Source organism: Neofelis nebulosa, chromosome 3, assembly GCF_028018385.1.
Source record: "Neofelis nebulosa isolate mNeoNeb1 chromosome 3, mNeoNeb1.pri, whole genome shotgun sequence".
In the NCBI taxonomy this organism is placed as follows: domain Eukaryota; kingdom Metazoa; phylum Chordata; class Mammalia; order Carnivora; family Felidae; genus Neofelis; species Neofelis nebulosa.
In genome coordinates this window covers 103,768,308-103,890,203 of record NC_080784.1, presented here as the reverse complement: position 1 = coordinate 103,890,203, position 121,896 = coordinate 103,768,308, and the positions used below count along the sequence as shown (strand labels likewise).

Sequence of the window (121,896 nt, the reverse complement as noted above, 5' to 3'; positions counted from 1 at the left end):
TTTTGTCAGTTGTGCTTTTTTAAAGAAAGTGTTCCAGCTACCATCTCCAATAATCACACAAATGCTTTTCCTTGAGACAATACCCCCCAGTATTCAGTAGAAATGCTTTATGCATACTTCCCATTTCATCACACAGAATATCTGAAAGAAATGTATTCAAATTGAGACTTAAAATTAACAACTTTTACTGCTTCACAACGGACATATTTATGTAGTTTTGTTTCCTGCCAATATGTGGCATGAAGAATGCAGTAACTATTGAAGCCACTGCTTTGATTCATGTTTAAGCACCAACCGTACTTAACCACCATTGCTTTTGCACCATCAGTGCAAATGTCAACACAGTGTACAAGGCAGATAACATCTTAGTGTAATGAAAAGAGTTTCAAAATCACAGACTCCCTGAATAGGCCTCAGGGACCTGCAGACTACTAGTGGCCTATAATGATCCAAGGTCTGACTTAGAGCTAATATTCCCTGATCCTTTGATCATTTCTTCCTTAATGTACAGTGTTGTGACTAAAGAAATACTAAATATAGATGAGAAAGATACAGCCTCTTTCCTGATTTCTTTGGTTTACTAGGAGAGTTCACAAATGATTGTGAAACAAGATTGAAACCCTGAGAAGGGGGTACTTCTTAGGAAGAATAATTATTTCCAGCAAGGGACGTGAGAAGGTTTTGTCTAGATACCAGAATGTTCTAGACAATTCTTTTTCTGAGGCTAAATAACTCCATATTAAAATAGACAGCAGGGCCTGGAGATGGATTAGCTATGTAGCAATTTGCGAAAAACACATACCAATTTAGACTCAACAAAAATACAGATACATTTCAGAAGTAAATTGAAAAATAAAGCCATAGGGGAGACAGGAGAACACAGAGTTGTACAGAATTTTATAGAATTTAGGGAATTGGAAGGTGGAACACTTAGGGGCCCCATAATAAGTTACCACAAACTGAGTGACTTTATACAACAGAAATTTATTTTCTCACAGGTCTCACAGGCTAGAAATATAAGATCAAAGTGTGAGCAGGGAACCAAACCAATCTTCTAAGGCTTCTCACCTTGGCTTGTGATGCCCATCTTCTCCTCCTGGATTCACAAGGTCTTCCCTCTTTGCAAGTCTGTATCCTAATCTCTTCTGATAAGGAAACCAGTCAAATTGGATGAATCAAGGCCCATCCTAATGATCTCATTTTACGGTAATTACCTCTTTAGAGGTCCTACTTCCAAATACAGTTACATTCTGAGGTACTTGGAGTTAGGACTTCAACATATGAATTTAAGTGGGACACAATTCAGCCTATATCAGAAGGGAACTTGTCTGATCTTAACAGGAATAAAAGAAATCAAAAAGAAAAAAACAGATATTAAGAATAAAGATGAAACATTTCAATATGTGACAAAATTTTTTAAATATAAACAAAAATTTGGGATATATATGCAAACTTACTATCTTTATAAACAGTTCATACAAGTTAATAAATAAAGAAATAGTATTATTCCAGTAAGTAAACAGGTAAAAATATTAACAGACATTTCACGAAGAAAGTGGCTACTGAACAAACTTATAGAAATCTATTACCTTCATTTGTAATTGATAATATTAAAGCAAGATACCCTTTTATTTTACCTTTCAAATTAGAAAAAGATGTAAGTGATAACACTGCATATTGTAGAGAGGGCATGTGCTCATCAACTGTGATGCTTAAAACTGGCAATAAAACCCTTTCAAAAGCAATGTAGAAATATGCATCCAAACCTATAAATGTGGGATATTTTTAACACATAACCCCAATTTTGGATATTTAGTTTTACAAAAACAAAGCAAAGTAACAAGTCGTCATTGAGGAACCACTTAAAATGCAGATATAACTATCCAATAAAGAAATGGTGCCTCCACTTTATCAACTACTGTGCAGCCACTGAAAGTGGAAATAATGAAGGCTGGAAAGCAATGTGGGAAGTGTTCAGGATCATACTAAAAGCATAATATAAAATAGTGTATATACTATGATTACAATTATAGGAAGGGACTTGTTATGAAATAAATCCAAAAAAAATGTTGTTGGTTATAAAGGATTATAAACTTTCCTCTTCTTGTTTTGTGTTTTCCATAAGATGTTTGCATTGTTTTTAATAAAATTTTTCAATTTGAAAATAAAATTGTTAAAAAATAAAATTAAAAATTAAGCAATCCTCAAAATCTGTGTTTAACTGCATAGTTTCCAAGGTAGGCATTCTACTGTCCCTGAGATTGCAAGGTTCTGATAAAGGGTTATCCAAGACAGTGGGTACCAAATCTTCCCAGTCTGTTTTGTTTCCCTTCTTAAGTCCTGGCAATGCATGTTAACAACTTAAGGAAAATGGTACTGATATTTATTACTGCTACGTTTTTGCATTATAACAAAGAAATCAAAATCCGGAAAACCTGATGAATGGGCAGGAATTATCTTTTTAAAAATTACTCTCGTAAGTTTGACAAGTATTCCAGGGCTGAGCAAAATCTTAGAAACCATTAATCCAATGTTTTCTCTTTCATATCCACAAACCACTTTCACAGTAATGTATAATCTTTCAAATCCCGTAGGATTTTTAATAATTATCTCATTTTTTCATTGTGAAATTTTGTAATTAATTTGGGCATCTACAAGCCAAGGTGAGAAAAAAAAATGTTTGTGTAGAAATGTAGCTTTAAAGATAAGGCATTTTATTTTAGATTGCTATATTATTTAAGGTAGCATTATAAAATTCATCTTCTTGCAATCTTTTTTAAAAGCTGTTTTAAGTTTATGTATTTTTTGGAGACAGAGAGTGGGAGAGGGGCAGAGAGAGAGAGAGAGAGGGAGAGGGAGAAACAGAGAATCCTAAGCAGGCTCTGCACTGTCAGCATGGAGCCTGATACAGGGCTCAAACTCACGAACCCATGAAATCACGACCTGAGCTGAAGCCAAGAGTCGCATGCTTAGCCAAGTGAGCCACCTGGCTCTTCCTATAATCTTTATAATATTTGTAATCAAAATATATACTGGCAATGCTTATTTCCCATTTAATAAGTGATGCCCACTGTTTATTTACTTTGTGTAAAAGAAAAGAGTTTATTTTGAAGATCAAATTTATTTTAAAACATTAAAATGAGGCTATGATATAGCATCAAAAATACACAAAAAGAGCTTTATGATACTTAGAATTCTTTCATTTTGCATCTAGAAAAGGCAAGTGATTTTTTTTTAAGTACTGTGTTTTGTTTCTAAATGGCAAAATTTTCAAAGTACTAATTTTAAATACTTCTTATATAATTAACAGGGTGGGGAGTTTTTCTTCACAAAAATGAAAAGCCAAGTTAGAGAAAACTGCCGCTATAATTTATCTTTTTAAACATATTTTAAGGTACTAGAGACATCTTGGTGGATTACATTAAAAAAAATGATTAGATCTTAAATGTGATAAAAATCACCTTCAGACAAATTTACAGAAGGATCATGCACTTCAGTAACTTATAAACCTTATGCTGCGGTCTCAAAGCAACCCTTATGAGTATAAATTAAACAACTTATGACTAAGAATAAGAGCAATTTAAATTGCATTATAGTTAAAACCATAACACAGCTAAAGGTGGTTGACTGAGTGATTGACTCATGAGTATATACATTGGTCTCCACTAACATGTGGTACCAACTGGGAAACTCTCAAACTCGTATTTTAAAAAATTAATAACCTTTTAGATTGATTTTAAAAAAGAAACATGGAAAGAAAGATCATTACCACCTTGGGTGATGATACCAATCCCCTGAAAGAACTCAGACACCCAAAGACTGAGAATCTGCTTGTGGCAAAGCCCTGTTTGATGGAACATGGTAGAAGACCAGATTTGTCCCAGGGCACACAATAAACAATTAATGTGACTTCAGTTCTTTTTAGACATCATTCATAAGACACTTTACCTTCCCATTTCTAACAGCTTCTTTCATTTGGCTTAACGCATTTGAAATAAAAATATATTGGACACGATTGAGTAAGACAGTTGTCTTAAGTCGTAGTAAATTTGCTTTTACCAATCACAAAATACATCTCATTTTTAAGTTTTTAAAGTACACAGAACTCTGAAGACACCAGATACTATTTTGCTTATTTCCCTGTTTTATTTCAAGTCTATAAATCTAAGCTTCTCAATGTATTGTGAATTCCATTAAGTCAAGGGTCTTCAGCAAATTTAATACAGAAACACTTACAGTACCAAATTTTTTAAAGAGTAAGCCTAAGAAGCAATTTGAGAGTTGCTTCCTTTCCTTTATCTGTAACTGAGGAAAAAACTAAGAATAGCAAAGAAGTTAAAAAACAGATATAGGACTTGGATAATTTTCTAATTAATCATAATCACCTAAATGTGTTTCGCTAAACAAAATTGTTTTTGGTTCTGTTAAAATGTTCCCTTCTCCAAGTTGCCCCACCTAATTCTTTGAGCATTGCTTCTAAGCCCAATGTTCCTGTTAAAACAGTGAGACAAGGTGTTGCTGGCCCAGAGTTATTATTAACCTCAAAGAAGTATTAATTTTGATAACAATCACCTAGAATAATCCTTACCTTGCATCTATATTATCACAGTAATACCTATGTCTTAGGATGAGTTCACTGGGGACAAAGCCTAATAAGATTTGGGTATGATATATTGAAGGAATGTTCTCAGCAGAAAGGGAGGAAGGGAGACAGGATAATAGAGGGAAAAGCTAAACACAGATTTGGTCTCAACTGGAGTCTGGCCAAGCCTAATCCCTTCTGTAGCTCTTGAGCATGAACTACACCAAAAAATGTGGCCCACCTTAAGACAAGGGCCCAGCCTTTTTATTTCCACCCCAGTTGGTCACTGGTATGGGGAAGGGGAAACATAACATCCAGGGCTTCCTTTCAGTTGAGGGCAATTCCCTGGAGAAGTGGATTGTTGGGAACTGCTATTCTGGGAACACTCACAGAATCTGGGAGATGCCTGCACTGGCCCATTAAAAAGGATCTGGGTAGGATATCAATAGTATCCACCACATCTTGGCATCACATCTTCTTTCTTGGCTACCACCTAGAAACTATGAAGAAGGAAAAAAATGAAATAACAGAAATGTACCAGTTTTACATAAGCATAGTAAATAAAGGAAAAACCACCTATGTTTGGAGCTCTGCAGTTGTGAAAGGCATAGACGACAAAAAAAAAAATGTATTTTCTTACAGGATATAGTTGCCATGAGCTTTATTTTCATTCAACACTCCAAGGATCCTAGGAAGAATGTCCTCAGCTAAATCTGACACTTTTCCATTCAACATTTTTTCAATCCCAATTAGGAAGATTACTAAATATGCTGTCCCATAGGTACAGGAAAAACCTTTTACTCTTGGAATCCTAGACAATACTAGAAGACTGTGAGTATTTTCTATTATGGAAATTTCATATCTTTACTGTTTTAATATAAACTATAGTAACATATAACAAAGAAAAAATCAATATTTTATTTAGCTCTGAGGTATAACATAAAATATATAAAGTTTGAAAAATGTTTAACACAAAATACCATTTGCAAAGCACAAAAGTTAATGAAATATTCTAAAATGGTAGCAAAAATGTATAAAGTTTTCTTTTTTTTAAAAATTTTTTTTTAATGTTTACTTATTTTTGCGACAGAGAGAAACACAGCATGAGCAGGGAAGGGGCAGAGAGAGAGGGAGACACAGAATGTGAAGCAGGCTCCAGTCTCTGAGCTGTCAGCACAGAGCCCGACGCGGGGCTTGAACTCACGAACTGTGAGATCATGACCTGAGCCGAAGTCGGACGCTTAATCGACTAAGCCACCCAGGCGCCCCTATAAAGTTCTTTTCTTACATTAACTGTTTTAAATCCCCAAAAGTAGAAATTAAGAAATAATCTTTAAAGAGCTACCATTTAGTGGTCATTTTGTTTTCATGTCTAGAAAACAAAAAATGTGTGATATTAATGAGTTTTAGCATATAATGTATTTAATCGTTTTTTAGAACCTATGAAACTACCCTTAAGCTATGATAATTCGTATTCCTGTTTGACTTGACAAAAACAGAGTGAAGAGAATCCAGATAGGCATAACTCCATGAGACAAAACCTAGCTGATAAAAAAAAATACTTTGTTTTATGGTCTGTGAAGAGATGAGGGAAATTACTGGCCTGTACTCCCATTCTTATTAAGGGGATGCATGAGGTGTTGTGGGTATTACCAGTATTTAACTCACTTATAAAATAAAAATCAAATACAGATTCATCACCACCTATTTTGTATAGAAAGTGTAATTGAAATGCTTTGATAAGAAAAAGGATGCCAATCATTGTAAGCAATGATGGCAAGAGATGCCTCGAAGGGAAACGAAACATACCTGGTGAGGCTTGGATATGTGTTTCCAGGTAGACAGCCATTGCTTTTTCCTGGTTCTTCCCATAGACATACCCTCTAAAACTCAGAATGAAGCTAATGGGCAAGATAGAAGTCAGTCATTGATATCTTATTTAGCATTAAAGCATCAAAGGCAGAAATTAGAAGGTTATAACAAAAGAGCAACCCTGCATATCCCCTAACTTTAAAAAACTCACCATCCCACTAAATAAATTCACGTTATTGAAAAACAACAAATGAAAATTTAAGACAGAAAGCAAAGAGTATATACTTTAGAAAAATCTTTAATGTGTTGTTTGGAACAATTCTATGAAACTTAAATATGTAATTATATTTTCTATTAACCCATTTCATTGTTAAATTCTTCATTCGGGGCTCAAAGGTTCTAGGATTATGAGTGATGCCAAAAATTCTAAGAAAATCTTACCAAGTCATAGCCAGTTATAAAATTTCATGTTTCTATTTTTTTTTAAATGTCTTCAGCATTTGGACAACGGAAGGAATGCTACATAGTGATGACCTTTTTATTTTTATTTGTATTTTGTTGGCAGTTCAGTTCAGTTGGGTTCAACATTTATTGAGCACCTACTATGTACCAGGCACTGTACTAGATGCTGGAGACACAAAGATGAATAAGACATGGTCCCTGTCCCCAAGGAGCTTACGGTCTCTTGGAGGCAAACAGGTAGTGCAAAGACATAGAGTTTATTCTAAAGTGGACGAAAATGTCAGTAATGTAATAATACTGGGCCTTTAAATACAATGGCATGTCATTGTTTATAATGTCAAGGCAGACAATCAAAATGAAGACCATTTTCATGTGATAAAACAGTAAAATCATTAAGACCTAACTTTTAAAGATTCACATGATAAAGGCAGTTAAAACTAAAAATTTACACCACAGTTTTTCAAGTATTTCATACTTAGAAATATTATTGCCCACATTTGTGCTATAGTCAAAGCCATTATTCCAGGTTACTGAATCATTCACATCTCAGCATGCTAGGATTCAGTTTCTCACTGAGTTTATGAATCAGAACGGCTAATTCCTCAGTTGCTTGGCTCTTGTCCTCTAAAAGTTCATAACGAAGGCTGGAGATATCTTGTTTGATTTCTTTTAATTCACCTATAGTATTTGTATTAAAAAAAAATATCATGGGTAATTTGCTCTTTGGATTTAGAAAAGAACAAAGAATGAATTCATACAATATGAACACATTTGCTTCATAAAGTCCAAGGTACTTTTTTCAATTTTTTTCCTTCAGGATATTTAAGAAATATTAATCTTTAAAAATATACTTATGTTTGACAAAAGCTATAAAAATAGTCCAGCTATGTTTTCAGTAGTAGAACTCAGTTAAAGTGTTGTTCTGGGGCTCAATCACCTCTTAACACAGGGTGATTTTTCTGTTAACTGATCTGCACTCAGGGTATCTCCATCCTGTCTATAGAGGGTCCCTTTGGTTCCCTCAGACCCATAAGGGTTGAAACCTACGTGGATTATCCCCCTTTGCTAGGATGGAAGAGAACCCTAGCAAAATGCAACTTAATTAAAGCTTAGTCAATCTATTTAACAGGCAAATACTCATATGAAACAACTAAATTTTATGTCAAGTTTGAGGAGTTGGGAAGAACATAAAGTGATTATTAAGGAAGGCAGTGGTAATGAACTTGGAGCCAAGGAAGGGTTTGTAAGACACAGAGAACCAATGTATAAGGAAGTAACAAGCAACGGTGAAATTAAGTTTAGATGTGAAACCACTAGCAATGTGTACATACCTAAGAAACTCCATAGGAGACTTTTGGCTACTAAAACACAACTATACCCATAATTAAGCTTGGCAGTATTTTGATCATATGTAGACTGCAATTAAAAACTGGATTCTCTTGCAAATGATTATCATGTAGATAAGCCATTGACATCGAAAGGTGAACTTTGGGGCAGAAATTTATCTTGAATTTATAAGAAGTGATTCTTCAAATCATTGGTATTTCAACAGCTTTTTATAATAGAATCACATGTAAAACATACCTTTAATGATATTCCCTGCTACCTTTATCATGGTTTAAAGTATAATTTCTATGTTCTTACATATATGAAAGTCAGAACCTCTTTATCTTAAAGAATTCTATTTTTTAGGACTACACATAAAACATTTTCAGATTCATTTTGTTTAGACCAAAAAAAAAAAAAAGTGCTTCTTCCTTTCCCATTTGGCAATATGATCTAATTTGAAATCACAAGGCCAGTCTTTGGTGAAATAAATAGATTTTCACTCCATTAAGTATTACATTTGGACTATAAACCCAGTGGATCCCCTTTTGCATGCCTACTGCCATATCCTCCTTCCTTGCTTTTGACTTATGGGGAAACTATACTTTTATTTTATTTTATTTTTTTGAGAGAGAGCGAGAGAGAGAGAAAGAACGAGAGAGAGCAGGGGAGGGACAGAAGAAGAGGATGAGAGAGAACCTTAAGCAGATCTCATTCCCAGCACAGAGCCCAAAGCAGGGCTCAATCTCACAACCATGGGACCATGATCGGAGCCAACATCAAGAGTTGGATGCTTAACCAGCTGAGCCACTCAGGTGCCCCAGAAGACTATACATTAAGTGTTACATGTAGTCTGCCAATAGAGCAAACACAAATTACTCAGCCTCTTCAGACTTCAGTCCCTTCATTTATTAATGAAGCTGTTAAACTGTATGATAGTTTAATTAGAACTTTGTTCAAAACTCCAAATTCTCACTAACTCATTTTCCTCTTTGGTGCAAGGACTTGGAAGATGCTCCTTGGTTTTAATGCTTTCAGCCATCCAATTCCCCAGATCACTTTGTTTTTGTACCCCTTCCCATCAGGGAGGTTATTGCACAAATGATCAGATTTCCACTTTCTAGACTACAGCCCCTTTCCAATCCTATCTCCCTGAGACAATTTCTAGGGCATCATGATTGGATTTTTGCTGATCCTCAATCACACATTCATAGACTTCTTTTCTACATATATGTATCATTGGACTGACTCAGATTTTCAAGGGATTCCTTGTGTTCATCAAGTAATGGCTTCAAAACCCATTACCAGTTTTATTTAGTTTAGCCCTTTCTCTCTTATCAGCACAGATAGAGATCATCTGGTGGCATCTCACTGGTGTAACCTACAGTTTCCATTTTTAAGGCAACTTATTTCTCCAAGTTTGATTTTTTTTTCTTCCAACTCTGGGCCTGTGCTTTGACCCACCTAGCCTTTGGTGAAACATTTTTATAATCCAGACAGATGCCCTGCCTAGGATATATGTGGAAAAATAGGCACCATTAAGGAAGGAGCCAAGAAGAAAAGTGAAAGGCAAAAGAGAAACACTAGATGAGAGCAAGATTTGTGTATAACAAAGCAAAGATTTTCCTGAAGAAATGTGGATTCTATTTGAGCCAAGCAGTCAATTATTTTATTGGAAAATGTTAATATTGGAAAAAGGTTAACACTCATGTGCACTCACTGAAAACAGAACTGAAACTACTGACTACCTTATATAATAGGGATTTAAAAGCTTCCAGAAAGATAGCAGGTTTTACATTCTAAGAATCAGGGCATTCCGAGAAGAGATAAATGGTCTCTGAATGACATTTTAAATAACCATTCCTTTAAAAAGATAATTTTAGAAATTAACATAAGATTCTCCTGTCAATCTTGGAACTATTACCTGAGATTGGATTTTTAAACTATCCTTCAATAACAAGTTTCCCAAGTTCATTAAGTTAGTTGCAAAAGGATGTTTCTCAAGTTGGAGATGCTTACCTTCATTAACTTCATCGTTTTCCTTGTCCACTTGTGCTTTCAGAACATATCGCTTTATAAGTCTTTTCATTATCTGCTGTTGATCAAAAAGAAATGATTATGTCACCAATGATACATATAAGTAACCCAGATCCTATTCTCCAAAGAGTCGCACATTACCTGTAAAGCAAACACAACTTAGGAGAGAGAGATTTTATATAACTATTTACAAAAGATTAACCCAGATTCCACAACTTAATGGCTTTTCACCTTCTACTGAGACTTACTGCATAATCCACAAACATTCTCCCATATCCCTAGGAATGGAAGATGCTATATAAAAAAAAGTTAAGTTGGAAGATTTCAATTCATGGTTTCTCTTTCAACTGATGATTTCTCTTTAAGATGTGCTGATACTATATTATCACCTATACTACCTTATTTTCTCACTGTCAAATATATGTTCGACAGAGAAAAATTGGAAAATACAGAAAAGAACAAAAGAAATAAACAAAAATCATCAATTGTTCTACTATTCAAAGATAATCATTGTTGTTATTTTGGTGTATGTCTCTTTAAATTCTGTATACATACTAATTACCACATATATATTTTATACTTTCTAAATACCATATATTCTGTTATATTGTGTGCTTTCCTTTCATAGCAATATGTATTTTGAGTATATTTCAATCTAAATAAATTCTCTTACAGGATAATTATTTGCCCATAATAAGAAAATAAAATTGGAGCCCTACTTCATACCATGTACACAAAAATTAATTCCAGATGCATCTTAAATGTGAAAGACAAAGCTTTTAAATCCTTTAAGATAAAGCATAAGAAAATATATTTATAAATTCAGTGTAGAGCTGGGTGTTTTTAAAACAAGATTTAAAAATTCCAAGTATAATAGAAGAGACTGATGAATTCAACTTTATTAAAATTAAAACTTCATTAAAAGTTCTGTTTATAAAGATACTATTAAAAAAGTAAAAAAGAAAGTCACAAGTTGAAAGAAAATATTGGCAATACCTATAACTGATAAAGAATTAAATTTGGATCTAAAATATGTGACTTTGAGTAAGAAAAACTCAAATAACCCAATAGAAAAAAGAGCAAAGACAAACAGTCATTGCACAGAAATGGAAACAAGAGTGGTCAGTAGGCCTATAAAACAATTTCAAATTCTTTTCTTGGGGAAATACAAATTACAATTAAAAGGAGACACAATTACACATCTGCACAGGGAAAAGATTAATACATCTCATAATGCCAAATGTTGGAAAGAATATGCATCAATGGGGACTTTTACACTTTACTGGCATGAGTATAGATAGACCACTTGGAAAAGCAATTTGGCATTATCTTTTAAAGCTGAATACTCACATACCCTTTCACCCAGAAAGTCCACTCTTTGATACAGAGCCTGGAAAAACTTTACACATGTGGACCAAGAGACATAAACAAAAATGTTTACAGCAATCTTGTCCAAAATAGCAAATAAAAGTCTGGAAACAGTCTAAACAAACATCAACAGGAGAATAGACAAATGGTGGTATGTTACACAATGTAACGTCATTGTGTCCACTAACGAAATTAAATAATGAAATTAGCCATAGCCACACACAGCAGTATGGATGAATCTTAGAAGCATAAATGTTGAATGAAAAATTCAATTTGCAGACTTCACAAAGTATGAAACTATTCTTAAAAAGCTCAAGAACAAGTATATCTATATAATGCTTGGTAGGAATATTTGCATTATGTAGCAAGTCTATATTTGAAAAGAAAACAAAAGCAAGAGGCTGAGAAACCCAAACTTCAAGTTAGTGATTACCTCTTAGGTGGAGGCAAGGGGCGGGCCAGAGAGAAGCAATGAAGTAGAGGCCATGGACAGATAATATTATCATTCTTAGGCAGGTGGTAGTTTCCATAGGTGTACATGTAATTTTAACTTATTATGTGTTATACACATTTTTGTGCATATATCAAATATCACATTAAAAAATAAAAGAGGGGGAAGGCCTGAACTGAAATGAAAATATAGTAGGAATAGAAAATATGTCTTAATTTTTAGGAAGTGGAAATTATGAACCTAAGTGACCCATTAGATGCCAAGCTCAAGAAAAGGATAAATCTAGGAATATTCACAATGTCTGTCTCAAAGAACAACAGATCAAGAGAGAGCCTATGTTATTGAAAAGGAAAAATCCATTTCACCAATCACAGTAAAATATAAAACCTATTGAAATCTGTGAATGTAGACTTTAGGGCAGACTCACAGCCACGTGGATCTTGGCCTGGATTTGCTCATTCCTTCACCAAACATTTATTCAGAGCCAACTCTGTGCCAAGTACTGTACTAAATGCTAGGGATGCAATAGTGAACACAACTTCTACTAATAAAGTTTCAATGGAACAATTCACTATGATGGGTGAACATATCAGGGATCTAATTTAGTTTAGGGGACAGCAGAGTTGATTCCTATAAAAAGAAAATACAAAGAAATGTGTATCAGTTAAAAGAAGCTTGAAAGGTGGTAATACAAATCAGCAGGAAAGAAGAGACTATTCAACAAATAGTATTGAGACAAGAACTATCCTTATGGGAAAATTAAAATTAGATCTCTACACCTCATACACCATAAACAAAAAAGTTTTTAAAGAGTCAAATAGACAAAAGATCTAAATGTTAAAAAGCAAAATTTTGAAAAGAATAGGGAAATAGTTATTGAAAAAGCTAAAGGAAGGGCATCTGGGTGTCTCAGTTGGCTGAGTATCTGACTCTTGATTTCAGCTCAGGACATGATCTCATGGTTCGTGGGTTCAAGCCCCGTGTAGGGCTCTGCACTGACAGTGTGGTGCCTGCTTGGGATTCTCTCTATCCCTCTCTCTCTGCCCTTCCCCTCTTATATTCTCTCTCTTGAAATAAGTAAATAAACTTAAAATAAAAAGGAAAAAGCTAAAAGAAAGGATGAGCTATAAGGAAAAGATTAATAAATCTGACTATATTAAGACATTTAAAAACTTTTATGCAAGAAAATACCAATGAAATGCAACCTTATGTCAAATGGTATTTTTCCGGTTGTCCTGGAATTGTTGATAAATCCAAAACTGATGAGAAGGGATACTAAGTACTCCATGGTCTAAGACCAAGCTGTCACTACCAATTGGGAACAGCCACCTCCCATTAAGACTTACTGAGAATTGCTAGACCAGTACTTACCACCAACTTCCTTCTCACCCCACATAAGTAAGAGGACAGAGACATGGGAGGGATCATGGACTTCTGGAGAGGTTATTCTTTTTCCTGGGTGGAAGGGAGGTGGTACACCTCCACTTCCCAGAAGCTAAGGAGGGGGGTGGAAAGCCAAGGCAATCACTCATAAAGATTAGAGTTGCCTAAACAAAAGGCCTGGTATCTTGCTTCCAATTAAATGTCTATTCTGGCAAACTTGCTGACCTGCTCCTGGCAATTAAGTCAGGGGGAAAAAAGAACTGAGATGAGAGAGGAACAGCCTTTGGGTCAACCTGTATTCTCATTATTTGGCAAAAGGATTAATTTCCACTATATTGGGTGGGAGGCAAGAAGACATCTCAGTGGGAAAGGATTCAATAAATGGGGCTGGGAAGATGCGCTATCCTTTTGGAAAAGGTGAAAATTAGATGTGAACCTTAAATCAGAGTCAGATCTCTGCTTCAGGAGCTGTGCAAAAGGAAAGTAGTTTACATGGCCTTTTCAAACACTCTAAACATGCCCCCAACCCAGTTAGAGAGAGGAAACACATGGGTGTCTGCCACAGTCAGGATGTTAAAACTTGGTCAACATTAGAGCAGTAGTGACCGACAAGGAAGAAACTGCACCACAGTAAGCTCAAATGAAAAGATGCCTGCCCTCTGGCTTCTTCTTCCCATTCCACATAGCAGAGGATTAGCACCTTGATGAGCTAGCAGGGGGAGATATGTACAAAGTAGACGACAGCCTTTCTCCACTAGAGACATGGAAACGTTTAGCTTATGCTAAAAAAAATAAGGAGAAGAAGAGCTTTAGATTTGATTTGAAGATTTATACATCAAAATAAACTTAACTGTCTCTTTAATTACAAAAATGGGACTTTCTAATAACCAAGTCACTGGAATGTTCTGGAATCTTGACCAGAAGTTGTAAAGAGATCCTCCATTCAATGGAAAAGAAGAGTTCAAAATAGGACAGTTAGTGGAAAATTATTGAAAACAAAGTTATTTTATATGGGTTAAGACTACTTAATGAACCCATTACACAAAGTTAAAAGACAAACCAAAAAGTGAGATAAGTTGTTGGCAAAACACATCAACAAAGAATCAGTAAGGAGAATATTACAGAATTTTGACAAGTCAATAAGACAAATGGCAAAATAGAATTAGGCAAAGGAATTCAAATTCACAAAAAAGGAAATCTGAATGACCAACAAACATAGGAAAAGATGTTCAATCTCACTAGTACTCAGAGAAGAGTAAATTAATGAATAAATTCACACCTATGAGTTTAGCACTTTTTCTCTTGAAAAAAATTCAAATCTAAAGAAAAGTTGAAAGTAAAATGAATTCACATATACCCTTCACCTAGATTCACCGATGTTAGAAATTTGCTACATTGCTTAATCTCACTCTCTGTATTATTATATTGCTAAAGCATTTAAAAATAATTCTGAGACATCGTGTCCCTTTATCCCTAAATACTTCGATGAGTATTCCCAAAGAACAAGAATATTCTCTTATATAACCATGCTACAATGATCAAACTTCAAAAAAATTAACAAGGGAGCAAAAACCATTTAATACATAATCCAGACTTTGTTTCATTTTCCCAACTGAGGAACAACACTGTTTTTAGATGTTATGTATCTTTAGTCTTCTTTAATCTGGAATAGCTCCTTGGCTTTTGTTTTTCATGATGCTAACATTTTTGAAGATGTACAGGGCAGCTATTTTTAGTAGGCAAAATTTTGAAAATCTGTTAATATCAAGTCCTTCTGAGAACAATGAGAAACTCTCATACCCTGTTGCTGGAAATATAAACTGATAGAACTATTCTCAGGTATGTAATCCATAAAAAACACAAATGCATAAAAGGAGACATTTACTAAGATGTTCACTACAGCATTATTTATAATACTCAAAAATGGAAAATAAGCTAAATATTCATACAATGGATTATACTGTAGCAGTGAGAATAGAAAACAAGATATACACATATTAACATAGATCATTCTCAAAAGCATAAAGTGGAAAAAAAGCAGAATATGTAGTATATTATTAATTTATGTATATTTCAAAAACACATAAAACCAGTCCATAAAGGTATGAGTGTACTCATGTAAGTAATAAATATATAGAAGAAAACATGGCAAGAACTCGCATGAACTTCAATATAGTGAAGATCGCTGGGGAGGGATAAAGGCTATTGTAATAGAGTAGGCAGGGGAATTTTGTTGTATCAAAAAATCCTTACAAAAAAGGTCCAAAAAGAATATTGTAAAATGTTAACATTTATTAAATCAAGATGGTAGTGGCACAGATGTCTAACAGGATATTTGTGGTACCATTCTGTGTTAGAAATAGTTCATAATTAAAATTCAAAATCTAATAAAATCAAAACTACTAAAGGGGATTCTGGTTGGCTCAGCTGGTTGAGCATCCTACTATTGATTTCATCTCAGGCCATGATCTCATGCTTGTGGATTGAGCACTGCGGCAGGCTCCATGCTGGGCATGGAGTCTGCTTGGGATTCTCTCTCTCCCTCTTTCTCTGTCCCTCCCCTGTTCTATCAAACAAACAAACAAACAAACAAACAAAACAAAACAAAAAACGAGAAACAAAAAACCAAAAACAACCAAAAAAAAAAAACAAAACCCAACAACATACAACTACTAAAATATTCTTCTGGGTAGGTTTTTTGTTTGTGTTTTTTTTCTTTTAGAGAGAGAGAGGGCACAAGTGAGTGAGGGTAGAGAGAGAGTGGGAGAGAGAGAGAATCCCACAAGGGAAGACAGAGAGAGAGAGAGAGAGAGAGAGAGAGAGAGAGAGAGAGAACTCGTGCTCACCTGAAGTGGGGCTCAAGCTAAACCGGTGGGGGACTCAAACTCATGAGCTATGAGATTATGACCTGAGCTGAAGTCAGATGTTTAACCGCCTGAGCCACCCAGGCATCCCCTAAGTAGAGGTGCCTATCAAATTGATGTGCCTCACCAGCCTGGGCATTCATTCCATCTTCAGCAGCAATAGCCCTTAATTATAATAAATAAACAAATATTTTTCACTTCTACAAAGCTGTAAAAACTTTAGTTAATATAAATAGAGAATAATTCAGAGCTTATAAGGGTCTTGTTTAGAACCATTCAGGAATGTGTTATTTAGAAATCTTACCTCCACAAAAAATAAGATTGCTTAAAGGGAGACAGAATGGGTTCAGAATTTTAAAAAATCTCTTAATGTGAACACATGTCTTTAATAGCTGAGTGAACTTAAGGTACTTAACACCTCTCTAAGCTTCCAGTTACTCATATAAAATATGGGAGGGGGTAATAAAAACTTATAGGTTGTACAGATTAAACAATAAAATGCATCTAAAAGTAGAATTTCTGCTTAGAAAATGTTAGTTCTTGCTAGTATTATTTATAAAGATAAAATTTGAAGACTAAAATATTGCTACCCACATTCTCTAGTATAATAACCTATAAAATATTTAACGTTATCCAAAACTATGCTTAGAAAAAGTCTATGACTTCAGCTCAGGCCATGATCTCATGGTTCCTGAGTTCAGGTCCTGCACTGGGCTCTGTGCTGACAGCTTGGAGCCTAGAGCCTGCTTCAGATTCTTTGTCTGCCTCCCCCACTTGTGTGTGCTCTCTCTCTCTCTCTCTCTCTCTCAAAAACAAACATTTAAAGAAAAGAAAAAAATCTATGAAAATTTATATTTACTTCCAGAAAGGAAGAGGAAAGTACAATATTTTAAAAATTAAAATGAGTTCAGCTTCCCTAGAAACACCATGTAGAAAGTTACTCAGATTACACTCCCCATTGAAGGGAAAATAGGTAGATATATTACTATATCTATTCTATATCTATATCTATATCTATAACTATTACTAGGGAAAATTGTGGTTATAGGCTTAAATTTTTCCCCTCCAAAATCTGGTGTGTTTAAAGCTTTCCATTTATCCCACAAAAAATATTCATTTTTTTAAAATTTGCATCTTAATATTAATAGCTTAAATATATTTATATCTACCACTGTACTAAGTTTGAGCTTCTCTATAAGGCAAGAAGACACCTGATGTTGGATTGAAATTAGTTTCTCCACACATGACACTACCTGGTAATAGTTCATCCTTTAGTTCATATTGGAAAGATAATTCATTAATTCCAAAATGATGTGGAGTTCAGACAAGGGACAAAGGTTAGCTATTTCTATTCTATTAGGTAGCTTGTCCAGTGAACCCAAGGCAGTACTGTGTAGCAGTTAAAAAAGTGGGTTGCAAGGGCAAATTGCCTGGATTTGAGTTGCTAACTACATTATTTACAAGCTGTGGAACCTTGGTGACTTAGTCTGCATAATGGAAATGTTAGAATCTACATGGTAAAAGAGATAATACAGGTAAATTATATAGTAGGTGCTCAATTAATATAACTATTATGCTCTCATTATCATGTATATTTCTATAAAGCAAATCTTGATTAACCAATATTAATAATGCTTAATAATACTACAGGCAAGGATCACAAAACTCGTATGTGGCAAGTAAAATTACCATTGTAAATATTACCTTTAGATTTTCAACTGATTCCTTAATCAAAGCCAGTACCCAAAACAAAATTGACCATTAACAAACTCATTATTTTTCCCTCTTGGTCAAGTTACTAACTAATGGAGTAGAAGTCCACAGTCCACAAACCTCCAGGAATTATCCAAATTTCTTGGTATGATCCTATGAATTACTCCTTAAGGTAGACATTGTGACTTTTGTAGAGTAGATCACAGATTTTCTCTATCCAGAGTGTTGAAAGCCTAGATGGTAGTTACCTTAAAAATTACCTCTTGCAAACAAATCTGAGTTCATTTTTTAAACCTTCATTAAGACTGGGAGAAGGACTGAAATGTGGGTAGTTGGATATATGGGTATGTCCCTCATTCCCAAAAGGCATCAAACCTTTTCTTTTCAGTTGCTTATTTTTCACTAATTCAAATTCAACTAACACTTGTGAAGAACTCCTTCAGATACTTTTACATTCATTTTCTCATTTAATCCTACAGAGAAGCCAAATTTGACTGTCCATGAGTATTCCATAATATGAATATTAGAAATCTATAAAGTATGACTGTAAGGTAAGACTAGTATGAACAAATATAAAGAACTCAGAAGTAGAGAGTAGAATTTGAGAGAGGAAAGGGACCTTGGAAGTCATGTGTTTTTCATATTTTCATACCACTCATTGTGAGACATCCTGATCCATCACCATTGCACAGCCTCTGAATAAACATCTGTGATTCAGAGCCTGTTACTCTTTCCAGACAGCTGGTTTAATCTATTTTTAGACAACTGTAGCAGTTAAAAAACAATTCTGTTGTATTGCAGCAAATCTGCTTCATTATACCTTCTAACCACTAGTCAAAGTTCTGTTCTTTAGAGAAATAGAGACTAGAATTGCTTCTACTTGATGGGTTTTTAAATATTCCCCTTCTATGGGTTTCCCAAGGTTCTCATACCATTTTATTTACATTTCACCTATGCCACATTTCACAGGGTTGTGTGAATGTTCATCTATTTTTCTTTTCTTCCCACCTCAATCTTGAAATTTCATTCCAGGGGAGAGATCCTTGAAGGCATGGACTGTATCTTTGTATCCTTTTTACCAGGGACCATGCATAATAGTGGGAGTCCGTAATGTGCCATCAACCTCATTATGAATGAAGCTTAATGTGAATGTCTCATATTGCCCCCTTTAGAGAAAAATGCCATGTGCCTCCAGTAAAACCAAGCCACCTATGGTAGCCTTAGTGGTTCAGACTAGGGACCATCATGTGGGCCAAAGACAGTATAACACTACGTTGGCGAAAGGAGTTCCCAAGCTGAAGAAGGTAGTTAAAGCAGAGCTGCTACAAGAGACACCAGAGAGAATAGGACCCAAGAACCTACAATCTTGTGTCTGTGGAGTCTTAGAAAAAATTCCCATTTCTTAAAGTCACTTTAGCATATCCATGTACCTTTAACTTGAACTTTTCATGAGCAGAATTCAATCATAGCTATCCCTCCAAGTCCTTATGTTCTCCAGAAAAAATCATCTCTAGTTTTGTAACATAACAAAAAAATATTTACACACATAACAAAAATGACCTCAGCACACTATTAATAATTAATGTTAATATAAATAACACTGTAATTGATCAAAGTATTTTTGAAACTCTTCCTCTGTTATACTTTGAGGCAAACTTGAGTCTCTCTACTTTTGAAGTAATTGTTTTGGAGAGGAAACACTCATTTGGATGTAAAACACGTAAGGTGCAGCTGGAGACAGCCATGTTTTTTTGAAGATGGATAGGACTATTTTTGAAAAAAAAAGTAGTCATATGGCACTGAGTCTTATTAATAATTATCTGAGTTTAATAATGAAAATGAAGCAATTTTTGTGTCTTATAAACTTATTATAAAAGTAATTCTTTAGTGATATTCCAAAAATGTTCTGAATTGTGGTAGCACCATTAGAATTAGAGTATCCCAAAAGGTCACCACTTTGAAGAAAATAATCCCCATTTAGCAGATTAAGATCTGGGATTTCTTTAAGTAAGTCATATATTATAATTACACTGCATGAAACAAGAATTCATTAAACTAAAACCAATTGTTATCACTCATGGAATCCATAGTAAAGAGATTTTATCTAAATATAATCAAGGCATTTATATGAAATTTGATTCATCTGTGAAGTTTGATAGCTGATTTAAACCTTTTTTCTCAGAGTTTATTTTTATACTATCAATTTTGGAGCACCACAGAGTATCATGCTACAGACAGGGAATTCTTCTCCTTATAAAATACGAAATGTACGGCATTCTGGAGCCTCTAGGCAGCGTAGCAAAGATCACCTCGTATAGAAGCAGAACAGTTTTCAGACACAAGAAGATTGAATTTGACAATAAATTTGGGAATTTCCCCCACTTCTTCTAAATCATTCAAAAGCAACAAGGAGAATAAGAAACAGAAACACAAACTCCTGTGATGCATCCATACTCTTCTTTAGAAATGTCATATGAAAAATCAAATGAGGGTGTGAGGAAATGCCAAAGACAGACATTCATGGCTGAGAACTTCCCTTGACCTTTTGACACAAAATCTAGAGAAGTTTGGAATAGAAGAGTGAAGGAGAAATTATAAAGGAAATCCATATTTGCTAGATGTATTTCATGAGGTGGAGAGGGAGAGTCTGCCTTGCAACTGACTAGTCTTGTATTGCTATTTTCTGTTAGGGAAACATAAAGAAAAAATGAACTCACAAATACAATCCTCTGCCCATAGGAAAATTCTATTAGCTGCGAAGGAGGATCTGGAATTCTCTAACCCCACTCCAACCTCCTGAAAGCTGCTGATCCAAGAACTTACTTCGTTTAAAGCTGAGTAATAGATTGGGAGTTAAGATGACAGATACTAGGAGGACTCTATGCTAGCCTCATCCCTTGAACACAGCTAGATAATATATATCCAATTATTCGAACACCTAGGAAATCAATCTGAGGACTGAGAGGACAAACTCACAACTAGAAGGAGAAAAGAGGCCACATCGTGGAAGGTGGGAGGTGCAGAGACATGATTGGGGTAGAAAAGAATTGCTGGTGCTGTGGAGGGGAGGGAACCTGGATCAAGGAGACAGGAGAGAAAGAGAGAAAAAGAACAGGACACAGGGCACTGCACAAGAAAAAATACTTCCCCAGAACCATTGGGGAAATGGGAACAGGGAAAATGAGAAGAGCTGATTATCGCAAGTTTTTACAAAGAGTGGAGCTCAAAGTCTGAAGTTTCAGAAATCTGCACCATAGCTGGGTGGAGCCTGGTGGGCATAGAGGGGCTCCTGTGCAGGAGAGAAGAGGACCAAGAGTGGACAGCATGGTCTGAGGATCCCCTGCATCACACTGGAAGAGACAGTTCCCCTTCTTGGAATGCATTTGGGAGACTGAGGACTGAGATACTGTACTTGGAATGCATTTGGGAGACTGAGGACTGAGATACTGGGAGAGGTGGCACTGCCTCTCATAGGACAAAAGAGCGGTCAGGCACCAGTGAGCTGCCCCGTTCACTAACATACAAGCAAAGACTCCTGCTGAGGACAGCTAACATGGACACCAGCTTTTTGCTACACTTTACCATAAACTCCAAGGCCCTGTGCCTTTGTGTAACAGCTCTTTGGGGACAAACTGTCGCCAGCCCCAGCGTGGCAAGACCCTCCTCGAGAGGATCAGCGGCATTTGGTCCCCAAAATTTGGAGTTTTGAAACCCAGCCAGTTGAGATAAAATACAGGAGTGGGAAGATGGCTCAGACAGACAGGGTGAAGGCAAGGGATCTGAGGGATGCCTGGTACACACAAAAGGAAATTGTTCACTCTTCTGTGAGGGTTTCCTGAGAAGTGGCAGGCACAAACTCCCCTCTCTGGTGTCAAGAGAGCAGGTTGGTGCCATTTTTCTCCCCCGCATCAGCCCAGACAGGCTACAGTGATCAGCACAGCACCCACAGTGGAGGTTTCAGCTGCTTACACCAATGCCCTCCCTCCTGCACTCTGTAGGTTCTTTTTTTTTTACTAGAGCAAGTGTCCCTGAGATTCAGAGCAGTAGGGAGCCCCTCCCCCAGAAGATGAGCACAAATCTCCCGCGTGCACCAAGTCTACTGCCCATACAGTGCTGCAATTTCAGCCCTAGGGCAAAGAGGATCTAGCCTCTTTTAACAAGAAGAGTAAAACACACCTAGTTAAAATGCACGACACAGTAGACAAGGTCCAAACAAGTCCCCACTAAAGGCAAGGACAAACTCTACAGAGGACTGACCTGAGGGAAACAGCAGCCAAAACGCAACAGCAGCATGCACACAGAATATTTCAGAAATACTTCCTGAAGCACCAGGCCCTAGACAGTATATGACCTCTTCTTAATATAGCCATTACTTTCAGGAGTAGGAAACATAACAGGCTTTCCTAACACACAGAAGACAGAGACCTAGAAAAAAATGCCAAGACAGAGGAGTTCATCCCAAAAGAAAGAACAAGAAGAGATCACAGCCAGGGATCTATTCCTGTACCCGAATTTAAAACAACAATCATAAAGATACTAGGTTGGCTTGAAAAAAGCATAGAAGACACCAAGGAGTCCCTTACCACAGAAATCAAAGACTTAAAACTTATCAGGCTGAAATTAAAAATGCTAACTGAGATGCAAAACTGACGAGATATGATGACCACAAGGATGGAAGAATCAGAGGAACAAATAGGTTATACAGAAGATAAAATTATGGAAAATGATGACGCTGATAAGAAGGAAAAAATATTAGATTACAAATGTAGACTTAGGGAATTCATCAATTCCGTAAAGTTTAGTAACATCCATATCATAGGAGTCCCAGAAAAAGAGACGGAAAAAGGAGAAGGTTTATTTGTGCAAATTAAACCTGAAAACTTCCCTAATCTGGGGAAGCAAACGGACATCCAAATCCAGGAGGCACAGAGAACTCCCATCAAAATCAACAAAAGCAGGCCAATACCAAGACATATCATAGTAAAATGTGCCAAATAGATAAGGAAAGAATCTTGAAAGCAGAGAGGGAAAAGAAACCCCTAGCCTAGAAGGGATGACAAATAAGGTTAGCAGAAGATCTCTTCACAAAAACTTGGGAGGCCAGAAAGGAGTGGCATGATATATTCAACGTGCTGAATGGGGAAAATATACAGCCAAGAATACTTTATCCAGCAAGGTTGTCATTCAGAATAGGGAGATCAAGAGTTTCCCAGACAAACAATAACAAAAGAAGTTAGTGACCACTAAACCAACCCTGCAAGAAATACTAAAGGGGGACTCTTTGAGTGGGAAAGAAAGGCCAAAAGCAACAAAGACTAGAAAGGAACAAGAAAATCTCCAGAAACACCAACTTTACAGGTAATACAGTGGCACTAAATTCATATCTATCAATAATCATTCTGAATGTAAATGGACTAAATGCTCCAATCAAGAGACACAAGTTATTAGAATGATTAAAAGAAAAAAACCCAAGACCCATCTATATGCCACCTACAAGAGACTTATTTCAGACCTAAAGATACCTGCAGATTGAAAGTGAGGGGATAGAGAAACATTTATCATGCTAATGGATGTCAAACAAAAGCTGGAATAGCCATACTTATTTCAGACAGGCTAGATTTTAGACCAAAGACTGTAACACGAGATGAAGAAGGGCCCTAGGTCTAAATAAAGGGGTCCATCCAACAAGAAGATCTAACAATTATAAATATTTATGCCCTCAACTTGAAAGCACCCAAATATATAAATAATCACAAACATAAAGAAACTCATTAATAACAATACAATAACAGCAGGGGACTTAACACCCCACTTACAACAATGGACAGATCATCTTAAGTAGAAAATCAACAAGGAAACAATGGCTTTGAATGACACACTGGACTGGATGGACTTAGCAGATATATTCAGACATTTATCCTAAAGCACAGAACACACATTCAAGTGTACATGGGACATTCTCCAGAAAAGATCACGTACTGGGTCACAAATCAGCCCTCAACAAGTGCAAAAAGACCAAGATCCTACCATGCATGATTTTCAGACACAACACTATGAAACTTGAAGTCAACCACAAGAAAAAATTGGGGAAGACCACAAATACCTGGAGGTTAAAGAACATCCTACTAAAGAATGAATGGGTTAATCAGGAAATTAAAGAAGAAATAAAGAAATACATGGAAGCAAATGAAAATGAAAACACGATAGTTCAAACCTTTGGGATGTAGCAAAGGCAGTCATAAGAGGGAAGTGCATAGCAGTACAGGGCTACATCAAGAAGCAAGAAAAGTCTCAAATACACAATGAAAGGAACCCATCTAAAGGAACAAGAAAAGAAACAGCAAATAAAGCCTAAAGTCAGCAGAAGAAAGGAAATTATAAAAATGAGAGCAGAAAAAAATGATATGAAAACAACAACAACAACAACACCCAGTAAAACAGGAGCTGGTTCTTTGAAAGCATTAACAGAATCAATAAACCCTTAGCCAGACCTATCAAAATGAAGAGAAAGGACCCAAATAAATAAAATCACGAATGAAAGAGGCGTGATTACAACCAATACCACAAAAATACAATTATAAAAGAATATTATGAACAATTATATGCCAATAAATTGGGCAATCTGGAAGAAATGGATAAATTCCTATAAACATATAAACTACCAAAACTGAAACAGGAAGAAATAGAAAATTTGAACAAATCCATAACCAATAAAGAAATTGAATCAGTAATCAAAAATCTTCCAAAAAACAAAATACCAGGACTAGATGGTTTCCCAGGGGAATTCTACCAAACATTTAAAGAGGAATATATTTTCTTCTCGAACTGTTCCAAAAAGTAGAAATGGAAGGAAAACTTCCAAACTCATTCTACGAGGTCAGCATTACCTTGATTTTAAAGCCAAAGACCCCACTAAAAGGGGAACTACAGGCCAATATCCCTGATGAATATGAATGCAAAAATTCTCAACAAGATCTTAGCAAATTAAATCCAAGAGTACATTAAAAGAATTATTTACCATGATCAAGTGGGATTTATTCCTGGGCTGCAAGGGTGGTTCAATAATCGCAAATCAATCAACATGATACACCACATTAATAAAAGAAAGGATAAGAACCATATGATCTTAATAGATGCAGAAAAAGCATTAATAAAAATCCCAATAAAGTAGGGATAGAGACAACACACCTCAACATCATAAAGGCCACCTACCAAAGACCCATAGCCAATATCATCCTCAATGGGGAAAAACTGAGAGCTTTTCCTCTAAGGTCAGGAACAAGAGAGGGATGTCCACTCTCACCATTATTATTTAACATAGTACTGGAAGTCCTAGCTTCAGCAACCAGAAAAAAAAAAAAAGCAATAAAAATAATCCAAATTGGCAAGGAAGAAAGGCAAACTTTCACTCTTCACAGATGTCATGATATTCTATCATGGACTCCACCATTATTTGGACTCCACCAAAAAATTGCTAGAACTGATACATGAAATCAGTAACATCACAGAATATAAAATCAATGTACAGAAATCTGTTGCATTTCTATACACCAAAAATGAAGCAGCAGAAAGAGAAATCAATGAATCTGTCCCATTCACAATTGCACCAAAACCCATAAGATACCTACAAATAAATCTAACCAAAGAGGTAAAAGATCTGTACTCAGAAAAGTATAGAATACTTAGGAAAGAAATTGAAGATGATAAAAAGACAGAAAAACATTCTAAGCTCACGGATTGAAAGAACAATGTTCAAATGTCTATAATACCCACAGCAATCTACACACTTTATACAATTCCTATCAAAACACCACCAGCATTCTTCACAGTGCTAGAACAAACAATCCTAAAATTTGTATGGAACCGCAAAAAACCCCAAAAGCTAAAGTAATCCTGGGAAAGAAAAGCAAAGCTGGTGGCATCACAATTTCAGACTTTGAGCTCTATTATAAACTTGTAGTCATCTAGACAGTATGGAACTGGCACAAAAACAGACACACAGACCAATGGAATAGAATAGAATAGAATAGAAAACCCAGAAATGGATTCATCAACTATATGGTCAACTAATCTTTAACAAAGCAGGAATGAATACCCAATGAGCCAATCATGTCTTTCAAATAAGAGCACCAAAGGCTGAGGAAAATATTGTGAGTCAAAAAAGGAAATGATATATAAGCTTGAAAGTCTTAAAAAGAGGAAGAAGAGAATTGTCACAGAAATGAAAGGTAAATTTGAAATAGCACATATGAAGACAAAGAACAATACAGTATGAGAGAAAAGGAGCCAAAGGAGAAATGGATAAAAAATTCAACTGGAATAGAGTAAAAGTGGTTGCTACAGAGGACAGGCAAAGAAGACTCAGCAGGCATCTAATTGGATTCTTTAAAGAAGAGACCCAAATAAAGGAACAGAAAAAAATATTTCATGATATAAGGATATTATTCAGAAATAAAAGAAGACTGGAATGTATAGACTGAAGAGCCATACTTTGTGCAGGAAAAAATACATACAGATTCACCTTCAGAAAAACCAACAGCAAGTTATTGGACTTAGAAAATGAATGAAGAAAATGTGGGCATTCAAATCAAAATCTCAGGTCAATAGTATAAGAAAAACAATCCGGCCTCAAACTTTTCCACATCAGCATTTTATTCTAGGAGCAGTGGAGCAATGTTTACAAATACATTAAGAAAATAAAGTCATATCTAAGAATTTTATAGCAAGTCAATATAAATATATAGAAAATAGAAAACAGTTTAGAATATAAAATAACTCAGAACATAGTTCCCATGAACTCTTTCTGAAGAAACTAAAGACAAACTTTAGTCCACAAAGGAAAATGATGGCAAAAAGATCCGTGGCATGTGCCAACTCTGTGGGACTAAAATGAAAACAAATGTGGGTTAAAATCCTGACCAGCACTTTGGCATAAGGATTACTCTGAAGTCAATTAAGAAGCAGAAAACACAGAAAGAGCTCACTCCTCCTCTCCTATCTGCCTAAAAGCAAGACATAAATTTCCCTTTGTGAAGGTCTTCCCTCTCCTTGTTCCAAACCAGAAGGAATTAAAACAACCATCATCACTGGAGACAGAAAGTTGGCACAGGGTCTGCACAGGAAAACCTTAATAAAGCAACCCTAATCTTCCATTGGTTTTCTTGTATACTTACCTTCCCACAACTTAGTACCCTTTAGAGCCCAAACCTGTTTCCTTTGTCTTGTCGCTTCTACCCAAATTTACCCTTTGTTAAGATGGTATGTAAGCTCCCAATTCTAACTACCCCCTTGCGTTACTCATCAGGGAGTTCTCCTGTGTGTATGCATTTTGCTTTTTATAAATACACATGTGTTTTTTTTCCCTCATATTAATCTGTCTTTTGTCAGTTTAATTGACAAAACCTAATGGGTGAAGTTTTTTTCCTCCATCACAGTTGTAATGATTTAACTAATAAATGTTAGGAGAAAGGGGGAAGTGATAAAAGATAAAATAAACACATTGTTTCTCTCATATTTTAGAGCTGGAGGATCAAAAGATAAAACTTGAAACTTATAAATCAAGTAACAGAGACAGAAATATATGTAAAGACATAAAGATAAGCACCAAGACAAATAACATAATCATCTCAGCAGAGACTGACAATTCTCTTCCCTGTTTTTTTTTTTTTTTTTTTTAGCTTGGCAAATGGCCCCTAGGAATTAAGATATTTCCCAACCTCCCCTGCAGATAAACTGTGCAACTTTAAATAAGTTCCTTATAGGAAAGAGGCATGTCTTTCTTTCCTATCACCTTCTAAATGTATTTTGGAATGCATAAATAATAGCCAGATTTCCAATAACTTTCTTGGACCATGAAGCATGTTAGACTGAAAGCCAGTCATGACACAATTATATGCTATAAAAGCCTTGGTCCCTGAACATTGGTAGGTAGCATACCAGTCCTGGGATGACCACCTCTTGACTTCTTGAATAGGTGAGAGAAATAAATTTCTATATATATACTTTACATAGTGGTTGGTATTTGGTGGTTTTATGAGGTTTGCACCAAACTTAATATCCTAATCAATACAAACAACAGGAGGACGACTTTATAACGATACTGAATACACAAATGAAGATCTGAACAGTTGGAAAGGTATATCATGTTGTTGAAAAGGAAGCCAGACATTATACAGAACTCAATTTTACTTAAAACAATCACAAAAAGAACAGAATATTTTACTACCTACACAAGCTGACTCTAAAGTTCAAACAGAAATAGAAACAAGAAAGAATAGCCAGGATATTATGTAAAATAAGAGTCCTGAAGTAAGGACATATGTATGTGTGTGTCTGTGTCTGTATATTTTATTTAACTTTTGTTATAAACTATAATAATTAAAACAGTGTGGTTCTACAACATATGGAAATCCTAGAAATAAATCTAAGTAGATAAAGAAATTTAGTAAGTGATAAAGGTGACATTTCAAGTCAATAAAAAGATATTTATTCAACACATCCAACTATATAATCATCTGGAAAATGAATAAATTTGGATCTCCACCCCACACATTGCATCAAAATATATTCTATATGGATCATATATTTTCATCTGAAAAGTAAAACCATAAAAGTACTAAAGAAAATATGTGTAAAAAATTTCTCAAGTATTCTTACGTGGGGGAAGATCTTCCTAAACAGGTCACAAAATCTAAAGCGATAGAAAGTTTGTAGAGTTGACGATACAAAAATCATAAAGTTGGGTGAAAATACTAAAAATATATACAACAAACAGAAAAAAATTCTCAACTTGTATCACAGGCAAAGGACTAATTTTAAAAGAATTCTTAATTCTTCAAATATTTCATAAATGAATTCCTCTTTATAACAAAAAACCCATCAAGAAAAGTAAACGTGTGGAATACTAAATATTAAAAGATGGTCAAGTTCATTCATTACAAAGAATGCCAAGGAAGACTACACTGTGATACCATATTCACCCATCTATTTGACAAAGATAAAAAACCTTTGGTAACACGCTGTTAGTGCATGAAGGAGGAAATGGGCTCTTTCACACATTTATCGTTAAGACTATAAATTGGTACAAGTTCCATCAAAATCAGTTTGATAATAGCTAAAATATTAAAATGCCTATATACACTTTAACCAGACAATTCTATACGGTTGTGCATGTTTCAAATGTCATATATACGAGGTTACTTACTGCAGTGTTGCTTATAATAGCTAAATATTGGCAATACCCTCTATTTCTATCGGTAGAAGACTGATATATTAAATGTAAATATAACCATATAAATGGAATATAATGTAGCCATTAAAAAGTAAGACTTTGACAATCAGTGTGCCAAGCAATTTGCAGGATTTGCTGCTTCCAAGACGAGTGTACAAAGAGCACTGTACCCATTAAGTGACATAACCATACATTACAAATTCCTGGATCTTCATTCTTGTGATCTTGTGATCTTTAGATTTCATCAGAAATCTACAGATTTGTTAGTCAAAATGATCAGCCAGATGGAAAATAAAAGCTACAACCTCATCTAAGTTGGAAAATAGTGTTCAAATGTCACATCTAATGTCAAAATGCAAAAGATATTTTAAAGTAGCACTAATGGAACAGTATAGCCTAAGAATCCATTGGAAAAATGGATTACCTAGAGAAATGTATCAGGTTTCCATACTGTGAAAGCATTATCTTCCTAATATACCATATCTCCCACTGCTTCCCCAGCTCAAGGTATTTGAGGATGTTCTTTGGAAGGTGTGGCAACACTTTGCTTTTAATATCACAAAGGACCTCTTCTTCCTCAACCAAAAAAATGAAGGATGTGGGACTTTGATTTCTAAAGTCCCCTCCTACTAACATACTATTTTTTCCCTGTTCTGTTCTATCCTCATAGTATATCCGAAGAATATAATTCTACTCACTACACACACACACACACACACACACACACACACACACACACACACAAGGAATTACATACGGATAAAAAGATATGTCTACTGAATGCTTACCTGATAACGTGTTGGCTGGTTGAGAATGCTGTTAAAACTGTGTGATTCAAAAACTCTTGAGTTAGACTGAGTGAAGAGGTTTAACTAGGAAAAAATACAATTAACCTAGTAAATTAGAATACATTCATTTGTAAGTCAAAAATATAATCTACTATATTCTCATTGATAACATTTCTGGAGTCAACATTCCCAAGGAAAACTTTGTGGATGTGGAGTTGTATCAGTGATTTAATAGATTTTCAAAGGTAAAAATGAATGCAGCAACATAACTCACATTTATCAAAATGTTTATAATGTGCACTGCAACAGAACTGCTTAACTGAAAACATTTTTTTTTTAATTTTTTTTCAACGTTTTTTATTTATTTTTGGGACAGAGAGAGACAGAGCATGAACGGGGGAGGGGCAGAGAGAGAGGGAGACACAGAATCGGAAACAGGCTCCAGGCTCCGAGCCATCAGCCCAGAGCCTGACGCGGGGCTCGAACTCACGGACCGCGAGATCGTGACCTGGCTGAAGTCGGACGCTTAACCGACTGCGCCACCCAGGCGCCCCTTAACTGAAAATATTTTTAAAAGTTGGCTCATACTAAATGTAATTGTCCCTGAGGACTTGTGTGCTTAATCAAAATGTATTCACAGCATCTAGAAGGTAAGGATGCATAGAAGGAACTGTCTGCTCCTGAGCCTGTATTCCTCTCCTACACTCGGACAGGAACACACTACAAGTTCAAATGGTATCATTTGGTATTTTGTAACCCTGAAATATGAGCCAAAATAACATGTATTTCTAGGTATCTTGGCCTTATACTGAGCAAGATTCATAACTTTCAAGATAATTGGGCTTAAAGAAATTTTTTTTCTTGCTCTCTCTTTAGAGTTTAACTTTAGAGTGGGTAGAAAGAGACAGTAAGAGAAGCACACTGTTACTAGCTACTTTTTATGTATGTGAGCAGGGCCTGCCTCTTACTTTTGGGCAAGCTGCTACCAATACAGTATGATTCAAAGGCAGGACCACCTATGCGAAAATATGTATTCACCCCACCACCTGACTTTCATGATCATTACTGAGGATCCTATGTGTGGGATGCTAAGAGGAAGTGGCACAATCTTGCCAACAGAAAACCTTAGCTAATAAAATTAATTCTTCTATTTGCCACTAGAGGTCAGTATCTGATTGTTGACTGAGGTTAGTTTTACAGGTTAGCGCGTAAGATTTCTTGAGGCTCCTTCCTCTCTTCTAAAAAGAGAAAAACAGAGACATATAATTTCTCCAAATTTTTACCAAATTCAGTATGCAGAGAGTATTTATTAATATTTATAAGACAAATAATATTAAAGAGATTTAAACATCTCCATGCACAATTTAAAAAATAAAATTAAAATGGCAGTTGTTAACTAGATATGGGGAGATTGGGAAGCCATGGCTCATGGCTTCTGAGAGATCAGTGCTCAACTTTTTTTCTATTTCCAGCCACCTCTCTGAAAAAAGCTGTTCTTCCTGCCAATGGTGTAATACAGGCAGAAGAGGACACCATAAATAGAGCACTTCTGCTCCCCTCACATGCATTTGAGCAAGCTGCATTTCCTTTACAGAGGTATAGGTAGCCACAAGACAGTCATCTGAATGTGCTCTTCTTCCCCTGACAGTATTTCTCCTCTTCATTATGATACTCTTAAGAATGGAGTCCGTGAAATCAGTTGCCTACAGAAAGAAAACTTTAAGGTGTGAGTGCAAGAGCTGTGAGTTCCCACGCTCTCCAGAGGCTTCCGGTTTTGAATAATAAAGCTTCAGTTAATAAATTCCCAGAGAAACAAAGCACCCTCAAAGCAAAGTCAATTTCAGTAGTGTAGGGAGTTGCCCAGGATGGCAATTAGAGCCTGGCCCATTTAAGAGACTAGCCACCCTGTCTCTGAAGGAACAGCCCATGGGGAGGAAATGGGCCAGTAACCAAGCCATAGCAGTAGGTGCTGGGTATAAGGCAGCCATGTGCAGTAGAAAGAGCGAGGCATCTGAGGCTGGAAAACTTGGATTTCACACCTACTCCACACAGGCCAGCTAGCTCCCCTGACCTTGTGTAAGTACGCTACTTTAATGGTTTCAGTTGTCTTATCTATAAAATGGGAATAATAATAATACCTACCTCACAGTGTTGCATGAGGTTCAAATGTACAGCAAAGCACTTTGTAAACTGTGAATGAGGAAGGGCACTGATATTTGTTGAGGCTGGAACTTTGTACATCTCATATCATCCTTACATTAATCCTACCAAGTTTTCTCTCTTTCAGATGAGACAACTAAGGCTCAGAGTGATGAAATGACTTATCCATGTTACTTGAAAATAAGCCATAAGCACCAGAATACAAATCCTAGTCTGACATGGAGGCTCTATTCTTTACATTGTACTCCTTCTCGCTGTGTACATATGAGGTACTATTTGAAATCATAGGATGACACAGCCAAATCAATGCCTTGGAACATAATAGCCTTAAGAGCCCATGTCCAAGTCAAATTTAAAAAGGTTTAAAAGGCCACCTTCCTAAGGAATAAGATGCCAGGGTACTAAAAATCTTGGAAATACACACTTTTTTTTTAAAGAAAGAAATTAAATTGCAATAATCTAGTCTTTTTTCTCAACTTCAACTGACAAAACTTATCCACCTCTGCTCAGAAAGGTCTGTACTTTACAGAGTAACATTGCTATTTTGTGGGCTCCCAAGGTATGACAAGAACAGATCATTTTCACAACTTTAGGCAAAAATTAGTTACTAGCATAAGTAACTCCACACATTTATTCCTGTTATGTCTTGCTTCCTTATTATCTGAGGTCTACTCATCTCCTCCTGTGTCCTATACCAGTTCTATCTCTGCAAATTAAATTCATAATAAAGTATTGTCATAAAACTCATCTTTGTTAAAATCAAAGTATGACTCAAACTAAAATCAAAGTATGACTTACCCAGGAAAACTTTGGGACAAACCATTCTTGATTATTTATAAAAATGGTATTTATGAAATATCAAATGGAATATTTGAGGATGCTCTTAGGCCTGTGTTGATTTTATGATATTAAAGAAAAAGGTTACTTAGCTCGATAAAGAGTTTCTACAAATAAGAAGAATATGGTGGTGGCAAACTATATATGCAGCCAAGAGGAAAATGTGAAGTTAAAATTCTTTAACTTCAAAATAACAATTGAGAAGGATGGAACACAAAAATACAAAGTGTTTTCTAACAATAACTTTCCTGTTTACTTTTAACAAGTTAAAAAAGTGTTTTTGTTTGTTTTTAATCTGGCACTTTGCATGAAATTCTGACCAGAAGTAACGCATAGACTAAGTGACTTCTTGAAACATTGTGAAGATATTAAGTGTTAGTCTATGAAAGACTATGGAATGGATAGTAACTTTCAACATCTTCTAAGTTCATACATAAAAATTACCGAACAAACATCAAAAGACAAGGAGAAAGACAAAACATTCATTGCAATGTCTTGGTAAGTTTTTGATACGTACCCTGGACTTGGAGTTACCCATTCCCATTTCTATATCCTTCTGTAGCCGGCTCCTTCTGCATTTAGAGAAGTTAATGATCCTCATGACGAAATAAACAAATGACTTTGGACTAGGAACTAGACTGAAGGGTGGAGGTAATGTTTTTCCATCATCAAAATAAGATAACCAAAGTTTTGAACGGGCAAACTTCCATTCTACGTCACTGTCATCCTGTATCACAAAAATAGAAAAGAAACAATGTCTCATTTTAAAAACTAAATATTCTAGTAATTGATTCCAGTAGGATCATACAATGAACCTAAATTATGCTTTTGAAATAGATAAGTCACTTATATACATTTATCTGCATATAACTTCTATTGGCCTATATAATATTCTTAGTATTGTTTTCATGATACTCATCTTTTTAATTTTTCTCTTCCATATGCTTGTAACACCTGAAATTTAACCATAGTGTCCCACCCCCCAGCCAAAAACAAAGCAAAAATGCAAGAAAAATTCAGGGTCAAGGAAGGATGAAAACATTAACTCCTCCCTTCTTCCCCACCTCTGCCAATTCCTCATAATCAATGGTACTTCATCAGTCTTTACCCACCCTCCCTCCCTCCTCATCTAGACCCATCCAAGGCAGGCCATAGATACACCATATTATACTTTAGAGCAAAGGGAAAAGAATAGCACTCAGACGAATTGCACTTTGGATGTCGTGTCTGCCATCTGTCCTCAAATGTCACATAAGGCCCTCGGTGGACTATTCTTGTCTTGTATCTCTTTTTATCCTCAGTAACAGCCCAGAGTGATGGAGAGAAAAATGAAGAGGAGGAAGTTCAAAGGTGGAAGAAGTTGGCTTGTTCATTTCACCCTGCCATTACCACACTCAAGCAGTTATTCAGAGTGCCACAGTTTCCATTTCTGGGGGACCTAACTTCTGCTTTGAGAATCTATGTGTTTTCTAAAACACACACAGAGACTTGGAGGTTTAACAAATAGCAAAATACTAAAGAGATACTGAATACGAACCGGAAGGATGTAGGAAAACATACATACAATGATGAAGGAAGGCACCAAAGCAAGAGCAATCCAAAACATGAACTAAAATGACTTCTATAATACTAAAAATTCTGGCTGGATACAGGACATCACTGATGTTTGCCAGACATCTAGTAATTCCTCTACTAGGATCTTTCAGATGGTTGGCCAGCTAACCTAGGAAAGAATAATTTCCCTATAGTCAGTACTTCTTCTAGCCATTAATTTCAAAACTTCTGAAATATACTCTAAGAGGAGGCAGCATGATGGCAAATTCATGGGGACCCCTGCTGCGCTCCTAGAAGACACTAGAGCCTGTGAGACTATCTATCCAGGAGGGAAACACAGGGAAATGTCCAGGCTCCTTCTGCTTAGGTATAAGCCTCTTTATTGACATGAACTGGACATCCACCAAAGGGCACAAAAACAGATGGAGGATATTATTAGAGTGAGATGGCAAGAACAGATATCATGGATAGAAAGCAGGTTTACCTCAATTTCTTGATATGAGCTATTAATCATAGCAATTAACATGTTGAGTAAAACGACCACCATAGTTACATTGTATATTCCATACAGAACGTAGCCAATATTCTCTATGAATTTGTGATCGTATTTGAGCACAACAGAAGTGACTTCAGACAACCCAAATATTGACCAAAACAGTGTCTTGAAACTTTCTTCTACACTGTTGAAAGAATAAGGTACACAGTAAATAAATTAACAGTTTTCAGTATTAAAATCAAAAGAAAAACAAGTTAGGGTTTGAATACTGTAAAGATGTAAAATGCCATCATTAAATATCATCACAACAAACTCTGAGTATAATTATTTTATTATAGTATTTAACAGAAATTGTTCCTTCAGGGGTTTATGATTAGATGTTGCCAATGCCTACCTTTTCTGTAAATTATCTTCAAGTGAAAACTCCCTGAACTCAGCAGGGGAAAGGTAAAGTCATGCCACAATACCCATTCCTTTCTCCTAAAGGATGGAAATTTGGGGTTTGATTTTATAGGTCATTTAGACCTTTAAATCAGGTTTTCTGGAGTAGAACAAGGTCAGGATTAAGATGATATACTCACTTCAAAAAAAATATGTACAAACATATTCCCTGCACTGTAGTAGTAGGGAAGAATGAAAACAACCTAAATATCTATCAGTAGGGGAGTTGGTAAATAATTCCATCTATATAATGGATTCCTATGTAGCCACTGGGAAAATGAGACACATCTGTCTTCATGTGTTTATATAAAATGGTATCTCAGAAGTACTGAAAAATAAGATACAGCAAGTATGAAATGGTCTACAATTTGACTAAAAAGGAGGAGTTTACAAATACTTATATTCTTGTTTATATATAAAATATCTCTGAAAGTATCCAAAAGAAACCATTGCCTCTGTGAACTAAGGAGATATGAGAGATTGGGGCCCAAGGGTAAAAAAGGGGGCATGATTTTCACTGTAGATACCACTCTATGAATTTTTTTGCCACAAGAATATATTACCTAAAAGTTACATTTAACTGCAAATGAATAGGAGGGAACAGATTGCAAGATTCCTGTTCTTTTCATTTATATAATCTACTCCCTGATTCTTCCATAACAGCAAATAACACTTAGGCCCTCACCTGACTAATCACCTACTTTTATCCTTTAAATGAATTTTGCCAACCGAATTTGGCTGCTTTTGGCATATAACCAAGTTGTATTCACTGATACGTGAACCACAAAAATAATCCTTAAACGATTACACATGTAGAATTCCATTACAAAGGAAGGTTCAAAAGTAAGTCCTTTTTCCAAAAAAAGACTTATGGAAACAGTGCTGGTTTTGATTTGTTGTAACAGATTCTAAACAACAATTCCATAGATTTATAGGTTTTAGCACTAGTTTATTTACTCATGCCATCATTCAACAAATATTGATGGAACACCTATCATGTTCTAGAAATTGTGCCACACCCTTATGAGGTTGAATAGAAAGATTCCTATTTCTATATAGTTGGTGTCTATTACAAAACAGTTCATTGTGTGATTTTATAGCATAGATGGTAGCAGGAGACTGAGAAAAACTATTACCTCTTTGTTCCCACCATTACTTTAACAGTGTCCCCAAATTCTGACTCCTTCCTCTTGCTCTTGTTGCAAACCTTCTCTCCTCTAACTTCAAGAATATCGATTCCTGTGAACACGTATGTGTGGGAGGAGGCAGACAGTAAAACAGGAGAGGACACGGCAGTGCCTGAGCTCTTACCTTGGGCAAGAGGCTTCAAATAAATGACCTTACATAATCCTCACAATAACCCGGTTCAAACCTTATTGTGTTTATTTTAAAAATAAGGGAACTAACGCAGAGGAGTGCTGAGTAACTTAACCAAAGGCCGCAGCTAGAAAATAGCAGAGATAATGCATCCATATCCAGGTCTGCCTGATTGCTAGCCTAGAATCCTTCCACTATATCAAGTTGCCATGTGTTCACACAAAACAGTGAAGACAATGTGTTGTAGAAATGAGTTCTTAAAGGCTCACAGGGGTGGCACTATGTGTAGGATATCTCCATCCCTCCCCTACTGGGTTCAAACAGAATTTTTTTTTCATTACAATAAAGTGAGTTTCCTTTCTCTTCTACCCCCAAGACTTGCTCCGTATTAACTATGTGAAAAAATCATTTCCAAACAATTTAGATGTCTGGAAGGGCTTGATGTTCTATTTAAGTCTACAGGGAACTTATTGAAGGTCTAGATTCTTTCTAGCTGTGGCATTACAGGATACAAAGGGAGACAGGGAGGACTAATGATCTCCCTACCTTGAAGGACTACAGTACAAAGGGAGGACCCACATGCAGGGTTAGGGGATCTCACAACTGGATGTCTCTCTGCTGAGGAAACTTAAAGGGACAATGACTAAGGAAGTTTAATCAAGGAAGACTTCACAGGCAAGGTGAGTCTCCAATGTAGAAACAAGTGTGACCACAGGAAGGAAGTGATACTAGTGAGTTGTACAACATTTAGCTGTAATTTCTTCTTACTCAACTCCTTTGTACTGATTAATGATACATTAAAATAAAGGCCAGTGCTTTCTTTTTTGAATAGTAATGACTACAAATTACTGAAACTAAATTTAATGTCATATAATGTAATAGATGTCCAGTCTTAAAAATCTGCTGTCCAATTCTCTTAAAATAGTCAGCTTCATCTAGGATTTTTCCAAATTTTGATTCTGTTCTGTGGTCCCTTACTAAACTCAAAGAAATGAGCCTTTAGGGCAATGTAATCATGCATAAGCATTGTTTTTCAATGGATAGTTTTGCTCTTAAAAACATCTTTATTATGATTATTGAATTTGTGGTGTGTTTGATTCATCTAGATTTGTTAGAAATTTTCCTCATCAAACCTTTTTTGAAGATGTTTTACTTACGTGGTAAAAGCAGCATTTACTTTAGCCCCAAGGTAGTAAGAATAAAGTATGAACATGCCAATCATAAAGGCAAGAAACACCATAATAAAGAGGACCATGAACTTGAATATATCCTTCACAGTCCTTCCAAGAGAGATCTGTAAGGGGCCAAAGCTCTCATTTGCAGGGAGGATATATGCGATCCGAGAGAAACTGAGCACAACAGCAATGGCGTAGAGGCCTTCAGATATGATCTGAGGGTCAGAAGGGAGCCATTTATCTCTGGCTAGAAAAAGAGAGAGAGAGATATCAGAAATGGGACTTTTTTTCATTGCAATCTACAAAATAAATACCTTAAATAGGATCTATTTTGTAGGAAGGTGGTTTTTATCTCAGTTGAAACTACTCTAGATTTAATTAACTGTCTGGGCATTATTTTTATGTTTAAACCAGAAGCATATGAATTCTACACCCACATGGAGTCTTTTAATCGAATAAACATGATTATGAAGATACTAAACCTGCTCCACATTGAGTAGAAACAGAGTCAAGTGCAAAAGATAAAGAAAGAAGTTAAAACCCTTCATTAGACACAGACTGTGTCCAGAATGACAAAACAACGGACTTGACTAATCTGTCTTCTCATATATGGACCAGCTATTTTGTCACCCTGTAGCCTCAGTTGGCACAAAACTTATTTTCCATATTTCATGGAGAAATTAGTTCATCTAACAGTTTATGCAAATAAAATGTTGTATTATAACAAGTGAGAATATCACTGAATCACAGTGGTGCTGTCAGTGTGATATCTGAGCAATATTACTTGTTCCTGTCAAAGGTAAGATGCTATTGAGGTGCAAAAATTTTGGATATAGATTCTAAATGAAGACCCCACCACTTTCAAGGTCGTTTAGTAGGTTCACAGCAGACTGTTGGATACTCATTTCCCTGGAAGTTCAATGAAATAATATGTCGCTAATTTTGTGCACAGTTACTCCCAGAAGAATGGATACATTGTAGATATTTCCAACAACAAAAATTAATGTTTATTGAATGTTTAATGTGTACTAGACACTGTGCTTTCCAGTGACTCTACGGATTTGATGTTATCATTATCGTTTTTTTAGAGATGCAGAAACCAAGACTTAAGGCTAAATCCTTGATCAAAATCATACACATAGTAAGGAGCGAATCCTGAATTCACTAATTTCCCTCCAGATTATAGTCATTAGATACACATGAATCAACCTAAATAAAGAGGTTATTGAAATAGTCAAGATATATATTACACAAGATACAATTTAAGCTAATTCTTTGATTATAAATGGTAATCATTTGCTCATTTGATCTGGTCTCCTTGGAATTAAAAAATCTTTGCTTGTTGACAACAAGACAATGTGTTTAAATTTCACAATGTGTGAAACATCCATCTTACATTTTGGAGCAGGCACCCAGCCGTCTTCAGTTATGTTAACATGCCACTAGTACTTATCACAATATAAGCCTTAATTACACTTATAAAAAGTGACTCTTACAATCAGAATTCACTTAAACTCTGTGCCTGAGTTTCCTTATCATTAAAATAAGCGTTAGGCAATACATTTTTTTGTAATATTTATTTATTTTGGGGGAGACCACAAGCAGGAGAGGGGCAGATAGAGGGCAACAGAGGATCTGAAGCAGGCTCTGTGCTGATAGGCTGATAGTGGCAAGCCTAATGTGGAGCTTGAACTCACAAACTGTGAGATCATGACCTGAGCTGAAGTCAGATGCTCAACTGACTGAGCGACCCAGGTGCCCCCAGGCAATATATTTCTAAGGTTCTTTTCAGATTTAAGATTGTGCAACTACATGGAAATTTGCTAATCACACCTTTCCAGCCTGGCCTCAATGGAGGGAAGGCTAACACTGCTTACCATCGGTTTGTGCTGGGCAAGGAAGGCATCAGTATCCTTGCACCCTGAATATCAGCTGGGACCTCCCTGCTCTTCATGATACACAGAAGTTAGGCATGAATTCCCTTCCATATTGTGTTGAGGAGCAGGGTGTCCTCCCCAGTACTTCTGCCTGTTCCACAGAGCTTACATTCCCATGCCACTTTAGCTCCTACTTCCCGCCTCTGCCAAATTTTCTTCACTCCACCTGTACAGCAGTTTAGTGCCTTTTGTTATTTTATCTCCTCCAAACCATGCACTCAGGTACTCATCTTCCACCCCATGCAGTTTATCAAGCTATTTTTTCCCCTAATGAAGACAGTTTCATATCCTAAGAATATGTAGGAGTACTTATGTTGTTAGGCTTGAAGATAATTTTCTCTCACTTTGCAACACCTTCATTTTATAGGTTTGAAAACTGAGGCACAGAGAAGTAAGTTACCTCGAACAAAGTTATACACAGCAAGGGAGCTCCGTAGCCTTGATATGAATCCAATTTTGTATAGTTCTAAAGCTCATGCTTTCTCCTCTGTTCATACACATTTAACACACATCTCACATTAAACATACTCTTATTGACATTTCCTTCCAAAATGTGGTTCCAGTACCCTTCCTGATGCATAAGAGGACCCTTCAGTTAATAACTTACCATAAGTGAAATATTGTATCTCTGGTGGAAGTGTAACTTCACTGAGGTCACTCTCTTGGACATAACTGTCCACATACTGTTGTGCTTTTGTTGCCTGAAGGAAAGCTAGAAATCTGGCTGTGAAAGCAGCAATGAAGATGGAAAGCATCCCAAAGTCCAGCACATTCCACAACTGCAAAATATATTCTCTAGGTCCTTCCAGCCAGAGCTCCTTACACTCAGACCACATCATTCCTGTCACACATGGAAGGTACAGGTTACATTTTATAGCTTAGACTAGCTTAGAGAAGCTGTTATTTTGTCCACTATCAGTCCCCACCTATAAAAAGCTCCATATATAAGGTACCATATCAGGCACCCTGAGGCCCTGGACAAAGTTAAATGGAGGAAAAATGTTCAAGTAAATAAGAATTAGAATTCGGAGAAACATAATTCTACACGTAGCATCAGAAATGGTGCGCACGCGCGCACACACACACACACACACACACACGAATATTACTCAGCCATAAAAACGAATGAGATGTTGGATTTGTAACAACATAGACTTAGAAAGTGTACACTAAGTGAAATAAGTGAGAGAAAGAGAAATACCATATGATTTCACTTGCATGTGGAATCTAAAAATCAAATGAACAGCAACAATGAAAAGGCTCTTGAAAAAAAAAAGGCTCTTGAATACAGAGAACAAAGTGGTGGGGAAGTAAGTGAAGGGATAGAAGAAATAAAGAGCAGTAGGAGGTACAAAATTTTAGTTATAAAATAAATAAGCCATGGAGATGAAAAATACATCACAGGGGATGTACTGTAATAACATTGTATGGTGACTACGTTTATTGTGCTGAGCACAGAGTAATATGTAGACTTGTTAATTCACTATGTTGTACACATGAAACTAATACAACAGTGTATGCCAACTACACTTTACTAATAAAAATTTTTTAAAAAGAACTTTTGTGAGGTGAGGTAACCAGCATTCTGAAAATGGAAACTCTCCTAAAAAAGACCTCTGAAATGAAAGCCAAAAAAAAAATTTTTTTGCAAAAAAATTTTTATTCATCAGCTAATGGCTACTAGATTATCTCACAAGTATTTCAATTAAATATTTGATCATCACAGGTCAGATTTTTAAAATTTACATTTATTCAATAACTGAAGTTAAAAACGTGATATATTTATAATTGGGTTCATGTTAGTCATAAAAATTTTTATTTAGTGGTAAGAGATAACTCTTAGTATTCAAATTATTCAATTATTCTGTTCTACTGCTTATCTTACAATGAGAATGTTGTCACCACATAATGCACAATAACATTTTAAATAAAAAAGGCAATCGGGGCACTTGGGTGGCTCAGTTGGTTAAGCTCCTGACTTCAGCTCAGGTCATGATCTCGTAGTTTGTGAGTTTGAGCCCCGTGTCGGGCTCTGTGCTGACAGCTCAGAGCCTGGAGCCTGCTTCAGATTCTGTGTCTCCCTCCCCCTGCCCCTCCCCTGCTTGTTCTCTCTCTCTCTCTCTCTCTCTCTCAAAAATAAACAAACATTAAACAAAAAAAAAGGCAATTGTTATATAGACACAATGTTTGGTAGAAATTAAAATACCTAACATAGAAAGCTTACCAAGAACCCAGACCATAATTAGCATCTCAGTCCAAGTGAACTGGGTGGTTTTCACCCTGAAGATCTGCTTGGGATAGTCAATAACAGTGATGTTTGGCAGCGTGGTGATGCCTTCGAACCTGTCTGAGGCATTGAACACAAGCAGGCCCAGGAAGATGATGAAAGAAGCAGCATGTGCCACAAACTTCATGAAAGGGCTTCGCAGAATTTTCCCCAGCTGTAGTACAACAAACAAACAGAAAGAAGACGAAGACGAGACTTTTATTTTGGAAATGTCAGCTTCTACTTACGAAAATTATTAAACAGGGTAAAAGAAAAACAGATGAAATGAGAATAACTTCAAAATTCTGCCTCTGTTTGTGAAGAGCTATACATTATGAAAATCACTCCTTTTAGGGAATGCTGCCCCCAAGAATTATTTAAGAAGTCTTTAAGCTTCAGTGTTTCTAAATATCCAATTTATCTTGGGGGGTAACACTGCATTCACAGATGCATTTCTGAAAATCACAAGGCATATGCTGGTTATTCTTATTTTTCCACGAAAGACCACACAATCCATGTCTAGGTTTTGAGAGTCTAGGAAAAGAAACTCCAAATTGTAGTGCATATGCTATATTGCTTTACAATTGAAATATTATGAATTTAGAGACTCATTCATTATAGTTGAAACATTATGTGTTTGTAGCACATAACAAGACCTTTGAATATTAAAAACCTTACTACTACAGAAGTAAATTTTAGTTCTCACATTCTCACTTGTAAGTCTTTTGAAATCGACTTGTACTTTGTATGATATGAAAAAGGCAGATAATATTAGAATCAAATAAATATTTTATGTACTATTACCTCAATAAGAAGGAGTTATACAATAATTAAAATCTCTAAGTAGGTTAACTTAATTAAGTCAGCCCTGAGTTTGGAAAATCATATAAATAGTACAAAAGCATGTCTGAAGTTCAGAGCATAATTATTTTAAGGTAACTCCTTTAAAGTCCCATGTGATATAATGTCCTTACAAGCCCCATGTTCTAGTAGAAATGAAAAACAATTCTGCCTGTCCCAAGGGCTTCTGTAGCCAAAGAAAAAGGTACATTTGGTTGATTTATCAAATAAGTTCTCTAGTCTACATACTCAGAACCAACTTTCAAACTCAGTCTGTGACCTTAAAAAGTACCAAGGCTCACATTTAAGAGACGGCAACTTCAAACAAATGTTTTTGCATGTCCAGAACCTTAATTTGATGTCAACAAATAACCGAAGAATGTTAAGCATTTCTGGAGTTGAACATGAATGCAGACAGACAAATGTCATATTTTCCATATTAGACATAGAAAAATAAACACCACATTTACATATTGCTGTGCTGTTCTGCAGCTGCAAAGAGGCACATTTGGGGTAGCTCATCCGTAGCACACAGTGATTTCTTGAGAATTTCCAAATCTGTTTCTCATAAAGGCTGATCTTTTAAAACTTTAAAGAACACGAAAATAAAGCAGCATGCCTATCGTGAAACTAGGATATACGTGGGGGATTCTTGCTATGTTGTCTTCGGTGGTATGTGGCAGGTATAAATGTGGGCTCCAGAAACAATTCTGTCCTTTCCCCTCTCTGGGGGACACAGAGTTCATTATACTATTAGCTGCACTTTTGTAAGTGAAGAGAAAAAAGGAATGGACTTCCATGTTTTCACTGATTAAGCGGTCCTAAGAGGCAAACACTTAGAAACATCAACTTTCCTCTTCGTTTCCCTCAGAAAGGGAAATTATTTGTGTGGGAAATGATTTTTGCTTTGATGCATGCTCTCTTATCACTTACAGATTTTAGTCCTTAGTGCTTATGTATTTGAGGAATCGTAAGGTACTTTTCTATGATACAGAACAAAGGAACTTAGTCAACTCATCAAACCTGATCAAAATGACAAACTTTCTGCCTTAAATTGCATGGGCAGCTCAACAATGAAATGAGATGGATGAATACATTCACACGTGTATGGTGCCTGCAGAGCAGGACTCACTCTGCCAGGAAGACTATGCAGCCAGAGAGGTGACGGATTTCCAGGATCATTGTAAGTGGCCTTGACTCATTTTTCCTGAAACTGCCTCTGATTTAAACAAAACCAGATCTCAGAATATAAAAGCAGGATTAAAAGGACCTCAAAACGGCTTATTCTCCCTGGCGGTGCCCTTTATTAACCTAATACAGATCCTGTTAGCATGACTAGTATGCCTTCCCATATCCTGTTCAGAGGATCTCTTAGGCACAATTAAACTGAGTCTATACTAGCAAGTTGAGAGAGGGATGAAGATAGTGAACAAAGTGATTCAAGCAAACTAAACATAAACAATCTAAAAAATCCAAAGACCCCAAACCCAAATTCTACTTTTTTTTTTTTTTTTTTTTTTTTTTTTTTTTTTTTTTTTAAGAATCTTCTGAAGGAACAAAGGGCAGGGGGCTGGGGGGAACCTGGCATGAACTTTCTTGAATTCTTTAAATTAACACCACTGTTCGTGACTGTGCTTGATACACTGAGCCTCAGATCTCTTGACAGGTTCCAATGAGTTGCCTTTCCAGCTCTCAGGTTAACTTCCTTGGCACCACTGCAACAGGACTGTTCTAAACGCAGGCCAACTCAGTTGACGCTCTTGATTTATTAAGCTGTCCACAGAATCAGCAAAAGTTCTACTTCACTCAAGCCGCTTTCCCTCTTGACCACCATGCGGATTTTACCTTAAGAGCCTAAGTATTATATGCCTTCAAAGGTGATCTATTCCACAAGTACCAAATCCTTTTTCATCTCTTATTTGAATTGATCCAGTCATTAAAAAGCAGAATTTGTGTCCCTGAGTGCATTAACATTCAGGGTAAAACTGATAAGAGCCTTAAGTAGGAAGCTTTTTCCTTCTTCATCCCCAAAACACACGGCACACCAACCACGGAGGAAATGGATGTAGAAAAACATGTACCCTGCTGCAAGGTGCAATCCAGTAGCCGATGGCAAGAAATGGAAGGCCCAAGGCCACCACCAGCACAACCAGACACTTGATAGCTATGGTCTGTTCCCGCAGGCCTGAGAGGTTCTCATACCAGATTGTCAAGAGCTGCTGCTGGCAGTTGGGGTGAGCCACAAACTGTTGGCAGAAAGAGAGGGGGAGAAAGAGGTAGGTTACTATCATTAGGGATACCTCAACTACTGAATGCATAATCCTAAAGATATTAATGTACACTTTTCCAGAATATAGGCACTAGAATGTTCTGGTAATATTTTCCTTTAGCTTCCCTCCATTTTCCAAAATTGCTTCAGAACTAATAGTACTTAAGTGGAAACAAGAGCACAAAATTGATATCATCCTTAATCACATTTCTTTCTGATTGAAATTCTCCATAATACACAGATTCCTGTCCATAATCTGGGTGACATATGCTTTCCTTTGTGAAAATGTGTCCCATCTTGTTGTCTGCCAGCTTACTTATGTTCAGTTCAAAATGGAAAAAATTGGCTTATATTAGACTATAGCTAAAAAAAGAAATGTGTTAAGTTTCATAAGTAATTCCTAAAGTGCTACATGTATGAAAAATATACATACATATACGTATGTACTATCACTGCAAACTGCAAAGATCTGCAAAAAGCCAATGAATCTGCAAGAATTCTGCTTGGTTCGCACTTACACTGCCTCCAGGCACTGGCAGCAAATGTCCCTTCCTTCCTATTTCAGTAATCTGTCCTCTTTTTATTGCTGCCTCTATCACAGGTTAAAAAAAATTATCTCCAACAGTTCTTTTGTAACTACAATTGTAACCAGGAAAACTGAGCACATTATACTTACTTCAGCCCTGCCATTTTATTCTATTTTGCCATCTGACTTTGCTAAGTCATCTGCCAGCATCTATTCTGATGGACTGGGATTTCGCTAAAGTCCTGTCCTTGTTCAGGTAGCAAAATGTATTTGTAGTCAGGCTCGTGTAAAAAGGTCCCTACCCTAACAGGTGCCCATTTGTGGCTGGATATGCCTGTCTTTGAATGGCCAGGTGCACTTTGCCCAAGCTTGGAGATTATTCAGGGTCATTCACAAATCAACTATGAGTGCCAGCTTACATATATTTTTAAAGAGTGTTTAGCAACGCAAAAATCAAGGTATCATTATCTTCTGAAAAACAGAACAATAACAATGAACCTGTTAAGAAGTACTCATGAAATGTTTTTACAAACTCTTAGAGGCAAGGAAGGCAGCTCCAGTTCCTACTATGTGAAGGGTTCATCTTTGATCAAGTTCTAGCTAATGATCTTAATGATTCTTAGCAACTCCAGGCAATTCCTCAAGTTATTCGGCTAATTACCAATAAATACCACACCTATAAGGAAATTAATGGGTTTCCACTTACTGGTGTATTGTTTCCCATTAGCTCTTCTAATTAAAAAAAAATTAATAAAATTAAAAAAATAAAACCTCATCCCCCAGCGTAGACAGTAGAAATGCAATTTCCCCTAACCCCCCACTTTTGCCCCTATGTGCATCGCCCTCCGGGAAGTCCACTGATGATCACTCTGGTGACTGCTGTGCCACAGGGCACAAGGGGATCTTGACACCTGCTGGCAGAAGTGGTAAGATGAATTTACAAATATCAGATTTGAAGTACTTCACTGAACTTATTTCAACAATACAAACTGGTAGGATTTGGGAGATTTAAAGTACTATAAAGAGGATGCTATCTTTTCTAGCTTAATGAGTTCAATGTGAAAAAGCAGATTTTACCTTAGAAGTTTCTTTCAATTCAATTATAAAAGTCCCAGGTCCTAAAGCTCACTGGTCATTGCTAGCTGCTAAGTCTGTATTAGAACTCCTTTCCAGACTCAAGATTCTGTTACTCTTTCAAAGTTCTGATTTTTGATCAATACAGTCATTATTTGAACTCATGATAAAACATGATCAAGGTTGAAAGCCCTGGAATCTTTGTGACAACTTTCTAGGATTCTTGTTGAGAACTTTGCCAAACTTCCACTTCTGCCCCTGTACTCTACTGAATCATTTCCTTCCTGCTTTACCCCTCCTTCTGTGTTAAATCCTTATCCCCTCTGAGTTCCTAAATGTACCATTCATTCATTCACTCTTCAAAATGTTGTAAGCTCTTCCTATGAATCAGGCACTCTGTTAGGCATTTGGTAGAAGAAGGTGAAAATGGAAGCATCAGTGCACATTAAGTGATTAGGGATTCCTGTTCTACAGCACACAGTAAGCTCTCCATAAATGTGGGGGGAAAATGGAGACAGACTTCTTATGCTTGCCAAGATAAATAATCAACATTTAAAATAGTACTAATTTGAGGGGCACCTGAGTGGCTCAGTCGGTTAAGCCTCCAACTTCATCTCAGGTCATGATCTCACGGTTTGTGGGTTCAAGCCCTGCATCAGGCTCTGTGCTGACAGCTCGGAGCCTGGAGCCTGCTTCCAATTCTGTGTCTCCTTCTCTGCCCCTACCCCACTTGTGCTTTCTGTCTCTCAAAAATAAATAAACATTAAAAAACTAAAAAAACTAAAATAATACTAATTTGAAAGTTGGAGGGTTTACATTTGGACAGATGCAAATAAAAAGCAGTCCTATGACTCCAGCTAGGCTCAGCTTAGGATGGGGAGCAGTGCATTCAGAGAAATCTACAGTGGAGATGATGTCATCAAATTAGATTGTCGCTTAGGAAGTCAACATGCACTTTTTTATAGGTCAAGGCTTTCCGCAGGACAGAAAATCCCTATGAAGTTAAGAGACAGGTGGACGTGTACCCATGTAAAATTGATGGACAAATTTCCCTTTTGAGTGTCCGGCCTTTCTTTCTTAGGTTTTAACCTCTTAAGGACAAAAATATTAATGTTGCAATATGGCTTCCTCTCCTTGCTCCTCCTCCTCCTCCAGTTAATCTTCAACTTTGAAGATGTGCTTTATGGCATGAATTACATTGTATAAGGGTTATACAGCCCTTAAAGACTTGGTGGAAATCAATCATTCCCATATGGTATTATATAATGATCAATATTTGACCCATTGTGACTTGTACAATATAGTACAAAACCCTAATATATGTTAAATATTAGCCAAAACTGTGGTGTCTGCAGTTTAGTTGTCACACTTTAAAATTCAGCTTAAAGGTATATTTCCTATATTATTAATTCTACTCTCTTCTTGAGATAGTAATACACCAGCCTATGGTATCTGTTCATTCCTTTCAATTCACAAGAAAACACAAATGGATATTTTCCTCTAGTAATTTAAAATCCTAATGCAAGTACACAAGGAACATTTTTAAAAAATAATAAAATCAATACAACAGTAACAAGCGAGGGCAAAAGAGTTAATCCCTCTAGGAGATGAGTTTTTCTCTTTTCAATGACTTCAAAATAGGGCAGTGACCTTTATCTCTTAAAATTGTTTACCTTCTAAAAAAACCTCTTGTGCTGTCACTCCAGTCATAGCCAGTTGGATAAAATTTGTATGCTATTTCCCAACTTCAGTGGACCAGCAAATTGAAATCATTACAAAAATAATGCCTTTATTTGAGGTGTTCTGATTTAAAGGGAGAATGCTTGACACATAAGAAAATCTCAATCTTTCAATGGAACAAAACTATTGTAGCATTGAGAACAAACATTTTTTTCCCGTGCCAAATGACTAACAGATTGTAAACTGAACCAGTAATCAGGGCAGGTTAATGGAAAACCATGAGATAATTTTCAACTTAAAAAAAAATTTCATGTTACATTGTCTTATTATCAAATCAGCCTTTACGAGAACTATCTTCATGGAAATACTGTTGTACAAAAACATGTTAGGAACACTCTGTTTTTGTTTTTAATGACATTGTTGAAGGCACCGTTCATACAATTTAAAATGCTGCTGTGAATAAAAGCTACATCATTCAATTTCTTTTTAAAGTTTTTTGAGTTGTGAAATATAAACTGAAAACTTACAGTGTGTAAGTTTTCTGGATTTTGAACCCACTGAGTGCACAATATTCTGTTCTTTCTCAGTGCTGGGCACAAACCTGGCCAAGAGGCTATACAGTGTGGGATTCAGGACAGGCTGGCCAGCACCTGCACCACACCCAAGGTCTCTGCAGGATATTTAGCATTCTCATTGCATTGCTCAATGTGTGGAATTAAGGAAACCACACTTTCTTCATTCATAGTGGATAATTTTATTTGTGTATGTTGCTGCAAGTCTCTCTTTTTTAATGTTTTGAGAGAGAGAGAGAGCACGCACACACGCATGTGCAAGTAGGGGAGGAGTAGAGAGACAGGGGGATAGGGGATCTAAAGAGGGCTCCATGCTGACAGCAGAGTCCAATGTGGGGCTCAAATTCATGAACTGGAAGATCATGACCTGAGCCGAAGTCAGACACTCAACTGACTGAGCCACCGAGGCACCACCATGTGTCTCTTTTCTAGGTGATATTTCTATAGTTAAATCTAATCCCACCATGGAGAAAATAAGAGAGCAAAGAAGTCAGGAAATTCTCTTTCTCAACAGCATGGTTTTCCAGATCGATAGTCTATCAACTTCTAGTATCCTTTATCTTTGTCAAGGACTTTCTTAGAATAGCTTAGTAAAGCTCTCATTATTTCTATTGAGGGAAGGGATTGATGTTCATCCTCAAGTGCAGAGAAGACACAGGTAAAGACAGAATTAAAACACAGAGCTTTTAGGGGTGCCTGGGTGGCTCAGGTCATGAACTCATGGCCCGTGGGTTCGAGCCCCACATCAGGGTCTGTGCTGACAACTCAGAGCCTGGAGCCTGCTTCGGATTCTGTACGTCCCTCCCTCTTTGCCTCTCCCCCGCTCATGCTCATGCTCTGTTTCTCTATCTCAAAAATAAATTAGAACACACACAAAAAAAGAAAACTCAGAGCTTTTTGGGAAAGGTAAATAATCCATTATTCAAACGGGAAAATGACATTTTTGTCTAAAAGTTAATTTTCTTGTACTCATTTCAAAAAATTTCATCTTTTGATCTATTCCATTCTCTTTTGTAGAATAACATGGGTAGCTCTACAAACAGTAATAAAATTTACTATCTTTCCAGTTTTATTATTTACCTTAGAAACTCCTCAGAAATGATTCTGAGATGAATGATCTGTAACATCCATTCCCTGATAGAGAACACATTATTATTTGTTCCCCACTAGTCACATAAGATTGCCCATTTCACCAACAGAATTGAGAGTATGAATTTTCTATTCTTTAATAATTTGAGAGAGGGGAAATGGTATTTGTATATTAGGATGCATTTATTACTAGAGAGTTTAAAATTTTTAATTTTTTTTTAACGTTTATTTATTTTATTTTTGAGACAGAGAGACAAAGCATGAATGGGGGAGGGTCAGAGAGAGGGAGACACAGAATCCGAAACAGGCTCCAGGCTCTGAGCTGTCAGTGCAGAGCCCGACACGGGGCTCGAACTCACGGACAGCGAGATCATGACCTGAGCCGAAGTCGGCCGCCCAACCGACTGAGCCACCCAGGCGCCCCGAGAGTTTAAAATTTTTAAATAGGCTTGCTATCCATTTAAATTTTCTGTGAATTGCCTATTCGTGCCCTTTGCTTATTTTTCTATAGGGCTCTAGAAATTTTTCTTAAAAATTTGTTTGAGCTCTTTGTAGATTATCAATCCTTGAGAAGTCAGAATTGAGAAATTACACCTTTCTCACTTTGCTCTTTTTTATGATCTTTCTGTGTACAGAGGTTTTAAGTTGTATGTGGTTAAATTGTTTACACTTTTGCTTTGTTATTTCTTCAACTGCTTTCATATTAGAAAGTTCTTTCTCCCATAAATATTAAATTCATGTTCAGATCTCTCCCATTCAGGTCTTCCATATTTTCATTTTCTTGACTAACTGCCATCGAGCTCTCTAAGGCCTGGGTAGACCTCGTGGTGTGATTCCCAGGGAAGACTGAGCTCTGGGAACTATGAGGCCAGAAAGAAGCCAGTAATCCCAGACCCAGAGCTGGGAGGAGATCTTGAGCACATAGCAAAAGAGACTTTGAGTCTCTTATGGGAAACAGCTGTTACAAAAAACTAGTTTCCTTGGTGGAATTATGAGTTGATTTGAATATAAATTTATTATGTTATCAAGAGGGAAAAACATAACATATATTTTGAAATCCCAATGCCTTGCATGTAGCTGTAGACTACCTCAGTGTCAGTAGGGTTCACACATCATTGTAACCCAAGAAGTGGTTTTACTTAGGAACCAGAAATGAGATAAAGGAAAAAGGAAGCACCAGCAGGGATGGGCATCTTTTCTCTTTGCTAAATGGAGACATGTAAATGTTGAGTGAAGAATGAAGGACATCTTGGAGAGAGAAAAAGAAAGGGAGAAGTGGGGCTTTGGGGGACATTCTAGAATAAATTTTTGTATACATTAATTGAGTGAAGCTTCTAAGTCAAAAACTTGAATCAATACTCCCTTTATATCACAAAACAAATGAACCCAGAAATACCTGCAAAGCCCTAAATATCCTTTCAGTTTCAAATGCACTTTTTGTTGTTTCCTGGCAGTAGCTGACTGATAGCAAATTTATTATTAATGACACCTCATACATAATAAGCTATACATCAATTTATTTAAAATTAACATGCCAGGAAGACATTCACTGTCTCAAGACAGTTTGGTTCAAAGAAGCCCATCTACAGATGAGCTGTCTCTGCTAATATGACACTTTCAAAGCAATGATAAAGAACCAGTGACAACTGAAATCAATTCTCTCCTCTCAGGTGCTAAAGAAAAGAGATGTATATTGTAAGATTTGTGAATAAATGTCCAGACAGTTTTCTAAAAATGGTTTAATGTTAATCTTATTCAGTATTATCTTTTTTCCTTCAATATAGCAAAACCTCAACTAGCAAGAATTCTCTAGAGAAAGACAAATACCAAATGATTTCATTCATATGTGGAGTTTAAGAGACAAAACAAACAAGCAAAGGGAAAAAAGAGAGAGAGGAAAACCAAAAAACAAACTCTTAACTATAGAGAACTGATGTTCACCAGAGGGGAGGGTTGGGGGGGATGGTTAAAATAGGTGATGGGGATTAAAGAGGGCACTCCTCATAAGCATAAGTGGGTGTTGTACGTAAGTGTTGAATCCCTAAATTATACACTGGAGCTAATATAACACTGTGTGTTAACTGGAATTAAAAATAAAAACTAAAAAGAAAGAAATGCTCTAGGAGGAAGGCAGTCGAGCCAATTTACTTTTAACTGATAATTCCTTGAAAAGTTATTTTACATCAGTATTAACTAAGAATCTTCACATTTCCCTGTCTTTTTAAGTTGAGGAGAGATCTGTGGTTAATAGCTGGCTAAAACCTTGTGAACACTAGATGTGGAAGTTCTCCACTTTGTGGAGTGTGCACACACACAAAGAGAGAAAAGGAAAGAGAGAAAGATCTCCTCATGCTCACTTACTGCTAGGGTGCCAGTAGATGCCTAGGTTCCACAGGTCAGAGGCACGTGTGCAGACCTCAGTTCTGGGCCTGGTTCTGAGTAAGGTTTCTGGAAGCACAGCTTAGATAAGCTTGTTCTTCCACCTCCCCCTGTGAATCTGTGAGTCTCCTCATATCCCTTATTTTCGGCCTAAATTGGCTATAGTCTGCTACAATGGACTGGAACAAACACAGTGAACATGAAATTTGTGTTTGATGACTAAAGCTAAACTTGCTTAAGAGTCATCATCCTGAGAATGAATTTTCATAATGTAGAAATGTTACTAGCTCATACATGTTGAATAATCACCATGTACTATACCTGTGCTAATTACGTGCATTAGCTCTTATAATCATCAAACAACTGAAAACGTAGTTGCTATTGTGGTCCCTACTTCACTAATAAGAAGACCGAGGCTTGGCCTGGTTGGGTGACTATCCCATGGTCACACAGGGAACACGTGGTTAACTCAGGACTTGAACCCCTGCAAACTGGCTCCAGGGCCGGCCCTCTTAAGCACCATGTACGGAGGACAGAACATTCAGTGATACATGATTAACCAGTTCATAAAACCAGATCTATTCCTGTTAACAGCTTACTTTTGGTGATTTATCAGTTTCTCTTAAAATACAACATATATATGTGTGTGTGTGTCTGTATAATTATTTATCTAATATATAAAAGCTGTTAGATTCTAGATAACTGAGATTTTTATTACAGTAAAACATCATAGCTACAATTTTCATGGATTATTTAAAAGCCCCATACAAGCAGCAAATACATACACTTAAGTTTATTTGAAATACCAGAGTAAAAAAGTAATCATAAATCTTATTTCTGGTATTCACAGCTGTGTGACCTTAGACATAACATTTAAGTTTGGCAAACCTCAGTTTCCTTGTAGAAAAGAAATCTCATCATCTATTTTACCTATTTTATAGGGGAAATGGATAACATAGGCTTGTCACAAGGATTAGCATGACAGTGTAACAGTGCCTTACAAAAATGTATACAAATAACATTTTATTATTTTTAATTGCATTACGAGTGGTTCACAAAATTCTTTTGCATGTCTTAATCCATTGAAATTGCATCAAAACCCTGAGACAGGTAAGAGGTATGATCCTCCTTTTATAGGAGAAAATTGAAGTTTAGAGAAGGTTTATGACTTATTCAAGGTCTTGCAGCAGACAAAAAGTGGAAAGGATCACAGAAGCTAGATATTTGACTCACAACTTTACCACATTTCACTCAATCTCTTTCATGAAGAAAAAAAATCTATTATCAGTAACATTTATTTTTATTATTTAAAAAATTTTCCCAGGATTATGGCATAGTTGATATGGTGCTGGATAAAAGCAGGCCACTTACCTTTTTGACTTCATACTTAATAGCAAGTTTGACACGACTCAGTGAAGCTTTATGCCTGTGTACCTCTAGGGGCTCTGCTGATTCCAGATCTCCATTCAGAATGGCTTCTACCTCTTCTGAGTCTCGGCAAAGATCCAGCACACCCACTACAAAGTCTTTACATTGCATGGAGAGCTTCCGGTAGTCATTCTAAGAATGAGAGGTTTAAATTCAAGGAGTTTGTTTTAATTCAATGAAAAGTATTTAGAGTTTTTGCGAATTACAAAAAAAAGGTCCCTTCTTCTGGGTAGAATTGTCGGTTAGATACAGGCCGGATTTGCCCCCATACACCCTCTTAGCCAATACCTTCTGCAACCTGCCCAACCATATCAGACAGCTCTGTGAATGGTATGCACGTTGGTCCCTGGCTTGTATTAAGAGATGTTGGCTAAATGCTAATGCTGACAGAGCAAAGGATCAAAAAGACTTCGAGCTCTCTTATGCAGATAAACAATAGTTTCCTTAAAGCTGAAACAAAACAATTCCTGTTATGAAAATTGGTTTAAATGGTAAATTTTCTAAGGCGGCAATCTGATATAGAAGATGGACTATATGTGAAAATCATTTGTTCAGTTTATACCATCCCTTGCCTTGCTGGGGACACAGCTTCTCAAAGCGTAATCCTCAAACCAGAGGCGGCAAGAGCACCTGGACATGTGTGAGCAATGTCAATTCTCTGACCCCATCTCAGATGTTCCTATTTAGAAACTGAAGAAAGAGCTCAGCAATCTGTGTAAACACGCTCTCCATGTGTTTCTGATACACATTTACATCTGAGGACGACTGATTTATAGTGAATGTAAAGAGATGGACAGGAGCCAACCTGGAGAGGAGGTATTTTTCCTTGTTTGTCTGAAGGGCACATTATCATGTCCTGCAGAACTGGAAGGAGAGAAATGTCTGATTATATGTAATTGAATTCTCAAGGGTTGCAGAATACCAATACCTGAGAGAAAATTTCCAGGCCACTGGAACTAACACCTTGCTAAAAATAATCTGTGAATCTTTAATTTCATTAGCATATTTATATAGCGCCATGGACTGGTATAAGGAAGTCACTTGGCAGCATTTCCTGTTACCTTCTGAATGGAGTTCTATTTCTGGCCCCTTGATTCCAGTCAAGGTATCAATGACCATCTCTTGGGAAAGCATCTTACTTTCAGAAACCCCAGTTCCACCTCTATGGCTTTCACTAAGTTTTAGCCCATTAAGAAAGTTAACCAGATGATAATTTAATTTGGCACACTTGAGGAAAATAGAATTCTTCAATATGTTCTGAGATACTGTAAATGTCTAATAACTAAGTAATCTTAGCATAGCAGTATTTCTGGGCTTCCCAAAATCCTACTGAAAAAAAAAAAGACATGAAGAATTTGAATTTTTTCCCTCAAATACACAATTGATTTCATGGGCAAAAATCACATCACCAACTAAAAGAAGAAAGACTGTTTAAAGGCTACATAGACTATAATAGTTTCCATTTCAGATATCAGAAATTCAGATAAGGAAGAGTTACAGTTAATCCTTTTCCCCTAATAAGAGAATAAAATGAATAAAACTTCAATCTTTGGTTTCCATTCAAGTTGGTACCATGCAACTGATAAAATTAATAAAACATTCAGTCTCTGGTTTCTATGCAGAATGTCAGTTAAATATCCATCTGACTTTCATTCCTGAAAGACTAATGAAATATTTTATTAGAGCACCCAGAAGTATTAAATCCATGTCTGTTTCCATATAAAGCTTCCCTTTTAACACATTTTTTTTTTTAGATGAAATTTCCTCATGTTACTCTTCAGTTCAGACTGTTCTATAAGATTTGGAGCAACATTGGATGACCATTTCTTCACTGATCAGAAAAAAGAGAGACTATGTCAATGCTTGAAGAAACTTAATAACTGCTTCTGTAGTAATACATAAACCATAACTCATTGTTTTTAAAAATCATAATCTGGGGTGCCTGGGTGGCTCAGTCAGTTAAGTACCTGACTTTGGCTCAGGTCACAATCTCAGTTCTAATTCATACTTTCTGGGTCGGAGGCCTGCGTGTCTCTCTGTCAGCACAGAGCCCACTTGGGATCCTCTGTCTCCCTCTCTCTGTCAAAAATAAACATTAATTTTTTTTAAAATCATAATCTATAAATTGTCTCATCTTAAAGTCGTGTGGTTTGTTCACATCCACTGAAACATCAGTGAAGAAACAAAAACTGGTAATCATACAAGTTGCAAAAACAACACTTTGTCTTCCTAACAATGTAAACATTTCCTGCTTGAAGAAGTGTATTGCCCAAGTGCGGAAAATAATCACAGCTGGAGATGAGAATTTCTTTTATTGTGGTCATGGGATACCACTTTATCAATATATGTGGGGCTCCCAGGGAAAGATGGAGAGCTCCAGCTAAAGACAGCTTTTCTCAGTTGCAAAGGAAACTAGCAACAGTCTGCACTGCACCACAAGGTGACTATTTTAGTTCTACCATGAGGGCCTGTCTCATGTTCCTTCACAACTCAGACCATTTGTCTGATCTGCATTTTCTAGTAATTTTCTCTTAGTTTTGCTTAATCATGTTCATCATGCCACTCTTCCAATACCATAGCTCTCCACAAAGTTACCAGATGGCCCTGCTACTTTCTTTACAGAGCGGGAACTCAAAACCCTGAGGACCTGCTCAAGCCAGGGGAAAAACAATGATGCTTGGTCCCTGTGGCAGCCTGTCCACAGATTTCAGCAACTTATTTTAATGTTTGTAGTTATCATCTCAATCCCTTTTTATCCTTAAAAGAACAATTGAGGGGCGCCTGGGTAGATCAAGATCATGATCTTGCAGTTCATGAGTTTGAGCCTCATGTCAGGCTCTGTGCTGACAGCTCAGAGCCTGCAGCCTGCTTCAGATTCTGGGTCTCCCTCTCTCCCTGCCCCTCCCCACCTCACATTCTGTCTCTGTCTCTGAAAAAAAAAATGGATAAACTTTAAATTTTTTTTTGAAATAAAACAAAAATTGAAATTCAACTCTAAGCAGGCTTGGTTCTATCAGATCCTTTCCCTAATAACAAAAGGAGCAGGCTAGTGTAGTGCTTAAAAGCAGAAATCTGAAGCCAGATTTACTGGGTTCAAATACTTCTTCCACCACTTACTAGCTGTAGGATCCTGTGGGATTTACTTAGCTTCTCTGATGAGAATAAGCCAACCTAATATTGCTGCTAGGAGGATTAATTGCTTAGAGCATGGTACACATGAGGTACTATAAAAATACATCCATGTTATCAGGTACAGCACATTAGATAGAATATCTAGGTCTGGGACCCAAGGCACCTAAATCTAGGCTTAGCAGATGGGTCCTTGGCTATAGCTTTTGTTTTTTCATTTGTAAAATAAGAGGTCTATACAACCAGCTGACTCCTAGAGTATCATCCTTCTTTTTGCTGTAGTGATTTTGGTTATATTTATTTACCTCTTCCTCACAGCCCTACTATGATGTAAATTAAAATTGCTTTTCTAATTTAAAGAGAAGAAAACTGAGGCACAAGGAAGGCAAATGCCCTCTTTTTAAAAAAAATAAAGTGCATTATTGACTCAGAATTAAGAAATTTCACTTTGCATTCTCACAGCTTAATAAATGACTAGCTTCCTTGCCACTGACATTTGGAGGATTAGACCTAGAGTCCATTCTGTCCAATATTCTGTTTCTCAGAATAGCTTCAGACATCATTTACACATCCAAACTATTTCCTTAATAACCTGTCACCAAGCCGTCCTCCATTAATTTATCTAAATCTATATCCTAGAATTTTCAACCTCTTGGGGGTAATGACCTTCATATGTTTTCGGCACCATGCCTCCTGCATTCTTCAAAGAACTTTGGAAACTGCACACTGGCTAAGAACCTTCTCGGATGCACCTAAGTGATGGCGATTTGAGGGGTGAGATGCTAGATCTTACAGGCCATTGATAAGAAAATAGATACAGGTGTCTAAAAAGGAAAAAAAAAATCACCTCTTTTTCACTAGGGAACATATTATTTTTTCATTTCAAGGCTAGTATTTGATCTCATATTTTGAACTCTTTCTCTATGGAAAGAATACAGTGAACATAGGGCAAATCAGGTTATCTGTTTGCCTCAGAAATGAGCTTCACTTCCACTGCCCTTTCCAAGCTGAGTCTCTGGGTCAGCACCGTGAAAGCACTATTTTCTCTGTCTGTCTAAAGCCCTGACTGATGGACAGGAGCGTGGGATGAGAGGGCACAGAGATGAAAGGAAAGCAGGTACTAAAGGAATAACAAGGACAGGCAGGAACAGGAAAGAAAAGCAACCTTTAGTCTGGAGGAAGACTTGTCGTCCTTAGAAACTGTAACTTCTGAGGAACCATCTATATTCAGGGTCAGAGAGGGTTATGCTACACGAGTACTTTCCGTATAGATCAGAAAAAGGAACTGTGAGATTGAGATGATCTTTGCAGATCCTTAGACACTTGGTAGCTTCATGGATGCCCTCTTTAACTCAGTAGTATTTTCTCCTCTTTTTGCCTTTTGTAACATTTTCCCACATTTGAAAGGTTATCAGAGGTGACTCTTTAAGTCAGGGTAAAGGAGATTCAAAGTATCATCAATACAGACCTAGCCAGCTTCAGGAAAAAATATGAACAACAAATTTTTTAACTATCACTTCACGAAGATGACTTCTCTACACAGAATTGCAAACACTAGCCTCTTTTAGAAATTATTAAAGCAAAATATTAGAAAAAAATCCCTTTTGTAGAATCTCTTTTACAGATCTTCAATATATATCAAGCAAAATGCAAAAAACAAAAACAAAAACAAAAACAAAACAAAAAAACAAAAACAAAAAACCCCACAAGGTTTTGATGAGATTTGAAATAGTGGCTAATAAATTTAGAATTTCATTTTTTATTACTTTGTCAAAATAGTGATATTTACAACTATTTAACCTTGATGCTTTTCTATTTTCTCTAAACAGAATTTGAAATTTACCATTTTCTCTGAGTTCTGTCTAAAAGAATAACTCATTTTGACTCCAAGGAAATTCATCTTTTCAAATATCACGTAATGAATCTCTTCAAAGAGTAAATATAAGGTGATATTTTTTTATTTTTCCACATTTTCCAAAATTTGTATAATAAACGTGTAGCTTTTATATCAGAAAAATTTTTAATGGAATAACAAAATTATACTTAAGGTCAGAGATCCACCAGGACAAGATGAGGGTTTATGATTAGGTAATTCGGTGTGTATGGAAAAGGAAACATACAAACAAAAAAAACATGCAAAACTTTCCTACCATTTTTTAACATCTTTTTTTAAAAAAACATTTTTGTTTTAGAGCAGGTTTAGGTTCACAATAAAATTAGGAGGAAGGTACAGAGAGTTCCCATATGTGCTCTGCCCCAAACATGCACAGCCTCCCACATTATCCAATCTCTCACCAAAGTGGTACATGTCTTATAATTGATAGATCTTCATGGACACATTATAATCATACAAAGTCCATAGTTCATATTAGCGTTCTGTCTTGGAATTGTACATGCTATCAGTTTGGATAAATGTATAATGACATGTATCCATCACCACAGTATCATACAGATTATTTTCACTGCCCTAAAAATCCTCTGTACTCCACTTATTTATTCCTCCTCTCCACTAACCCCTAGCAACACTGATCTTGTTACTGTCTCCACAGTTTTGCCTTTACCAGAATGTCATATAGTTGGAATCATATAGTATGTAGCCTTTTCAGATTGGCTTCTTTCACTTAATGATATGCATTTAAGTTTCCTCCATGTCCTTTCATGGCTTAATAGCTCATTTCTTTGTCCTAAACCATTTTCTTGCAACCCCTTAACTTGAATTATATTGCTAGTTGCATTTGTGTAAACCTCACATAAGTATGAAAAACTGTAATAAGATCTGAAAGACAGAATAATCACTGTGATCTGACACCACGCTACAAAGAAGATTAACTCAGCATCCAGAAAATAATTTAAGGAATTGATGTCTGCAATAATCTTCTTAGGTGGACAACGGGAGACAACAACCTGCTGAAAAACACGATGACTTTCACCAGAACCATGAAATCTCCTTGTGCCCCAGATTTAATAGATAGAACCGTCCAAAACCCATAGGAGGATATAGTAATTGAATAAAAGATTAAAATATCCTATCATTAGTTTTTTATAAAAAATAATACCACTTAACTAGAAACAATGTTCAGAAAAAAGGCTCATCCATTAAAAAAAAAATCTGTTAATGCAAAACACTTTGCTATCCTTGTATTTCTGGGTTGACCTGAGGTCTATGGCTCACCACTCTGAATATACATTTGTGGATTTCAGGAGAGACATTTTTGTCATATTAATAAAATTATTTTAATCATATTCCACATTAGTCTTCTGACTTTCTACCTTAAAGGCATATACAGATGTTTGGGCCAATAAACAGTACATGCAAAACCAATATCACTTCAGTGTCGTGTGGCACCATACCACTAACTATAAAAGAGGAAGGATGGGGGAGGAAAAAAGTCACACCAAATTCCTCCTCTAATCAAAGGGGAGAAGTCTTGCGTTCCACTTTATGCTCACCCACACAGAGCAGCACCATAAGTATAGCTCTTAGATCCAGTATATACCCATCCCCAAAGCAAATTTATCACGGCACCATGTTTAGAGGTGGAAATCATCGGTCATTTCTGAATGACATCCCAGTCCCTTGTGATTTTAAATCCACTGGGCAAAACTGATTCCAGAGCAGACTATGGAAGCCATCTGGCAGCAGTCAGGAAGTGGATGAGCATGCAGGGTCGCCAGGGTGGAGCACAGAGCTTACCTTGAACTCCTTCTCTATGTTGGCCAGCTTGGCCAACTCATTGCTGAGCTCCAAGGCGGTGAGCACTGGGTCCTCGCTAGACAAGGACAGGTACGCTGGGCTGGCCAGCCCCTTGTAGGCATTGATCCTCGAGCGTGAGTGGCTGAAAGAGTCGTGCCTCTGCTTCTCCATGCAATCTCCGCACTTGCAAAAATAGTCGTGTGGCCGCTCGATCCTGGCACCCTTCATCAGTAGCATATGCACCACCTCGTACTTCTGGCAGTGCGCCGCCAGGATGATGGGCGTGATGTCGGGAGAGAAGCGTGTGCCGTCCTCGTCGTAAGCATAGAAGTCGTCGTCCTGCAGCTCCTGCTCACAGGGGCTCAGTGTCAGGCGCTTGCTGGCTGCGAAGCCGGGGTGGTTGAGGATAGCTTCCACTATGCGCACGTAGCCCTTGCTGATGGCAAGCAGCAGGGCGTCGCCGATTCGCGCCAGGTTTTCCTTCTTGAGCAGCAGCTCTGTCACCTCCAGGTGCTCGTTACCCACGGCCAGCTGCAGCGCGTTCTGGCCCATGTAGTCCACGCAGTTGACGTTCAACGTCTTGGACTCCTCCAGCATCTTGCGCACCACGGGGATGTTGCCGTACTCGGCAGCGTCGAGGAAGCGCTCTTCCTCGGCTGTGAGGCTGGTACCCCGGTCATTGAACATGAAAGCAGGGCCCCGGACGGCCTGGCGCCGGCCCTTCTCCCGCATCACTGTCTTGCGCCTCAGAGATGGGCTTCCCTCCATGGACCTAATCAGCAGCAGTGAAAAACAACTGTAGACTATTAGGGCATAGTGCTTCCTCCTCATACCTCGCCCTTCTCCAACGTTTTTGTTTTTTGGTTTTTTTTATTTATTTTTTGGGGGACAGAGAGAGACAGAGCATGAACGGGGGAGGGGCAGAGAGAGAGGGAGACACAGAATCGGAAACAGGCTCCAGGCTCCGAGCCATCAGCCCAGAGCCTGATGCGGGGCTCGAACTCACGGACCGCGAGATCGTGACCTGGCTGAAGTCGGACGCTTAACCGACTGCGCCACCAAGGCGCCCCACCTCGCCCTTCTCAAGTACACAGTACCTACAGCAGACCTGTGACCTGCGGGCAGCTCGGTCAGTTGCTGAGCAACGCACCTGAAATTTACACCTGTACCTAATATGCGCTGCTTGAACCCAGAGAGGAGTTGGCAGCCTATCACAATGAGGGTTCCTGTTCAGTAGAACATGGCATTCAGAAGAAATAATAATATAAACAATTTCCAGACATCTGTGCCTCCCTTGAGACCCTGGTACAGGTGGAACTCATTGGACCTTGTATAAATAACCGTACTGGTCCTAAAAGTCTTGAAAATGAAGGCCTAGCAGGTTCTTGGCACCAAAGCACTAGACTTTAAGGCTAAAGAAAGTAAATTTTTCAAGAATTAGGCCAGAAGAATCCTCTCAAGTCATTGCATATTTTTAACTAAATAAAATAATTGACAGGGGAATAAAAGCCTAGAATTTAGGCCAAGGATCTTTCAGGATCTTTGTTATCTTTTTCTCTTAAGGGTATCCTGTCCCCACCCCACCCCCGAAAAAAAAAACAAGATTCATTTTTTTCAATGACACAGGCAAGATTTAGCAATTATAAAATTAAAGCATCAATCTAAAACTTATTTTGTTGAAAACGGCTGTGACTTTGTAATAAGAGCCGTTAATTACCAATACTATATAATTGCCTGTTTGAACTAAAAGGATATGGTATGATTCATGGTTTCAAAATCACTACTATTATTTTATGAATAAAGCAACTGGGCACTAATAGTATATCCAGAACAATGTGTACAAAATCCAAATACCAACCACATTTGTTGAGACTTAGTTGCACTATGAAAATGATCTCATTAATTGATGTGTAGAGTGACTGAAGTTCACATTGTGATTTCTGTGATGCTGGGTAAATTCATTTCTTCAGACTTCCTTACCCCAGGTGTAAAATGGAAATTTACAAAGTGCTTCAGAGTTTTCTCATGAGCACATAAACAAAAATCTTTTTTAGAAGTTCCAAGTCTCTGAAAAATTATGCTAAATAAACAATATAATTTTTAACATTGTGATTACTTTTAATGTTTCAGTGGCTATTATTCTAAGCACAAATTTACATCTTTACCCAGCTCTAACATTCTTGCTGACTGAAATTCTTATGATCGACTTCCTTTAAAATATCTGTAATTTTTGTTTTCTGTATGAGTTGCACCAAAAGTACCAGTTAAAACTCTTTCCACATTATCCACTTTTAAGGCAAATAAGAATTACAAGTTAAAAGTGAATGGCTTGGGAAAAAAGGATTTCTTTCTATAATATATATTCCAGAAATACTTTCCACCATTGATAAAACAGTATTCACAGAGTCAGGGGTTGAAAACTAGCGAAGACTCTATTCTCCCTGGGAGTCTGGGGGTGGACTTTAGGGAACAGGAGAACTCAGAGGCATCTACCAGCCCCTACTCAATTCTCACTTCTGCCGGCCTCAAACCAAGAGAGAAACACAGAAGGCACCAGCAGATGTTTCCCATATGGAGACCAAAGGAATGTGCCAGGCAAACCTGGGACTACACAGGTGACATATCCAAAGAGGTCCGGAGAGGCTTGTTAACTCCAAGGGCAAGAGGGCTATGACTGGCACCCCATTCTAACTGCACAACTAGTGTCAGGTGATCAACTTTTAAAAATTAAATAAATATAGCATTTTTATATATACACCTTTATAAATTTACACATTTACGTATACATATGTATGTACATACATATATATGTATTTGTAGCAATTTCTAGAAAGCAATACGAGAGGCTTTTAACTATGGTTATACTGGGCTCTGAGCAGTGGAACTGAGGAGCCATAGGGGAAGGGAGATTTTTGCTTTTCACTTATACCCTTCTGCACTTTTTGAATAGTTTTAACCACAGTTTGAATATTTTTACTAAAAAATAAAATTCATTTTTAGATGTTTATTTTAACCCCTTAGTTGACAAAAATTTTTAAGTAAATGTACATATTGGCAACCATTGCATTATAATCTTTCTGAAGCTAAATAAATGCCATATTAGTGGGATATGGATGTATGTTGTGTAGAGTAGCATGCAGAGTGAGGTTGTGAGTGTGTGGTGTGTGTGTAGGAGACAAGGAAGTGCAAAGCTGGGTGTGGGGGTGTTGTGTGTATATATGTGTGTGTCTGTGTGTGTTGGTATGATGATGATTTTTAGGTGGACAAGAACTGGGAAACAGCATTCACTGAACTGCATGGAAGAAAACTTTGTTTCAAGATCAAACTATGACAAGGGTTTTAAACAAATCTTGTAAAAACTGTCATTGTAGTAGTTGAGTATGTTTGATTACTATTAATGGTACTGACTTCATTGGGTTAATATTTATACTATGAAGCTACAAACTGGAACTCTTCAAATGTCTAGAATCTCCATACGGTATAAAAGATGAATTCTGTGCTTACCAATGACAATATATTGACATTTTCTATAATGCAGAATATATATGCAGAGTATATATGTCTGAAGAATTCCAATCTCTACTCAGGTTATCGTTGGGGAAATAAACTCATTATTAAAGTGCTAACTCTTAATGGAAAGGTCTCTTTATTTAGTGATTGCTATCTAAAAAGAAAATCACTTATAAAAACCCCACCTTTTCTCCCCAAAGAGTTGATGTGAAAATACCAGAATATGATTCTTCAATGAATTTTTCTTTGCATTGCTTAGTACTTGAAAGTTTTTTTCTTAGAATTTCTGCCTCTTTAGGAACCAGTATCTCCATATTGTATATTTGAGCTGAAACGTGGGATTTTAGTACTATACAACACAAGTCACATGAGTCATTTTGATGTTGTCTTTAAAACATTCTAACACTAAGTTAAGTGTGAAGTCATATTTCTGAATTAGAACAAATTATACGGCTATTTCAAAATAAAAGAGCTGATCTAATGCTACTTCATGGTAAATCCACATAGCAAGTATCTTTCTTTCTTTCTTTTTTTAACTTTTCTTACAGTATTAGACAAGCTTCATTAATCTGGAATGATAGAATGGTATGAGCCACACTGAATGCAACTCATCCACAATTCATAAACATGGCTCCAATCGCAGCTAGTTTTGACAGGGCATCTCCTCTAGCATGAGAAATAAGGAAGAAATGTGGGTGAATGGAAGAGAATGCTTCACTTTAGTAATACTAACACTAAAATCATTTTTCCAGACATTTCTTACCTTTGGATCCCCACCCAATGGCCTGACTCATTCAGCACTGCAAGGGTACATTGTGCAGGGCCTTCTTTCTTGTAAAAGCATTGGAGTACCACTGACCTAAACCAGATGCTTCACAAGTCCCTGTGCAAGCTCAGGCTGATAGGGATGGCTGGTAATATCTGACTGCTATGGACTGAATTGTGTCCTCACATAAATCCATATGTTTAAGCTCGAACCCCAGTGTGATGTCATTTGGGGATGAGGCCTTTGGGAGGTTTGGAAGGTAATTATGATTAGATGAGATTATGAGGGCAGAGTCCTCATGATGGGATCAGTGCCCTTGTAGGAAGAAATAACAGAGAGGGTTGCCTGGATGACTCAGTTGGTTAAGGCTTTGACTTTGGTTCAGGTCATGATCTCACAGTTTGTGGGTTTGGACCCCATGTCAGGCTCTGTGCTGACAGCTCGGAGCCTGGAGCCTGCTTCGGATTCTGTGTACCTCTCTCTCTCTCTGCCTCTCTCTCTCTCTCTCATAAACATTAAAGAAGCAGAAGCAGAAGCAGAAGAAGAAGAAGAAGAAGAAGAAGAAGAAGAAGAAGAAGAAACAGAGAGCTCTCACATTCTTTCCTTCCCTCACTCTCTCCCCACCTCAAGCCAGGAAGAGAGAACTCTCACTAGAACCTGACCATACTGGCACCATGATCTTGGACTGCCAACTTCCAGAACCATGAGAAAAAAAAACAAAAAAACAAAAAAAAAACAAAAAAAAAACACTTCTGTTGTTTAAGCCACCTAGTCTATAGTACTTTGTTGATAGCCCACGCTGAGTAAGACGGTGACAATACATCTTAAGGAAAAAAAATTTTTTTCATTCTTTATGAAAGAAATTTGGGTTCTTGTTACTTCTCCAAACACTTAAGCAAATAAAAAGTTCTTTCTAAAAAATATTTTGGTGTACCCAAAGGCAACCCTTTGCTCCATTCCATTCAGAGGCAAAAATACAAGTAATACTCCTCCGGTTTCATAACTTTGACATCAACTCATCTGACTTCAAACAGTGTTTCTCTAAGTGAGGGCCACCCACCCCAGGATCACTTGGAGCTCCAATTAAAATGCAGATTGCTAGGCCTCATTTTAGATGAACTAAATCAGAATCTTTCAGGGGCGTGGCTCTGGAATATATATTTTAAATGAGCATTCTTTGCAATTCTTATGCACAGTAAAGGTTGGGAACCTAAAAACATAAAAACAATGACATTATCCTGGATCAACGACCCCAGACTATGAGGCCTTTTAAACATCTGTCACACTGGCCCTGCCAAAAGCAAAGCTGAAACAACACATGTGAGCAGGGGAGCCTGAGGGACAAATGACCTTACATGCATTTAGGTTCCCTATGTTTTACTAACATGTAACATTTCATGTCCAGGAAGCAAGTCACATGAATCACAGTAAATAAGAAGCCTGTAAAATGCCTCACCAGTGACCATTTAATGTCATGCCCTTGCTTGTTTCAAGGATTTATACTTTTAAAAGGTTAGTACTAGGCCTTCTTCAAAACTACATTTAACAGGTTAAAGAGGTTGTCCATTATTGTATCCATTTACTATAGTCATCCTAGAATTGTGTATTAATAGGCCTCTCTCTCCAGATGAGTTTGCTTCCTCTACTCTAGTAATATATAAACTGTATATAACCCTTGCCTTTCTTTCTTTCTTTCTTTCTTTCTTTCTTTCTTTCTTTCTTTCTTTCTTTCTTTCTTTCTTTCTTTCTTTTTTTCTTTCGCCCAGGAAATCTAGTAATTTAGTTTAGATTTAAAAGTTCTCAGTGACCTTCACTATTCTACCCCAGATTTTTGGTACAGTCTTTCCCTTCCTCCTAAATGATTTCTCACATGGATGTAAAATGAATTATCCTATGTACCAAGTGTTTTAAAGCTATTGTATGGTTATATTAATTCTTTTTTAAAAAATAAAGTATTAATACTCCCTCATATGTGCACATATTCTTGGATGGTCAGGTCATGCTTTATTTCTCATTATCTAGTGACCCATAGGGAGTAAGTACTCAATAAATATCTGTTCCACTGAGTTTCCAAATCTCCTTCCAGGCTCTGTCCTCTCCTTTGACCTCATATCCCATATGTATAATTATGTATCCCCTGGTCACTCTAAAATGTCCCACCTCACCCTCTCCCTTAACCAGCACGCCCTCCTAACATTTGCATCTCAGGCTGGTTATTCAGGTTTAGCAATTTTAAGGTCATCTGTGACTCACCATCTTGATGTTCTCAGAGTTCTGAAGCTTTTCCTTTGATATTTATTGAGTACTTACCCCCTGTGGGTCACTAGATAATGTACTGGACCCTCCCTTCCAATTCTCATTGCCAGCACCATCTTCCAGATCTTTAACCAATCATATTTGGATTATTACAACAGCTTTCCAACAGAGATGGCATGAGGGAAGGCTACTACTAAACTTTACTGGGTACTTGATATATATATATATATACACACACACGTATGGTATATGTATGTGTATATATACACATACATATACCATACGTGTGTGTGTATATATCTATCTATCTATCTATCTATATATATATATATATATGTTTTTTGTATGCCATCATATTTAATTCTCATAACAATGTTATGAAGCAGGTATTATTTCCCTTTCATAGATAAGAAAACTGAGATTTAGAAAAATTGCCCATGGTAATATACATAGAAAAATGCAGATCTGGGCTTCAACTTGAGGTCTGTCTGACTCCAGATTCTTTCCAGTACCACATGCTGCTCTTGATTTTCTTCCTTGTACGCCACAGGCATCCCAGCATCTTGCTCTTTTTAAACTCTGCTTTTACTCTCACACTTCTCTTAGACAAGAACAGCAAACAAAATAGAATTCTCCAGCTGACTTTCAAGGATGTTTTCCCTGCTCCTCAGATTCATTCTTCACTGTCCTATAAACATATTATCGTGCTTATTTCTATATTATCAAGGGTATTTCTATACCATCAAGGGTATTTTTGGAAATATTAGCAAGGTGCTTTTCTCTTTCGTCTTTCCAAAAACAGTGTCTTCGCCCTGGTTGACCTTACTGCAGGGATAGCAGGGGAGGGGGAGGGGTGTGAGTGGTTAGAGTTAGGTGCCTACGTTTAGGGAAGAAGTAAAGAGCACAAATTTTAGATGAGTGCAAAGAGAAATATCAAGGTAATTTTCAGCTTTTTGCAGGAAAAAGAGAGGAGTTTCATGCAGAATTTAGGAAAAAGAGAAATTGTCTTGAGGAAGGATTTTCTCCGTTCCTTTATTTCTCTAATTAGTTCTGAAGGAACCTGATCAGAGAATGCTCTCATCAGGCAGACAAGATAGCTCTCCCACTTTTGACAGCAAAGCTATAATACTTCCTGTCCTGACAGAAGAAAGAAATAATAGAGGGGAAGGAAAAGTTAAGATGTGGATCCAAGAAAGTGAAGAACCACTGAGGGCAGGAGATCTGGGACAGCCCAGCCTGATTAAGTAGGGAATGGTGTGGGCTTTCTCAAGCTACCCTCAGTTCCCCTGTGGTGCAACCTGGCACTGAGAACCAGAGAGCCTGCTCCCAGACTAGGACACCACTAGTGCTGTAAGCTCTTTTAGAGCTCTGTAGCTCATGGGAGCTGAACTGAAACCATATACACCAAGGAGCATATCTGGGTTATAACAAAGGCAAGTTACCAAGATCAAGTTATTTTCACTGACAAGCAGCACCCGAGCAGACAATGAACATCACCCAGAGACCAGAAGCATTAGACAACTCTTTCTTTCCTCAAGGGAACACATAAGCTCCCTTCCCCAGTGCCCAGGTGCTACAGAGGAAGCAGGAGGGTGGCTGTTTGAGATTCTGAGTTATTTTATCCAAGTGAGAGGCTATTTATTAAAAAGAAAAATCACTTTATAATATCAAACTAGGATCAATGACATTGGCTTCACAGCATCTCTACAGAATGCCCTCAACTAGGAGTGTATACATAAACCATAAAGAGACTATGCCCCCTTGTAGAGATTAGGGGGAAGAATTAGTAAGAAAATGTCCCTTAGAAATAAGCTCAGGGCACAAGGAGACACTGTTAGTTGACTTAATCCCTGTGATAATTTAGGGCAAGTCTTCCCTCTTGTTAACTCACATAACTGCTTAATTGCTTAATTAACTTAATTAATTTATTGATTGCTTAATTCACTTGTGGAATGAGAATAAGTATCTGTTTAGCAAGCAAAACAAAAACAAAAACAAAAACAAAAACAAAATTTAAAAAAACTAATTTAAACCACACATTGGACAATTGGTTCATTTTTTTTTTCCTCTCCTGGTCAGCAGGTAGGAGACTCAAGGGAAAGACCTGTTACAGGTAGATTATAGGAGCTGCTCATCCAAGTTGTTCTGGTTTCTTGACCCTGCTACACCTACACTTCTAAAACAAACAAAAGGCTGTTCTTTTTGTTTCTATCCTTAGGCCTACTCACATTTCTGCCCAATTGATACAAAGTCTATAGACAAAGAGATTCAGACAGAATGGTGAGTAACTTCCTCAAGGTCACTAAAGGATAAAGAATTAGAAGAAGAGAGCTCAGAGGTCCTCTCCCAGGCTTTTTATTCTCTACCATGTTGTCTCCAGGGAATAAGAAAAAGATGAATAAAGGTTGCAAATCAAAATAACGTTATTAAAATGTATGCTTAGCTTATGTTTGGGAACATTTGGGTTCTATAAAGAACAGCTTCAAAAATTGCTCTTCGGATTGAATCACAATCTCTTTAGCACTCATCAACAAATGAACATTAAAGAAGTCAAATCCTTTACTGAAATAAAGAAACAGTCAACTACTCAATCCATCTAGCAAGGAAGCAAGCAGAGTAATAACACCATCAATGTGAGCCAAAGCAATGAGAATAACACCCAAGTTGTTTTGACTAAGCAGTTCACCACACTGAAGAAAGTGAATGTGCCAACCAGCCAGGATCCAGTCTGTAATTCTGTGAAGGCCAAGAAGAGCAGAAGGAGCCACAGAAGGTAAGTAGTGAGAAAAGCTCAGAGAGGGAGGAAAAGTGTTAGAGAGCAACCACCATGTTACAGTGTCGGGGGTGGTGATAATTGGAAGTGATGATGAGGGCGGGAAGCAGCAGGCACTGACAAAGGACAAGAAAGCCAGAGATGAAAAGTCAAAAAGTAGACAAACCCCATAGTCCCCCTGGCAAGCAGGCAGCTGTCAGTCAATGTCCTGCCTCCGGAGACACTCAACATCTACATAGCATGGTTTATGAGAGAGTGTGCTAGCAAGGAGGAAAGGGCGTCTCACAAACAGCCTCAATAGTGTCACCAAAAACACGTTTTGAAAATCTCTTAATATACGTCTTTGTAGAGGGCAAGAAGTGGAGTGGGAGATACTCTGAACTTCAGTAGCCCCCAAGGGCACCAGTACTCAAGGCTAGAGGAAGGCAGCCCCATCTGTTCAACTGTTTGGTAGACAGGGTCCAGGGCTACGGGCAGTCCCAGGCCCCACACCGCCTACTGCTGAGCCCACATCTACTGACATCACAAACAGCGCAATAACATATTATCACAGTAGCAACCAAACCAACAAGATGAGGAGCTCCATTTAAGAAACAGGAAAGCTCAGCTTTCACTTCTAAGGATTCTCATTGCAGGCAAAAATTAATAGGTAGCAATTCCAGCACTTACAAATCTGGAGAGATATCTGGGTCTCCACAGTAATTAATTTCCTGACAGTTTCTGTTGGCCTGTGCTATATTCAGAACACTCTAGGTATGAGTTTAATAAATCTATTAGACAATGCTAATTTGGGTATATGCCCTAATCGCTAAGTCAGAGACAAGAAGCTGTTGTATATTTAAGGAGGGAAGCTCCAATCTCCTCTCTTTGTCACCTTCCCAGTCATCCTTCTCATGAAAGCTCTTTGCCAGACCCCTCAACAGCTAAAACCAGAAAAACAAAAAGGCCATTTAACAGTGTGTTCCTTCCTCTAGAAGTTCAGTGCAGGCAGAGGTGAAGACCCCTAATCATTGCCTGCATGATACTTCTAAACGCATGTGCCTTCTGGAACTTAGATGCTTCTGCTTCCAGGAACTATATTTTGTGTATAACTCTGTTAGCTGTTAAACTGACTATCACTTTGCTTTGTGATTGTCTGCTTTCATGCCTGGCTCTTCAGTGCCTGGCTCTTCAGTGACATCTGTAAGAGAGAGACTGCCTTTCTTTATCTATAAAGAGATAAATGCCTGGCTTTTAGTACATGGCTGGTGAGTATCCATCTGTCGGAGCCATGACTGCACAGATGCATGAGTGCTTAAACCCCAAGACTGAATACCCAGGGGACAAACAATCTTCTCCTCCAGGCTAAAGAAAACCTTTGGTCACATACGATAATGTGCAGAAATAGTGGTGGAGGAGAATTAGAATAATTTTCTTATAAAAAAAGTCATGAATAATACAAAATAATAATCAGAAGTTAAAGTAAACAATTATTCTTTCAAAGCAGATTTCTGCTTTATCACATTTAATTCTTAGTGATACCACAAAAAGTATCTGATGAACTCCACATCTCTTGATTTTGATACTAAAATTATGTTTGTAAGGATAATATGGGGGCACACCAAGGATAAAACTTAGAATTGATAACCTCTAATAAAGAAGCTTATCTATAAAAATAAACTCTTTCACAATACTCTCTAAAACTGATGTTTATTATTTCAGGAACATTAAATGACAATGAAATTAGAATTCAAATGAATTCAATGTATAATTGAACAGGAATTGAGATAAAACAAACTCAATAATAAAATCAAAAACTTCTACTGACCCAAGAGAAGTTCATATTTGGCTATTTAAATATATTAGATGCTATTAGATGTATATTATATTATATTATATTATATTATATTATATTATATTATATTATATTAATTATTATTCTATATATAGCTTTATATATATAACATAAACATAAATAATATATGTTATATATATATAGACCTTTAATATTACTAGAAGCAAGGGATCTGGTTTTCTATCACTATCATCTATATCCTAAGTCAAAAATCTCACAGTTTTTTGGATGCTTGCTCCTGCCTCATCACCCTCAACCCACTTTTCAGCCGAGAACCCATATGCATCAGTACTATTTGACAAAACACAATCAGAAATGCAAAACTGGTATAGAATATTAGCATTGCCATGCCCTTTCCTTAATGGGTCATATACTTGTGGACACTTAAACCTCATTTTTTAAAAAGGTCTAAGACCAAATTCATACTGTCACCTATTATTTGAATAGTGTAAAGAGGGAAAGTTTTATTTTTTAATGGGGATTTTTTTTATGACTAGGTAACTGTAGACAAACATCCCTGACCTCGATGCTAAATTAAAGACAAAACACTATCATAATCCTAAATATTCTCATAAAGTCACTGCTGAGCCCCATATGCACAAGTGTGAGGTTGTCCACCCATGGTTCACAACTCCAGATCTTCTATCTGGGGCCAGACTCCTACATGCTCACCCTGCACAGACCACTAATCCGTTTCCCCTGCCAGACTTCTACTGCGTAGTGTTGATAAGGAAGACTGTTGGTCAAGAAAAGAGCCTTCTGCCTCAGAAGACTGCTAAGCAGCCATTCACCATTACCCGAGCATGCCACCACCCCCCCACCAGGAGGCAATCTCAATCCTGAGGCAAGAAATTCAAAGTATTCCTTCCTACCAAGAGCCTAGTAGCCCAATAAAAACAGGTTTCTTCCTCCCGTTATATTTCTTGTGGTGTTTTATTTCCTACTGTCAAATGTGGTAAGGATTTATGGGATTGTAGGCAAAGGCAAAGCTCAAAGGTTAAGAATACTGGGGGGGGGGGGGGCGGGGAAGAACAGACAGACATTTGTTATCTTAGGGCAGTAATAAAAAATCCCTAAAATTTTAACTCCACCATAAAATGATGCTCCAGTCCTAGTCTAGGATCCTCTCACCACTTTGATAATAAGAAAGAGAAAACCATAAATGATATTTGGCAGGAGGTCAATTACATCTTGAGATATTCTTTCCTCCTTTTTGTTTCCATTCTTAGTCCTCCTACTTAGCTTACGAACTTTCTCAAGTTGATCGGCCATCAGCAGTCAAATTGAAATGATGAACTAATTGGATCTCATAAATGAATTAATACTAATTAGTAGTGTCCTGTGTCATTCCTCCCAGGAGTAAATGCATTTTTAAATTTCTCTGGGGAAGAGAGAAAAGCTGAACCCAAAGGAGGCCAAGGTGTGAACAGCACAGTGCTAAGAGCCTAGAGATTTCAAATGACCTGGGGCTGCTATGAATTAGAGGTCACACTTCAGCTTCAGTTTCTCAATTTGTAAAAGACAAGACTGGGTTAGATAAAATCCTTTGCAACTCAAAAGTTCTATTTTTTTTTCAAAATATTCTATATTAGTTAAATTCAGGAAGTGTGGTAAGATGACTTTAGGTGGGGGAGTTCAGATGACCTTCACATCACACTGTATAGGTTACCAACTATGCCATCTGCCCAATAAGATCAGACATGATTAAGAATATTCTTCATTCTGCAATCTTGGCCTGTTAATAACACAGTTTTCATTGGGGCTTAAACAAACACATGAAACACAATTATAGGGGTATTTGGTTTCAAGATGATGGAACAAAGGCCTCTCTTCCCCTTTCTCCTCTCCAAAATTACCCCCTTAAATATCAAGGAAAACAAAGAAAAGTAACACAAATTTCATCTTCCATGAAACTGGAAGTCATTTGTAGCATCTCCAACTACACAATGCATGAAGTTGGAAAGAAGATGAGTTGGAAGAAAAGGAAATGATTTAGTGGGGATAAGGAAGGTCCAACCAGAGTGCCTATAACAAGAAGCAAGCTAATCCACTCTGCTTGATGCCAGAAAGGCCCAGAAATGGAAGGCAAAAGAAATCCCAGCAAGTAGAGATGAGGCAGGAGCCCAAAATGGGGGGATTTGGCTGAAAGTCTATATATAGAGTAGGTAGAAATTTTCCCCAGATTTCTACCCCCTTACAGATATGATCAAGTGACAACCCTCACCCCTGTAACAAAGATAGGATGTGAAATCTCCAGAAATAGAAATAGAGAAGAGCTCTAAATGTGGGGATACCAGGCCCAAGGGAGGGCAGGCACTAAGAACAGGGGATCCCTTCCGAGTTCCAGCATGAAGTATTATATAAACACAAATTGCTGCTTTTGTTGGGACACACTTTTGGCAGCACTTTCTCTGAAGAAAAACTAAACGGAATCTTCTTTTCTAGAAGTCTTTCTTTTTTAAAGATAACACCACTGAGAAATCTAATGATTTTGTGCACATATGTTAATTTCAACAAGAATTGATTTGTCTTTCTTTTATTAACAATTTTTGAAATTTGTATTTATTTTTGAGAGAGAGAGACAGAGACAGAGACAGAGACAGAGAGACAGAGGATGAGCAAGGGACGGGCAAAGAAAGGGGGAGACACAGAATCTGAAGCAGGCTTCAGGCTCTGAGCTGTCAGCACAGAGCCCCACGCGGGGCTCGAACTCACGGACCGCGAGATCATGACCTGAGCTGGTTGGAAGCTCAACCGACTGAGCCACCAGGCGCCCTGGGAAAATCCTTTTTAAACTTCATTGTATTTTTAAGAATAATTAAGTAATTTGATGTTGAACTTTCTATTTAATTAATGATAACCATATTTTTAAAATATATTTTTAATGTTTATTTATTTGGGAGGGGAGGGGCAGAGACAGAAGGAGACACAGAATCCGTAGCAGGCTCCAGGCTCTGAGCTGTCCACACAGAGCCCGACACAGGTCTTGAACCCATGAACCATGATCATGACCTGAGACAAAGTTGGACACTTAGCCAACTAAGCCACCGCGGTGCCCCGATTCTTCTTTCTTAAAGTAGACTCATCAGGTGCCTAGGTGGCTCAGTCGGTTAAGTGTCTGTTGATTTCAGCTCAGGTCATGATTTTACGGTTTGTGGGATCCAGCCCTGTATCAGACACTGCACTGACAGCAAGGAGCCTGCTTGGGATTCTCTGTCTCTCTCTCCCAATCTCTCTCTCTCTCTCTCTCTCTCTCTCTCTGCCCCTCCCCCGCTCATGCTCTTTCTCTCAAAATAAATAAACTTAAAAAAAATAAAAGGAGACTCATAAATTTCTCTCTTGATTTATCAAGTACTTTCCAACTGTGAATCAATTCTTCCCTTTTCTTGAAACTGTTCTTTCTAAGCAGCCTTGCCTTAGTCCCCACCTTATCCTTCATCTTCTTCTGTGTCCTCCATTTGCTACTCTTTCTCTCCACTCTCTAAATAACAAAAATTCCCTCAGAATAGGGAGTCAAGTGCTCTCTTTGTTTCTCTCTCCACACTTTCTTTGGGTAATATATACTCCCATCAGCCAGTAGATTCTCAAATTCTCTCAAGCTTTAAACTTGTATTTCCATCTTCCTGCTTGACACCTCTATCAGAATTATCTGAAAAATCAGGCCCTCCTCTTTGTTCTTTTTTTTTCAACAATGACATCAATGATCTTAGTTATCTAGGTCAAAATCACCAAGTCATCTCTGACCCTGCCTTCTCTTTAAACCCTTGTGGGCAGTTAGTTGCTTATTTCCATAGATTCTGTCTGTGTATTCTCTCTTCCAACCTCTCCCCCTTTCCATCACCCCAGTACTACACTATTACAGATCCTAATCTCAGCCTGAGCGGTTATGGTAGCCCCCTAATTTATTTATTCACATTCTGTCAACTGCCACTACAATCCATTCTGCTCTCAGACTGGCTTTAATCAAATTGCTGCTGCTTTGTAATCATTAGTGGCTCCCTTTTGCCTCCCCCTGGCAAGATCCTTATATTAATGCCCAAACCAATGCATCCAGCTAAATCTCACTGCTCACGTACATATCCTATATGTTCTTTAAAAAAAATTTTTTTAAGTGTTTATTCATTTTTGAAAGACAGAATGTGAGCAGGGGAGGGACAGAGAAAGGCAGCGGGAGACACAGAGTCTGAAGCGGACTCCAGGCTCTGAGCCATCAACACAGAGCCAGACGTGGGGCTTGAACTCATGAATCATGAGATCCTGACCTGAGCCAAAGTCAGATGCTTAACCAACTGAGCCACCCAGGAGCCCCGACATATTCTATGTTCTAACCAAACTCAATTAATATTCCTCAGACATGCCTAGCATTTTGAGGGGAGAGCTTCAATTAATTTATCATTTTGTCTCTGTCTCCTATCCTTTTTTTTTTTTAAACGTTTATTTATTTTTGAGACAGAGAGAGACAGAGCATGAATGGGGGAGGGTCAGAGAGAGAGGGAGACACAGAATCTGAAACAGGCTCCAGGCTCCGAGCAGTCAGCACAGAGCCTGACACGGGGCTCGAACTCACAGAACGCGAGATCATGACCTGAGCCGAAGTCGGATGCTTAACCGACTGAGCCACCCAGGTGCCCCTCCTATCCTATCTTTTAAGGCCCATAAAGGTTTCTTTGATTTCTGACTTTACATTGTGGGTCTCTCCTTTACACTTGATCCTTCATAGTTCCACCCTTGTGTGTATGTTTTTATGGTGCTTATTTTACTCTAATTCATAATAGCTCATGCCCAGTTTCATTTCCATCTCTCCTTCATGAAATTTTAAACTCTTTGAATGCAGAAAAATTGTCATACTCATCTTTGGGGCTTGCCATACCTAACCTGCAGTTTGCACATGCAAATGCTTAAGAAACGTTTTTGAATCTGGGGCGCCTGGATGGTTCAGTCGGCTAAGTGTCCGACTCTTGGTTTTGGCTCAGATCTTGATCTCACAGTTTGTGAGTTTGAGCCCCACATCAAACTCATGCATCAAACCACATGGGATTCTCTCCCTCTCCTTCTCTCTCTGCCCCTCCCTGCTCATGCGTTCTCTCTCTCTCTCCCTTATTTATTTTTAAATAAGCTTTAAAAAAAAGAAATGCTTTTGAATCGAAACTCATGAGAAGTACCTTCACATACCTTTCTGGAGTTTCATCAGATATTTAATAGCTAAGACTGAAAATGAGGTAATCTTGCCAATGACATACTACTTGCTCCTAGGTTTGCAAACAACTGGGATAAAGAAAGTCTTGCTTTGAATCAATAGTTGAATCAAGAGTTCTATCAAAGGACTTTTAAAATTTCTTGTTAGTAATGTAACAGATGACATTCTTTCTCCTAAGTTAGTCTGTTTAAAACTCCCAGATGGAACACTGGAGCATGGAGCAGTGAAATGAGCAACAGGATTACCCTGAGGAATCTTTTTGGTCAAAGTGAGACTCTATCCTGAGCATCCTGGCTGAATTTTAAATTCAGCTGCTCTATTCTGCCTACTGAAAATGACCCTGGGGCTTTGAGAGACTGGTTGTCCTGCTCCAGTGCCAACATAGGGTTGCGGTGTTTGCTTTCTGAGCTGTTACATTCTGGCCATATTCTACCTGAAGGTGGAATAAAGAGCTCATTTCTGCTACAGATATCAAACTAGTGCCTGATGTTACAAAATGACAGGACTCAGACATGGAGAGCTTGCTGCCCTACCTCTCAAAGAAACATTTACTGTGTCCTTAAAATGACTGGGTCTTCTCAGCTGCTTTACAAAGTAAATACACTACGACGTTTACTTGTTGAATTATGTAAGGTCAGAAAATGGGGGGAAAATGTTCTAATAGAAAAAAAAGAGTCTACAGTGGAACTTGCCTCAGTGCTTTGTGTAATTGGCCTCCAATTTCAAAAGGCAAAGTGAGTAATCTCTGCTCCACCCTACTTTCTCAGATTAGAGTGCTGTGGTGTCCCATTTAGTGTGGATTTAAGGTAAAAGAAAAATAAATAAATAATCAAGAAATTGGTGAAAGGAAAAACAGACAATGTCTTAAAATCTTAGGGAGGCTGGGAAGCGAGCTGGCAGGGCTTTAATCCCTCGGGATATACCTTCCTTCCATTTCCTGGACCATTTCCTCTCCAGGCTAATCTTCAGCAGTAACTGAACCACATCAGGATGCGTCGCTCATTTTAAATCAGAACCCTTTCCTAGGCGATCTACTCCTAGCCACTGACTCTGGGTTTTATAGGCAAATCCGGCAGGGCCAGGAGCAGGCTCTGAGCGAGCAAGCAATGCGAGATTAGGTCGGTCTGGAGGTCGCCGCGGAGGCCTGGGACCAGGGATGTGGCAGCTCGAGGGCGGCAGGGGGCACTGCATAACCTCGGTCCCCTCACGTAGCCAGTTACCCGTTTTACCCCACCCAGACGGTTAGGGCTGCCCGCCACGTCTGACCTCAAGTTCTCTACCTAGGTCTGTGCGTTTTTCCTAAAAAAGACAGTAAACCCTGTGGCACGCCCAACGTGTGTGACACGAGAAATGCCATGGACCCTATAAAACTAAGCACTCTCTTTTGCATCCTCTCTGAGTCTCGTAGCTGCTAAGGATGTCTCCAAGATCTGGAAATTAAGAAAAGTTGCTCTTTCTCACACACTACAGTGCCGGCATTTATCTTCCTTTAAAAAGAAAACAACTACTGACCCCGGGCCGCCTGGGAACTACAGCCAAAGTTGTCATTAAACAGTTCCTGCGGCTGCCCTGCGCCCACTCTCCCGTGGGGATTTGGCTTCAGTATGCCCCCAACTGTGAATGGACCGTCGAGAAACGGGGCGACCCGGCAAACCTACACTCACACTGCGTAGAGCACACCTTCCTTCCCTTCCCTTCTCCCCGTTGTCCAGCCCGGGCCTCAGACCGCGGAGAGCTTCGCGGGGGACACGGGTTCCCAGGGTGGTTCCACGCTGAGAAGCTGGGGGGGAGGGGGTCGGAGTTCGAGGGCGCACCTGGCTTTGTGCAGACCTTCCCATTCTCCGACTTCGATAGGGTAAGCTCGGGGTGCATCTGCTGAGGGGTCCTAGCCTATGGGGCAGTAGTGCTTGTGTAGGAGAGGACGTGTCTGTTTGCTGGAAATTGAGTCTGGCGTCCGTGCTGTCCGTCCACGGGGCCGTTCCGTGCGCTTGAGCCGGGACAGAGCTCCAGCCACGCCTTCAGCGGCCCCCAAGTCCCTCCACAAAGCAGAACCAAGGGGACGAGCCCCGGACCGAGGTCCGCACCCCTACATCGCCCCGAACAGAACTGCCGTGCCGTGCCGCGCCGGGAGGTGTTTTGGGGTCCCAGGCACTTCGCGGGTTGGCCGCGAGCGCGCCTTCCCGCCCCACGCCCCCCCCCCCCCCCCGCCGCCCCGCCGGGCACTGCCCTCCCCAGGCGCGGGCCGCGGGCCGGCCGGGTACTCACATGTCCAGCCCGGGGGAGAAGCGCTGCGGGCAGTAGCTGTGCGCTTCCCGCTGTGAGGGCGCCGAGCGCGGCTCCAGCCCCCCGTTGACGCCCCTCCAGCCCCGCCGGCGGCGCTGCGGCTCCGAGCCTTCCTCCTCACCCTCCTCCTCCTCCTCCTCCTCCTCTTCCTCCTCCTCCGGCGTGGGGAAGGTCACCCTCGCTTGCTCCTTGCACTTCCTGACCTTGGTGGACATCGCGCCCGCCGCGGTCGGAGCGCGGGGATGCCGGCTGCCCGCCGCCGCCGCGCGGTCTGGCCGCGGCACCCCTTCCCCGCCGCCGGCCCCTCCGGCAAACCCCGGCAGCCCCGGGCGGGAAGTCTGCAGGAGAGAACGGCGCGGGGAGACGCCGAGCAGTCAGAGGCGGCAGCCGAAACCCAGTCGCCGCCGCTGCCGCCCACCATGAAACCGTGGGAGCGGCCGCCGCGGCTGTGGCTGCGCGGAGGAAGCCCGGGGCCGAGTGGGGCGCTGGTGCTGGAGAAGGCTCTCCCGCCCGGCGGCCGCGGCGGCGGTGCCTCCTCCGAGCCCGGCTCCCGTCTCCGACAGCATCACTTGCTAGGACACTAACGTTACTCTGGGTGAAGGACAGAGAGGGAGGGAGGGGGAGAGGGAGGGAGAGCAGGAGGAGAATCAGTTCCTAATCGGACAGAGAGAGCTGGAGAGGAAACCAGATCAGCAGGTAGGGAGCGAGGAAATCAGAGAAACTTCCCTCCCTATTCTCCCATTTCTCTGCCAGGGGATTCAGAGCCCCTTTCCGTTTACAGAAGCAAGTTTCCTAAGAGAGAAAAGGGACTCATCTGGCTTGCTGTTAATTTTTCTGCAGTCGTATTTACCCAGTTCAACTCCAGATATTTTTCAGCAAACATCCCTTGTTCATTGCGTTACTCTAAGCCTTGGTTGAACCTGCAGAGGTTTGAGTACATTTCCTTGAGTGCCTTTGTACCCCAAGAACGGTAATGTTTAAATGTGCATGGTGCTTCAGGTTTGTTTGTGTGTTTTCAATGAATCTCAAAACCATCTGACAAGATTTATTTACTTTCCAAGAAATATTCAGCAAAATTTAAAGTCTTCTTTTGAAAAGTTAAGAAACAGTACTAAATAAAACAAAAAAAAATTTTTCATTTTAAAAGTCAAAAGCGGTATTTTTTTTTTCTCTGGGAAAAAAGACTCATGGGATTTTAGTCAAAAGGAGACTTAAGGATCAAAGAATGTATCCCTTGTTTTAGAAATAAGAAAACTGAGGCCTAGAAAGACTGAGTAAACTAGTCATGGTAGGTAGTTTAGTGAGAAAACTCAGATTAGACTGAGTGTATTTCTAAGGCTCTCTATTTTCTTAAATATGCAGATTTCAATGAGGTCCAACTTGGAAGAATCACAAAAATACCAGACATGCTATGATGAGATAAAAGAAGATATTCATTTTAAACTATATTCAATTATATTGTGTTTTTTCCAGGAGCAATTCTTCCCCCAAATTAACTAAAAACACAAATAAGGAAGTGTAGCTCTTTTGAATTTAATTCTTAAAAGTAAATATAATATTGTATGTTTTATTAAGCTGATAATAAATCTATGTTTAAGGAAACAATTATATTTATTTGTACATCTGAGACAGAAAATACAAGTATGTATTGTCTAATGCTTTACAATTGGAAGCACCTTTCCCACATGAGCACATGTAGAAGTGGGAGTATGCAAATCTTCACAATGTAAATCCCATCTCTGAAATATCCCAGAAGCAGGACTGCTCTCTGCACCCCAGTACCACTGCCTCAGTTCAGGCTCCCATCTACCTCCCTGCTATCCGTATGCAACCTTCCTCTCTTCATACCATTTCATTCTCCAAGCTATTACATAGACCATGCTCACAGCAAGTCTGATCGTGATTTGTCCCTGTAAAAGTCTCTGGTGGCTTCCCACTGCTTTCAGGTTAAAATCCAAATTTGGCATGCCCAGCCCTCCGTGGTCTGACCCTATTTCTTCACTCTCCTGGAACCCTCCCTCATACACATCCTAACTCCAATTACCCAGGACATCTCACTTACCATCCACATTCTAGACACTTCTCATTCCCCTGCCTTTGTCTGTGGTACTCCTGTCACTGAAATGTCTCTGTTGCCTTGTTCACCTGTCATACTTTTTTTTCCTAAAGACTTAAGTTAGATGTGGCCTCCAATCTGATGCCCTTTCTACATCCCAGGGAAGTTCTCACAGCCCTTCTGCATACCACAATCTTACTACTAGTCAGTTCATATTGAAATTAACTCTTTCTGTGCTTGTCTCCTCTTTAGATTGAATTCCTTGAGGATTTTTAGGGTTTTATTTACTTTGAGCCACTTGGAAGCTTATCTTTTTGTCTTTGCCATTTAGCTGGACAAGTTCCACCAATGTTTGTTGAATTAACTCATGAAGTCTACAGGATCTTTATAATTATGTACACAAGTTCATGAACTGCTCTTCTAAGGCTCTGGAGAGAAGCATTTCAGGAATGCTGGAGTCACCAGGGTTTACTCTTACATACTATATCAGTTTGCTAGGGCCGCCATAACAAAGTATCAACAGACTGGGTGAAAAGTTATTTTCTGACAATTCTGGGGACCAGAAGTCCGAGATCAAGATGTCGCCAAGGTTGTTTTCCTCTGACAGATCGCAGATGATCATCTTAACCCGTGTTCTTCCTCCTGTGCCTGTGTCCTAGTCTCTTATGAGGATACCAGTAATTTGAGCTAGGGCCCACCCTAATGACCTCATTTTTAACTTAATTACCTTTTTAAAGGCTCTGTCTTCAAATAGACATCCAGAGGTATTGGGGACTAGGACTTCAACATATGAATTTGTGTGGGGGGAGGGAGGGCGGCAAGTTTCAGCTCATAACATAAACGAACTCTCCTGGTCTGAGGGAACTGCTCTTTCCAGAGTGCTAACGTTTTTATTTCTAAGGAGCATGTCCTTGGAATTGATGAAAACCCAGAGGAGAGAAAATCCGAAGAAAGTAGTTTCTTGAAGAGAGAGGAAATATGGACCTCCCTGGCATAAGCCAGCTTTATCTGTCTTATTTCCTTCTTTTGTAAAAGAGGGTCTATCACTGCATATATGTTATTAGCTATCTGTGTATTCATGAAATGAGTGTTTGCCTTACATACATTCAGAATCCATTACTCCTTTGGTGTGGGGGCGGGGGAATCGTTATTCAATGTTCAGAAAATCCAACTGTTGAGGCAGATTATTTTCAAGAAGAGGTGGCCACTGAGGCATAAGTAAAGCATAATTTTCATGATAAGTCCAGATAAATTAAAAGTGACTGTTAACCTTATAGCAGAAGTTGGTCTCTAAATTTCCTCTTAAATATCTAAGAAACTGCTGTATCTTCTTTAAAATCTGTTTCACACACTGTGGAAGGCTCCTGTTCTCTTTCACTGCCTCTTTCTTTCCCTCTCCCTCTCTCTCCCTTTTTGTGTTACACACCTAATAAGAAGACACTATTGAGCAGTAATTCTTGCACCCCGGGATAAAGGTTAGCAATTTTCTCAAGGGAGCAGAGCATGGAAACAGGTATAATGTTCCAAACAGTGCACAATTTTTCCTCCTTAAGAATAGAAGTTCTCTTATAAAGGGATTTTGCCTTGCTTTTTTTTAAAAAATAGATTTTATTTTTTTAGAGCAGTTTTACTTTCACAGAACAATTGACTAGAAGGTACAGAGATTTCCCATATACCCTCTGCTCCATATATGCATAGTCTCCCCCATTATCAATCAGCTCTTCTCACCAAAGTGGCACATTTGTTAAAATTGATGAAGCTACATTAAAATATTATTATCACCCAGAGTCAGTTTTTATTACAGTTCATTTTTCGTGTTGTACATTCTGTGGGTTTGGACAAATTTAAAATGACATGTATCCATCATACAGAGTAGTTTCACTGCCCTAAAAATCTTCTGTGCTCTGCCTATTCATCTCTCCTCCCTCCTAACCCCTGCCAACCACTGATCTTTTTATTATCTCTATAGTTTTGCTTTTTCCAAAGTATCATATAGTTGGAATCATAGAGCATGTAGCCTTTTCATTGCTTTCTTTCACTTAGCAACATGCATGTCAGTTTCCTCCATGTCCTTTAATAGCTTGAGAGTTCATTTCCTTTTAGCACTGAGTAATATTCCACTGTCTGGATGTGCAACAGTTTCTTTACCTACATACCTACTGAAGGGCCTCTTGGTTGCTTCCGAGTTTTGGCAATTATGAATAAAGCTGTTAGAAACATCCATATCCATGTCCATTTTTGTGTGGACATACATTTTCAACTCCTTTCGCAGATACCAAGGAGCATGTTGCTGGATCATAGGGTAAAAGTATGTTTAGTTTTATAAGAAACCTCCAAACTGACTTCCAAAATGGCTGTATTACTTTGCATTCCCACCAGCATGAATGAGAATTCCTACTTCTCTACATGCTCACCAGCACTTAGTGTTGTCAAGGTGCTGGATTTGGGCCATTCCAAAAGGTTGGTAGTGGTATCTCATTGTTTCGATTTGCATTTCCCTAATGACTACGGTGTTGAGCACCTTTTCATATGCTTATTTGCCATCCGGATTATCTTCTTTGGTGAGGTGTCTGTTAAGATCTTTGGCCCATTTTTAATCTGATTGCTTGTTTTCTTATTGTTGGGTTTTAAGATTTTGTGCATTTTGAATAATACTCCTAATTAGTTGTGTCTTTTGTACATGTTTTCTCACAGTCTGTGGCTTGTCTTCTCATTCTGATTCTTTGCTTTTTAAAATTTATTTTATTTTATTTTAATTTTTTTGATTCTTTGCGTTTTAAAGTAAACTTAAGGCGTTAATTTTCTTAGCAACATAAGCTAGTGAGGTGGGAACCACTGCCTATGAGAACAATTGAACCTAAAAGGAGGATCCCTGAACTTAAAGTGTGGCAATTAATATTCTAATGTATTTTGCACAGAATTTATAGTGTCCTATTAACCGTAGGTCACTAATGTTCCCAGGCCTCTTCTAGCCCCAGGAGGTCTCAAGTACTTTCCTAACTTAAAACACTTGTTTGAAAAATTTCTTCATGACTGTCAAGTTTGGAAGTCAGAATTTATTTTATTGTAGAAGTAAGTTGTAAGTGATGGTTATATTTCCCAGGCAGCTCACAAATGCCTAGTTAGTTTAAACTTGTTTCAGTGTCAGTATACCCCAAAGGCCTGGAATCAAATCCCATCTTGGCTGCTTACCGTTCCATGACATTGGGGTATATAGATACATAATCTATAAGATATAATCATAGTGCCTGTTTCATAGGGCCGTTATAAAAATTTTCATTGTCAATTGCACTGAAAACTTTGCCTGGCATGTAAGAGGTTACTGTATACGCATTAGCTACTATTAGTTCACTGTTGTGAACTATGGAACCAACTATAGACGTGTGAAGTCTGGGTCCTAAAGAAAGGACCTATCCTGTCTGATTGAGATGCACTTACTAAACTGTATAACTGTTGACTTACTTGTCTGTCTGTCACATAGGACTGTCATGTCTTATCTGACCTTGTCACACCCGTGTAATCATAAAACTGGAAGCCAAGCAAGTGTTCAATAAATGGTAACAGTAATAGTACAGGGGCAGTTGCAATAACAGATACTCAGTATTTATGGGATGAAGATCCATAGAAGTGAGGAGAAGGAGGAAGGGAATGTTCTTCCTCTGCTGTGGGCACAATGCCAACCTCAAGTAAAATCAGAATGGGTGTGATTTCTCTCGGCCATCTCCCTAGTCTTTCTCTCTCTACTCTTTCTCTCACATCCTTTCCTACCTTATAGTGCCCAGCTTCCTTCACTATGGACTCAGTGACTTCATATTGTTTTAATTCTCCCGCAATGGTCTCTCTCTGGCCTGCTATGCCCCAAAAGTGCTCCAAACTCCACAATTACCCTTTTTTATCCCCTACTAGTTAAAATTACTATTCCTTCAGAGCGGCCAATCTCAGCTAGCTTTTAAAGGACGAGTATCTTACACAAATTCACACTAGTATGTGTCCTTAATGCTTCAAGAGATTTACATTTTTCAAAACTGCAATGATTATCCATTCAGTGGAATTATTAGTTGTGTATTAAAGTGAAATGAAAGATGCTTTGGAGGAGGGTGGGGAGGGTTAGAGAGTTGCCAAGTAGCAAGCCTGCTTTGGGGTATCTTTCCTACAGAGTTTCTGACTTTCATCTTGCCACTACTAAAGTTACAGCACCCAAATGATTTAAATTTGCCCCCAGCCCTCTCCCCATCAGCATCTGCTCATAGTATTATTAAGAAAGACTCCCAGTTTGAAAAAAGAGTGGAAAATGAGCTAAGAGGCAGAGCTAGAGACTTTATGTATAGTATCAATCTTGAGAAAATAAGGACAGAAATTTATTATTTATTTTTGGAAGACAATTCTCCATGAGTGCCTCACATTTCCATACATCTTGCAAGCAGAGGCAATGGCTGCTCTTGTTCTGGAATATCTTTTCAAGGGTGTTTGTGTTGAAAACAGCCTTGGAAGACAGAGATAGAGTCCCTCTCTGGGGCAAAGAGCAGGTTTGTTTACTGCAAAGAGCAGTAAACAATGCTCCCTCTGGGGCAAAGTTTACATGGGCTTACTGATCATTATAAAAGATTCAGTTCCCTAAGCTCAGGTTCCTCTTTTGTAATGCAACCCACTACATGTGCAGGTATCATTTAGCCCTCTTCATGTCACTCTGTGGGAACTAGGACCCAGGGAACTGGCACAAATGCTGATGCTTTGGCTACTGTTATTACTGTGAGTAATAAACCATCCTTTGTCCCTGGTCCCGGAGTTTTGTGCCTTCTGCCAGCATCCATGAAACTGTGACTAACATGATGCATGTTAGCTTGCAAACAGTGTAAAAATTCAGATGCTTTATAGTTCTTGACAATTGTTACATTTACAGATGAAAAAATTCACAGCTGTCCCCAGGGCAGAAATCTGTTCTTCCTTTTTTTTTTTTTTTTCCTATCAAAATACAGTTGACACACACAGTGTTACATTAGTTTCAGGTGCACAACATAGGATTCAACAAGTCTACATGTTTTGCTATGCTCACCACAATTCAAGAATAAATTAGGTTCTTAAAGGGATTGTAATAACTTTCCCATGGGACCAAATGCATTATTAATTTTTATGTGCCCACTCTTGTACATATTTGCTAATATTATTGTTTATGTGAAATGAGTACCAGAGGAAATCAATCCTGTCTACTTAATAAGACACAGAGTTGATGAGTGCTTATAGTTTTGTATTGACAATCTGAGGAGTGGCTTGATGCCCGCACTGCCCCTTGAGGCTCTGAGTGCTGTTGTGTTTAGAGACTGGAGGAAAATGAGGGTGCATGTCTAGCTTTCATTTCCTCGACCTCTGTCTGTGTGTACATACAGAAATCAAATCTGTGCAGGCTCTATTTTTGGCAAGGATAAGAACGCCTCTGCTGCATCCTAATCCCTATGATCCCTGCCCACCTCCTTCCGAAACCTATTTAAAGACATGTTCCTCAAAGTTATATTTGTCCTTCATTGAGGGAGGAAAGAAGTACTGATTACTTACAAATGGGAAACTGGCAGAAGTGTGTCCCATAAGTCACCTGTCAGAAAGGGAGTTTGAAAAATAGAGAAGTTCTACCTTTCTAGTCACAGTATTTTCAATCTACAGTGAAGTGAGCTAATTCATTTCTTATTTATATTATTCCTATGCAGGGTGAATTCTTAGGACAGATTGAAAATGGTCATATAAACTAAAGTATAATTTTCTTTACGTTTGCCACTCCTATAGCCCTCCTATGTCAAATTTGTTCTGTGATACACACACATCTCTTAAAGGTTGCAAATGCAATCCCATTCTGAAGTCTGCATTGTTCAGTAATAGACTTAGGGTAAAGCTGTTAGTATCCGCATACCAGTTTACTGTCCTTCGTTTAAAGGCACAAGATCTACTCACCACCAGTGGATGAGAGGAGACTTGACTTACTGACACTCCAAGTCTGAGCAGGTATGGAGTCAGGGAGGGGGAAGTGAGCCCCGCTTAGACACTCTGAATATATAAAAGACAGTGTTTCCCCATTGCTTTAAGCCATGCCCTCCTCAACCCCCAACTTCCTATCCCTAATCTTGAAACGTAATTCCTCTATCCTGTAACTCTTAAATTTAGGCCAAAGTGTTAAGAGAAAGTAAAGGAAAGGGAAATAGGAGAAAAGACGAAGTTTTCTGCTTCTCCATATATACTCACCTGGAATGAATTATCTTTTTTTTTTATTAAAAATATGTAATGTTTGGGGCGCCTGGGTGGCGCAGTCGGTTAAGCATCCGACTTCAGCCAGGTCACGATCTCGCGGTCCGTGAGTTCGAGCCCCGCGTCAGGCTCTGGGCTGTTGGCTCGGAGCCTGGAGCCTGTTTCCGATTCTGTGTCTCCCTCTCTCTCTGCCCCTCCCCCGTTCATGCTCTGTCTCTCTCTGTCCCAAAAATAAATTAAAAAAAAAATGTGTAATGTTTATTTATTTTTGAGAGAGAGAGAGAGAGGAGTGCACATGCAAGCAGGGGAGTGACAGAGAGAGAGAGGGAGACACAGAGTCAGAAGCAGGCTCCAGGCTCTGAGCTGTTAGCTCAGAGCCTGACAAGGGGCTCGAACTCACGAACTGTGATATAACCTGAGCCAAAGTTGGATGCTCAACTGATTGAGTCACCCAAGTGCCCCTGGAATAAATTATCTTGAAAATATATACGGATTTTCAATGGTCTCATTGTAATGCAAGTTTTTATTTAAAATTAGAATTATAAGGTATTCACACAATAACAAAACTCCATTACTAATACTTTTGATATGACATTATATAATTATAATGTCTTTAAGGATTTTAGGGATAAAGGAAAGGAAAGGGATTACATTGTCTAGAAAATCATAAACTATGTGGATTTGAAACATATCTTAAAGGACATTTGGTATGATCACCTTATAATGCTTGAATCCCTGTCACTGTCCTGGCTAAATGATCATTCACATACATTGATATCTTTATCATGTATTAGTTGTTGTTGTTTTTTTTAATGTGATTCACTTCCCTCTACAGGTTTTTTTGTGGTTTTGTTTGTTTGTTTGTTTGTTTTTGTTTTTTGGTTTTTTTTTTTTTTGTGCAATAAATCCTTTCTTTGAAGAGATTTGAGATGCAGGAGAAAAAAAAATAATGATGTGGCTTACACCTTAATCAATGAGTTGAGTCTGTGAGTAACTGCCCTTATAAAGGACATCGTTTTAACTCTTAGCAGTGGAATAAGTGTTCAAAGGGGGACATTAAGTGATATCTCTGAGGGTTCCTGGGAGGAACTGATGTCCAATGCCACATATATTTACAAGAACTGGAAAAGTCCAACTGTATATGTACAAATCAAATTCATTAAAAATTGAATCCTCATTGAAAGTTTGCACTTTTTAAATTCAAGCCTTGGATATCACCCAGTCAGAACTTCTGTTATAATTGAGAGTCAGAGATAGGAATGGAGAGCATTTAATAAGGATTTGCGTTCTTGTAAACCAAAACCAAAACAAGTTATAGATTTTTGCACACAATAGATTTAGGCTTAACTACAAAACAGAATCGTCTAAAATATAATTTGCAAGTGGAAGAAGCTTTAAATCTTGGCTTCAATGTGATTTACGCTAGAAAGGGAGCTTTGTCCCAGGGACATTGTTGGCGTGCTGTGAGGTGATACTTGCTGCACAACCCAGGCACAGTAATGGAAAGGTTGGCATCCTCATCAAACAAACAATTCCTGCACGCAGAAGTATTTCTCATTAAAGTTTTGCATTAGTCTTGCTACTGAACAACCAAAGAGTCATTTCTTTCGAATGTTTTATTTTGTGAGAATCTTTTTCCCCTACTCAACTGTTTAGCTAGCAGCTTAACATGCTGAAATCCCAAAGGGAGAAAGAGGCTTCTCACACATCAGAAAGGCATGGCAGACTCCCAAGCCATAAATGGCTTCAATTTTCATGTAAAATCAGCTTAGAGAATCGCAGGTGGATTTTTACCAAAAATGCATTGAGGGGCCTCTGCCACCAATAATACTTAACTTAAAAATATTCAGCTTATCCATGGCCAGAAATATTATGTGTACTGTAGCCAAATACATTAAAACATCAACAAAGACACCTTTATAGATAATTTGGCAAAAGCCCAACATCCACAAATGAATTAATTTCAGAAGGAATAATAAAATGAGCACAAGAGGGCATTAAGGATTTATGTCTATCAGAACCGTTAAGGGAGAAAAACTAGATAGTTTAATTAGAATGACTTTCTGTGAGAACATAGAAGATCTTACTCATGTGTTAGATCTGTTTCAGAAGCTACTTTCATATAAATGCAAAATATGAATTTGAGTACAAAGCAGGAAAAAAAATCACCAGTTCCTAAGGAAATTAAAAATCCCATGATATTAATGTGGCCATGAATAAAATGATCTTAAATACAGGAAATATCAGACTGGTGTATCATATGAGAGAGATGGTCATGATCAGAGTCCCAGGATCTCAAATTACTAGCAGCAGTAGCAGCAGCATTTTTTTTTCTATTATTGCTTTCTGTTTAGTGTGGAGTGAGCATCTGTAAGATGATGTGCTGGAAGCCTATTGAACCCATATGCATAGAACAGCGAGATCTCCACCACTTAAAACCCTGCAAAGTCTTCTCATTGTGCCAGATAATATCCTTTACTTAGCACATAAGACCTTTGATGAAGTGGCCCTCCTATCCTTCCATCTTTATTCCTGCTACCTTTCTTTTGAGACTTTGTATATGTCCCCTCTGCCTAGAATACATTCATTCAAAAACAGTTATCGAGCACCAACTATATGCCCTTTCCTAACTGTCCTCTTGGCAAGCTGTTCATCCTTCAAGGCTCAAAAAAATCTTCTCCTCTTTGAAGTTTCCTTCCTCAAGGCAAGTTAATCATTATCCCTTTACCCTTTTAAATAATGAGACCACTGTACCTTGTGCACAACCCTGGTGCAGACTGGAACTGTACAGCAATATTTTTTAAGTGAGTTAAAAAAAAAAAAAAGAAAGAACCCAACAAACTATATAAAGTGAACATATTCCAATTATTAGAAGTTTTAAAAACTTCAAGTTTAAAAACTTGAAATTCTTTTCACCTTTTACCTCCTTCAAACCTACTCTGCTCAAAAGTAACTGCAGTTAAGAGTTGGGGGCATACTGTTGCAGGATTTTTTCTATATACTTATATCCTTGGTAGGCAGTTTAATGCATTTAAAAGCACAGACCCTGGAGCCAGGGTGTTTGGGGCAAAATACTATTTTCAGGGGTTTGGGGAAAATTTCTTATTTTTGCTGGGTCTCAGTTTCCTTATCCATAAAATAGCAATTGTAGTAATGTTATGTAACTGATTGAGTAAAGCACCTAGAACAGTGCCCTGCACATTGTAAATTCTTTTGAAGTAGTTGCTGTATAAGCTACACATAGGTTTTTTGTTGTTTTCTAAAATATATAGGTGAAACTATAGTATGGCTACTGTTCTGCAACTTTTAGTTTTTGCTTAACCATCTACCTTATTTTGCAATATTGATATACTATGTTTAACCATTCATCATTTTTTTAAATGTTTATTTTTGAGAGAGAGAGAAACAGAGTGAGAGTGGGTGAGGGGCAGAGAAAGAGGGAGACACAGAATCCAAGCAGGCTCCTGCCTCTGAGGAGTCAGCAGAGAGCCCATCACGGGGACTGAACTCACAACCTCCAGATGATAACCCGAGCCGCATTTGGATGCTTAACTGACTGAGCCACCCAGGTCCCATCCCATTCATCATTTAATTTGCTTCTGAATTGTCACCACATGAGAATATTTTGAGGAAAATTCCTAAAATTTTTCCGTCAGTATATATATACACACTTTATGTTTATTTAAATACTGAGAAACTGCCCTGTAAGGAGAATGCAGTTGCTTAAATTCCCGTTGTTAGTCCTGAGCAGCAGGGGTCAAGAGTGAATCCAGTACACTTTGAATAAGATGCATCTCTCTGGTTCACACCCTCATTCACAGGTGTCAAGACCTCTGAGATAGCACTTCTCCGCCTCCTTATCTGTAACTGCTGAGGGCCTGAAGGAGCCCTGTAGCAGCTTCAGCCTCCCCAGGGCTACACTGTCTGCCTTGAGTCGGCCAGGACTGTCTCCACCATGCCTTTTATCTACATGTTTACATGACTCACCATGAGGAACTCTAGACTGCAGGCCACCCTCCTCTCCCATCAGTCCTGCCCATTTCTAATTCTAACCCATGGTTCACACATCGTTCACCAAACTCCTGAATTTCTTCCACTGTGCTTTCTGGAACTCATGATCCATTCTCAGCTAAAATCTACCCATCTTCAACCTCTTCTGTGAATGTTTCCTTCACCTTCTCGCTCTACAGAGAACCTGACTATCCTCTGAGGATGCTTCTTCCCTTGCAGTCTTCTCAAGTTGGGGCTGTTTCTTCTACCACACTCTTTGTATTTTAGACCTGGAATCTGGATCCATGAAATCAGGGTAACTGTCTTTACTTTTTTTTTTTTTTTTGCTTGAAACTTCCTCCCTCTTCCCTCAGCTTGAATCTAATGTCATTAAATGATACGATACTACCAACTAACCCTCATTATTGGGATCATGTACCTACACCAGTGCCACTTACAATGTTTCTATGATTTTAGCTCCCAACTCACTGTCACTCTCTCCAGTACTTATCCCATATTAATTTTTGAAAATTCAATTATATGTAGATATTTCCAACACCCTGGCCTCTCAGCTTCTTGAGCTCCTTTCCTCTGTCTTGTCCTGCCTCTACCTCAGTGGTGACTCTATGATCATAGCCTAGAATTTGTCATAACCAGTCCCTAAAATCCCTCTGGCTTACGGAACCTCTCAGCTTCGGAACCTCTCACCCTCTGCACTTACCACCCCCTATAGGGGCAGTTCGCTTCCCCTAGGAGCACAATTCCAGCAATGCTTCCATCTTTCCAGAATCTCCAATTCATCAATCCTATCCTTTTCTCTCTTCTACACGCCCCCTTACCCAACTTAGATTTTAGGACTATCATTATTACCATCCATGATGTAATGCCCTCAACTCCCTCACCCTCTCCCCCTTCCCCATGTTCACTTGGCAGAACTAACTCTGCTGCGTCTTGCCTCTGCTGGTACAACTGGATGCATCCGTAGGAAAACATGCAGTCCTCCTGCCTGACCTCACATTAAATCAAGACTGAGACTATCAAGAGAGCTGTTAATACTCTCTGACCATCACAACGCAGATGGCGGTGGGAGATGGAGGCAAGCAGAAATATGTGAAGAGTCATGTTTTATTTAGAGAAAGGATAACACTATAGATTAACTCTATAAAGTGACAAAAATATACATGCAAGAATGTGTTATTTCTGAGCAACCACTATTCTTACAAAGAGTTTTCCCTTCAGGATGTTACTCGAGGATGAGGACCATGTTTATTCATTCTTGAGTTCTATCAACCTTGTGTTTAATAAATGCTCAGGGAATTTGATTTTGATCAGAACATTTTTGTTATAGGTAATGATGTAAACCGATGAATACCATGGTGGGGGTAGGGGTGATGGTGATGATGTGGACCTAGGCACTTCTTAAATGTATCTAAACATCATCCTCCCTAAACTTTGATAGTCTTTATGTTCTTTTTAGGCAATAACTACATGCATTTACAGGGATAGATTGAAATTTTAAATTCTGAAAATACTGTGAGTTCTTTAGAGCAGAAGTTCTGGCTTCTTTGTGAACCTCTCTTTCCCATGTGTTAAATCCATTTTGTTTCTTTTTCTCTGAAAACTTTATTTTATTACTCTTTTATTTGTCGGCCCATATTTAAGGTATAAAGCTACTTTGGGTCAAATTTAGAAAAGATTGATAACCTTAGGAATAATCTTTTCCCCCAAAGCCTTTCTTTATTAACAGTCCGATGTTTTACCTCTTAAATAAGTTTTTGGATTAGGAAAAAAAAAAAAAAAAAGGTCACCAGCTACCAGGATGGTTAGAAAATAAGTAGAAATAAATAGTCCATGAACTAATTGCTCTAGATGACATCTTCTGAGATACTTCTTGATTTTTTTCCATCAACTGTGTTGGTGATGGAATTATTTAAAAAAAAAAAATGTTGGCCTGTGACAGATGCTCTCATTCTCATACTTTACAATTAAGTATTTACTCAGAATCTAGAATTTTAGAGGTTTTTAGAAATCATATAGATTTTTTCATGTGACACAAGTCAAGATTGAATTGATCAATGATCATGTATCAATGTATTGAGCATTTATATAATTTATTTGGAATGCACTTGTCTTTGAACTTTACTGAATTAGCAAGAATTTTTTCCCATATTCCTTTTTGGTCACTCACTGAGGTAAAGTAAATGGTGTAGAAAATAAATGCTAAGTCTTTTGTTTGCTTCATTGTTAAATGATTTAAGACTTTGATTATCTATAATCATTTTATACCCTAAAAGAAGAAATTAGTCACTTTATCAAGGCATATTTTTTCTTTAAAATCTTAGTATCTTATTTTTTCAGAACTCAAGAGATTACTAGTTTTTCTATGTGAAAATTAAAATACGCAGTATATGATTGTGTAAACTCAATTTCATTCTTTGTCTCTTTTTCATCAAATATCCTCCCTTATCAAAGCTCAATTATTTGATTAGTTATTAATTGCTATGTGTATTTGATATAATATGAACATGAATATTCACAATATTCCACAATTTATAATGAAAAAAAAGAAACAATAGGATTTTGGAAAAGTAATTATGGTGCTTCCATGCAATAGAATACTATACCGGCACAAAGGTCATGTGGTGGAAGAATATTTATTGACATGGGAAAAAGTTCATGATATATATGAATTAAAAATTGAACTCTTTGTATAGCTTTATACCATTTTTTCCCCCCTACAAACCGACTTAACAAAAAGACCATAAGTACTTTCACCTATTTCTGGGGGCAAAAGGCAAGTGGGGAAAAGTGTTTAGGATTTGTGATGACTTTTGAATTTTCCTTTAGCTTTTCTGTGTTTTTTATATTTTCAGCACTGACAATGTGTTACCTTTGTGTGTAGAAAAAAAGTTTAAGACAAAATTGCTAAAGTTATATTTGATTTTTGCTTAATTATCCAAATCAACCAATATTTATTGAATACCAACTTAGTGCAAGACACTGTAGGAAGATATTTTAAAAAGACCATTTTTCCTTCAGTCAAGGAGCTTCCAGTCATGTTTTAGAAGAATTGGATGTAAAAGTATAAAATGTTTTAAAAATCAGGAGTGCCTGGGTGGCTCCATTGGTTGAGTGTCTGACTCTTGATTTTGGCTCAGGTCATGATCTCCCAGTTTGTGGGACGGAGCCCCACACTGGGCTCTGCGCTGACAGTGCAGAGCCTGCTTGGGATCCTCTCTCTCTCTCTCTCTCTCTCTCTGCCCCTCCCCTGCTTGCACGCTGTCTCTGTGTCTCTCTCTGTCTCTGTGTCTCTCTCTTTCTCTCAAATAAATAAATATTTTAAAAACTCAATAGGGTTTTGGGGTGTCTGGGTGGCTTTGTCAGTTAAGAGTCTGACTTGATTTCAGCTCAGGTCATGATTTAATGGTTCGTGGGAGAATCACTTCTCTGCTTAACATTCCCGTGTTTAATCTGATACACTATGAATCTAATCAAGGTATACTTTTTTCTTTCCTAGTACATAAAGCTAGCTGTTTGCACTGATGACCTCATCATTTGTGTATAATCCTATTCCTACATTCAATTCTAGTGGCATTCAGCAAAGCACAGTTCTGAAACCTTCTAGCTCCTTGACTGCAAGCCATTTCATAACACGTAAGAACTTGGGGCGCCTGGGTGGCTCAGTCAGTTAAGCGACCGACTTCAACTCAGGTGACGATCTCACAGTCTGTGAGTTCGAGCCCCGCATCGGGCTCTGGGCTGATGGCTCAGAGCCTGGAGCCTGCTTCGGATTCTGTGTCTACCTCTCTCTCTGACCCTCCCCTGTTCATGCTCTGTCTCTCTCTGTCTCAAAAATAAATAAATGTTAAAAAAAATTTTTTAAAAAACACATAAGAACTTTACAGTAAACAGTACAGTCCCTATCCCTTGTCTGAGATTTCAATTTATTTATTTATTTTAATGTTTACTTATTTTGAAGGAGAGAGAGAGACAGAGTGTGAACAGGGGAAGGTCAGAGTGAGAGGGAGACACAGAATCCAAAGCAGGCTCCAGGCTCGGAGCTGTCAGCACAGAGCCCGACGCTGGGCTTGAACCTACCAACCGTGAGATCATGACCTGAGCAGAAGTCGACGCTTAACCGACTGAGCCACCCAGGTGCCCCTGAGATTTCAATTTAGATATAGCATGTAAAACTTTCTTTCTTTCCTGTTTCTTGAAGTGGATTGAAATATGGGGAAGAAAAAAACAGTCATATATTTTTATTCTTGGAGCTTTTGACATATTTTCTCAGCTACAGAAAGGAGAGTACAGTAGGATACTCAGTCATTTAATCAATGTTTTTTTTCTTGAGAGGTATTTAGAAGTGTGCTAGTAGCATGGCAAAATAAAGAGAGTTGAACTGAGTACCTAAATGTATTTCAAATAAGGACCATAACCTTGGTTGTTTTTTTTCCCTCAGTGTTTATCCATGTTTGTTTAATTCCTCCCATGGGAAAGACTAGGAATGAATTATTGTCATTTAGAGAAGATAATTCCACTGTAAAGAAATATATTACTTAGCACCAAAACAAGATTAGTATTCTTACTTATAATAATGGAAATGATGGTTCAGATTTCCCTGAATGTTATCTATGGGGTAGCTAAGACAAATAATTATTGAATTACATTCTTCTCTTACACTATATAGATTTTCACAGATTTCCTTCCAGAATAATTTTCAAAACCCTGTATGAGGATGTTTATTTCCCCCCAGAGGAAACTTAAGCATAGGATAAATTTAAAAAGTGGTACAATAAAAGTGATAACAGTGTTTTAATAACATTTTTTCATGTCTGCTAACTGAGAAAGATGCAAGGATAAATATTTCCCCATTGCACTGTGACTTATATTTATCTAATGAAAATTTTGATTTTTTATTGATTTCTCCTCCTTCCCTCCCTTCCTTCCTATTTGCTTCCAATAAATTACATACACATTTGAAATTAGATGTCTATAGCAACTGCCAAAGAATATGTCTTTTTTCATTGATTTTACAGATATGGAAGTCTATAAATCCTGTTCTCTGGGGTCAAAGCAAATATGATAACCCAAAGAAAAACAATAGTAGCCTCCTTATTGAAACAGAACTTTTCAACTGCTCCTTTAAAAGCTAAAAATAATTTATTTGAAATAAAATATGCATAACCAAATGAATGCTTTATTCAAGTAATGTATTTTGTGTCAGTGTTTTCCCATAATACTAGGAAGTTGTTTCTCTGAAATAGAAGTCTTTATTAAAGGATGACTTCCTAACATTGCAGTCACTGTTACATAATTATAAGCCTATTAAAACACATAAATTGCTCATTTGAATAAATACATCATAATTTTCATAAAATGATATTTATTGAATATATTATATTAATGCCTATTTATTTCATAAAATAGTATTTTCTATACCTGAAGCTAAAAAATCTGCTAATAGAATTATGGAAGAAATAAGGATAAACCTCCTGAGTGACTTTTTTTTTTTCACCCAGGAGTTACCATTTACAGTATTCACTTCATGTGAGGTAAATTTAGGATTTTTAAAAATGAAATGGCAGTGGCTTTTTCTTTGCCACTTTTGGCCAGTAGAATATTCTTTTTCTTTTTTAAGGTTTTTTTTTTTTAAGTTTATTTATTTACTTGGCGAAAGAGAGAGAGAGTGCATGAGTGAGATAGAGGCAAAGAGAGAGGGGAGACAGAGAGTCTTAAACAGGCTTCAGCTTGTCAGTGCAGAGCCCGATGTGGGGCTGGAACTCACAAATGGTGAGATCGTGAGTGGTTTCCTGAGTGGAAACCAAGAGTTGGATGCCTAACTGACTGAGTCACCCAGGCACCCCATCTGAATATTCTTAATGTCATATTTTTACCTGAAAATTAAAAAGTCCTGAATAATTTCTTAGGCTGTAAATTTCCAGAGACAACAAGAATAGAAAAATGAAAGTTATGACCCTTCCAAGGGTCCTGCCTGCTCACAAGAGATTTGAGAAGTCAATGCAGTAGTGCGTATTGAGGGGCTTGGGAGGAAAAGCACTCTGCTGTGAGACGTTTAGAATACTAGCGCTGGGATCTTAGAGATCTCCTTGCCTAACACCCTCATTTCACACGTGAGGAGAATGTGAATGGCTTCTCTGAGATTACTTGGCCGGCCAGTTTCCTTACACACCTGCACTTCTTTTTCTCCTTCATCATCCTCCCAGGCACTTGAAAAAAGTTGCCCTTAGCCTACTTCTCTCGATTTCTCGTGAGCGGAACAATTCTTTAAAAAGGTATGCTATTTAAAATTTGTTGAGGAATTGGGGGGCACCTGGGTGGCTCAGTTGGTTAAGTGTCTGACTTTAGCTTAGGTCATTATCTCACAGTTCATGAGTTTGAGCCCCGCATTGGGCTCCATGCTGACATTGTGGAGCCTGCTTGGGATTCTCTCTCTCTCTCTCTCTCTCTCTCTCTCTCTCTCTCTCTCTCTCTCTCTCTTTCTCTCTCTCTTTCTCTCTCTCTCTCTCTTTCCCTCTCTCTCTGCCCCTTCCCCACAGTCACTCACATTCTCTCTCTCTCTCAACAAATAAATAAACTTTAATAAACATTTTAAAAAATTAAAGAAGTAGAATTTGTCATGGAATTGGCAGTATGATCATAGAGAGCCATTAGGAGCTGCCAGTCTGCCATCCTGCCATGATTGAACTCAGCCTAAGTCACCTGTGCAGTTCCTATCCTGCTGCTTCTTACTCATTCAGCAGCCTTTGCTCACCACCCTCCCGCTTCCCAGACTCGTTACTTTGCAGGAGTACACCTAGTCTAGGTGTCTAGATGCCTTTGTTTGTGCCATGGCCATCGTGCTCATCCTCCTATATTTCCAAGAAATGAACTCACCTACTATCTTTTCTGCCTGGAGAAATTCTCTCTGTCCTTTAAGCCCAGTATAGTCACCTGCTCTGAAAACCTCCCTAATCACCAGGCCTCGCCTCAACCGGGGTAGAATTAATTATTCCTTCCCTTTTACACTAATAACATTACTGCCGTTGTACCTCTGGGGTTCCTTAGGCAGACAACAGCCTTCCAATTTGGTATGAAAAGACTGTATCTTATTCAGTTATGTGCCTCTAATGAATGATGTGGCCACTCAAGAAATCTTTTGAGAATTAAACCTAACTGTGGGAGTCAGGATTTCAGTCTTGGTTGCCCAAGTCCCATTTCACCCCTCTTAGGGATTCACTGCTCTTGAACATTGCTATTATTACCCAGAAATTTTCTTGGCTTTAGACGTGAATCTTTGTTAATATCATTACCCTTCACACTTACAGAGAATATTCTGATAGAATTGTTTCTTTGTCACACCCTTTCTGTCAATAGTATTAAACGCTTTTAAAAACTAGGGTTCTCAACATAAAACACTACTATTTGTAAGAATGGTGGTAAAACGTGTATTTTTATTTAATTATAAGATTCCATTAGATATGGTCATTAGTGGGTTGTACAGTTGTTCAGGATGACTTAATTCTTAAGAATTTGAAAGGTAAGTAAGTGGTATTTGTTATTTTTTTTAATTGTACATGTACTTGAGATTTTTCTTTCTTCTTGATGTATGCCTGTATTGCTATAAGCCTCCTTCTTAGAACCACTTTTTGCTGGTGAAATGAGTGAAGGGGAATAAAGAATATGTTTATTAAAATATTTCATTTATGAAAAATAAAATAAAAAATAAGTTAAAGTTTAAAAATTAAAAGTATACATGTAATATATGAAAAGATTTTCAGAATATGTTCATGTTTATTAAAATATTTCATTTATGAAAAATAAAATAATAAAAAATAAATTAAAATTAAAAAATTAAAAGTATATATGTAATACATGAAAAGATCTTAACTGTAAAAAAGTTAGTCTAACAATATCAAAGTATAATGAGGAAAATTGATACCTCCTTTCCATGTTCCTTTCCCACAGTATGACTTTCTCCCTATGGGCATCACTATTAACAATTAACTGTGTATCAAATGTATATATAAAGATGTTGATATAGATAGAGCCATTAGGTCACAATATTAATTCCTTTACTAAAGAGAAAAAGGTCAGATTATGTGGAGCCTCTTCGTTCCTCCTTTACAGAGTATTCAGTCGATGTCAGCAATGGCAAAAGAAAAAAACATCTAAATGATTTCAATGGGTTAAGTGGCCTGATACCAAATACATTGGATGCTAATATATTAGATAATACTAGCAATGGCATTTTTATTTTGCATTAGGAGAGATCATGATGGAATGAATTTGTGAAGTTCACAGGAATTAGAAAAGAATGAGTAATTAATAGGGACTTAATGACAAAAAAAATTAGTGGTATACCATGCTTAAGTATTTAGAAAAAGTCATTGTTCTGTCAAGTGGAGGTGATTTTTTTCTACTGATATTTTACAGAAATTATACTATTGCTTTTTCCTTTTCTTCTTCTTCTTTTTTTTTTTTTTTTTTTTTTTGAGAGAGAGAAAGCAGGAGACGGGGCGGGGTGGGGAGAGAGAGAATCTTAAGCAGGCTCCATGCTAAGTGCGGAGCCCAACATAGGGTTTGATTTCACAACCCTGAGATCATGATCTGATCCAAAGTCAAGAGTCAGATGCTCAACTGACTGAGCCACCCAGGCTCCCCTATAATATTACTTTTTAACATATGGAGGTCTGGCTTTAAAAAGCCTCCAGATTTCTTTTTTTCTTTTCTTTTTTTTACATTTATTTATTTTTGAGAGACAGAGACAGAGCACAAGTGGGGTAGGGGCAGAGAGAGAGGGAGACACAGAATCTGAAGTAGGCTCCAGGCTCTGAGCTGTCAGCACAGAGCCCGACGCGGGGCTAGAACTCACAAACCGTGAGAGCATGACCTGAGTCGAAGTTGCACACTTAACTGACTGAGCCACACAGGCACCCTGCCTCCAGATTTCTAATAACTATTTTTGTTAATTTTTTTAATGTTTATTTACTTTTGAGAGAGAGACAGTGTACGGAGAAGAAGAGCAGAGAGAGAGAGGAGACACGGAATCCAAAGCAGGCTCCAGGCTCTGAGCTATCAGCACAGAGCCCTATATGATAGCACAGAGCCTGATCCTCCCACTCACAAACTGTGAGATCATGACCTGAGCCGAAGTCAGAGGCTTAACCAACTGAGCCACCGAGGCACCCCAGGTTTCGAATTACTATTAAAGTAATATTTTATTTTTCTTGTAAAATTTAGCATTTCAGATAAAGAAATATCTGAAAGCCTCTCTTCCTTTTATTTATTAAAAGCATAATAAAAATATGACCAAGAATTTGCAAATGAAATGTATTAAAATACTTCTGGGCACCTGGGTGGCTTGGTCAGTTAAGCCTCAGATTTCAGCTGATCTCATGGCTCATGGGTTCAAGCCCCTTGTCGGGGTCTGTGCTGACAGCTCAGAGCCTGGAGCCTGCTTTGGTTTCTGTGTCTCCCTCTGTCTCTGCCCTTCCCCTGCTCATACTGTCTCTCTCAAAAATAAATAAACATTGAAAAAAATTTTAACAAAGATTTAAAAAATTTTTAAAAACGTGCTTTTCAATTTAATCTCTGGGTGAAGGATTTGCATCCTAATTATAGCATAGCATCTTGGAAGGAACTAGAAGGGACCTTGGAAATAAACGAAGGCAAATCCTTCACCTTACAGATGTGTGAAATAAGGCCCCAGAGAGATGGGACTTCTGTCTCTTGGCATACTGAAAGAACAGCTGTGCCAGGGCCCCAGAAGTCCTGGGTTTGAATCTCACCTCGGCCACTTGTGCCCCTCTGAGGCTCAATTTCATCTTCTATAAAATGGGGCTAAGAACAGAATGGCATGGGGATATATTAAATGATATTATTAAAAAAAGATAAAATAGATGTGCTTACCCTAGTGCCTATGCAGTGGAATTATTCAGTAGTGTACTTTCCCTACACTGTTCCACCTTGTCTGAAGATACACCAGATCAAGGTTGTAGGAAAAGTGGGAGTAAGAATCTAGATTATCTGACTTGTAGGCCAGTTTGCTTCCCAGTAATTCCTTTCAGCCAAGCCCTGATGCCTATCAACTCTTCAAGGATGTTATTTTCAATCTCTTAGATAGGAGTACAAGTCCTTTCACTACAAACGCTAGGTGTGTTCTTGGCGGATGATGGATCATGGTCGTCTTCTGTGACTTTCCTTTGCCCTCAGGTCCATCTCTTTCACATAACTTAAAAGGCCTCTGTTAACCTCTCTGGCCTCAATGTGTGGCTTTCTCCTTAAGTACTCAGATCCAACCATAGGAACCTACTCTCAGGCAGTCTGTTATCTTTGTGCACTTACAGCAACCCCTTCAGCCCTCACCGGGCAAATTCACACCCATACATTGTGTTTGCTCCAACTTACATGTCATACTTTTTTGGGAAGACTTCCCCAGCCTTGGGTTCGGTCCCCCATATTATAGACAATATCCTAACACTATGTACTAATGGATTACTGACCTATGTGAATCCTCTGCTCTGCTATAAAGTCCCTGAATCTTGAATAGACTTTATTTATCTTGGTATCTGTAATACCTTGCATGACACTTTACATTGTAATTTTATTTTTTACTTTTAACTTCTTAATCAAAGTAGAACATACATTACAAAAACTATATAAATCATATGTGTACAGTTGGATGAATTTCACAAATTAAACGCATGCTGTAACTAGCATAAATCAATAAATAGAACGCCCCCTCATGCCCTTTCCAGTCATTACCCCTCTTATTTATAACACAATAGTGTTGTCTCTGTTTGAACTTTTATATAAATGGAATCATAAAGTACATATTTTCTTTTGTGTCTGTCTTCTTTCACTCAATATTATATTTTCAAGATTCTAAAAGCTTTTTAAAAAAAATACTGAGTAATACAGCAGTATCTAAGATTTTAATCAATGTATATGAGATGTTTTCCATATCACCAGTCAGAAAGAAGGCAGCTATTATAAGGCATGGGTGAAATTCCCCTCTAGTGGATGTCTACTCAGCATTCTTTCCTGTCATTCTCAATGAACCACTTTTTTTAGATGCCCCCTCCCACCCATGCAACCCATGTAATTCGTGATGGGGTGAGCCTGACTGATAATCTTATTCCTCCTTGCCAGTGGTTGGCTGAGGAATGGGAGTCTCTATTTTGACCAGTGAGACCTGAAGAGAGATTTTCTGGGGCTCCTGGGAAGTTTTTTACCTATTACTCCAGGAATACTTGCAGAAGCGAGCCTCTAACTTTTCTTCCGGATCTTGTCATGTGTGGATGTAAGGCTCAGACCTCTAAGGCTATCACATCACCAGCCTTGAGGATGAAGTCAATACCAGGAGGAAGATGGGGCCAAGAATCACAAGGAAAAAGGGCTGTCTACTGGATTAAGTCAACTTTGAGCCTATCCTACTTCTAAGTTTCCAGTTGTGTCACTCAGCAAATCTCATTATTGTTTAATCCAGTTTGAGATTTTTCCTGTCTGTTCATGTTTGTCTGTTTTTTATTTGTTTGTTTGCTTGTTTTATTACTTAAGGAATTTAACTAACATATCTCCTAAGGACTTGGATGATTACCTGGAAGGCTTATTTAACTGAATGGACAGCCATGGGAAGCCTCAGTCTTCAGAATAAGTTGCAAGTCAGGCAGCAAGGGATGGAGTGGCATGGGGATGAGATAGAAATGTCTCAAGAAAGAGCTATTCTGGCACTACCCACATTCTGCCCATTGTTGTAGACTTAAGGAAAGATGGAACCTCAGAACAGTAACGTTAAGTGGTGGGAGATGAAGGCAGCTGCTTGTGCCTGAAGGTAGAGAGACTTTTCCTTTTCCCCTTGCTGTGGAGATGACGGTCAGAGCAACGACAGTTGTGTAATCTTAGATGAACCAAGGAATTTCTTCGGAAGACAGGGATTGTGCCAGCTGTCAGCCTGCCAGACTTGGTGGTAGTACCGTCCAAGATGACAAAGATTCTCAAGTAATGGACATGAAGTGTGGTGTAAGGATAGGCCCCTGGGCTGATGGAATAGGTTTTCTGGTTCCCGCCCTTCCCACCCTGTGAGATAGGAAAATTGATATCGACCACTGAGACTGAGAAAACACATCTGGAGTTACTATGGAAGGAGGACGCTCCAACAGAGAGGATATCCTGTGAGGTAGCACTTCAGAGCTATTTGAACCAAAAATAAAGGGAAAATGAATGTTTCTTCCACCAGAGCTGGGGGAGGGGGATAGATCAGTTACATTTATATGGGGATTACTAGGGAGATTTTGTGAAAAAGGCAGCATCTGATTTGATCTGTGAAGGAAAGATAATATATATACTTGAAGTGACAGGGATGACATTTCAGTTAAAGGGAACTGAGGCATAAGGGCAGTAATGAGAAAAGTGGACATAGGAACAAGTGAGTAAATCAGTTGGGCTCTGCCATAGGGTGTGTAAAGAAGGAAAAGGCTGATAAAGTTGGAGACAGAAGTTGGGGTGAGACAGTGTTGTTAATACCTCCACAGAGCTTCGAATCCTATCCTGTGGGTCATGGAAAACAAGGAAAGAATTTTAAACATGTCAGTGATAAGACTGAAGTTGACCTCAAGATGATTAAAATTAGAATGGACTCGAATCAGGAAAGACAGAAAATAGGAAGATCAAATTAAAACACAAAGTCATAGAACAGAGGAAAGGAAGTAAATTAGGGTCATGGTGACAGACTGTAGAGAAATAAAAGAACTTAGGAAGGAGAGTTTGACAGGAATCTGATTGGGTGTGAGTACGGCATGATTAAGAGGAATAGGATCATTGTCACAAAACCTGGTCCCAGGGGTTCATAATTTTTTCACACCATGTTACATTTTCTGCATAACCATCTTGCTAGTGAAATGATTCCCAATTTGCAGGCTATTTTAGGAGTATATTTGTAGCAAAATGAAACAAACAAAAACCAAAGTGATGAAGTGGTGCATATGAAAAGGATTTGCCTGAAACAGACTCCTTTATCTCATGGGGTTAACAGTAGCACCGCTTTTAACCAAGCCAAATTGTGCGTTCTGATGATCGTAATGGGAAGAGAAGTGTGTTTGGAGCTCTTTGCACCTCCTCTGTCCTCCCAATTCACTATCAGAACCTACCAGAACTGAGTCAGAGCCAAGCATTTGAAAATGTATTTTTTACAGTTTTTCAGAATTTAATTTATTGGCCAGAATGCATTCATTTCTAAGCAGGAAAACCGAGCTTGGAAATTGACTACAAAACATAATTCTCTTTATTAGTAGAGAGGAGGAACTGTGGATGTGCTCCTTAAGGCACAGGTGCCAAAAAGCTTTCTTGATAATAGAGGTAACAATACCTTTCAAAGGAGTGTTCTTAAAAGAACAACTTCAATATCTTCTCTTCCTGAAGGAAAACCATGAACTTTTTTATCTCTCTATTGTCATGATCATATTAGTTGCTTCATAAGTATCTATAAAATAAATATCAAGAAGAGATTGTAGCAAACAGAGAAAAACTAAGATAGGAGAAATCCTAAGCAGTGATACAATTTTAAAACTATTGGGGCGCCTGGGTGGCTCAGTCGGTTAAGCGTCCGACTTCGGCTCAGGTCATGATCTCGCGGTCAGTGAGTTCGAGCCCCGCGTCGGGCTCTGGGCTGATGGCTCAGAGTCTGGAGCCTGCTTCCGATTCTGTGTCTCCCTCTCTCTCTGCCCCTCCCCCGTTCATGCTCTGTCTCTCTCTGTCTCAAAAATAAATAAAACGTTAAAAAAGAAAAAAAATTAAAAAAAAAAACTATTGTGTCAGGGGAGCTGTCTTACACTCAGGTAATTAGAAAATCAATAGACCCTCAGAGATAAAAATAAAGAGGGAAAAGTTTTATCCTTGAAGACTATTTGGTTCCCTCATTTAAGATTAGACTCAAAAGTTGGGACTATGTTTCTGTATTTATTATTCATTTATTATTTTGTATTTTTTAAATTTGGACTAAGTTTAGAGGGAAATCTCCATTCTGGAGATTTTAAACAAATTTGAAATTACTTATGCCCTTCAGTTATGTTGGGTTCAAGAACATCATGGGGGCTTATGGAAGGATCCTCAAGGCCCATCACTTCATCCTCAGGAAGAGACTAGAGCTGACATTGGTATTTAATCATGACCCTGGTTGTTTAACAGACTGTTCTCCCAGAATTACATTGGTTTGTGTTATGTAAACTAGAGGTCCTATTTTTATTAATAGTTAGAATGACTAGCTAATCTGTAAAGGAAAATCTTGAGTATCTGAGTTACATTGTACTTTAGAGCAAATTCTGCATAGCACCAGGAAAGAAAAAGTTGGATTTAATGCAGAGCAATTAGTATTATGCAATAAAAATGAAAAGAATTAAGAAGTAATGAGATAGTGTGCCCCAAATCATCCTTCCAATGCCATCATTTGCTGGAAATTTTCCAAAAGGAAACAGAAATGTAAGGATTCCATTTTAATTGCACAAAAAAGGGAGAAAAATGCTCAACTGCCATAAGAACATGTGGGAGGTAGATGAATTTTGAAACAAAAGATGAAGGTAATATTATGACTCTGGAAATGTAACGTCTCCACTGTGACTTAAAGTGTTGTAGCTTATAGTAAGCATCTTGGCAAAAGCAAAAAATGAATATAAAGCTGGAGTAATTATCATGAATCTAAATTTCAAGATATGAGTAAGGAAAAAAGGTGAATGCTAGCTAAAATTCTTTCAAGCCACTTATTCTTTAAATGCATCAGGGCTTTCTTAGAAATAACTTCATTAGGATAAGAGTAGCAAAGTGTCAGCATCCTAAGTCGCATCTAAAAATCAATAATTAAAGCTCTTATCTATATAGAATAATCACTTCATGACTTGTTTCCTTTGTCATCATTCAGAAATTTACAGTGAATTGGATATAACCTGAACTCCCTTCTTCTCCCTTCTTCCCTTCTTCGTTTCCATTCTTTTTAAAAAAAATTTTTTTTAACGTTGATTCAATTTTTGAGAGACAGAGAGACAGAGTGTGAGTGGGGGAGGGGCAGAGAGAGAGGGAGACAGCATCTGAAGCAGGCTCCAGGCTCTGAACTGACAGCACAGAGCCCCACGTGGCTCGAACTCACAAACTGTGAGGTCGTGACCTGAGCTAAAGTCGGATGCTTAACTGACTGAGCCACCCAGGTGCCCCTGTTTCCATTCTTTTGAGGGGAAGGGATGAAGTTATCATTTCCCAAACAAAGGACATTAGTTGAGGATTTTTATGGACTTGCTAACTGTATCAATAGCTATTGTTGCATAAGAAATGACCTTGAAATTAAATGGTTTCAAACAACCACTTATTTAGTTCATGATACTGCACATCAAGTAGGCAATTTAGGGTGGTATCATCTGGGCTCCCCCACATGTCTGCATGTACCCATGTGATGACGGGTAGCTCTGCCTCCTGGACTTGGCTGGCACCTTTTGGCTCTCCTCCATGTGATTTCTCATCCTCCAGCAGGCTAGCCAGAGTGTGTGTTCAGGTTGGACGCAAAGGTCCAAGATAGAAAGTGGAAGCATGCAAGGGTTCTAGAGGCCTAGGCTTAAACCTGGCACATGTTTACTTCTGTGGCATTCGTTTAGCCTAAGCAAGTCACAAGGCCAGCTTGATTCAAGATGTGAGAAGCAGACTACCTCTTGATAGGAGGAGATGCAAATTCACATTAAAAAGGCATGGATACAGGGAGGCTATTAATTTGGAGCATCAAGTGATCAATCTGCCATACTAGCTACTGTTCTTCTAGCACTTTAAGTTATTTATTAAAGAAGCATCTTTTTATTCCTATTTTACTAGGTCTTTTAACTTAGGAGTGAATGTCGAATTTTATCAAATGTCTTTTTTTTTTTTTTTTTTTTGCTTGTGTAGAGATGATCATGGATTGGAGGTTTTCTCCCTTGGATTCGGATAATATGGTGGATTATCTTAACTGATTTCCTAATACTAAACCTTCATTGCATGACAGGAAATAATCCCCTCACCTTGAATGTGAGCAGCTTCTGTGGCTTTTTTCCAACTAGTAGAATATGATGGGATGTCATATCTATTATTAAGTTAATGACCTCTGTCTTGTTAACAGACTCTCTCCCTTACATATTTTGATGAAGCAAATTGCTGTGCTGGAGAGGCCCACCAAGGAAATGAGGATGGCCTATGGGCAACAGTCCTCAGTCCAATGGCCCTTGAAGAACTGAAATTCTGCCAACAGCTAGCTCCTCCCCGGTTAAGTCTCCAGATAAGACCTCAGTCCTAGCCATACCTTAGTAGCAGTCTTGTGAGAGACCCAGAAGCAGAGAACCCTGCTATATCATAGCTGGATCCCTGACTCACAGAAGCTGTAAGACAGTAAATGTATATTGTTTTAAGACTGTAAGTTTATGGTAATATGTTAACCAGTAAGAGATAACTAATACACATTGAGTAATAGATTCTCAAGGTAAGAAGGATCTTTCAAAAATCACACAGTTTGGGGTGCCTGAGTGGCTGAGTCGGTTAAGTGTCCAACTTTGGCTCAGGTCATGATCTAATGGTTCATGGGTTCAAGCCCTGCATTGGGCTCTGTGCTGACAGCTTAGAGCCTGGAGCCTGCTTCAAATTCTGTGTCTCCCTCTCTCTCTGCCCCTCCCCTGTTCATGCTTTGTCTCTCTCCCTCTCTCTTAAAAATAAAAACATAAAACAAAATTTTTTTTAAATAACACAGTTCAAGCTTATATTCTATTGTGAATCTCCTCAAAGTGCTATTCACCTTATGTTTAAATAGCTCAGATGTCAGAAAACTCACTAATATATAAAGTCGTACATTCCATCTTGGGGAAATAGTTCATTTTAATAAGTTAAGTATTTTGTTCAGAGGTCCTGATTCTTACCTAGATATTATACCCATTTCTTCTTCCTTAGAACAAACCTCAAAAATAAGACCATTATCCTTTTTATCCCTATCTTCTATTGTTATTTACACTATAATGAGACTATGAACATTCTGAGACTGGGAACCAGTCCTCTATATTTTGTAACAGTGACTGTAAGCATCCCTGTATACTTTGTAACAGTGACTGTAAGGATATGTTCAACAAATGTTGGTGGAAGAAAATGGAATCATAAATGTTAAATATTCCCAATTCTTCCAAAATCTCTTACATGATACTGTTTTGTGTCCTGTCTTATCATCTTTTCTTAATCAGGTGCCCACAAATCTCTACCCTTTAATTCTCTTCATTTTCCTCTGTATTTTCCTTCCCTTTGTCTCTCTGTATAACATACAATACTCGATAATTTCTTCCAAACTGTATCCCAGTTCATTAATTCTTTCTTCACCTTTTCAGCTGAATCTGAGGTCAAATCCCTTCATTGATTTTTTCAATTTTGGTTATCATATTTTTTTATTTCTAGAAGATCTATGGGTTTTTCTTTTTCAAATCTACTTTGCCAGTTTTTATAACTTTCTATTTTTTGCAGATGAATTCAAGTTTATCTTTTATTTATTTATTTATTTCAACAAAGTCAGCATAGTTCTTCTGTTGCCTCCGAAGTCTTTTGGAGTCTGTTTATGGTTTCTACTGGTCCTTACTCAAGTCTAGTTTTCTTATATTTCTGGTTTTCTTTGTGTGTTGGACATTGTATGTGAAAATCATTTATGGAAACAATTTGAGGTCCACAAATGAAAGTACTAACCTCTAGAGAGAAGTTTTGTTTGCTGCTGCTAAGCTTCTGGAGCACTTTCACCTTAAACTAAGTTTATGTCTTGAGATAATAATTAAATCACAGGCTTCCATTTTCTTCTGGACTGGTTCATGCTTATCCTGAATGTGCAGCCTCTTGGGGGAGAACTCCCAGTTTACTGAAAAGAGGGTCTTCTACTGAATTCTCCACTTTGAGTCATTCTCCCTTATCTAACAAAGCCATTAAAACAAAGCTTCTGATTTACCCAGATTGGGAAATTCCTTCAAGGCAAAAGCATTTCTATGCCCACTTCCCTTCTGTGCCAATTTGCCTTCCAGAATTCTCATTTTCTCTTCACTTTTGGCCTTTTAAAAAACTGTCTTGTTTCTTTGATGATTTTAAGAATATATTTCTTTTGGGGCGCCTGGGTGGCTCAGTCGGTTAAGCGTCTGACTTCAGCTCAGGTCACGATCTCACGGTCCGTGAGTTCGAGCCCCGCGTCGGGCTCTGGGCTGATGGCTCGGAGCCTGGAGCCTGCTTCCAATTCTGTGTCTCCCTCTCTCTCTGCCCCTCCCCTGTTCATGCTCTGTCTCTCTGTCTCAAAAATAAATAAACATTAAAAAAAATTAAAAAAAATATTTAAAAAAAAATAAAAATTGAAAAAAAGAATATATTTCTTTTAAGTATTTTGGTTATGTGACTTCGGACAAGTTATTTAACCTCCACATGCCTCGATTTCCTCATCTGTAAAATGGGGTTAATAATAGTACCTACACTACAGGATTACATGTAAAGAATGTAATGTATGGTAAGTATTCAATAAATGGTAACTATTACCAGTATCTATTTTCATACCATCTTATTTATTCCCTTTAGGGTACTTACCATTTTCACAAGTTGTCTTATCTATTTATTATTGTTGTTTCTCCTCCACTAGACTATAAACCCCACATTTTCATGTTTACCACTATAAATTGAACAATACCATTTTAAATGAATTAATGAATTTATTCAAGCTTTTCACTATATAAACATTAGCCTTTACTCAATCCCAGTAACTCCCAAATGAAACATAGGTCACTTTCTGTGAACAAATAATCCAAAATCTATTTTATAGCCAATTCTTTTTTAAACTAGTACATTAAAAACTCATCTTAATCCAAGGAAAATTAAAGAATAATTAGACCAGATTTTACAATTTAATGGCCAAAATCACTTGGATATAGAGCATATTACTTCTGCCTGGGAAAACAATACCTCTCTTCAGATTAAAAAAAAAATACCTTAGTTTAAGTATCCTTTAAAATTTACATATGTGCTCATTTGTTGAATATCTCAGTCTTTCACTATTTATTCTAGTTCTGTGGACTCTTTTCTTTCATGGAGCCATACTCCATTTATTGCCATTCAGGGATATTCAGCATGTAATGTCTTATATTACAACCTTTTGATAAAATCACTGCAGTATGCACTCTAATCCATGCCAATGAAAGGAAAGGAATGAACTGTAAACATGTCTGATTATGTGAGTGCCTCTCTGTGGATGGAAATGCCATTTGGTTTATAATCTGATGGCTTAAAACTTCACTATCATCTCTGTGTTCTTTTGATTCAGAGTCTCAGAAGGATGTGGATCATTTTAGACATGATACTGGGTTTGTCATAAGAAATGCTCCCCACCATCTGTCTTGGTCACAGTTGTTTCTGCTTTGTTGTCTGTGGGGAGAACAGGCATTGACTTCTGCAGAGACACCAGGAACCCCTTCCTCAAAGACATCTTCCTCCAGCTCTCTTTAGCAGCTTTCCAGTAGGCAAACACTTTATTGCCTTTAATTTTTTTTTCAATTAGGATAAGATAGAGGGTTAAACTTAACATAAAAATTTTATATTCTTTCTGCTTACAGAACACATAGGCCTTTGCAAAGAGAAATCTAGATGTTAATACATATTTGTAGACCATACTCAGCTTTATACAAACATTTCTCCCCTCAATTCATGTGCATGTCAGATTTTTGTAAATTAAACAGTAGTCACATACAATAAGGGGTCTTTGTATTAAAAAAAATCTGAGGTGAATTATTTTAGAAAGCATAGAGTGACAGGGAGGAGTAAGAAGAGATGAAGTTCTATATGAACATACAAGGGCCTCCAGACACTCCCTGATTCACCCCACACTACTTTTCGTTAGTACCCTGGGTTCTTTAGTACCAAAATTTAGGGGCAGAATTTTCCCCTCAAAGCACAAAAAGAACTGTGTGTGTGTGTGTGTGTGTGTGTGTGTGTGTGTGTGTGTGTAGGGAAGGTAATAGGGGAAAGGGAATCAGATTATAGTCATTTAAGTAAAGTCAGGTTTCAGGCCCTGGAGAAGTTGAGTTCCAAGGGCTTGCAGACCTGGGGTGTGAAGCTGCGAAGAGAGGGTTAGAGGAAAACCATGTTACAACACAGGGATAGAAGCTGGGGGACTGTGGAGAGCTTCAATGGGGCTTTCCTAATTCTCCTTCATGGTCTGGTGGTGGATCTGGCTGGCCAGAAGCAGGACAATAAAGTGAAGAAATGGTGACTCTAAGTGGAGTAAGTACTTTTAAGGAATTTGTCTACCAAAAAAAAAAAAAAAAAAAAACCAAACCCAAAGAATAAAGGATTTAAACTGGATTTTAGTAAAGTATGTACTAAGATGGTTTGCTTCTTAAGTTTAGGATTTACTACACATTTGAAATACTGAAATCTTGATGTTTGGTAATGATGTTAACATAATAGGTATAATTTACAAAAATATTTGTTCTTCAAATAGTCTCTGTAGCTAATGGGGCTAATTTCCAGAAAACAGACTTTAGTGTCTGTGATGATTAGCAACCACAACACCTTTTGGTGTCTATTCTTATTGCTACTAATAAGAACAAGAAGATAAGGTAACAAGAAGGCCAGTAGAATTCCAAAGCAGGTGAAATCTAGGGCTATGTGAAAAGTCCTACAGGGAGTAAGTTGAAGTTTTCTCAAGTTACCACCTCATCTAGATATGTATACATATATGTTTTTGTAATCTGATTTAAAATCCCTGTTCTTTTCATCTTCTTTACTGCTTGAAGATATTTCTTTCATGTGTATAAACTAAAGATTTGGGGCTTAGTCATCTTTTCAATTGATCTATGTCATTTTACCCAATGCCTCATCAATTTCCACTGCCCTGTCTCCATAAGTTGTGAAGGCAAATGGTCCTTCCCTCCTGGCAGCTGAGGACCAGGTCCTGCTCAGTTCTGATTGGCTGAGACCATTGCCTCTGACTAGTCCTGGCCAGTCAGAGGGCATGTTCACAAGGGCAGGTTGCACTTTTTGTCTCTTACTTTTCTAAGATATGAAACCATTGGAAAGATAGCAAGTGAAATTTCCTTGAAAACACATCTCTTTTTAAAAAGTGGCTGTAAATACTTACACATTTATATTGTCTGGTGGTGATAATGACATGTGTTAGTCAGATCTCTTCAGATTAAAAGTGATTGGATTAAACTGGATTAAACTAAATTGAATTAAACCAAAAAGAGAATTTGTTATTCCTCATAACTGAAAGTCAGGGCTAGAGTTCCAGCTCACTGGACCCCATGTGCTCAAAAGCAGTCATTGGAAATCTGTCGCTCTCCTTGCCTGCTTGCCCTGCTTGCCCCTGCACTAGCTTCATTCTCAGCCTCTGACCAAGTCATGAGAAGAGTGTCAGCCAGCAGCTCCAGGCTTGTATCCTATCAGTTTATGAGCTCCAGCAAATAATGAGCACCTCTTTTCCAACTGTTCTGGCAGATGTCCTGGAGATAAATTTTATTTAAGGAGTGGTTAAGTAAAATAACCACTGGGTCCAGGGGTCTGGACCTTATTGGCAAGCCAGGCTTATACCATGTGCCCACTCCTGGAGATGGGGTTGGGTGTGGAGTCAGCCACATGAACAGCAACAAGCGATAAGTGGGCTATGAACCTGTGTTAGGTGGGAAGATTTCATTATGGCTCAGCTCATGCCCCATGTTCTCAACAGGCCTTTTCACATGTGGATAAGGCAGACCCCTTTTTACCTAACAGTAGAAACTATTCTTGAAAAGGGGAAAGAGACAATAACTCATGTGAGGAAAGCAGCTGTCTAACAGAAAACAAAAACAAAACAAAACCAAACACAAAAAACCTGGAGAGACAGCAGAAAAAAAAAAAATAGCGTGAGAAATAGAGTCGTTAAAAGAGAGATTTAAAAAACAAATAAAAATAACTATAAGCAAATATAAGGATAAGTAAACAGCTATAAAGTTAACCACCACATTTGCTTTGACCAATTCCTATAGAATAGAATCTCCTTTAGTACTAAGCTCCCTGAAAATGAGTTGCATTGACCTGTTTTGGCTTACTCCAGGGTATACCTCTTTCTCGTCCATTCCTGCTTTCTACTTTCCATCCCTTCTATTTTCTTTCTGACTGCTCAATCTGTACTGACAGCTTCCTCTTTACATTGGCAGCTACTGTCTTCAACATTTTTTTACCAAATTTTGTGTCACCTCTGCAGAATCCAATTTTATTTTGCATTCTTTCTAAGAGAGATGGAAAAGAAAAAGGTGAAGAAGACACTCTACCAAGCCACTGGCACAGTTATTTGATATACCAGAACTAAGGCTAAATAATTTTCTAAATTAATTAAGAATTCCATGCTAGCGGAATATGAAACTAAGGACAGGGCCCTTCTGGAGCTGGGCTCTATGCAACTATAAAGGATATACACTCATGCAGCTGACCCTGTGCAGAACTCTTTGGTTACCTTCCCAACTTCTATATTCAGATGTCCCTTCTCTTTTACACGACTGTCCTTTTAGGGGAGGCTGGTCCTATCTTCAAATCCAGGAAGATGGATTAAGTCAAGAGTATATCCCCATTCCTTTCATCAGTTACTGGTTTACGCATGAACACATGACCCAGTGCTGGCCCATGGGATCTGATTTCATCTTTGATGAAAAAAGACACCAGAGAAGAAATAGGTCTTCTTTCCTAGACATTGTCATATGTGCATAACTTCTGGCATTGGTATAGCCATCTTGCTATTGAGGGTAATTTCCCTGAAGAGGGCAAAGTGGAAACAGAGAAGGAACCCATCAATTAGCTGTTGAATTAACTAGCCATGAAACTACTCCTCCTTAGGCTTCTTGGTATATGAAATAATAAATTTTTATTAAGCCAATTGAGTTGGGATTTTCCTCTTATAGCTAAAAGCAGCTCAATTTATATATCTTAGTAATCAAAGAAATTCTTACATAAAAGTAAGTTCTTACATAAAAAAATAACAGAAAAAAATTAAATGGAAATGTTCATTGTGGTGCAACATAGGAGGACAGGCTTCTTGAAGATATTTTTTTCCTCACTGAAGAGGCCATCTCATACTGTCCAGTTTCCCTCTCTCATGTGAGATGTTAAAACATTTAGAAAGTTTAAAAATAAGAAGCAAAGAAACAAAACCTATTAAATGAAACGCAAACTTGGATTTCAGAAATAGTTTTGACAATACAAACTTTGAATTTACAAATAAGATTTCCTGAGGATAACATGTTAGTTAAAGCTACCAATCCAGAAGCAGAAATAATAAGTCCTTGAATGTAAGCACATTCATTAGGCCACCTTTGACATTACCACCGTAAGTGACTTATATCTAGCTTCAAGAACTTGCTTATTGGCAAAACAGGGATAAACTAAAGGGAAAGATTTTTTGAGACACTGCCAAGTAAATACGCCCTGAAGCTATTTGTTACAGTCAGGACTCTGTCCATAGTAAGTAATAGGAAATCTAACTCAAGTTGATTTAATATTACATAATCAGGGCCTCTAAGGCAGACTGGATTGTGGCCCAGATGGATCCAGGCTCAAACAATTAAGGCTCTTTCTTTCTCCATCTCTTGGCTCTGCCCATCCTTGAGAGATACAGTGCTCTGATTGGCAGGTCTCCTCCCATACCCTGCCCTGGCTCGGAGAGGCAGAGCTCGCCTACCCCAGCCTTACAGACTGAGAGTGTAGGAGGGGTGATTTCTGAAGGATAATGTAGGTTTTGTTTAAGAAAATGGGGAAAGGATTCTAGGCAAGTCAAAAGCAAGCTTCTTATTACTGTTTTGCAATGAATTACTGTTGGAATTTTAGTTTATTAATAGCAAATATTGCAGGGAAAGACAAATGTTATTCAGAAGTCAAAATAAAGAATTCTAGGGGTGCCTGGGTTGCTCAGTTGGTTAAACAGCTAACTTTGGCTCAGGTCATGATCTCACGGTTTGTGAGTTTGAGCCCTGTGTCGGGCTCTGTGCTGACAGCTCAGAGCCTGGAGCCTGCTTTGAATTCTGTGTCTCCCTCTCTCTCTGCCCCTCCCCTGCTTGCACTATGTCTCTGTCTCTCAAAAATAAGTAAACATTAAAAAAAATATTAAAAAAATAAAGAATTCTGAATCCAACACTAATGTATCTTGAATTTAAGATTTTTTTTCTTAATATACCAGTTCAGTTTTGAGAATTGGGTTAAGATTTTAGTCTTCTATTCAATCATTCTGAAAGCTAATTCCATTTCTTAATTGAAGGGGATTTGTGAATTCACATATGTCTGATCATCAAATGTAAATTGAAAAAGGAATGCAATTGAAACCAGAGACATTATATATTTTGCCAAATCAAAATGATGACAGGTTAAAGAAAACAAAGCAAAATTCTTGAGTGAAGCTATCTATTATGCTCCATCAAAGTGGCAATTAAAAAGCCCAGATGTAAAGTACATGACTTAATTGGACTCATACAACATTTCTGACTGCTTGTCAGAAAAGACAATTTAGTTATGAAGTTGACTTCATGTATTAGAAAGCAAAAGTGTGTTTTACTCTTTTTTTTTTCTTAAAAAGTTTATATTAAAATCTTCTAGTCACAAGATACTGAATGTGTTGTTACCGGAAAAATTTCAAGGACTTCCTATGAAGCAAAAGGCATACTTCTAATTTCTATTTCTAATCCCAGAACTTTTTATTTACTGTAAGTTCAGGGATTCACCTTGTGAAGAACCAGATGTCCACATCTGCATGAATTCGAGACTGCCTCATTTTCACTGGCACAAAGACAACTACATTAGTTTCTTGTTCCAGGAAAACAAGACATTCATTATCTCAAATAGAGGTAACTTGAAAACTTTGCAGTAATTTATAGACATTATGCAATTGTAAGACACTGTTATTCCAAAGGTGGGAGAAAAATTAGCTATTTAAGAGGCGGTTTATCTAAGTCAAAATTATAGCACTGCTTTGCAAGGACTTTTCTTGCATCTCGTGCAAGCCCAACTCCTTTTTAAGTTATCACCTGAGGGGCTGTGCACTGCTACAGTCAGTACAGATGGCAAGTCCTAGGATGGCAGTGAAGGTCTTGACTGAACGAAGAGATATCTAAAAAAAGCCCAATTCATTCAATATCATCTTTTTATATCTTATTAAACAGGCAGCATCCATCACCACAATGTACAATAATAATACGTTACTAAGAGAAAAAAAAATGCATCTGACACGAAAACTATCTGTGGCTTTCTCCCTTATAAGGAAGAGGTCGCATAATTCATCTCAGCGGAGAAATCTGTCTCTGTCTGTCTGCTCTCTCATTGCAGAGACTAGAGAAGAGGCAAGGGGGGTTGCAAGACCTGGGGCAGGGACCCACCATCATAGAATCTTCGGCCATTTGAAAAGGGCTTGATACTGAATTGGGGAATAGAGGTTAGACAGCTCCAAAGTGCTCTTCCTGCCCATCAGCAATGGGAAGAACCACTGTTATTGTTATTGTTTTCGTTGTTTATGGCAGCTGAAGAGGGAGGCAGAGCCAGAGTTGGGCAATTCAGTGGGAAACTAGAGTTGGTGAAATAGCCAAGGATCTTCAAAAGAAGCAAGTCTAGCATTACATTTTAAGTTGTCTGCCCCAGAAGTCTGTGATGTAACACAAACTGGTATAGCACCTAACTCCTAACCTTTTGAGAATTATAAGCAAGTTTGTTAGACGTGGTAAGCATTGAAAGAGAAATTAAAAGCAATGTATGGCATTCCAAACTAAAACGAAAAGGCTCAGCTAATGTGGGGTACTGTAAACTTGTGGAATGAGAAAGATAACGTGGGATCCCTGGGCCAGCTCCTCAGAAGCTGCGTGGGTTTGGGCGAGTCACTTACCCTTCCTCAGTCACAACTGCCCGTGGCACTATGGGAATTGTGAGAGTTGGCTTTACCCACTGGAGCATTGCCCTGCATCTTAAGTGAAAGGACAAATGGGAAATTGCTTTGTGAACTGCAAAGACTTACATCTATTCGAGTTATTATTCTAGAATTCTAATGCAAATGTGACTGTCCGCCAGATATTTAAAAACAACCCATCTTCTACATCAAAAGTCAAATGCCAGAAGGTGAGATTATAACTGGTACCTTCAAACAAGACACCACTTTTACCCTGTCACTCATCTATTCATGTGGGGAGAATTATTGGCAGGAAGGCAAGCAGCGATGGCAGCAAGGAGTATTGATGTCAGCAAGGAAAGGAAAAAGAGCAAACACAGTCCACCCAAACCCTATCCTGGCTCTCACACTGTTGGTTATAGACACAGTGTGTTTTGTACCCTGAATATTTCTCAAGTACATTCTTTATTCACTCCATCACCTGCCTTCCTTCAGGTGCTTGTTGCCTTTGACTGGGCACTGTACCAGCACATCAATCCACTTCCCACACCGCCGCCACAGTTTTCTTTCTAAAATGCAAATGTGGTCATGTTGCTCTCCAGCTTAAATCCCCAGACTGCCTTCCCAATACCTGGATGAGGTGTCGAGTTCAAGCTCAGCAGAATCCCCACAGTCAGCGCTCCCCGCTCCCCGTGCCTTGCAGCGCCTCAAATAAGCCACAGAGCCACGTCTTTGCACTTGCCCCTCCCCCTTCTTGTTTTCTGATGCTTGTTCACTGGATGCAAGAAGAGCCACTTCTCCGCGCAGCCTTCTTCCGTATCTGCTCCGATCCCCATCCGCTTCACAGCACCCCACACACCCAGAAGTAGTTAGGGGTTTTCTCCAACCCATTAACACGTTATGCATGCTGCTTTTATGGCATTTTCCACAGGGAGTATCATTATTTATTTTTCTGTCTCTTCCACTAGACTGTGAACTCCCTGAGGGTAGAGAATTCCTCAAATTTGAATTCCTAGCATCTAGCACATAACAGCTTTCAATAAACAGGTTTCAAAAAAACGGTTTTCAATAAACATTGGAAAAAAATAGATGTATTAACACTGACTTAAAAATTCTCCATGTTAGCTCAGTTTTTTAAAAAATGACTACATTAGCAATATATTCTAGAATCACAGCTTGCTTGTAATTTTCTGTCTTATGTACTCAGCATGGAAATTTTTTCAATCAGAATAACTGAAGTTGTAATCATTTAAAAGAGGTGTCACTAGCTAAATGGATTCTTGTGCTTAGAAAAATATGAGTGCAGTGATTAACAGAAAAATTCCAAGACATTTTTCTTTATCCTCATTTTCATGTCAAATCTCCTTTTTTTTGGAACCTGCAGTAAAGTTTTGACTCTATTAATTATGACATTACTGGCTACTGCTATCGTTATGCTATCAGCATAACGACAATGTCAAGAATGCTGAACTGTGAAAACCCAGCAGGGACGAAGGAGCATGGAATAGGGAATATTTCGGTATGAGAAACTCTCTAAAGGACTAAATCCAGTGCCCAGAGACCATTATCTGGTAAAACAAAAAACAAAAAACAACCAACAACAAGATTTGTCTGACCATGGGTATAAGCCAAAAGCATTTCATTTATACTGGGCAGGGTACTGGACATAAGTGGGACAGAAGTATTTTAGCTGCTTTTTCTGTGTAATGGCAACGATCACAGAATTCTATAGAAAAAGCAAGCAAAATGCATTAATTAATGACTCGCTCTCTGGAAAGCCACAATTTACGCTAGACTTGGTGGTAACACTGAGGGGGGCATGACATTCAAATTGGTCTGACTTACTTGGTGGAAACTTTTTAAGGGAAATTGGTAGCCTTTCCCCCTTTCTCCATTTTTTAAGAGGCTTCCTTAAGTGGCACATATCCATTAAAGTCCATAAGTAAATGTTGCTTTCGTGTGTAGGCTGGGATTATTGCTCTTTTTGAAAGGATGGAAGAGACCTGTAGGTGAAAGGGTAGGGCAGCAGGACATCTCTTCCTTTTCATCCACTCTGTCACTACTCTAGCTTGTGCCCTCATCATCTTGTGCCTGGAACATGGCAACTGCCTCAGACATCTCCCATCACCCCAGTCTACCTTTTGCTCTGGCCTTTGCTGGGCCACCCAGCTTCACACAGGATCACCTTGGAGCACCTGGCTGCAGAAGTTGCTCTGAGCATCTCTTGATTCATATGCTGGGCCTTCTCTGATGCCTCAGTGTGTGATGCCCATGAGACCTGCTGGGCCTCTTACCTGCAGTCTGACAGTGGGTATAGATGGGAGCCTCGCTCCTTCATCCCTTGGGTGGATAGATCTGAGGCTCACCCTACATGGTTCCCCAGGAAGTGCCATCGGCATCAAGCCCCTATAGCCTACAGTGGTGGCCAGACAACACACCATTGTATTGGCTCTCTTCCCTCTCTGTTTCACTCTATCCAGTTCCCCCACCCTTGTTCATTGGGATCACTTCTCAAAGTGAACTACCTGGGTGCAAACCTTGTCTCAGGGCCCTGCTTTCTGGGAACACACAGACTCTTCTAACTGGTCTGTGACAGACAGACTTTTTCATTAGTAACTGTAATGGGTAGAAATATACTTTTTAGTATTTGCAATAATGATGTCTCCACTTCTACTTTGTAATGGGGGGGGGGGGGACATTTATTTAGTCCAAGGTAACTCAGCATCTTTTGGTTAAAAAAGTATTTTTAAATTATTGCAGTGTCTGTCCTTTAGCATTTAAGCTTTTGGTCAATTCTGGATTCTTTCCCTCCCCTTCTCCTGCACTTCCTCCCAGATGCCATTTAAATTCTGAGATACTGAAATATCATCCTGGCATCTTTTGCTTTTTCTGGTATTTGCCTTCTTCCTTCCTAAGACAATAATCCAGACTCTCATGGTCTAGTAATAGTAAGAGATTACAGAAAAAAATTACAAATAAGAAAAATATTTCTAAAAATATTACAGAAATAGGGGCACCTGGATGGCTCAGTAGGTTAAGCATCCAACTTGATTTTAGTGCAGGTCATGATCTTATAGTCATGAGATGAAGCCCTGAGTCAGGCTCTGCACTAGGTGTGGAGTCTGTTTGAAATTCTCTCTCTCTCTCTCTCTCTCTCTCTCTCTCTCTCTCTCTCTCTCTCTCCCCCACCCCAAACCCTCTGCTCCTGCCCCACTCATGTGTGTGCCTGCTCTCTCTCTCAAAAAAAAATAAACTTAAAAAAATTACAAATATGTTATTTCTTTTTGGGCCTTTCCCCTCTTTTTCATGTCTACTTCATACCATTGTTGAATACTGCCATTTTTACGATGTCAGTTATCTACAATGGGACCAAGAATGGCATCCAATTTATACCCTCTAACATCTAATTTGAACTTGTCTTCTCTTCTTCCAGCTTAAAGTTAGTGTCAATATCCCTTGAAGTGAAGGAGGTACATAGGGTATAAAACTTGGGGTAATATTGGGAAGGAGAAAATGAGTATTAGGGAGGTGACCAGTAATAGCCATTAAAGTTGCCACTGTGATATGCTTTTCCTACTGTCCTTCATGTGACTTCCTGCAGCAAAAACAATGCCTGGTTCAATAACATAAGTTTGCTCTTGAGTACACAGATAAACTACATTTCCCAGTTTCCTTGCAGTCAGGATGGAACCATCTGACTGTGTTCTGGACAATGGAATGTGAGCAGAAGTGATTTACACTACAGCGAGGTTTGGCACATGAAAATATCCCATGTACAGTCCTCCATTTACTTATCTCCTCTGTGGTAGCCTTGGAAACCACACATGGAAGATGATGACATCAAGAGATGGAATCAATCTAGGACTCTGCGTGACTGGGGACAGGTGAACACCTTATTCTCTCCCCACTCTTGGCCCCACCACATTAGATTGGGATGCAAGTGAATAATTAAGGTTTATGGTGTTAGGTCACTGACACTTGGAGGTTGTTTGCTATAGCAGCTAGTGTTATTTACCCTAATGTATCCCTCAGTATCATGCATGGGAATTCTCCTGCCTAAAATGAATTCTGTCTTCCCTCTTTTTTTTTCTAATCAAAATCCCACCAATGTGTAAAAACTCAGCTAAGGGTCTTACACAATACACAAACTTTCCAATGATTGCTATAGCTCATGGTGATATCTCTCTTCTAATTCCTAGGATGCTGTTTCCTATTTAGATCTTAAAT

General features: G+C 38.2%; 1 protein-coding gene across 6 annotated transcripts; it reads right to left on the bottom strand.

Annotated features, from left to right (window-relative positions):
• Positions 1-964: 964 nt before the first annotated feature.
• TRPC3 (transient receptor potential cation channel subfamily C member 3) lies at positions 965-80,100 on the bottom strand. Of its 6 annotated transcripts, none has more exons than XM_058721474.1 (13): positions 79,481-80,100; positions 60,880-61,651; positions 54,000-54,188; positions 45,121-45,285; positions 42,158-42,374; positions 40,541-40,774; positions 37,979-38,243; positions 35,052-35,247; positions 33,531-33,740; positions 32,159-32,206; positions 30,017-30,100; positions 10,202-10,274; positions 965-7,534 (listed from the first exon to the last, which is right to left on the bottom strand). In XM_058721474.1, exons 1-13 carry the CDS (start codon positions 79,711-79,713, stop codon positions 7,392-7,394), a joined length of 2,829 nt encoding a protein of 942 aa, XP_058577457.1. In that variant the 5' UTR covers positions 79,714-80,100; the 3' UTR covers positions 965-7,391. The 6 variants fall into 6 exon arrangements, with proteins under 6 accessions (XP_058577457.1, XP_058577456.1, XP_058577459.1 ...); XM_058721473.1 differs by having other exon boundaries at positions 10,202-10,277; positions 79,481-80,099; XM_058721476.1 differs by lacking the exon at positions 32,159-32,206 and having other exon boundaries at positions 79,481-80,099.
• Positions 80,101-121,896: the final 41,796 nt, after the last annotated feature.

What these genes read in the sequence shown, in the direction of transcription:
- TRPC3 (XM_058721473.1), bottom strand. Translation starts at nt 79,713, where the DNA reads ATGTCCACCAAGGTCAGGAAGTGCAAGGAGCAAGCGAGGGTGACCTTC. An exon ending in AATTATGGTCTGGGTTCTTG is followed by an intron (nt 40,775 to 42,157) that starts GTAAGCTTTCTA and finishes CATGTGTGACAG; the next exon opens with GAATGATGTGGTCTGAGTGT. An exon ending in GCTCATATCAAGAAATTGAG is followed by an intron (nt 33,741 to 35,051) that starts GTAAACCTGCTT and finishes TTTGTGATACAG; the next exon opens with GATGACAGTGACGTAGAATG.